Genomic DNA, 121,896 nt, shown 5'->3' with positions numbered 1-121,896 from the left:
ATCCTTGCTAGAATAGTCAGTGTGGTTTCTCAGGAAATAAGTTAAGCTGATTAAATACATTAAAGCAGGTACCATCTCAGTGCCGAATGAATGATAATCATCAACTTATTTTTATGAGGTCTGAATACAAATTGGTCCAATTGCAGCCCAAGGACTATGTCTATTATATTACTTTTTAAAGGGTTGGGATAGGTAAGTGAGCACCTGTGACAATAAGTACTCCAGACAGACACAATGATACCCCTGTTTGCCAAATACTACTCACCTCAATCACATTTGTGTGAATAAATTAAGGCCAAAGAGTGTGTCTCAAATAACTGAGGATTCAGATACCTATGCCTTCTTCGGTGGGTTTTGTTTGTTTGTTTGTTTGATTTGTTTTTGCCACAGAATGTTGCTGATGTGATTTAGAACACTGCTCTATTTGAAGGCTACAAATCATTATTCATCAAATGAAGCCAATAATCAGGTGTCCCAAATAAAGCGTCCACAAACTTTAATTGTTCCCTGGTAAGGAAAGCTGCCTTTATTGGAGTGAGTAGACGGCAAGATATAAAAGCCTTTTTGTGATTAGTCGAAACTTCCTATAGAAACCCCACCAATTTCTTCACCTCCTGGCACACGGGATATGCTAATTCTTTGGCTTTCGCCAACCCATCTTGTAAAACCTTGTCTAGGTAGCCCTTGTCCATCTTCAGTTTTTCAATTTCACTCTTAATGGGAGCAAATTTCTCGATCACAGCATCTGCCACCACCAGCTTGTAGCGAGCAGTGTCGAAGCCAGCGCTGCGGCGGACCACCTCCTCCACTGGGAGTCCGGTCACTGCCGCGTGGATGGCGACCAGGTTGGAGACGCCCCCTCGCTGGGCCGGGTCATAGGTGACCTCCGAGTTGAAGTCCGTCACGGCCTTGCGGAACTTCTGCACTATCTCCTCAGGGCTGTCTGTTATTCGGACAGTGGCCAGTTTATCGGGGTCTGATTTCGACATTTTGGCAGAAGGATCACGCAGGGATTTCACCTTCTTCATCGATGCTAGGTGGAAACACCAACACAGAGGCACGAAAGACAAAACCCAGACCCAAAAAAACAAAGACAAAAACAAAACAAAAAAAAAACACCAGTAGGAATGTCAGTGTCTAGATCTTAAGAAGTGCCAAGAAGATCAAGTAACTTTATTATTTTTACCCAATTAATACCAAATGCTCATTATAAAAAAAATTCAAGCAATTTATATAAGCATGAAAGTGAAGATGTTAGAAATGTTAGTTATTTCTGTCAGTATTCTGTTGATATTTTCATGCATCTTTTTTTTTATTAATGGACTATTTTTTAAGAGTAGTTTCAGGTTCACAGCAGAATTGAGCAGAAAATACAGAGAGTTTGCACACAGCCCTCCCCACTCACACATATATACTCCCCTACCCTCAACATCCCTCATCAGTGTGGCATATTTGGTACAATCGATGAACCAACATGGCAGGACACATTATTATCAAGCAAAGTCCATAGTTTACATTAGGGTTCACTCTTGATGTTGTGCATTCTATGCGTTTTGACAAATGCATAATGACATGTAGCCACCACTATAGTATCGTGCAGAATAATTTCATTGCCCTAAAAATCCCTTATGCTCCATCTATTCATTCCTCCCTCCCTCTGATGCATCTTTTAATGTACATATATACATAAAAATGTACAATCTTACACAAATGAAATTGTATCAATCATACTGTTTTTGCTGTGAATACCTGTTAACAAATATTGTCTATTTCTTTCCCCTCTGGTCTTCCCTACTGGTTAATCACCCCTGCCAACAACCACTGCCCCTCCTGCCCTCGTGCTGGTTTACACAACCTGTGGCATCTTTCCATTTCTTTACCCATGATTATGTAAGTAATTGCTAACACACACATATACACGTGTGAGAAAGAAACAAGTGACTTGTTTATTGCTCTGATAGAATCAAGATGTTAAGCTGTGCTTCATAAACCAATGTTATTAATAATTGCCTAATTTATGGCTTTTACAGAAACATATAAAGTTAAAATAGGTAAAATAATAATTGGTCAAAGCATTAAAATAGTCCTTATTGCTAAAAGAAGGTGATTTCAATGCATGGGCTTTGTGTGAACTGTCGGAATAACTTAGAAATTTACAGCCGCCTTATGCTTCTAAATTGATACTAGGCATGAGTTACACTCTCTAAAATGCTGTCAGCTTAATAACGATGGACAGAGCTTAAATTCAGTGATTTCTGCCCTTACCACAAGTTTACATTGCTACCAAAATGCTGATAGAGATTTACAGCTTCTTCCCTCGAGAAGATTCCAGCGCAGCACAGCCTTGCAAGCTGCAGGCGAGGTTTTGGATTCAGTAGGTAGGTTGCACATTCCGTCTGGGTCGTGCATTTAAGAAGGCAGAATGCGAGGATAATGAATGCCCTCTTGTTATATCTAGATTATGATCCGGCAGTTCTTACACTTTTGACTTCGTGAATAGGGAACACAAGGTCAACTGGCTTTGGAACCAGAGGCCTCAATGTAGGGCCCAGGTTTGCCACCAACCAGATCCATGACTTGGACACAGTATCAGCCTTGCCAAGCCTTAGTTTCTTTCCTCAACCACAGAACAGGGAAAGATACCTGCTCTACTAAATGAGATGTGTTTTTATATATATAATGCAATATTTTATAACAAAAATGATTATTTTTAGTTTCTAGTCTCTCCCATATTTTTCAAACTTTCCTCGTTTTTTTTTTTTCAATAATCTGAAGAGTCCTACATTACATTACAGAAAAGGATACAATTCTCATTACAAATCCTGAAGCCTATCCATGACAAAGCCAAGTTTAGTCCCAAGAAAGTTCCAAGCCTCGGTCCGTCATCCAATCCTCTCTTCCAAATGCACCCTGATTTAACAATTTCACATTTGTTACTTACTCAGAATGGACTTGGGCACCGGGAAGAACTCCCCAAACTTCTTGTTAAACCCCTGCGCTAGATCCTGAACCAGCTCCATGTGCTGGACTTGGTCCTCTCCAACAGGAACGTGTGTGGACCTTTAATAAAAGACAGGCAGGAAAATTCAGCAAGGCTCCTGCTTACACTGAAATGATATTGCAAGCAGCTGCATTTCCTGTGCCTATTTCACTGTTGGTGTTCAACAAATGTTCACCAGCTACAGAGGGAATGTTGAGACCCAAGTCTTTATCTGTGTATCGGACAAATGCCAAAGAGACGTTTGTCTACTCTAGTTCTGTTTCTTCCATAGCAGAAGAACACAGCCATCAACACCAGTGTGACAGGCTCTTGCTGGGAGGGAGGAATGGTATCTTAAACAGCATATGCTCTAAGCATACTTGTATTTTAAACTACTCCCCATTCCCTCACCCAGTTGGCACATATTATCCTAGCCTTGACCAGATGCTTTTTACTTCAGAGGTGGTGTTTACACTTGAAAGACACTCCACCCCACTCTCCAAATCAAAGATGGCAGAAAGCTCTTTGGGCAAGAGTTTTCCCTCCTTGTCACACAGTGGGTAACCTAAGATCTTTTTGGAATATGCTCCTTTGTTTTCAAGTAAACTGCAATCACGAGACCATTAATATTCTCCAGGGAACTTAAAATAAATGAACAAAATCTATTAGTACAATGTAGATGGATCTCAAAACAATGTTGAATGAAAAAAGCAAGTCACAGAAGACATGTAGAGTCTTCTCTACTTGTCTTTTGCATGTAGCTGCTCACTTGTAAATCTTAAAAGTACATACAATAACATTATATATTGTTTATAGGTCCATATATAAAAGTACAAAAACATATTGGAGATTCCTCCACAAATGCAAGATCATAGCTGCCTCTAAAGAAGGAAAGAGAATGGGTCTGGGGAAAGGAACAAAGGGCCTGAATTTTATCTGCAATATTTTATTTTATTAAAAAATGAAGATGTGAAACAAAAATTATCAAAATATAGGGACTTTAATTATTTTAATCCCATATATAAAGTTTGCAGTGTTGGATCATGAGGAGGTACATAAAACAAGGGAAGAATTAATCATTATAGAGAAGTCTTGAGGGGGAAAATTATACTAAAATATTACTGGGGAAGGAGACAGGTAGTTTTAAGTCTTTAATGTCTGGCTAGGAATTTACATTTGATAATACAGTTTATAAAATGCTGCAGTTTCTTGATCAAGAATGCTTAACATTCTTCCCATGAGAGCAGCAGCCTTAAAGTCAACTTGAATATTTAAATGATAATTGTACATACGAGTGGAACAATAACAACTTTTAAAAACAACCACAGGAAAGAAAAACTGCTACAAAACTATGGTACTTCGTTATAGAGAGTATCTCCTAGCCCCATGGTTAATTAGTCGTCCTTGAAAAACTGTCAGAGATATTATTTTCCTTGCGAATGACTGTCCACAGCTACTGGTTTATTTAACATGGTTGTTCAGAGCATAAGGAAATGAAGGCAGCTTTGATTACCATAAAGACTAGCTACTTTAGCCTTGATTTCAAAGTATACGCTGTCTGACTTGATTTGATATATACTAGCTACTTTAGCCTAGATTTTCAAACTACACAGTAATCAAAACAGTATGGTACAGACACATAGATCAATGGAACAGAATAGAGAGCCTAGAAATAAATAAATGCAGGTATTGTCAATCTATGACAAAGGAGGCAAGAATAGACAGTGGGGGAAAGACACTCTTCAATAAATGGTGCTAAGAAAAATGGACAGCTATATGCAAAAAAATCAAACTGGACCAGTATCTTATACTACATTCAAAAAATAACTCAAAAGGATAAAACACTTGAATGTAAAAGCTGAAACCATAAAATTCCTAGAAGAAAACATAGGGAGCAATCTCCTTGATATCAGTCTTAAGGATTTTTTTTGGATCTGACTCCGTAGACAAGGACAATAAAAAAGCAAAATTAAACAAATGGGACCATATCAAACTAAACAGTACAGTGAAGGAAACCATCAGGAAAACGAAAAGGCAAACTACCAAATAGGAGATGTTTGCAAATGATATACCAAGTAAGGAGTTAATATCCAAAATATACAAAGAATTCATATAGCTCAATGTAAAAAAAAATCTGATGAAAAAGTGGACAGAGGACCTGAATAGACATTTTTCCAAAGAAGACACACAGATGGCCAATAGACTCATGAAAAGATGTTTCACATCACTAATTATCAGGGAAATGCAAATCAAAACCACAATGAGATATCACCTTATATCCTTCAGAATAGCTATAATCAAAAAGACAAAGAAATAACAGGTGTTGGTGATGATGCAGAGAAAAGGGAACCCCTGTGCACGGCTGGTGGGAATATAAATTCGTGCAGCCACTATGGAGAACAGTATGAAGGTTCTTCAAAAAATTAAAAATAGAACTACCATAAGAATCAGCAATTCCACTTCTGGTTATTTATCCAAAGAAAATAAAAACATAAATTTGAAAAGATTTATGCACCCCTATGTTCATTGTTTACAATAGCCACAATATGGAAGCAACCTAAATGCCCATTAACAGATGAATGGATAAAAGCAGCTGTGGGGTGTGTGTGTGTGTGTGTGTGTGTGTGTGTGTGTGTGTACACACCATAATAAAATATTACTCAGCCATAAAAAAGAACGAAATCCTGCCATTTGCAACAACCTGGATGAAACTGGAGGGTATTATGCTTAGTGAAGTAAGTCAAAGAAAGACCAATGTTGTATGTTTTCACTTATATGTGGAACCTGAAAAACAAAACAAATGAACAAACAAAACAAAATAAAACAAGACTCACAGATACAGAGAACAGACTGGTAGTTGCTAGAGGGGATGGGAGTTGGAGGGTGGGCAAAATGGATAGGGGGGATAGAGAGGTACAAACTACTAGTTATAAAATGATTAAGTCATGGAGATGTAATGTACACCATAGGAAATATAGTCGATATTGTATTAACTTTGTATGGTGACAGTAACTAGACTTTTTCATGGTGATCATTTCGAGATGTATGTAGACATCAAATTCCTATGTTGTACTCCTGAAACTAACATAAGAGTATATGTTAATTCAATTTTAAAAAAAGACTAGCTACTTTACTACAGTAACTAGACTTGAGAAGATTTTGAAAAATTCTGAAATATCCCTCATAATTTTGCAATCATACTTAATTTCTGCAAATTACTTTCTAGTCTTTGTTTTTGTCTCTATGGATGCATACTTTTACATAACTGCAGTTGTAATATGCATACCATCTTTTATGTTAGCATAACAGGTAGTTCCCATGATTCTATGTGTTCTTCATTAACAGAATTTTAATAGATGCATAAAAGTGTTTCTTACTATAGTTACAGAACTATAAGGAGCGTACATTATTTTGCAGCAGATTCTTTTGAATATTTACATAGGGAGAAATTTTGATTCAAGTGAAAAAAATTATTTTTTATAATAACCCAAAAGTCCTGTGGAGACAAATATGTTGAATGAGTGTTCAATACTTTTCAGCCAAAAACAAGGTATGATTGCCAGTTAAGAAACTAATTTTTATATCGCAAAATAATTCTGAATATATCTCCAAAGGAAATGTTGATAAACGTCTTGAATGTTAGAATAAGCAGTAGGTGTCAAAGCAACTCTTTGACATCTTTTGCACAGAAGCAATATATTTTATTTATTAAAAAAATCCCTGAACATTAGCTATGTTTTCATATAGCCTCTCAAATACCTATGCAGTTGCTACTCTCATTTTTTGTGTATGTGACTTTGGGTAAATCATAGAATTTCTATCATAGAAAACTTTCTTACTATAAAATGGGAGTATTAATATTTACCCCATACTATTGTTGTGGAGATTAAATGAGATAATGCATGTAAAGTGCTTACCACAGTGCCTGGAATTTGCTAAGCCTTAAAATAATGGTAGCTATGTAGGAAAGAGAATTCTGAAATGGTAGACTGTATTTCAGAAAACTGCTCAAGACACATATCTCAAATAACTAGAGGTTCACTCATTATCTAACTCTGATTTCAACTTTTCTCTAGCTTGGCCAAAAAGAGGGACAGTTTATGAGGTGGAAAAAAAAAGTCCAGGGTCATCATGCATATTTAGCTAAGTGGATAACCAAGCCCTGATGAATATTTATTCATTCATGTATAAATTTTCTCAGGAGAGTAAAAAGAAAATCAAATCAACAGAGGGCAACGTGTTGGCTTAGTCTCCTTTTGTCCCCCAGATGTTGACATTTCTGAAAACATGGTCATGGCTCTGTAGTTCTCTCCCATCATTGGAGAGCTTATTAACTTTCACCTGAGGATCCACATGTCCCTTCTCTTCTGATGATTTTAGGGCTCTGTCCCTAGCTCTGCCATCTCTCTGAAGGGTTAGGACTGGATCTCTGCCTTCCTACTAGACATTGGTATTACATATCCCATGTTTACTTCCAAACTCAACACTAAAGAATCAACATTCCAGTTTTAAAATGATGTCAGCATTGCAGTCCAAGATAACCTGTCTCAATTTCTTACTAAAATACTCTGGAAGACAGAGGAAAAAAAATAACTGAAAATTAGCATCAAGAGTCAAACATATAACTAGGAGTCTTAAGAGGGTGGGAAGAGATAAATTGGGAATTTGAAATTTGCACCTCTTGAGGAGTGATGGAAATGTTAGCTATCTTGATTGTGGTGGTGGTTTCATTGGTGTATGCATCTACCAAAATTCATCAAATTGTACATCCGAAATATGTGTAGTTTACTGTACAGGAATCGTACCATGATAAAGGTGTTAAAAAGAAGAGTTAAACCTAAAACAGAATTTGAGAAGACTTTTCATTAACTGTGAAATCAACAGAACTGAACTGAAAAGAGCAACTAACTGAGCTTCCTGCAAAGTCAGAGCAAATGCCCCCATTGTTGGAAACCTATCCCAACTGGAGATGAGGACAGACATCCCTCTGTCACAGCTAGACTGATATTCTGATATGGAACCCTTTCTCTTCATCAGCCTGACTCTTTCTACATTCTGCTCTCAGGAAACATTACAAGCAGTGGAGGCAGCAGGAAGTGGTCACGGTACACTGTTTCTTCATAAGAATGAGAATGGAATTCTATAACAGCACAGACTTGTTTGCCTTGTCCATTACTGTACCCCAGGAAACAGAATGTTTTCTGACTGGGGATGGGCTCCACTCAAGGAATACCTGTTGAATGAATGAATGAAAAAGTAAACTGCTTAAGGTGAGAGACTGAGGCAGGATGAGACCTGGAAGCAGAGTATCCTGGTAAGGCTGTTCTTTTTCACATGATACATCTGCTCAGAGAATGCAAGAGCTAGGCAGACAGTAGGAGGAAATCTATCTCAGACCAGAAATACTAACAAAGTTGAGCAACACAAGCACCTGGGTTAGGAGCACAGCACACTATTCTGTCCTCCTGTTGGATTCTGTGCAGGGACTTCAATGAGCATCAAGGTACGCAGACAGTGGACACGAGGGCCTTTCATAGATTTTGTCTACTGACAGGCACTATTTGAATATAGTTTTCTTGTTCTGATATGGATTTTTAAAAGCCGAATACATAAGGAAACTGTAAGTAAAACAGAAAGACAACCTACGGAATGGGAAAAAATTTTTGCAAATGAAACCAACAAAGGCTTGATCTCCAGAATATATAAGCAGCTCATACGACTCAATAAGAAAAAAATAAACAACCCAATCCAAAAATGGGCAGAAGACCTAAACAAGCAATTCTCTAAGGAAAACATACAAATGATCAATAGACACATGAAAAAATGCTCAATATCACTAATTATCAGAGAAATGCAGGTCAAAACTACAATAAGGTATCACCTCACACCAGTTAGAATGGCCATCATTCAAAAATCCACAAATGACAAATGCTGGAGAGGCTGTGGAGAAAAGGGAACTCTCCTTCACTGCTGGTGGGAATGCAGTTTGGTGCAGCCACTGTGGAAAACAGTATGGAGTTTCCTCAAAAGACTAGGAATAGACTTACCATATGACCCAGGAATCCTGCTCCTGGGCATATATCCAGAAGGAACCCTACTTCAAAATGACACCTGGACCCCAATGTTCATAGCAGCACTATTTACAATAGCCGAGACATGGAAACAGCCTAAATGTCCACCAACAGATTACTGGATAAAGAAGAGGTGGTATATTTACACAATGGAATACTATTCAGCCATAAAAACCGACAACATAACACCATTTGCAGCAACATGGATTCTCCTGGAGAATGTCATTCTAAGTGAAGTAAGCCAGAAAGAGAAAGAAAAATACCATATGAGATCGCTCATATGTGGAATCTAAAAAACAACAAACAAACAAGGCATAAATACAAAACAGAAATAGACTCACAGACATAGAATACAAACTTGTGGTTGCCAAGGAGGCAGGGGGTGGGAAGGGGTAGACTGGGATTTCAAAATTGTAGAATAGATAAACAAGATTATACTGTATAGCACAGGGAAATATATACAAGATCTTATGGTAGTTCACAGAGAAAAAAATGTGACAATGAATATATATATGTTCATGTATAATTGAAAAATTGTGCTCCACACTGGAATTTGACACAACATTGTAAAATGATTATAAATCAATAAAAAATGTTAAAGAAAAGCCCATTACATAAAAAATCAACCAATCAATCAAACAAACAAACAAGTAAAAGAGCCCAAAACAGAGCCTATGAAAAATATTGTGGAACAAAGGAAAGGGAATTTTACCCTTTAGATCCTGAGGAAGGTCAAACATTTGAAAGTTAATTTTATAGTTGTTTTGTTTTTGTGTTTTTAATGGAGGTGCTGGGAATTGAACCCAGGAACTCATGCATGCTGAGCACACACTCTACCACTGAACTATACCTTCCCCCTGTTCTATTTTGTTTCTTAAAGAAAATTACTTGGTAACCTCAATAGGATTCAAAAAGCCATGGCTATTATAAGGTATGAGCAAGAAATCAGAAAAGGAGAAAAACAGGTGGTGATAGAAAATAATAAAATGAAGAGAAAGTGAAATGATGAATTAAAGAAAATCAAACACACAATAGAAGAATCAGGAGCAGTAGGTGCAGAATCCTAAGGACAGGTCATATCAGTGACCTTGGAAGAGAAACATGAAGCTCTGTAGGACCTCACAGCAAGAGGAAAAAGAAAGAAGTATGACAGGCAAATAACAGGTAGACAAAACTGAGTATGCATATTCAAGGAACTAGGCAGGTTTCAGGGAAAAAAACCCTAGAGACTCACAACAAAACACAACCCAGAAAAATTTGTAAATCACAAAGTTAATGGAAAAAATCCTATACATCACAGTCAAAAATAACGACAAAAATAAGAGAAATCAGGTTAATAACACAAAATGGAACTATGTTTATAGGATTGTGAGAAAAAAGCATTAAAAATCTAGCCATGCTGTCTTTTAGATGTGAACTATAATGATCATTATTATGATGATAATAAAGTAGCTAATAGCTATTGTATACTTTCCATATGCTGTACACTTTACTAAGAATTTTTAATGTATTATTATTGTACTTCATCCCATTTTACAGATGAGGCAAGCTGAACAGAAAGAAATTCTCAGGCATGTAAAGGACTGGAAAAATTTTTGATTCAAATCTATGGACTCAAGAACTTGGAAATGGAGATGCCAAGGTATAAAGATAGGCTGTAAAGAATAAAAACATTACGTCTAAGTTTTGGTAACAATTCAAAATAGAAAATAATCTAAAATCAAGCCATTTATAACAACAATCTTTGTTGAAAAATCCCAGGTTAGTTTACAAAATCAAAAGGAAGTGTGAATATAGACTGAGAACCTGAAAGTGTGATTAATAATCCATCTTACATGATACCATATCATTTTTTATCTGGAATGATTTAAAAAAGACTCAAAAATGTAATTTTGAAGAGTGAGAAACATATACAAGTGGACAATGTCCAGACATTACATGACCAGAAAACTCTGACCCAAAATCTCTGGAGCACCGAGCCCAGGAAGCCAAACCACGTCTCTACAGCAAGGGGCCCAGCACAGTCAAGACTTGGTCAATGACTGCCAACATCCCAATTCTGCGTCCAAGCTCTGTGCAACCAGAGAGAGTCAAATATGCTTCCCAAGCCAACCACATATGATGCCCCACTTCTAGTCAAGCCTCTCCACGACCCTGCCTGCCTTCGAGTCTGCAGAACACAGAGTGACAGTGGCTGGCTCTCCTGCTCTGGCAAACTCTGAATAAATAGCCTGTATGTTCTCAGGTGGGAGGTCTTTGTTTAAAGATGATCACTACCAGAATTAAAAACAGAATGCACACCTTCCAAGTCGTTGGAAGAGATGAAAGCAAAGAAAACACCATCTATATAGCAAAAGGCAGAAAACACTTAATGATGTGGAAAAATATGACAAAAAAAAAAACCCGGGATGTAAATTTTTTCGAAAATACATATAATGTGTATTCATATACAGGAGGGGCCACAGTTGTTTGAGTAAGGGGCTCTGGTGTCAGGCAGTTCTAGGGTCAGAGTCCTGCTATGTCACTCATCAGTTGGGTGTTCCTGGGCAAATTATTTAATCTAAATATGTTTTTTTTTATTAATAATAGTCCCTACTTATGGGATTTCTTGAGGAGTGAGTATAATAATGCATGCAACTCTTGCAGTTTGGAGCCTGGAAGAAAGTGTGCAAACAAGGAGTGTTAGCCTCAGAAACTGGTTTGGAGGAAGTGCACCAATATGTTAGTAAGAATGGAAACAGTAGCTAATACTTAATAATAGTTAATAGCTAACAATACACTGAAATAAACCTGTAAGAGACCACTGACTCTCCCACTGCTAGATCCTATCAAGACAGAAAAAGCAATCGTGTATCCTGGAAAGTACTGTAATTCAAATGTTTAGGGCAGGGAGCTGGATCTACTGAACAGACTGCTCCTCTGTTCTACCAGAATGTTCCTTCCTTAACTCCTGCCCACTAGTGCTTTTATTTCAGGTCTAAGCTTAAATGTCACCTCTTCGGAGAAGCCTTCCCTAACTACACTCTCCAAAGTTGGCTCTGCCCTCTTATTCTTTTTCCCCAGTATCTTATTGATTTTCTTTATAGTATTAATCCAAGTCTAATTATTTTATTTCACTTGTTCGTTTAATTGTATGTTGTTTTCTCTCCTGCTAGCTTTTTGAAAGCCTGTCTTGTTTTTCAACCTATTTCCAACACCTGGTAGAGCTGCCTGTTAGGTAGGAGGTGCTCAATAAATATTTATTCAATAAACAAAATGATCTTAAGAGGGAGTAACTTTAGTCTATACAGTTTTATACCAAGAGAAAAATGATAATCAAATCAGCTCATGATCAGACTGTTTAAATCACAGCTCCGCCAGCTGCTATTGAGTTACTAGCCAACTTTCTTCCAGTTTCTGAGCCTCCCTTTCCTCTTTAAAGTGAGGATAACGATGGTGCTTACCTCATACTCCTGTTTCCAAGATTAAATGAGCAAACCAAGCGTAGTACTCGACAGCGAGAACTCAGCAAGCATTGGCTAGTCACATACTATATATTCATTACTATCTGACACCATAAAGGACAAAATGGTAAAAGATACTATTAGGGACCCCTTGGTGTGAGGTACATTGTGACTTTTTTCAAACCAGGACCATTTTCACTTTTTGATAGCTGATTCACACCACAAACATAAATATCAACATATAATCCCAGGGACAGTCACAGATCTGGGCAGCAATCCTGATTTGGGTAGAATACATATTGCAGACTGACAGGTCACATATCTGATTGGGTAATCCCCAAGTATAAATGGTATGTTATAGGAATTCTGAGGATTCTTTTAATTTAAGGAAAACAGAGAGAATAATGAAGAAAAAGACAAAAATCCAGAGACCATGAAAGAGGATCAGGATGTAGTTTCTCTTCTAAGGTCAGTGAATGACTAGGCAATTCTACAACACGGTTGTTAGGCCACGTCCAGTGCTTTCTTCCACGCAGCCTGGAGCCGAAAGTCACTGGCTCAGTGAGTGGTAAAAACAAGAATGTTCCTTTTTATGTTTCCCATCAGTGTCCACAACCCTGTACACATTCCTCTTGGAGGTGTACATGCACATGTCCCATCCTTCTAAATTCCTCTTCTTTGACTGGACTTCGCAATCCCATCTTGTAATTACAGTGAGGCTGACCTGCAGAGGTCAGCTTGACTCCCCTAAACCAAATTAGCCAACAGGGCAGGTTAAAAAGCAACTACAGTAGCCCATAGGAAATCACAATGGACTGCAACCAACACAGAAAAAACAATTACCATAATCAATACACTTTAAGCACATCAAAATGAATATTTCCACATGTCAAAATGGTTCCAGATTCACAAAGCAACCAAACTAAACAGAAAACACATTTAGTTTTCATAATGACTCTGCATGCGTTTCTGCCTTATGTCGGAGCCTTGCCTCTTTTCTTACAATTCTGTGAGGTTTGGCTTTAAAAAAAAAAAAAGGATTAAAAAATTTTAATTTTTTTCACCTGGACCTATTGCTCCACTTGGCTTTTTCATCTGATTTCAGTTTGTTTGTTTCTAGCCTTTCCTCGCTCTGCTCCTGCTGCTCCTTTCACCTCCTATAATTTATCTTGGCCCTTAGTTCTCATCCATTGAGTTTACACTTCACATTAATTCAGCCTGTCTTTGATTCTGCTCGCTTATGGGGCTTATTCTCTTCACATTTTCAACCTCCCTCCTCATAGTCTTCCTTTCACTTCAAATAATTTAGTGCTTTTCTTTTAAAATTTATACTGTCCATAATGATATCCATATTAATATTCTTCTCTCTCCCCCCATTTTCTTTTTCTTTTTTTTTTTTTCACTTATCCTGACAGTACTTTCTTAGACACAACATAAAACAAAAGTCTCTCATAATTCTGATTGTTACAACTTCTGTCACATAATAATGCGTCTGATCTTCTTCTTTGGTGACTAAACCGTTTTTCTTTCGCTTAGTTCCTAGTTACCTCTACGTTTCCTTAGGATCCACTCCACCCCTCTGGCAGGATTAGTGTCCAGATGAATAATTATTGCCTACATATATCTGCTCACAGAGATCTGTTCTCTTATTTTTTCCCCCTACTTTTTTGGCTGTGTTTGTGCATTTTCAGTGCTGCTGCCTTTAACCATCCTGACTGGGAAAGGAGTTCGGTGCTGTTTTTCCTTCTGTAAAGGATTACTTAACCACCACTGGTTGCTTGCTGGGTATACTGTACTGTATACTCAACTTAGCAATTATTTATGAAGACCTATGATGTGCAAGGCCTCGTGCCAGTACTGTGAGAGATATAAACAAGACTTTGTCTTCTAGGGAGTTAAGTCTTCCAGGAGGAGAGAACACCAATTGAAGATATAAATTCTTCTGGCTGGTCCTCTTAGAGTATTCCCTATCTCAGTGAATGGCAACACCATCTATCCAGTTGCACAAGTCAGAAACCTGGGGTCGTCCCTGACAGCTTTCTCAGACACATCCAATCCATTATAAAGTCTTATCCATGTTACCCCCAACATCTCTTAAATCTCTCCATTCTCGAAAAAGATTATGAAAATGAATATATGTACATATAGGCATGACTGGGACATTATGCTGTATGCCAGAAATGGACACACTGTAACTGACTATACTTTAGGGAAAAAAGATGTATACACTAAAACTATAATGAAATATCAGCGGGAAAGCTTCTAGAAAAACAAAAAAAGCTTAAAATTATGAGAGAGCTTTTCAAATTTGATGTGCAAGTAGACAAAAAATAAATAAGACCATAATCCAAAAAAAAAAAAAAAGATTTCTCCATTCTCTTCATCTTCACTGTCACCATCATGGTCTAAGTAGATTAGTGGAAGAGCCTTTTAATAGACTGCCCCCACCGCTCTTGTCCCTCAACAACTCATTCTCTGTCTTTTAATCAGCCCTTTTTTAAAAGTACAAATCGAATCACTTCACTCTGTCCTTAAAAGTGTACAAAATGCCTCCCCTTGGTTTTTGGAGTGTGTACTGGACTGTCTGTTGACCCCTCAGCACTGTTCTCTCCCTTCTACGCTTTTCCTTGATCTTCAGGGGCTAGCAGCCTTAAGCTACATTTCTAAGACTATCTTCCAGTAGGGTTCTGGTTTAGCGTAGGCAATTGCCCAGTAGCTCACAAGTGAAACACAAAGAGAAGAAATTATTGCTTTGGCAGTTGCAAGTAAGTATGTGGACATCAGCACTGAAATGAGGACTGGCCAGCAGCTCTCAGGATCTCATAAAAATTTAGGGTAGTCTGGCCTCACAGAGAAAAAATGTAATTCAAGAACTGGAAGTCCCCAAAGCAGCTTTGGGAACCATTATCTCAGCTGTCCTCAATGGCAGTGGCCTGATCCTCAAACATTATGGCGACTCAGCTCCTCTCTGGAATTACCAAGTCTTAAGTTTCTGACCAGGCATCTTCCTCTCCATACTCTTCACTTTGGTTGGTTTTGGCTCTTCTTGCTCATAGCTCCTTGAGGACTCTGTTTCCACGTTTTCCTATGTCATTTCAGCTTTTGCTTTCACTACCTTCTTATCCTCTTCCCATGTCTCCCTCTTCAGGTTCTTGAGAAAGAGAAACCGATTAGCCCAGAAAAGCACTCTCATCTCTGTTTGAGCCGAATTAGTGGTACCTCTCTAAAACTTCCTTTATCTGTAAAATGGGAGTAATGCCACCTAACTATCTTACAGAGCTGTTGTGAGAATCTGAATAGATACCGTATATGTAGCAGCTAGTATGACACCTAACAAACAAGGCTCACCACATGTGAATTCCTTCTTCCCGTTCCCTCAAGTCCATGCATAGTGACTTTTCCTGGATTAGTGGCATTATAGGTATTTAACAAGTATTTGCTACATATTAATAAAAGCTATGTGCGTGTTTATGTATATATCTACATATATACAGAGAGAGAGAAATATTTATTTAATATACATCAAGTTATTTGAAATTAGATATTTAGAAAAATAACACAGATGCAAAATAAAAACTATAAACACTAGTTATTTGGGGGTATTTTGTTTCTCTTCAAATACTTGCTATTTTATTATACTCTCAAGCTTAGGATGGTTTCAGCTGGCCATTCCTGGGTTCCTTACCAAGTTCTGCCCGAACAATTACATAAATCTTTCACACACTTATCTGGAAGGCTCCTCTTCCATTCCCTTCCCTCATGTTTGTTCTCCAGCCCACCAGGTACCACTCATTCTAGTGCTGATTTGGCCAAAAGCAAACATGAAATCTATACTTGCCCTGCACATCAACATTTTGTGAAGAACTCACATAGATTTGCTGGTGGGAGAAAATATAGATTTTTTTGTATCCATCTATCTACTTTTCGTTTGTGTATTTATTTATACTTATAATGTATATATTCACAGACATTCTAAAGATGAACTTTTTCAAAATCCAGAAATATCTGAAACAAAACCAAACAAAAAATACACCCAAGTGCTTGAGCTCTGTTATAGGGAAAACAGTGGTGCAGGTTAAAAACCAGACCTGGGTTTCAGTTCTGCCTCTGCTACTTATTATGGAGCAATTAGGAATCTCTAAACTTGGAAGGAAGCATGATAAGACAGAAGAGAAATGTATGTTAGCAGAATAAATGCTGTCATAAACAGAGCTGGTTTTACTGTACTTGTCTGCAGGCTTTGCAGTGGTCCAAATGACACACATGCCCAGGAAATGTGGGATATGTGTGATGTGGCCACGGCACCCCTGGGTACCCTCAAAGGAAGATGGCAGGAGAAAAGAGCCCAAAGGAACAGAGTCTATGAGCTGGAGCATCTGTGGCTGGCAGCAGGAGGTCTGGCCTAAGACTAGACAGGAGGGAAATTCAGGGCTATTCCTCCTAAGAAAAGGAGCTTGCAGGTACCAGCTCCACATCTATGGTCTAATTACGGCGTTAGAGGTAGACAGTTTCTGGGCTAAGGTAGGAGACAGTCATCTTGAATATAGATAATTACCTAGTTTGATAGAAAAAGACTTTTATCTGTTTGTTTTACCAAGTTATATGCAAAATGCCAGACTCCTGATGGAGACAGATAAAAATCTGCCACCAAAATCCTCCTTTCGGAAAGTAGGAAAAGAAAAGCATCTAATGGCATTCTTTACTAAGAATATTCTAACCACCAAGTAGATCAGTATGAGTTAAAGAAGGAATATTTATAGTTTGGGAATTTTTTTTGCTACCAGGACTGGGCTGGGGAATAACTGAGGTGAAAAAGAACTGCTTATCCTTGGAAGCCTGACCTAACTGTGAGAACCTACTGATGTGGTGACTGCATGAGGCAGACAGGAAGCTATCAGGAAGCTCTTGGTGTTTACTTGCCACCTGTGAAATAATAATTGTTTCATGTAAGGAAAGAGGACACTGACAATCTCAGGCTTGGCTTGAGAAAAGGTGGACTGTATGACAGATTGGAGGATCTTAAGGAACTATTTTTGCCATTGTCAGTCTTGTAAAATGTTGCTTGTACTGTATTTGTATTAAGTACATACTAGGTAATATCAATTCATACATAATTCGTTTAATAACCCCCTGAGCTATGTCCCATTAACCCACTTTACAGATGAAAGAAACTGTAGTATTTTATCATTCTGCCAGTTGTATTTTGGGCAATCAATAAAAACAAATTCATCATCACTTTAGCATATACGATCATGTATCGCTCTGGTTGCTCATGTGACGATCTTGCCTCCTAACAGAACAACTGGCTCCTTTAGGAAGGTGAGCACTGGCTTCAGCAGACCATAATCACGCTCTGAGGCTCCCCTGTCCACGGTCTGACTGCACTGCTTTGGGCAAATTGCTTCACCTCACTAGGACGTATTTGTAAAGCAAGGGAATTGAAGAAGAGGCCCTTTAAACTTTCTTCCCACTCTGTGCTCCATGGCTCACCAAGAGGGCAATCATTCTTGTTCAAGTTTACTCTTTTACACAGCCTTGAGCTCTTGAACTGTTAAAGAAATCTACTGTGCTTGTGTGCTTCCAAACCCTGATGCTGAAAAATCGCAGCCTTTGGTTTTATGAAGAAGTAGCCCTTGAAAATGAAATTAGATGTAAGATTGAGATCGTCAAAGACATCATCATCATCGATCATAGTCAAGTGACAGACATAGTTTTAATCCTTTAACAAGGATTTTTCTCATCTTTACGGATGACAAAATCAAGGTTGTTTACGGAATCTTTCTAAGTAAACATGTTACCTCACTAGAATATATATCTTTAGACCCTTATTAAACTTTCATTTGCTACTCTTGGAGAAAAGTATTCTAGAGTTCCCAGGATAAGTCAGAAGTTACTCATTGTAAATAATAAATGCTATCAAGAGTCCAGCATTCAAGTTAACACAACAAACAGACACATACTCTCAACATACAAGTTTGGATCAGAATTAAAGACAGCCTGCATGTACTCGTGGAAATTCATTATGTGGGAAGCTCAGCAGCTGCTCTGGTTGTTTCCATCATAACGGCGCAAGGGCTCTGGGGTCATGTCATGGGGTACGTATACTGTCATCTCCATGCTATTATCACATTTACATGCAGAGAATTCTACATTTCCCATGGAAGAATCACTTTAATGAGGTCAAGTCCTTAGGGGTAAGGGGTAAGAAGACTCACAGAGTTTCTCTCTTTCCTCAGAAGCTTTCACAGTGGCCAGGCTTGGCTATGAGTGCACACTAATGAGGAGGCTTTACCTTCTAGAAGGCCAAGTGGGGGCCCAAGGAGGGTGATGTGGGGATAGCAGGGAAGAGCTGGGAAAGCAGTGGGGTCAGAAGCCCTGGCCAGCACTGCAGAGGGGACAGGCATTGGCATCCTCTGACTGTAGTTTTGAGACCTGTAAGTGGCAGTAGTAGTTGACATATAGATTATGTGGCCAAGAAAAGTGAGGGTACCTTGTATCATGTTGAAAGACTTGCTCTCAACCTGCAGGTCCCAATACAGTAGCTACTGGCCACGGGCAGCTATTTAAATTTAAATTCATTAAAATTAAATAAAAGTTAAAATTCAGTTCCTCTGTTAACATTTCAAGTGTTCAATAGCCTCATGTGGCTAGTGGCTACGGTCTTAATAAATGCAGATACAGAACATTTCCATAGTCGCAGCAAGTTCTATTGGATGGCATTGCTTGAAAGTCTAGATTATATGAGAAATAAACACAAAAATAATTTTTTAAACACATTTTTTTTAAATGGAGGTACAGGGGATTGAACCCAGGACCTCATCCATGCTAGGCATGCACTCTACCACTGAGTTATACCCTCCCCACTAAAACCCTTGAAGTGTAATTATTACTAGGGAAGGATATCTTCCATAGTGGTTAAGAACACAGACTCTGTACCCAAACTTTCTAGACTCAAATCTTGGGTCCAAGCCTTGCTAGCACATGACCTTGGGCAAGTTACTGACCACTTGGTGCCTTATTTTTCCACATCTGTAAAATGGGGATGATAATGGTATAAGTTTTATAAGGTTGTTGTGAGGATTAAATGGGTTAATGTATGTAAAGCACTTACAACTTTTTCCAACACATAGCCAGTGCTATTTAAGTGTTAGCTCCTAACACTATTAGTTTCAACACTGAAACATACTCTATCATTTCGTATTATTAACTGGGGAATAGATGTCTGATCCTTTCTGCACCCCTCATTCCCCGTGAACCAGATCTTCTTGAGCTAGGTGAAACATTCTCTTGTCAGCACGAGCACATCTACAACCAGGGTGAGCCCTGCCCCTTACTTGTACAGCAGAATGTCGGCTGCCTGGAGCACTGGGTATGTGAGCAGGCCCACTGTTCCGCTGTGCTTCTCCGTGGCAGTCTTTGCCTATGAGGGTGAAAAGAGAGGAGGGAAACAAATCCAACATGAACCTAATGCTAATGTGAAATTAAGAAACCTTTAAAGCAAAGGGTGATCTGAAGCCACCTGTAACAACATTCTATCTCAGTTCCTTTTAGCAGCTCCAGCCATCTTCCAGCTGGCTTGTCCTTATGCTCCAGGTTTCGGTGGGAATAAGGTGAACCTACTTCCCCTGGAAACGATCCTGCACTGTCACTATTTCTTTTTCATTTTATTAAAGCAAGAGCATAAGGTTTTCTAGGCTCCGAATCAAATAAATTCCAGATTTCACAGGGGAGGTCAGAAAATACCATGAAATTAAATTTCTATAAATTAACATTAGCTAACATCAAATGTCCTACTGTTTGCCTGTGGAAACGTCCTGAAAAGTCTCACACTGTGCTATTGACAAAACTATCATATTCCTTTAAAATCGCATTAAACAAAAAACAGTAACAACAAAAATCATGTCATTAAAAAGTGAAACTAAGAGATATTGTCATCTGACCAATCCTAATGATCTGTCTTGATCTTCGGGTGTTAAAGCAGTGGGAGTAAAGAGATTTCAGTAAACAACAGACCAGAATAGCTCCTTAACAGGGAAGCTGGTGGGAACCCTAGAGGTGGTTATTGGAAATACCTGACAGCTGGTGAGCAGTGGGTGCTGACTGTGAACTACCAGTCCGCACAGGCTGAGTACGAGCCTGTGTGACTCTGACCCCCTTGCTGCAGGCAGTCTGGCTTTCTGAGTAGAGCTACTTATTAGCAGGGACTGTTATGTGCAGACTGGTAACTGCTAAGACCCAGGTATGTTGTCTCTTATGTATAAAATGATAAATGGACATTTTGGTGTATAGGTAGGTTTTATTTGTTTAGTTAATATGAATCACTTCCCTGAAATCCAAGGATTTCTGAATGAACCGAACAACTGAATTTATAAACTTGCACCCTTTTAAGGACCAAGAGCTTGTGCTCACCACTCGGGCTTCCCCAACCAAAATGCAGACACACCCTCTGGGGCTGGGGCTGAAAACAACAGCTTCTCTCTTTAACCATCTTAATGTTCCATAATTTAGTTACAAGCTTCTGGTTACTTCAGGTAGTTTCTAGCTCACAGCACTACTAATGCTATATAGGCCACTTACAGGAAATTTCAAAGTCTGAATATACAGTTCCTTCAGAATCTCTCCTCATTACAGTGTCCATGATAAAGGCCAGTTTGCAATGATCACTGGGTAATTATAATTAAAGGTTAGTTTGGGAATGAGTGAATCCAATTTTTAAAAAGTGCTAATGCATTGGATTTACAGTCTTTTAATATTAGAATACTGGATCTTGAAGCTACAAAGGAAGGGGAGAGATTTAGGGAGCACTAACATTTATTGGGTGCCTATTATGTGCCCCAGATGCCTCCCATCTGTGTGATCTCACCGATCCTCCAAATAACCCTGATCCCAGCAGCCCTGACCCCACCCTTCCACCCCACTGTTCTGCCCCTTACTGTCCCAATCGAAACCCAGCTAGGGGTTCTTAGATCTTCCCATAGAACTGGAACCTTTCCCTCCTAAAACTTTTCACACTTTGATGGCTTGTTTAATTGTCAGTTCCCATACAGACTACAAGCCTCATGAAAGGGGCTGCGTCCATCCTTCTTGGTGACTGCTGTACCTCCAGCACCCGGTGTGGTGAAACTAGCAGAAGGCATCACCAGTATTTGTTAATGAAGGAAGAACCATAGAAGGCAGTATAACATACTCTAGGATAAGGCTGGCTTTGAAATCCATGTTTTCCCCACAAATAGGAAATCACAGACCCTTGGGAAGGATTCCCCAGAATATCAGTGTATTCACTAGTCACATGTTATCAGGAGGCCCTCAGAAATTATTTTAAAGGGCAGCATTTCCCATTAAATCAGTTCTTATAAAAGGATTTCAGCATTCAACCTAGCATTATAATATTATGATAAAATAGGAAAGTCTTGCCCAAACTATGGTAGGTTACATTACAAAATTTTGTTTCCAACTCCTGGCAGGTAATGATTCTGCCCCATCACCAGTACCTCTTATTTGGGCACTGCCACTTTAAAGCTGTTTCTTCCTGCAGCACACTTGAAGGCCTCTGATCCAGCTTTTGAGGAAATCAGTGGCCCTGAATATACGCTGGAAAGAAGCTTAATGCTGAAATTAGTGTTGATAAAGCTGAAGGCTACTTACCCTCAAGTTATCCAGTTGCAAAAATATATGGAAGTAAAGTACTATGAATTATCCAATTTATATTTCTCAGTTGACCTTAGAAAAAGAACAGGCTTAATTTTTCTGTGGGTTTGAACTGTTGCCTGGACTCAACTTGGTTAATTGTTAAACAAAACATGTTGCCTTGTCTCCCCACAATGGAAACATTCCTGCCTTACTGCCAGTTACTTCTGGTGGAGGCAACTCCAGAGTCCAGTAATCCAGAAATGGTGATTGTTCATTAGAATGCGGTACATTCAAAGGCATTACCAAGTCTACTCAAAGGTCACTCTAAGTCAACCATACACAGATAAAATCAAATAATTAAAAAGCTGGATATTTTTATCCAGTTTTTTCAGTTGGAAGGGATCTTGGAAAACCCTTTTACTTTCGGTTTCATACCCTGAGGCTGCAAGGTTAAAGATGCTGGTCTAGCCACTGGTGAGTAGCGGGTCAGGGAGGACAGTAAACTCAGGATTTCCAGAGCCCAATGCAAACACAAACAGAGGGGAAAAAACAGCTGCAATGGAGACTGAACTTCTTTCTGTTTATTAATCAGATCACTGGCATTTACCTTCCACTGGTGTAAATGTTGTAATCGAGGTAGTCTGACCATGCAGGTAAGGATCCAACTTAACTGTGTGTGTTCAGACACCTGAAGAAATAATACAGAACATTAACAAAGGGGGTCAATATTTTCTTGCATAGAAGGTAAAACTAAACAGACAACAAGTATTATCTTAAATGGCTGAAAATATTCCAAATTTGAGTAATTAAAAAAATGACAGGTGAAGGAAGCTAATTCATAATGCACAGAATTTTAGATGAAGAAGACATCTTCAAAACTAAACAATAAAACCCAATTACTAGTCTAGTGTTTAAATCCTCTTCACAACATCCTTAGCAAGCAGCTGACCAGACACTGCTTTAACATCTTCAGTGAGAGGGTTTCATTTTATCTTGAGGTATCTATTTCAGCATAGGAGTATAGTCAACATTTTATAACTTTGTATGGTGTGTAATTTATAAAAATATTCAATCACTATGTTGTACACCTGAAACTAATATAATATTATAAGCCAACTATACATCAAATTTTAAAAAAGCCAAAGTAATTAAAAACACCCACACACAAACACACACATATGCTGTATCAAATAGTCTCTAAACAAACTCTAAATAAAAAGAGAAAGCAGCTGTAATACCTTACACATGTAAATAGTAGAGAAAGGTACTGAACTTAAAAAATTAGAAGACTGAATCCTTTAGACCCAGAATAATTTGAAATTTAGAAATCACTGTATCATCCCAAAGCATGTTTTTGTAGTTCTTATTTCTTCTTTCCTTTTTTTTTTTAAAGAAGAGGTCTAGTCAACAAGAAAATAGAAACTTCTCCCAATTTGTTTTTGTTTTACCCAAATTTAATCAAGTAACCAAATCTGGCAACAACTGGGATGATTCTTGGGTCCAGGCCAGGTCCTGACTGGTGATCTAGAATTTAAGGCCTGTTTTTGGACCCTGGGGATTCAGAGCCCTTCATCCAGTGTGGATTTTTGTGTGCGTGCGCCCATCTGATTTCTTTAAAAAGCAGAGACTGTTGCCAGCTCTGAAAAGTGGCCCCAAATGTGTTCTTTGTGGGTTTTGCAAAAGGAACATAAAGGAGTGAAGCTGAACCAGCCCAGGCCTATTTTACTAGCAAGGAATCGTCATCTGGTGTAAGATAGTTTCTCATTTTTTTCCCCCAGTCATGGAGAGGGAAGAGTTGTTTTTCACATGTTTGACAAGGAATCACTTTTAAAGTTTTGCAAGTCACTAGGCTGACTCTGTCATCTTTCTTCCAAGAGGCATTTGGGTTTCATTGAGAGCAGTGACTTTGACAGCACTGTCCATGCAAATTGCTAACTGCTGCTGTAAACAAAGAGCGATCAGACAGAAACAGTAACCCTGGATGGAAGCAAGAGGATTATGGTTGTTTCCAATCACCAAGCAAAACACATTCCCATTAGAACTAATAAAACAAGAGCTGTTTTTTGGCACGAAGAAGTAGGAGAAATTTTTTTTTTCTTCTTCACTGAACTGGAGAAAGGAATAAAAACAGAGAAAGCAATCACGGACATGTGGAAAGAGACAAGATGACTTCTTTCCCTCAACTCGAGCTCAAGGGCTCAGCTTTGGTGATATGCAAATAGTTACCATGATGTCTCCGTGAAGTCAAGTATTCTCCTTGGAGTAGCTTTTTATTTGGATACGTGGAATGAAACTTATTTAATATTTGGCAGAGATCTTCCTGGTGTTTCCAAATAATGGGGCATAAAATCAATTCAATGATCCTTATATAGAAAAAAGTAAGTAAAAGGTCAAAGGCAATTAATTTTCATAATTTATCATTAATAATTACATAAGAAGGGTAGTATACTTCAGAATTTGGCTCTCAGTTTTTTTTTATTGAATTATAGTCGGTTTAGAATGTTGTGTTAATTTCTGGGGTACAGGATAGTGATTCAGAAATTATTCCTTTCATATTCTTTTTCATTATAGGTTATTACAAGCTACTGAATATAGTTCCCTGTGCTATACAGAAGAAACTTGTTTATCTATTTTATATATATAGTAGTTAGTGCCTGAAAATCCCAAACTCCCAATTTATCCTTCCACCTGCCCCTTTCTCACCTGATAACCATAAATTTGTTTTCTATGTCTGTGAGTCTGTTTCTGTTTTGTAAGTAAGTTCATCTATCTCATTTTTTTAGATTCCACATGTAAGTGACATCATATGATATTTTCTTTCTTTTTCTGGCTTATTTCACTTAGTATGACAATCTCCAGATCCATCCATGTTGCTGCAGATGGCATTATTTCATTCTTTTTTATGGCTGAGTAGTATTCCATTGTGTGTGTGTGTGTGTGTGTGTGTGTGTGTGTGTGTGTGCGCGTATGCATACATGTGTGTATATAATATACATATATAATATACATATATGTATGTATATATGTGTATATATAATTGAATATATATACACACACATATACACACACATACACACACACCCCCCCCAACATCTTCTTTATCCAGTCATGGACATTTAGGTTGCTTCCATGTCTTGGCTACTGTAAACAGTGCTGCTATGAACACTGGGGTGAATGTATCTTTTCAAATTAGAGTTTCTTCCAGATATATGCCTAGAAGTGGGTTGCTGGATCATATGGTAAGTCCATTTTTAGCTTTTTGAGGACTCTCCATACTCTTTTCCCTAATGGCTGCACCAAACTACATTCCCCCCAACAGTGTAGTAGGGTTCCCTTTTCTCTGCCTCCTCTCTAGCACTTACTGTTCGCGGACTTTTGAATGATGGCCGTTGTGACTGGTGTGAGGTAATACCTCATTGTAGTTTTGATTTGCATTTCTCTGATAATTAGCAATATTGTTGGTTCTCTTAATTTATTCATATTCATGACAACTGCTTGGAAAGGTTAAGATTTCTATCTGGAGAAAAGTGAAAATGGCATTAAACATAGTACATTCTGATTTATTTATGAAACCACAAATAAAATAACAATATCTATTATAACAAAAACAATCTGTTTTAGCTCCAGAAAAACAAAAATATGGAATAATACAGTGGTCTGTTGACCATCCACAAACAAGTTAGCAGTGACTTAAGACTTCTGACCTCCTAATGTAACAAGTAAAGACGTATAGTCTTCGGTGACAGCAGTTTTGCCTATCTTGTTCCCTGCTGTAAAACAAGAATCTGGCACACTGTAAGTGCTCAGCAAATATTTGTTGACTGTATGAACAAAGGCTGCAGAAAGAATGGTTACAACCAGAAAGAATCCACTAGATTTAGCAACTTGTTGGTAATCCAGGCAAAACAGTTTCAGGGGGCTGGTTGGGATGGAAAGCTAAATTTTGGAGGGGTGAGTTGACATGTGACCAGGAGGTAGGATATGAAGACAGATGTACAAGAAGTATAGCAAGCAGAGTGGAAGACTTAGGCTACCAGATCTAAACACCAGTACTGCCACTTATTAGCTGGGTAACCCTGTGTGGTTTAACCTCAGTTTCATCATCTACAAAATGAGACTAACACTAGTATCCACCTGACAGTGCTTAGAACAGTACCTAGCACACAGTAAGCACCCTGCAAATGGTAGTTATTATTATGACAGATAACTTTTTAGAAAGACTCTGGTTTTAACATTTTATTCTGAGATAATAATAGATTCGAATATAGTTGTAAGAAATAATACTAAGAGATCAAGTATTACCCTTCACCCAGTTTCCCCCAATGGCAACATCTTGCATAACTATAATATAATTTATTTTACATTACACTTACAGGAAATCAAGTTTGATACAATCCATCCACCATATTTAGATTTCACCAATTTTACATGCATTCATTGTGTGGGTATATTACCTTCTATGTAATTTATCATGTGTGTAAGACATTTCCTTTTTAAGGAGGGATGGAAATGAAGATAACTAGTGGGGGTTAGAGAATAAAGTTTTTGTTTTGTTTTTTAAGGTGGGATAGATCTACTTTCTGTGAAATATCTTTCACTGTAAAAGGATGAGGGGAAATAAACATAGATGAGGAGCTAGTGGGATAGGAGTGGAGAACAGAAAGTTAGAGAACTTCAACTCTAATGGGCTCTGTTATCTCTGAAAACAGAAGACAGGGTGATTAGAAACAAAGAGGGTAAGAAATATACTCAGTGGAACTGCTGGGTTTGATAGGAAGAAACAAAAGAAATTCTGGAATAGAGTTATGTAAGGCTTGATGTTTTATAAATATTTCTGTGAATGAAAGAGGACAATCATTTGTACAACACGCCTGTGGGGAAACACTAGTATTCTTCATGGTAGACTAAAACGCCCTGCCTAAATAATGGGTCTTTTAAAAATCTGTAGAAAAATTAAATCAATTGGTTGCATCTTTAATTTCCTTTGGTCAGTATGGATTTTTCATAGGATCTAAAATGTACTAAACGTAAAGCAAAAATATTTGATAACTTAAACTATCATAAAATTAATAACTTCTCTTTATCAAATACCACCATTTAAAGAGGGAAAAGGCAAGTCACAGAGTGGGAGGAGATATTTGTAAGCCTATACAGAATATATATTTGCATGCAAAATATGCAAAGAATGCCTACAAGTTGATAAGAAAAAAGCAGATAACCCTATGAAAATTGGCCAAATGGACTAAATGCAAATTGAAGTCATAATGGGTGATACCATTATACACTCAGAATGATTAAAGTGAAAAGCCAAATACTATGGCAAGGATATTGAGTAAAACAGAACGCTTAAACAGTGCTGTGGGAATATAAATTGGTATACCAACTTTGAAAACTGACTATCCACTAACACTCATCATTCATGTAACATATGACCTAGATATTCCATTTCTAGGTATATACCTAAAGAAATGTTTATATATGTTCACAAAAATATATGTGCAAGAATATACTGTAACAGCCTGTACTGTAAGTAATCTGAATGTCCACCTACATAGAATGCATAAATTTGGCATATTCACTCAATGGAATATTACAGCAATGAGGAAGACTGAACAATTGCGTTCAACGACATGGATGAATCTCTTAAACATAATGCTGAATGAAAGAAACCAGACATAAAAGAGTATGTACTAAATAATTTAAATTATATTCAATTTAAAAACAGGTTATCTTGGGGGAAGGGATGGTTAGCAATTGAAAAGGGGCAATGAACACTTACATGTGGAATCCAAAAAAATACAACGAACTAGTGAATATAACAGAAAAGAAACAGACTCACAGATGTAGAGAAGGAACTAGTGGTTACCCAGTGGGAGAGGTAAGGGGGACGGGCAAGATGGAGGTGGAGGATGAAGAGGTACAAAACCTATCAGGTATAAAATAAGCTACAGGGATGTATTGTACACCATGGGGAACATAGCCAATATTTTATAATAACTATAAATGGAGTAGAACCTTTATCAAATACCAAATATCAATATAGTGATTCACAAAAATTGTGAATCACTATATTGTATAAATTTAACATATAATATTGTACATCAACTATACTTCAATTTAAAAATATGATATAATAAAATAAATACATATATAAATAAAACTACAAAAAGAAAAGGGGCATGAAGAGCATTGCAAATTACTCATGTAACTTGTGCACAGGTATGTTCAGTTTGTGAAAATACGTAAGAGGCTTGTAAATCTAACCACATTTGGCCTTGAATAAAATACAATCAAAACTTTTTCGGTTTTTAAAATAAGGTGAAGGGACTTCTGGAATAGCAGAATAACAACTTCTGAAAATCTGTTCCTCCATAAAAGCAATGAGAACATAAGCAAAAATTGTCAAAGTCACTTTTATAAAACTCTGGAAAATTAACCAGAGGCTTGCCATTAGTTGAAGAGTATTTATTTAAGAAAAACATCCAAATCTCAGTAAGAACAGAGAGCTCCGTGGCATTTTAACTTGCCCAGTTCCCATCAGCCTCTCCCTGTATCTGTGGTAGTCATGGAAACAGCAGCCAGCAGCCCCTGGAAGGGAACGTCTGGCTTTGGAGCTCCTCTTACAGACCCAAGCTCAGAGAATCATCACTACTTCACCTGTGCGACAGCCCCCTGGAAAAGCCCCGTTTGTAGGGCTTGCTGTTATGACCTGACTCAGAGCTCACTCAGTGGGGAAAAGCCTATCCCTTGGACATTCTTCCAGAAAAATTTATCAGCAATGATTTAATATTACAGCTGCCTGAGGTGCTGATACCAGTAGGAGAAAATAGGAGGCTGGCTAAAAACTTATGGAGAAAAGCTGGGAAAGAGCATGCTTATAGAGCACTTCGAAAAGACCTGACGTATTCCTGGGCATCCGGAAGGCCACATGTCTGTGCAGGGCTGTGCACACATCCAGAAAAGACCTGAGAAGATCCTGATCTCTTACCTCTGGCTCACCTTGAGGCCTGGTGTAAGCCCCTCAGTAAAGGGTTGAAAATCTCAGATCAAAGCATTTGCAGATTTCTGCTCAATCATTTCCTGAGCACTAAGCTAACCCAGCAGAGATTGCAGTGGCCATGCCTGACTGTGGAGACAGACTTTACAGAACTGCTGCAGAAAAGTTCACTACACAGACATAGCAACAACAAAAATGAACCCTAGGGGAGTAGGGGGGAGAGGGCAGATTTCACTATTGAATTCAAATGAACATTTAAAAAAATTAACAATTCTTCAGAATCTGTTTCAAAAAAAAAAAAAGAGGGTACACTTCCTTTCTCATTCTAGGAGGCCAGTATTACTCTGAAACCAAAACGTGGCAAAGATATAATGAAAGAAAACTACAGACCAATAACATGCATATAGATGCAAAAACCCAACAAAACACTAGCAAACTGAATCCAGCAACATATATTAAGAGTAACACAATACAATCAAGTGGGATTTATTCCAGATATGCAAGCTTGGTTTAAAAATCAATCACTGTAATACTATAGCAATTTAGAAAATTTAGTACTGGTATCAGGACAGAATATGTAGATCAATGGAAAAGAAGCGAGAGTCCAAAAATAAATTCATACATCCATGGTCGATTGGTTTTCAATAAAGATGCTAAGACAGTTCTATGGGGGAAGAATAGTCTTTTCAACACATGATGCTAGGGCAACTGAATTTCTACAGGCATAGCTACGTGCAAAAGACTGAAGCTGGGCCTCCGCCTCTCACCATTCATAAAAAATAACTGAAGATGGATCACAGACTTCAGTGTAACAGCCAAAACTATAAAATGCTTAGAAAATAAAAGGAGTAAATTTTCATGACCTATGTTAAGCAATGATTTGTTAGACCGTATGACACCAATAGCACAAGCAACAAAAGAAAAAACTGATAAATTGGTCTTCATCAAAACTTAAAAAGGATATCATCAAGAAAGTGAAAGACAATTCACAAAATGGGAGAAGTTACTTGCAAATTATATCTGATAAGGGCATTGTATCCAGACTACGTAAAAAACTCATAATTTAACAATGAAAAGACAGATAAATTCAATTTAAAATGGGCAAAGGATTTGAAAAAGACACTTCTCCATAGAAGATATACAAATGGCTAATAAGCACATGAAAATATGCTCAACATCTTTAGTCATTAGGAAAATGCATATCAAAACCACATTGAAAAAACCCAACACAATGAGATACCACTTTACACTCACTAGGATTGTTAAAAAAAGACAAACAATAAAAAGTTCAGGAGAGAATGAAGAATTTGGAATCCCTATACAGATCTTCCCTAACTTACAATGGGGTTACTTCGTGAAGTTGAAAATATCCTAAGTTGAAAACACATTTAATACTTCTAACCTACTGAACGTCATATCTTAGCCTAGCCTACCTTAAACGTGCTCAGAACACTTAACATTAGCTACAGTTGGGCAAAATTATCTAACATAAAATCTGTTTTATGATAAAGTGCTGAATAGCTTATGTAACTTATCAAATACTGTACTGAAAGGGAGAAACAGAACAGTTAGTTGTCTAGGCATAGAATTGTTGTGTGTCCATCCATTGTCTACCGTCCTGACGGCATGGCTGACTGGAAGCTGCAGCTCCCCACTGATACCCAACATCATAGAGAGTATTAAGCCACATATTGCTAGACTGGGGAAAAAAATCACAATTCAAAACCTGAAGTATGATTTCTACTGAATGCTTATGGCTTTAGCACCACTGTAAAATCGAAAAATTGTTAAGTTGAACCATTCCAAGTCAGGGACCCTCTGTCCACTGGTGGCGGAACTCTCATGTAAAGCGATGTAGCCCCTTTCAAAGTTTAACAGTTCCTTAGAATGTTAAATATAAAGTTACCATACGATCCAGCAATCCCAATCCTAGGTATGAACCAGGGTAACTGAAAACATATAACTATACAAAAACTTGACACCAATGTTTATGATAGCATTTTTCACGTATAAACATGTGGAAAAGTGGAAGCAACCCAAATGTTCACTGGCTCAAGAACGGATGAACAAAATGTAGTATTCAACAATGGGATATTATTCAACAATAACAACAAATGAAGTAATGATAAATATTACATGGAGAGGGTTAGAGGGGCGACGAGAGTGACTGCTAATGGGTACAGGGTTTCTTTTTGGGGTGATGAAAGTGTTCTAAACTTGACTGTGGTGATGGATATACTAAAAGTGTACATTGTAAAGTGCAAGGTGTATATTAAACTGTACACTTTAAATGAGTAAATTGTATGGTAGGTGAATTACATCTCAGTAAGGCTGTTTTAAAAACTATGCAAGTGGAGTTCATCACGACCATTCTTTGGGACATCACCCATTAATTATTCCGAGGCAATAAAGATAACATAGTTTGCGTAATCCTGATTTTCTGATCTTTGCCACAGTCTCCACTTTCCTCCACATAGGAATTTTCTCCCCATAGGAAAAGGTGGCCTTTATATTAAAGCTACTCCAGATCCTTTCAAAAGGTGAGTTGGAAGAATGGGTTCTCATCCTGAAGAAAGAGAAAGATGCCAGACCAGAGCTGCCGCTGTGTTTGAGGAGCCTCCCCTTCTCACTTCAACCCACTCAACTCAGAGGTTTCGCCTCTACCACGCCACTACGGCCACTCATCACTGCCAGCAATGCTAATGGTTAGGATCAAGTTGTCACCTTGCTTGCATATTTAGCAGCATTTGACACAACTAATTACTTCTTCCACCCTGATTGACTTTCTTCCCTTGGCTCCCCAGACACTGCATTATTAGTTTACCTCCCTATTTCCATAGTGTCTCTTCTCAGTCTCTGTGTGTGTCCTTTCTCTCCTCCTTAATCTCTTAATATGGCAGACACTCAAGTTTTAGTCCTTGTTTCTTATATTCTTTTTTGACACTCGCTCTTTTTGCAACTTCATCTCACCTCGTGGCTTTCACTACAATCTATATAACTGCTGGCTTCTGAATGTACAATTCTAGCCAGACCCCTTTGCTGAACTCCAGATTCACGTAGCCAGCTATCCACTCAGCATATTTGTGTGGCTATCTAATGGACATCTCAAACTCAGTCTATTCAGAACTGAGCTCCTGGTCCTCCATTCCAAACCTGCTCTACCACTGCTGTCCTTTCTGTTGCAACTCCACCCTTGCAGTTACTTAAGCAAAAACCTTGGAGTCATTCTTCACTCCTCTATTTCTCTCACACATCTCTATTTCTTTCACATCTTATCCATCTGCAAATCTTGTTGCTTCAACCTTCAGAATATGTTCAGAATCTTACTTTCACCTCTTTTGCTCTAGTCTGAGGCACCATCACCTCTCACCTGGATTACTGTAACAACTTGCCAGCTGATCTCCCTGCTTCCAACCTTGCTCCCACACAGTCTATTCTTAACAGCAGCCAAAGTGATCCTTTTAAAACACAGACCGCGTTGCCTCTCTGCTCCAAATCCTGGACTTCCCATCTTCTCAAAGTCCTTACAATGGCCTAATGACCATTTCTTCCCATTCAACCCGGGATAACGTCTGGATTCGAATCCTCCTCCTCTCCCCTCTGTTCCCCCTTCTTCAGCCACTGACCTCCTTGTGTTCCCTGAATACACCGGGCACGTTCCCACCTTAGGGGCTTTGCACTTAGGAATTCTCTTCCCCCAGATATTCACCTCACTAACTCCCTCATATTAAGTCTTTGCTTTAATATTATCTTGTTAGTTATCTAATATTGTCTTCTCAATATCTAACACTATTCCCCTAGCTAAGCTGTTTAAAATAGCAATCTATCTCCCTCAACACCACTCCCAATTCTTCTCAATCTTTTTCTACATAACCTATCACATTCTAATATACTTTAGGTTTGGCTTATTTATTATAGCTATCATTTACGTTGTGTTCCCCAACAGAATGTAAGAACCATGGAGGCAAAGGTTTTTGTCTGTTTTCTTCACTGATATAACATGAGTACCTAACACAGAGCCTAGGACACAGTAAATGCTCAATAAATATTTGTTAAATGAATGCATGAATGATATTAAAGGTTTACTAATAGTGTGACACCTAAATAAAATGTGGCATATTTATATAATGGCATTCTATACAACAAATAGAAGACATGAGCTAGATTCATACATCTAAACATGAGATCACAAAAACAGACTGCTCTGTGCAAAATGAAAACTGCAGAAAGGTTCTACAATATGGCAACACTTATTTCTTTAAGCTGCACAATTAAAAATATTACATGTTGCTCCTGGAATTACATATGAAAACAGGTATGAAAAATTGACTAGATCGGTGTAGACCAAATCCAAGATTTTGGCTGCCTGGGGAGAGAGAAAAGGGATGCAGGGAGGAAGGGTTAAAGGAGTAGGCAAGGAATGAATTAAGAGGCCTTTCAACTTTATAATTATTTGTTTAGTACAGGAAGTCAAGCAAGTATGACAAAAACGTCAATATTTATCCTTGGTGTTGGGGACATGAATGTTACATTATTCTCTGTATTTTACTGCATTTGAAATTATCTCAAAAATATTTAATTAATAAGGAGAGTATAGGATAGCACGATTCCAAAAAATACAGCTGCTATGTATCTATCAAAGCCATTCAAGCAATTAGCTGATTTGGTAAATCTTGGATAAAATGTCTTAAGTGTCCCTTAAGATTTCATTATTTCCCATATAAATGTATCTTCCCAGAAATCAGGTACTACCAGTTTTGGTTAGGACACTTGGAAAACTTACCAGACTCACAAACTCCCATGTATCATTTCCTCTCGGAGACTAGCAATTTCATGCTGAGTTATTTTCATTAGGCTCTTGTCATCCCCATCACAAATCCCCTTAACAGGATCCTTGTTTGGGGATCTGATTTTAATGAAAAGAGCTGTTATCAATGATAAACTCTCACTCACTCTCTTCAACTGGTCTGCCTCATGTCAGTATTTATGTTTGCCAATGAATATCTGCCTGTACACATTTGGATGTTTCTATACTTTTCCTTTGTCTATACTTCCAGAGCTAAATAATTAGCTTCTATAAGCCTGTTCCTGAATTAAAAGTCACCTCCATCTAAAATATACTGTTTGTCCTGTATATGTGTGTGTCTGTGTATATATATGTATTTATCTTCAGCATTATATTAGTCAGCTTTTTCTAGGGTATGCTGGGTAACAATCCTAAATATAGGTGGCTCACAGCAATGTTTTCTTTCTCACTCACATGACATATTGGTAGCTATAGGCTGGCTACAACTCTGTTTTATATAGTTTCTCATTTCAGGACCCAAACTGAAGGAGTTGGAAGGAAGGAAAAAAGAGCAAGAAACCAAAAACAAACACGGAATGGCTTTTAAAGATTCTGCTTCGGCATGGTGTGTATCATGCTCACTCACTTTCCACTGGCTGAAGAAGTCACGTGGACAAGCCCAACAGCACTGGTAGGAATAGATGCTGCTCCTATAGGATGCAATGTCAGTCACAAGACAATGGATGAGGACATATAATCCTCATACGCAGGGGTTAGCACACTGCTGCTCAAGGCCAGATCTGACCTGTGGGTTGTTTTTATTCAGCCTTTGGGTTAAGAATGGTTTTCACATTTTTAAAGGGTAGTCAAATATTAAAAAAGAGAAGAAGGAGAAAGAAAAAGGAGGAGGAAGAGAGGTGGTGATGGTGGTGGCGACAGAGAACACATGAGACCTGGAAAGCCTAAAATATTTACTATCCATACTTCTGCAGGAAAAGTTAGATGATCATTGTTCTTACAGGAAATGAACATGAATAATAAGAAATGATAACAATGGCCAAATTCCTATCTTGAGGAAGAATAAGATGTCTATCCCTTAGAGGACATGATGGCAAAGAGTTTATTATTTTTTAAATAAAATCTATCTCTTCAGTAAGTTTTTACATTAAATATTCATGTAGGTATATCTGATAGCCCCTATAATTTAGGTCTAAGAAAATAATGAAAGTTTGGGGGAACTACATTAAATTAAAAAACTTTTGTTCATTAAAGGACACAACTGACAAAGTGAAAAGGTAACCTATGAAATGGGAGAAAATAAAGAACCCCTACAACTCAACAACAACAACAAAAACAGCCTGATTAAAAAATGGGCAAAGGACTTGAATAGTTTTTTTCCTAAGGAAGATATATAAACAGTCAAAAAGCATATGAAAAGATGCTCAATATCACTAATCATTGGGGAAATGCAAATTAAAACTACAAAATGAGATATCACCTCACATCCAGTAGAAAGGCAGCTATAAAAAACACCCCATAAAAACAAGAAAACTCACAAAAACCCCAGAATATAACAAGTGTTGGTGAGGATGGAGAAATTGGAACCCTTGTCCACTATTGGTTGGAGTATAAAACTGTCCAACTGCTATGGAAAACAGTATGGTGATTCCCTGAAAAATTAAAAATAAAATTACCATGTGATCTAGCAATATCACTTCTGGGTATACATACAAAAGAATACAAAGCAGGCTCTTGAATAGGTATTTGTATACCCATATTCATGACAGCATTATTCACAAAAGCCAAAAGTTGGAAGCAACCCAAATGTTCACTGACACATAAATGGATAAACAAAATGTGATATAAGCACACTATGCAATATTATTCAGCCTTACAAAGGAAGGCAATTCTGACATATGCTACAGCACAAATGAACCTTGAGGACAGTATGATAAGTGAAATGAGCCAGTCACAAAAAGACAAATACTGTATAATTTCACTTACATGAATTATCTAGAATAGTCAAGCTCACAGAGATAGAAAGTAAAATAGCGGTTTCCAGGGTCTGAAGAAGGGGAGGGAGCAGTGGGAAGAAGAAGAAGGGAAGTTGTTTAATTGCCATTTCACATTCTTACTAGCGATGTGTGAGTTCACATTGCTTCACATCCTTACCAAAACTTAGCATTATCAGTATTTTTAATTTTAGTCATTTGAGTGGGTAAAAAGGTTTTTAAAAAAGAATTATGTATTTGGAAAATAAAACACGTATTTCTAAATAAATCACAGATCAAATAAAAAATAATAGTGGAGTAGAAATCATTTACAAATAACCTATAGTGAATATACTAAATCACAACTTTGTGGATGCTGATAAATCAGTACATAGAAGGAAATAAATATATTATATTTATATTATAAAAGAAGAATGGTTGAAAATTAATGAGGTCCACTCAAGAAGTTAGAAAAATAACAAAAAAGTAATTTCAAAGAAAATAGAAGCAAGAGAGTAAACAATGAAAGTAATGAAATAGAAAACAAAGATATGAAACCAAATTTGTGCTCCAGAAAGATTGAGTGTAGTCTCTAGCAAAACTCATTAAGGGAAAAAAGAATTCAAGGGAATTCAAGGAAAACAACACACAGAATGTGTTGCTAATGATAAAATGTCAGTTATCAATTGAAAATTAGCATTTTGGAAAACACTTATTCATTACTATGTGCTAGACATCTTCCCAAACTTAAAGACATTCCTGAAATGATCTGTGTTGATAATAAGAAATGCTTTTTTAATAACACAAATATCTGTCAAAATGTGTAAGATGGTAAGATCTATTTGTAGATAACTAAGTCTTAAATGTGAAAAGTATCAGAGAGGAAATAAATAAATGAGAGATAAAAAAATAGAAAATAAACAATCAAACCAAGAGATGGTTTTTTGAAAGAGTAAACAAAATTGACAGACCTCTGGCCAGGCTCACCAAGAAGAAGAGAGAGAGAACCAAATAAAATAAGAAAGAAAAATGGAGAAATTACAACCAATACCACAGAAATACAAAAAAAAAAACCATATGAGAATACTACAAACAACTATATGGAAACAAATTGGACAATCCAGAAGAAATGGAAAAGTTTCTGGAAACATACAGTCCACCAAGACTGAATCAAGAAGAAACAGACCACTTGAACAGACATAGTACTAGAAATGAAATAGAATAAGTGATAAAAAATCTCCCTACAAACAAAAGTCCAGGACCAGATGGCTTCACTGGGGAATTCTACCAAACATACAAAGAAGATCTCATACGGATCCTTCTCAAACTCTTCCAAAAGATTGAAAAGGAAGAAGTACTCCCAAACTCATTTTATGAAACCATCATCACCCTGATACCAAAACCAGACAAAGACACTACCAAAAAGGAAAATTACAGGCAAATATCATTGATGAACATAGATGCAAAAATCCTCAACAAAATATTAGCAAACAGAATCCAACAGCACATAAAAAAGATCATACACCATAATCAAATTGGATTCATCCCAGTGACACAAGGACTGTTCAACACATGCAAAGCAATCAGTGTGATACACCACATGCACAAAAGAAAAGACAAAAATCACATGATCATCTCAATAGATGCAGAAAAAAGTATTTGATAAAATTCAACACCCATTTATGATAAAAACTCTTACCAAAGTGGGTATAGAGGGAACATATCTCAACTTAATAAAAACTATTTATGACAAACCACAGCCAGCGTAATACTCAATGGTGAAAAACTGAAAGCATTCCTACTAAAATCTGGAACAAGGATGCCCACTCTCACCACTTCTATTCAACATAGTTTTGGAAGTCCTTGCCATAGCAATCAGGCAAGAAAAAGAAACAAAAGGGATCCAAATTGGAAGAGAAGAGGTAAAACTGTCACTATATATGGATGACATAATATTGTATACAGAAAACCCTACAAATTCACACAGAAACAACTAGAGCTGATAAAAGAATTTGGCAAGGTAGAAGGATACAAGATTAACATACAGAAATCAGTTGCATTTCTTTAAACTAACAATGAAATAGCAGGAAAAGAAAGTAAAGAAACGATCCCTTTTAAGATCACATCCAAAACAATAAAATGCTTTGGAATACATCTGACCAAGGAGATAAAAGACTTATACATGGAGAACTACAAAACACTGATTAAGGAAATTAAAGATGACTTAAAGAAATGGAAAAATATCCCATGCTCTTGGATTGGGAGACTCAATATTGCTAAAATGGCCATAATGCCCAAAGCAATGTACAGATTTAATGCAATCCCTATCAAATTACCCATGATATTTTTCACAGAACTAAAACAAAAAACCTAAAATTTATATAGAATCTCAAAAGATCCAGAATTGCCAAAGCAATACTAAAGAAAAAGAATGAAGCTGGAGGAATAACCCTTCCAGACTTCAGACAAGACTTCAGAGCTACAGTAGTCAAAACAGTATGGTATTAGCATAAAATCAGACATAAAGATTGATGGAACAGAATAGAGAGACCAGAAATAAACCCACGTATCTACGGTCAATTATTCTTTGACAAAGGAGGCAAAAATATACAATGGGGAAGATAGCCTCTTCAGCAAGTGGGTGTTAGGAAATTAGACAGTTGCATGTAAATCAATGAAGTTAGAACATTCCCTCACACCATACATAAAAGTAAACTCAAAATGGCTTAAAGACTTACACAGAAGATAAGACACAATAAACCTCCTATTAGAAAACATAGGTAAAACGTTATCTGACATAAATATTAGCAATGTTCTCCTAGGGCAGTCTACCCAAACAATAGAAATGAAAGCAAAAATAAACAGATGGAACCTAATAAACGTATAAGCTTTTGCACAGCAAAGGAAACCATAAGTAAAACAAAATAACAACTTATGAAATGGAAGAAAATGTTTGCAAAGATGAGATTGACAAGGGCTTAATTTCCAAAAGATACATACAGTTCATACAACTTAATAAGAAAAAAAAAACCCAATCCAAAAATGGGCAGAAGACCTAAACAAACAATTCTCCAATGAAGACATTACAAATGGCCAACAGGCACGTGAAAAAATGCTCAATATCGCTAATTATCAGTGAAATGTAAATCAAAACTACAATGAGGTAACACCTCACACCAGTCAGAATGGCCATGATTCAAAAGTCTATAAACAATAAATGTTGGAGAGGGTGTGGAGAAAAGGGAATCCTCCTCACGGCTGGTGGGAATGTAGTTTGGTGCAGCCATTATGGAAAATAGTATGGTGATTCCTCAAAAAACCAAAAATAGACTTACCATATGACCTAGCAACCCCACTCCTGGGCATATATCCAGAGGGAACTCTAATTCAAAAAGATACATGCACCCCAATGTTCATAGCAGCAATATATACAATAGCCAAGACATGGAAGCAACTTTAATGTCCATTGACAGATGAGTGGATAAAGAAGTTGTGGTATATTTATACAATGGAATACTACTTAACTATAAAAAAGAATAAAATAATGCCATTGGCAGCAACATGGGTGGACCTGGAGACTGTCATACTAAGTGAAGTAAGCCAGAAAGATAAAGAAAAATACCATATGATATTACTCATATGTGGAATTAAAAAAAAAAGAAAAAGAAAAAGGAGGATACTAATGAACTCATCTACAAAACAGAAATAGACTCACAGAAATAGTTAACAATCTTATGGTTACTGGGGGAATGGGGCTGGGGAGGGATAAATTTGGGAGTTTGAGATTAGCAAATGTTAGCTACTATATATAAAAATAGATTTAAAAAACAAATTTCTTCTGTATAGCACAGGGAACTATATTCAATACCTTGTAATAACCTTTAATGAAAAAGAATATGAAAACAAATATATATATATACATTTGCATGACTGGGATATTGTGCTGTACACCAGAAACTGACATACTGTAACTGACTATACTTCAATTTAAAAAAATGTGAAAAGCAAAACTTTGAACCATTTAGGAGATAATCATGCAGAATAGCTTTATCACATTCAGCCAGAGAACAATTTCTTAAAAACACACCCAGAAGCACAAAATCATATAGGCAAAGATTGTGTTGGCTTCATTAAAGTGAAAATTTCTGTACAACAAAAGACAGTGTTTAAAAATTTTAAAAGACAAGCCACAGACTGAAAAAAGGTAATGTATAACAGACAAAGGATTAGTGTTCAGGATACGTAAAGAACTTCTTCAATCAATAAGAAAATACAAACAAATTTTTCATATGGACAAAAGGGATGAACAAATAATTCACAGAAGAAAACAAAAGGCTTAAAACATATTAAAAAAATGCTTAACCTTACCAGTAATCAGGGAAATGCAAATTAGAACAACATGAGGTAGCATATTCCATCCTTTACAACGGCAAAAATAAAATGCCAAATATTGCCATAGACCAAAAGGAACTCTTCTTTTGGTATGACTGTGAATTGGAATACCAATCTGGAGAGCAATCTGGCAATATCCAATAACGATGATATATATGTCATATGTGCTCAGGATTCCACTCTTAGGTACTTATACCTAGAAAAGCCTTTCACATGTGCACAAAAAGCATATATAGGTATGCCCAGTGTAGTATTACTTGCAGTAATAAAAAGTTGGAAAAATCTAAACACCCCATGCCAAGAAAATGGCTAAATATATTGTGATAGAGCCAGACAATGAAACATTGTAGAGCAGTCAAAATGAATACATTTCAACCATGTAATTAATGTTACATACAAAAATACAGATGTAGAAAGATATGTGCATCATGATGTTATTTATATGAAGTTTTAAAACAAACAAAATAAATAGCATGGATTGTTATGGCCAAATTGTATGCAATGAAAATATAAACACACACGGGAATGATCAATATTATATTCAGTATGGTGGTTACCTCTGGGGAGGCAGAAAGCAGAATGGGATTAGAGACAGCTAAACACAAAGTTTCAACTATACTTATAATGCTTTATTTCTTAAAAAACAAAAGCGACACGAAGCAAGTATGCCAAAAGGTTAGCATTTCAAAAAGCAGCCATTCGTCTTCATACTTTTCTGAATGTTTGAAACATTTCTTTTTTTTTAATTTATAATCATTTTACAATGTTGTGTCAAATTCCAGCGTTCAGCACAATTTTTCAGTCATTCATGGACATATACACACTCATTGTCACATTTTTTTCTCTGTGAGTTATCATAACATTTTGTGTATATTTCCCTATGCTATACAGTGTAATCTTGTTTATCTATTCTACAATTTTGAAATATTTCTTTAAAAGTCTCCCCAAACCTTTGATAACAAACTCTTCTGAAAATATTTTATTATTGAGTATAAAAAGGGACACTGTCATTAATTTGTTCTCCAAATTTCAAATCCACCCCCCCACCTTAAACAAGTCAAGGAGCCTGGGGTGGGGGCAAGATGTGTGTGGTGGGGCAGGGTGAGAGAGAAAGTTAACATCTGCCAGGTATTATACATCATATTATTTAAATATCCCTATTATAGACATTAAAAAGGGGTTCAGAGAGCTTTAGTAACTTGCCCAGTGTGTCACCACAAGAAGAGATCACAGTGAGATTCAAACTATATCTGGCTTTGGGGTTGGGGATATACCTCAGTGGGAGAGTGCCTGCTTAGAATGCACGAGGTCCTGGGTTCAGTCCCCAGTGCCTCCATTAACAACAACAACAAAATGCAAGCAAACTTTATCTGGCTTCAAAGCCCATACTCTTTCCACTACTGCCCTGATAGTTAAAAAGAACTCTTCTTGGAGATATAATTGAGATGGGACCTAACCCTGTGGTCCGGGATGGAAACAGCACACATACTACAACTTCTCATCAAATCACACACGGATATAGATCTAGGCAAGGAAATGGTACTGGTGGAAACTTTTTAGAGCAGGGAATTGCATGAGAAATTTGGGTATATAATAACATTCCTAACTTCTCTTTATTATTTATGTCATGGGCCATTTAAGTCCTTTGTCTCTCCCTGGAAACTTTGGAGATGATGCCTATTTTACAAATAGATTTCTCAAGATCATTAACCTATACAAAAGTTTGTTGCTCCCTTTCTGTTGTGAGTCGAATGTATACCTGCTATTGGTAGCCTGACAACTTTGAGAATTTGACAAATATAAATATGTACTCAAATATGCTTCCAAAATGACTAGGATAAGTGAAAACATGAGAGATTCTCTGTCCTAGTTTAGGCTTTGGTTTTATACCTCTAAGATACGGGACAACTTTTGTTTGAGCCAAGATTCATGTAGTCAGTTCCTTTGGCCTTCGATCAGAAATTGGTTCCTCCCAAAGCCCTCTTTCCTTTATTATTATTATTATTGATTTTAGTTTCCTGGGAAACAAAATCTAACTCTAACTAGAGAATAAGGCCACATTCCGAAGCTGGAGATTCCATTCGTCTCCCTCGACTCTTCCCTGGACTGTTTTGGCCCCTCTGTAATGTAATGTCTGATGGTCAAAACTGTCCTTTTCGCCCAGCCTTGGCAGGAAGCCAGTGCCTAAAGCTATGAACTCCAGCTTTTATCTTCCATCTGCAGGGTGATTCAATCACAAGCAAAGTAACAACTAAAGATGTGGAGACATGCACCTCAGAGACAGCTGTGGGAATCAGATTGGATCTGCACTCAGGCCTGCTAGAAATAAAAGACCATTGACTTTGGCATCGGGATGGAAACCTCTGCCAGACACACACACACAGGCAGAGCCCCTCTCTCTCTATTCCACACACACATACACACACACACACACCTTTCAGAGGAGAGGCTCTGTAAAATTTCCCACATATGGCAAACATATTTTAGGGAAGACCCATGACTAGAGGCCAGTGGGAAAGAAAGAAAAAGAAAATAATGAGAAAAATCTTCAATAAGGCTAAATTGTTCCAGTCAGACTGCTGAGAAAGAATGTAAAGGACTAGAGACAAAAATTATTGGTAAAAATCAGCATTATAACATAGCTAGCTAAATTCTTTCCCTATTTCAGATGATTACTAGAACTTACTCCAATGTACAACAATGGCACTTGGGGAACGAGGCTTTATATTTATCTCTAACTACTGTGCTTGACACAATGGACAGACATGAAAAGAGTACTTATATAATATTAAAAAAATTTTTTTCCTCTATTTCACAATTTCAAAAATCCTTTTTTTCTCCATCCCCCCCCCGTTTTTATTGAGGTACAGCCAGTTTACAATGTTGTGTCAATTTCTGGTGTACAGCACAATTCTTAAAAATTCTTAATTTTACTTGTGAAAAATTGTGTATGGGGAGATGCAAGCATGACTCATTTTAACTAGCATTGGCTCCCAACACTTTAACTATAATTGTTTTCTAAATTCCAATCATATTTAATGATCAACTAAATGACTAAATGCACTACAAAATTCCCAATATTAAGGAACTAACAAAAAACCTTGTTAAAATTTCACAACCAATCACTAAGGTTATGTTTCATAAGAATTGCTTTATCACATTTTCTCAAAATAAAACCAGAAGAAAATACTCCAACTTCTGCTTTGAAGAATTGTTGGCAAAAGTGAATCAGATTGTTTGAACACAAAATAACCTGTGATAAAAAGCAGTGGAGTGGAAGAAACACTGACCTCATGTTCTCAAGGGCCTCATGCTTGAAGGGCTTTCCAGAAACTCAGCTTAGATTTTTACCCTGAGGGTAGGAGAGAGGTGCTGATGTGTTTCAAGTAGAAAGATGACCAGGGCTACAATGTAGGGAAGGGACTGTCTATCTGTGAGACTCAGGTCAGGGTGAAAGGGAATTTAATCGTCCAGGACCCTGAGGTCAGCTCTGGCTCTGCACTGCCCGTCTACCATCAGCTCCAGAGTCAAAGGCATGGTGGGAGACAGAAAAAGGTTCTTGCCCTGTGAGTACAGAGCTTCTTCAACTCATGATGGGGCATCCTGATATACTCATCGTTAAGTTGAAAATTTTCTAAGTCGAAAATGCATTTAACATACCAATCTACCAAACAACATAGCTTAGTCTAGCCTACCTTAAACGTGCTCAGAACACTTCCTTTAGCCTACAGGTGGGCAAAATCATCTAACACAAAGCCTTTATTATAATAAAGTGTTAAATATCTCGTGTAATTTATTGAATACTATACTGAAGGTGAAAGGCATCACAAAAGAGTACCATACTGCATATTGCCAGCTTGAAAAAAAGATAAAAATCGTAGGTCAAACCATTGTAAATCAGAAATTGTCTGTATACCTTCCAAAAGTGGTGCCTTAGGAAGAAAAAGAGAGTCCTAGATTTGCCCCCTGAAAGCTGCATGATCTCAGGTAGCTAATTAAGAAGATATATTTGTTATAAAAATAGATAAAAAACAAATTTCTTCTGTATAGCACAGGGAACTATATTCAACATCTTATAATAACCTTTAATGAAAAAGAATATGAAAATGAACATATATGGATGACTGGGACATTATGCTGTATACCAGAAATTGATACACTGTAACTGACTATACTTCAATTTAAAAAAAAGATATATTTGTTTAGTCTCTACTGAGTACGATGCACCTCTCAGAGATGGTTTTAAGTATATTTTCTAATTTACTTAATCTTTTCGTACCTTAATTTATTCATCTTGAAGAAACAGTAATGCTTAACTCATACGTCATTTTGGAGATTAAAAGAGAGGTCACATATATGAAAAGGCTGGTACATTGCACATTTAGAGATGTTATATTTTCTTTTCAATCCCCATCTCCTGGAGACTCCATAGGTTGATAAAGCAGTTATTAATTGATTTTTGTATTGCAAGACATAAAATACCAACACCATGATGATTCTTTTGCCTACTAGAACACTGCAAATATGGGGCCAGGTGTTCAAAATAATAATTGTTTCAGGGAGACAATTAGGTTATTTAATTATACTTCTACTTGAAAATGATTCTAACAAGCAAAAGCCAATACATGCCTTCACAGTTTCAAGATAAGCACAGAGAAGAACTTCCTGCCAGCCTCCATGAACAGCTTGAGGCTTTATGGCCATTCTGATGTCCAGGCACTTCTTCCCAGGCACTCCACAGGTGCTATGCAAACATAGTTTCTATTCAAACTATTACAAATGATGATGAGCAATTATGTGGGATAGCAGGTTATGGCCATTAAACATCAGCTGACACAGATGAGTGCAAAGAGAAAGCAACAAAAACTTAAGGTTTATTTTTATGTTCAAAAGAGCTAATTTCATAGCAAATAAAAGAAAACCCAATTAACACATCAAAAGCATGAAAAGAGTGGGAGCAGAGAAACCAAAGTTTTAATTTTTTTTAAGTGCAGAAGGATTAACTTTACAGGAAACAAAATTTAATCAACAAATCAAAAGGTATGGAAAAAAAAGAGACTTAAGATCCATAATCAACTGTGATATGTAGACCTTGGTTAGATCACTATCATTCAACCAAGCCAATATCAAAGATATTTTGGGAGAATCAGCACAATTTGACCATGATACGATAACAATATTATTATAATTCCATGTTATCATATAACTAATATATAAATAACTTGATAATATGGAATTATCATTAACTTTGTTAGGTGTGATGACAGTATTGTGGTTATGTAAGAAAACTTCCTTAGTTTATAGAGAGGCATGCTGAAATATTTTGGGCATAAAATGTCATGATGTGTGGTATCTGCTTTCAAATACTTCAGCAACAACAACAAAAATTGATGAGACAATGGAGATACAGTATACTCCTCACTCTAACTCTTCTGTGTATATTTAAGTTTCTTTATTAAATATTTTAAAAGGAAAGAAAACCTGATAAAATATCTAGCTCATCTACTGAGTTGTGATAAGGCTGGTGGCCCAAGTTAAAGAAGGAAATGGCCTCAGCCAAGCATGTCTTGAGGACAGAAGGACCCCTGAGGAAGTCTCTCATACTGTCTTTGTGGGACAAATTGTGCAATGTGGGCTGATGAGTACTTTCCTCAAATTTTACCAGCAAAGGATTGAAATTGCCCTAAGGGAGTTTAAGTCAGGGATGGAAGGAGGGGGATTGGTAGTTTAGAGGCCACTGAGGAAACAGGCAACCCCAGTTGCCTCCACTCTCTGATCTAGATCCACAACCACTTTGGGAACCAGTGAGCTCATTATGTAACACAGAAAAACCAAAAGGAAGGTAAATTTCATTATTGCTCATTTATAAGAGATTTCTTACAAAGGCGCCCATACTGTGGGTTCCTCTTTCAATTGTTATTTTGAACAACAACGTACCATGTGGAAGAAGATACCTCAATTTTTGCAAATTTTAGATGTTTATGGAGGTTACTGCCAAAAATCCTTTACAATGGAGAAAATTTTTATAACATGGTGATAATTCTAGGGGTATAGCTCAAAGTGTAAGTATTGGATATGGTTGTGAATAAGCCTTGAATTTTAAAGGTCACTTAAAAAGGAATCTGACAAGTGGTTACTTGGTGGAGATTAGACATTTTCACATATTAAGAAGTATGGAAATAGGTACTGAGAATACAATTTAAAAAAGAATCACATAAGGATCAAAAGAGAGCTTATATCAAAAACAGTAAGATGGAATGAAGGTGGTAGGCTTTGGAAAATGCATTAGGTGACTCAAAAACTGGCTCTAATGATGACCAGCATTATAATATCAGGGATGGATGTGAAGAGTTTGAATACACATTGTTTCATGAAATATGAGACACACATTCCTTTCAGAGAGAAGGTAGGAGTGCTTCTGAGGTAGGAAAACCAAGAGGGTGAGAGATCTAGGGACTAGTTTGAAGACAGTAAGGCCTATGAGATAAGGACCTGAAGGGTAGGGATGGTGCACAACAAATGTCTCCAAGTATTTGAAGAGCGGTCATGTAGAAGACAGAGTTGGCTTACTATGAATTTTAGAGAGAAGTTAAATGAGTGGATTGAAGTTACAGCGAGGCAGGTGTTTGCTCAGTATAAGCAAGTACTTTATAACAATTAGATCTGTCCAAGATGAATTTGAAAAGTCATATGTATTAAAAAAAAAAGTCATATGCAGGGAAAGACTTCCTGACCAACTGAAAGGAAGGAAATTGAGATAAATTGCCTTTATGGTCATTTTAATGATTAGATTCTATTATTTTATCAAATTATCTCTAAGCTGGCAACAACTTTAAGTTGATAAATGCATTTATGTTTTGAAGAAAGTCTTTTCATTTATGACATATTTTAAAAATAGTTGTTCTGTGTGAATTACATTAAGTTCTATGGGTAATTAGATATACACAAAATAATGATTGTCAGAAGTTTATGATCAAGGAAGGAGTTATATACATGTATAACATGTACCACACATCTATACACATTAACATGTGCCATAACATGTACTGCATATCATTCCGTGGCTGGGACTTAGACACAAGGTTAAAGTAGACATGTAATGAGGGCATGATCCAGTTAAAATTTTCATCTTCTTTCCTAGGGAGTCTCTTAAGTGCCCTGTCTCTGGTCCAGGCTCTCTGCCTGTCCAAGAGTAAACTGATTCATCCATAGTAAAGATATGAGTCAAATATTCTGGCTTTGTTCTGAAGCCTTTCTTGGCTTGGACTCAAGACACTGGACATTGTCTTCCAATTTCCTAGCTAGTTCTTTCAAATCTTCTCAAAAGCTATTATACAAAGAATGAACAATGGGAATTATCCAATAGACCTTCCAAAAGCAATACCCAACAAAGCAACATTGAAGTTACACAAAACCATAGGTCGTTAAATTCTATCCCTGATCACCAGGAGACTAGTCAACAGCATGAATTCATCAGTTTGAATGCAACCCAGCAGAGAAAAACAATTCCAGGATTAGAAGTACTAATGAGATACAACTTTTTGGTATATGAATCATTATAAATTTACCACATATAGTGGAGGAACAGTTGAAAAATACTATTGCATTATAATGATACTCGGTGATATGAATACAGGGAAAACATTAAAATGAAACATTCACATTTGATGAAATCACCCTTGAACGATTTTTTAAAAATCACAAACAGGAGCTATATAAACTATTCAAATTATTCCTCAAATAATCTGAAAATGGAAGTTTTCACAGTTCTAATCTGAGAAGCTGACCTGAGATTGTTGGAAAAGGATGCACTTCTCTGGGTTTATGCCGCAGGCAAGAAGAGCAGCAGTCATGTCCAAGATGCTCTGCCGGAGGAAGGCTGGGTCTTGGGGGACAGTGATGGAGTGTAGGTCAACGATGCTGTACAGCACAGAGCCATGCTCATCCTGTAATCTCACCCAGCTCTCAATAGCTCCCAGGTAATTGCCAAGGTGGGGAATTCCTGTAGGCTGAATGCCAGAGAATATTCTCTTCGTGGCATCTTTCTGGAACAAAGGAAAACAAACATAATGCTTTTGAAGCAGAATCCATGAATCCTATGCCAGTGTTACCATAGCTATGATTGTTGTCTTATTTTTTTTAACTCCTATCTGACAATCTTCATCCTTATGCATTTATATTGTTCCTACTCTATGCAAAGCACTATGTTAGGTGCTATGAGGAGACAGAAAATGATATTAAAAAAAATTCTTTTTGCACTCGAAAGCTTACAAATACAAAGGCACATAAGAAAATGTCTGTATCTCCAAGAAGATGCAATCTAATTGGAGACAGAGGATATGCTTACAAAAATGTTAAGTTACAGTACAATGTGACAATATGATTGTGACCAGTTTGGAAAGATAAATAGTGGGGTAAAGACAGAAGTTCCCAAGAGGAAAAGATGACTATGGTTCTGGTGGTCAGTTACAAAGACTTCAGACACAGAATCAAATTTCACTGGAGATTAAAGGGGCCCAAGGGTTTCTCACATAATTCCATTCATTTTGTAGTTAAGGAAATAAAGGCTATAGCATTAGGGCTAAAGACTACTGTTAATTCAGTTTCCTTTAAAAATAATTGCTAATATTATAATTTAGTGTGCAGGATCTTGGGCTAAAAATTAGGAAACCTATACTCTATTTCTAATATTACTTCTTGATAAAGTTATTTAATTTTTCATGCTTCAGTTTTCTTATACTTTTGATAAAAATCATACTTAGTTTTTTTTAAATTTCTTTAAAAGACATTTTAAATTCTGCATAATTTTTTAAAGTATAAAATCATTTTTGTCATGGTCATGTTTTCCCACTGGTTTACACTTTCTATTATTAAAGTTGTAATAGGAAATGGGAAGAAAAAATATGCCTCTGTATTTGTAAGCCTTTGAGTTCAAAAAAGAATTTTTTTAATATTTTCTGTCCCTAATATAGGGTGAAAAATGCTACTTTTCCTTTGAATGATTTTGCATTCTATAGTGAAAAGCCAAAAATGAATATCTATCAGTAACTGCGCTCTAAATAAAAGCTTCTGAAAAAATTAAATGAATCATTATCATTTTTAACAGCAACAATAAAAATATTACTAGTAACAGCCATAATTTATTGCACAACTACAATGTTGTAGGCATTTATGCTCAGTGTTTTATTTATTTTTTTAACATTTTTTATTGATTTATAATCATTTTACAATGTGTCAAATTCCAGTGTTCAGCACAATTTTTCAGTCATTCATGGACATATACACACTCATTGTCACATTTTTTCCTCTGTGATTTATCATAACATTTTGTGTATATTTCCCTGTGCTATACAGTGTAATCTTGTTTATCTATTCTACAATTTTGAAATCCCAGTCTATCCCTTCCCACCCTCTACCCCCCTGGTAACCACAAGTCTGTATTCTCTGTCCATGAGTCTTTAGATTCCACATATGAGTGATCTCATATGGTATTTTTCTTTCTCTTTCTGGCTTACTTCACTTAGAATGACATTCTCTAGGAGCATCCATGTTGCTGCAAATGGCGTTATGTTGTCAGTTTTTATGGCTGAGTAGTATTCCATTGTATAAATATACCACCTCTTCTTTATCCAGTCACCTATTGATGGACATTTAGGCTGTTTCCATGTTTTGGCTATTGTAAATAGTGCTGCTATGAACATTGGAGTGCAGGTGTCATCCTGAAGTAGACTTCCTTCTGGATATAAGCCCAGGAGTGGGATTCCTGGGTCATATGGTAAGTCTATTCCTAGTCTTTTGAGGAATCTCCACACTGTTTTCCATAGTGGCTGCACCAAACTGCATTCCCACCAGCAGTGTAGGAGGGTTCCCCTTTCTCCACAGCCTCTCCAGCATTTGTCATTTTTGGATTTTTGAATGACGGCCATTCTGACTGGTGTGAGGTGATACCTCATTGTAGTTTTGATTTGCATTTCTCTGATAATTAGTGATATTGAGCATTTTTTCATGTGCTTTTTGATCATTTGTATGTCTTCCTTGGAGAATTGCTTGTTTAGGTCTTCTGCCCATTTTTGGATTGGGTTGTTTATTTTTTTCTTATTGAGTCGTATGAGCTGCTTATATATTTTGGAGATCGAGCCTTTGTCGGTTTCACTTGCAAAAATTTTCTCCCATTCCATAGGTTTTCTTCTTGTTTTATTTCTGGTTTCCTTTGCTCTGCAGGTGCTTGTAAGTTTCATTAGTATGCTCAGTGTTTTATACATATTAATGTATTTAATCCTCATAATACTCAGTGTGGTAGGCATGTGATTACCTCCATTTGCAGATGCGAGAACTGAGGCTCACAGATTTAATAGATTGCCCTGGGTCACACAACTAGTATGTAGAATTGAAACTTCAAGCCAGGTATCACTGACTTCAAAGCTCATGCACACTCCTTCCACTAGCTACCGTGTTTTGACTGGCTACCATCTATTAAAACTTCAGTGTACTATCCTGCTACTTTTCTATAAGTCTGAAAATTTGCAAAAAAAAAAAAGAAAAAAAATTCTTTTACATGTATACTTGTGTATTAAATGCCAAGTTTCTGTACTGTATATAGCTAGGAGTAGAATTGCTGGGTCATAAGGTATGCATATGTGTCTCTAATTGTACTACAGTGTGCTAAATTATTCCTAAGTATGTAGCAATTCACAATTTATACCACAAATTCTTGTTGTTTTACATCCTCACCAACACTTTGCCAGTAGTTTTATTTTTAGTTAACTGGTGATAGAAGGTAGAACTGCCTTATGGTTTAGTTGCATCTCTTTGATTACTTATTAGAGAAGTTGAGAACTCTTATGGTTATTAGCTATTTTTATTTCTTCAACTGTGGAGAGCCTATTCAAGTTACTTTGCCTGCTTTTCTCAGATTGGATTGTCTTTTTATTGATTTAAGAATTTTTGTATATTCTGGATCCTAATATTTTTGTCAATTACGTGTGTGGCCAATGTGTTCTCTCATTGTGTGGCTATTTGCCTTTATGTTATCTTTTGATGAAGAGATGTTCTTAATTTTACCAAATATATAATTTTTGACTACAGATTTTGCCATCGAAGACATCTTTCAATACCCTGAGTTCATGTATACATGTACATAAATATAAAGCATATGTATGTGCATGCTTTAAAGTTTTAGTTTTTACATTTGTCTGTGTCCTTTTTTGCATATGGTGTGAGGTAGGCATCCACTTTATTTTTCTCTCCCCTTTTTTCCCCTTATATAGCTACATAATTGCTCCAAAACCATTTATTGAAAAGACTGTCTTTCCCCACTGCTCTGGAATGCCACTTCAGCATAAGTCAAGTATCTCTACACGTCTGGGTCTTTTTATTGCCTCATTGGTTCACTGGTCTATTTGTCTATGTCTGGACCAGTATCAAGTGCAGCTGCCTTCTTATTAAGTCCTGGGACCTGGTAGAGCAAGTCTTTCTACCTTCTTCTTCTTCTTCAAGAGTATCTAACCCATCCTTGGTACTTTACACTTTTCATTCTGTTTTACAGTCATCTTTTTAAGTTGCAAGAGGAAAAAAAAAACTTGTTTGGGGTTTGTGACTGGGATTATACTGAGTCCATAGATTGCTTTGGGGAAAACCAACATGTTTATAATATTGGGTCCTCCAATCTAGAAAACCACATACCAATGAGGATTTAATGTAAAACATGATGACTATAGTTGATAACACTGTATTGTATAATTGAAAATTGCTGAGAGTAGAACTCAAATGCTCATAGATATCTGATACACAAAAAGATAAACACATGAAGTGTTGGTTGTGTTAATAATTAAGTAGGTGGGAGGAGGACCTTTTCACAGTGTATATCAAATCATCATGGTCTATGTACACTTTAAATATCTTCTAACTTTCTTTGTCAAGTATACATCAATAAAGCTAAAATTAAGAAAAGAATGACATTTTAAAGTCTTAACCTAATATTATATTTTATATATCTATATCTAACATTATATCTAACATTATCTCCTAAAAGCTAATCTACTTTAGGTATGTGACTGCCAAGGCTACTTACTTTGCCCTTCTCTTTCCCCAAGAATTTCAAATCCTACAAATACAGCCTATTTTCCCCATATTTGCTTGTTGTCCTCTCTGCTCCTGAGATGACAGCCATAAAATAGAATGCTACATCATAATTCCATGACCCAGAATTGTATTTGATCCAACCACTCAGGAGACCGAAAAGATTTGTGGCTCTGACAATATGAAAAATGTCCTCTAAGTAACTGAGAACAAATATAATCTTACCACTTAAAACCATACACACGTACACACGTACACACACAAGAGGCTTTCGAATGACTAACTCCCCAAATCACAATTTAGAGACACTATTTTAAAAACGGTTTGTAATTGAGAACTGAGGCAGGGAGTTGGGGGTGGAGAGGGTAGAGAGAGGGAGAGAGAAAAGTTAGCATAGAATAAGTACATATCAATGAGGCTTCCTCTAGGACCTTAGGACCTAAACCAGCCCTGGGTTCCTGATATAGGAATAAGCAAAGGAGCTTTCACTGAGGTTTAAAAAAAAAATGATTAATGGGCTTTAGGGCCTGATTGATGAAGAGAGAAAGCAAAGCAGAAAAACAAGCTCTGAACTTAATAAATAGAAGAGAGGAAAAAAAAAATCCAGAAATGCTTGACCTAGGATGAAAGGGAACTGTTTATGGTCATGTAAAGGATTATAAGGACTAGAATATGAATATTTCCACATAAATTCCGCCATGTTCAAACTAAGGAATTATTCCCCAGGAGAAATGGAGAAATGAATTCTTGAGAAAACTAGAAGAGGAAAGCACTAGAGGACAGACTGTGGGAAAAAAGAATTGTGACCAGTGGGAATGAACTAGACATGATCTAATACGTCTTTTTCATTCTCTAGTTTCTGTGATTCTATACATCCAGGCAGAGGGAATGATGTTATCAAGAAATAAGAGCAACAAGAAATGTTTTGTTCAATTTTCAAGGAGCTATTAAAAAAATACAGGCTCTAAATGAGAACTGGATTCCTGGTCTTAAAAATATACAGAGAGTGGCTTGCTCTTCTGTGGTGAGTTTATGTTCCCGTCTGTTCCCCTGCAAGAGTCAGCAGGCAGCCTGACGGCATGGCAGGGGAGATACGCCTGGTACCATGAAATCATGGGGCTGGAATGTGGAGTTTGGGTGGTGGGAGGATGGGGGTTCTGTGTTCAAAAGCACTGGAGTTGGAAAAGAATGAAAATGAAAGGAGCATGGGCTTCCCAGTGGACAGGAGGCAAACCACAAAGAAAACAGCTTCAAGACCAGCCCACAGGCATTCACTCATGGGGAAGTCTGGAGCGTCAACCTTCAATCCCATCGCAGTGCACAGAGGCTAAAAAAGGAGCATTTTATGAAGTAGGTCTTCATTTTTATTTCAGGTGTACTTCTTTAACAAATGCCACTTCCAATCAATACATGAATTGGCTTGTTTGTAACAGAATCAGCATTACCAATGGGCAGTATCAGCCCTGGGATTTGATATATTCCAGAGGAGACGGTAGGTGTTGGAATCAAAGGGAGAACAAACTTACCAATCTGAAAAACGTAGCTAAAAGCATTCCTGACGTAAGGTACTGAGCCTATCCAAAATTCATAATCACAGTAATTTCAATTACTGCACCCAAAAAACACTGAAAAATCCCAAGTGGCTAATTACGGTAAAAGATAAGTTTTGTGATTAACCAAAGGAAGCTTCTGATTTTAATCTCAAGCGAATAAAATACATCAAAAGAAGGCTGTCTTTGAAACACTTTCAGCTTTGGTACAGTGATGGGAACCAAAGACACCAACTAAAGATTTCAAGATTCTTTTTACTAAGTCCTTCCTGTGTCCAGCTATAACATCCACTGTGCATTCATCACACCTGTTTTAGCTGTAGTCAACGGTGAACCAAAAACTTGGCTGAACAACCACTATGTCTAATTGGTTCAATGAAAGGCATGTTATCACAGATTGTGATAAAAAAGTAATCGACAACATTATCAACTAATTGGGTTGAAAATCTCTTTCTGCATGTCTAATTTATTCTTCTAATTGTATATAAATAAAAATTTCAACTTAAGACTCTCATTGCTTAGCTCTCTGTGTTTCTCAATTCTATCACGTATGTCACCCTACCATTTCAACCCTAGTCACCTCACATATATCTTCAACATTTTCTTGAAAATGTCTCTACCACCCATTAGTGATTTAAGAACTGAAACGTAGGAGACCCGGCATAGAAAAACAGCACTTTGGCCCTAGCTGGGAGGATCCAGGTGCTTCTCTGAAGCTTTCTTTGGCCACAGCTCAGCATTGTTCTGCCACAGTCAGCTCCTTCTTCCAGAAAGAACAGAGAGTCCTGGGTCGGTGAGAAAATGCTGACTCAGCACCAAGAAAAAAAACCCGGTAGAAATGAAAAAAAAAAAAAAAAAAACTAAGTAGAAATGAAACCAGATGCTTAGACCTGGGAATCCATAGAGTGAATATTAATTCAATGTAAGAGAAGACAGGTCTTATGTCACCCTCAAACAAGAAGTAATATGTAGGCCAACAATTAAAACTGCAAGAAAAAAATCATTTTTTAAAAAGAAGAAAAGAGAAAGGTGTGACTAACCCATCAGACTGTGAGTTCCATAAGGGCACTTAATATGTATTGCTAGGCCAGGGAAATAGTTTAAAAATAATAAACTAAATTTTTAAAAAAAAAGTTTTCTACACTTATTTAAGCCACCACCACATTTTAAGAGCCATGCATGTCTTTTCCCTCCGTGTACTGTGCTGTCCTTCCACCATGTGACTGAATGTTTCTGCAGATGTATTTTCCTTCTGAGGCTGAACTTTAGCTATCTGAAACATTCCTGGGCACTTGCATGTACCTCATCTCATGTGATGGAGGCAGGAATTATTGGCCTTGCTTTCCAGAGAAGGACACTGTGAGGTTCAGTAACCTGCACAAGATGACAGGCAGGTGGTCAGATCTGGATAGCAGTCTCACCACTGGACTCTGAGTTCTGTCTCCTTCCTTCACACTGGGCTGCATCAGGTCTCCCCTCCACACACACGCTACTCAAAAGGGGAAGGTGTGCCACAGAGATGTTTCCTGAAAGGCTAAGGCACACAGCTGGTGGTGCAGCTGGGACCAGAATCCAGACCTCCACAGCTCCGCCCACCAAACCATGACACTTTTGTGTGTTTATCACTTTTTTTTCTTCTTCTTTAATACCTCAACATCTCTTTGGGTTTGTTTTCTTCAGGTCTTTCTTTTCTGTCTTCTTGCTTACATATCCAACAGTACCTCAGTGAATATCTCACCAACAGACAGAGGTGATAAAATATAAAATCTGGGGACTGTGGCTCCCAGGAAAGATTGCACTGTCACCTCGGGGCAGCTAAGCTATGTTTAAATGCAAGGGTTATATGTAGGTACAGAATAAACTGGCAAGTCCTTTTAGTTTTTATTGGAAAAGTGACTAAAACTAGATTAATATATTATCTAAACACAACGTCAGTAATTATAACATATACGTAGTGAGAAATACTTTTAGTTTCTAATGTAATACTGCTTGCTAAACTAAATCAGCCAAGAGCAAATTCTTGACATAAATATCTTAACCACCATTACATAATTTATTTTTATATTGAATGGAATAGTAAATACAGGCAAGAGCTCAAGAAGTACTAAAAATTTTAAAGTATAAACAATGATCTGAAATGCTTAAGAAAATGTTAGTTTTTCCTCATAAGAAAATTTGAACATTGATCTTAAAGTGTTAGATCATACTGGGAAGATAGGATTTCATCATGCCCTTTTGTGGCCAAATAAAGGCTCATCCTACCCATGATCACCAATCACACAGCCACATCAATGCCCGCCTGATGGCCCACCCTTGGGTGATTGTCTGAGAACAGCTGTCCTTTCACAGCAGCTGAGAGATTTGACTCTTCACACCTAGTCCCTCTGGCTGTTACTAAATGTGTGAGAAGTAGATTAGACTGGTATTTAAACTTCTCTTTTTTAGTTATGTGCCCTTTTTCCAATGTAATATTCTTACCAGACAAGCCTAATACAGAAAAGAGTCCAAGAAAAGCTTGGTGTAGGGGTAACGGCGGAGGTGGGGAGGAATCCCCAGGAGGTGGCCCCCTGCGAGCTTCCTAGAGCAGAGCTTTGCAAACAACTTGATTCAGTACCTTTTCAAAATATTAATATTTTGTTGAAAAAAAATGTTCTTTTTCAGAGTAGTGGGAAATACACAGAAGAAAGTTCTCAAAAAAAAAAAAAAGCCTGGGATAAAAATGCAAATACCACACATAGAGACTTAGCTCTAAGCATAACTCTTCTCGTTTCTCACTCAAATTTTATGTGACACTCAATTCCCTTCCCAGTGGTCCTCCATCATCCTCCATGAGGAGCTGACCTTGTTATTTGCCTTTTTTCATACAACTCATCCCCTCAGCACTCAGACTGTTCCCTCATCCTGGACGTTCCTCAGCCCCTTCCCTGCCTGGAGAACTCCCCATGGCCTTCAAGGTCTTCAAGCCCTAACAATCTCTCCCTGATTCTAAAGCTCTTAAACATACCTTCTCCCTACCAAACACACACCCATGTACACACACACACGTACACACACACATACACACAGTCTCTCTCTCCAAGCAGAACAGATCCCTCTTTCATCAGTTCATTATTGCACATATCACGTTGGTTACTTGGTAAATATTTTCTTATTTGCTTAGTAAATATTTTCTCACCCAGAATACGAGCTCTCCAGGGCAGGGGCTGTCTTTTTCATCTTTATATCCCCAGTATATGGCACTGTCAGGTACATTGTGAGCATCTAATAAATGTTGGTGGAACAAATGACAAACCTCCCACCCCAACCCCACGTTCTCTGGCTCCATGTAAAGGGCAAAATAACTATACAAAATGAATCAAATGTTCCAGTTATAGGGAGTTCCTAAATAAGTTATGGCCTAAGAGTTCATTTGAAAATTGGTTTTCTGAAACTCAGAAACTCAGTTCTTTAGATGGCAGTGAAGCTCCTGGAAGGCAGCCCACCGAAGCCTCACTGAACCCACAGTATTTCTGAAGAATGGTTCTAACAGCACCATTTCAGCTGCACCTAAACCCCATTCATAAAATTGTTTCTGTGGGAAAGTGAAGTCCAAGTTACATTCGGGGACACTAGAAAACCACCTACCCAGTGGTGGCTCTGATTTTCAAGCAGAAAGGGCTTACAGGGAGCAATCTGGTAAGAAGGGCAGGTTGTATTTGCACATAGACTTTGAAAATTAGATTTATGATTACTTGGAGGCGGGGCAACACATGGAAGCTCCCTCTTGCAACACTAGCTTTCCTAACACTGATATTGTGAGTATGAGGACTGTCCTGGGGGCAGTCGCCTTGGCCACTACTATGGGAAGAAAGAGCAGAGAAGGAAGGAGGAAGGAAGGCGGAAGCAGAGGTTCTTACAGGGTGTCCCTCCACCAGCAACATCACCGTAACAGGACCTCGTTAGGAATGCAGATTCCTGGGCCCCAACTCAGAACTACTGACTCAGAAATTCTAAAGGAAGGCTTTACCCCAGGAGAAGAAATGAGAAGATTTATGTAATCCATGCTCCAACAAGCCTTCCAGGTGATTCTGATGCCTGCTCAAGTTTGACAGGGGTTTTGGGGGCACCAACACTTATTCTTTAAATTCACTTCAACCACACATAATGAGGTACAGATGAAAACACCATGAATAAAAGATAGAAGATACCTTCTAAGCCAACAGTTCTCAATCTTGGCTGCACAGTGATTATCTGGGAGTTTGGGTCCCATTCTCAGAGATTCTGATTTAATCAGTTTCGGGTTTGGTGTGAGCATCAGGATTTCTTAAAGTCTCCCCAGGTGATTCTAACGTGTGGTCACGATTGAAAAACCACTGTTCCAAGCCAACTACTACATAATTATTCTCCAAAACTGCCAACCGGGTCAGAAACATGGAAATACGCATATACACACACGAACACACAAATAGACTGTAAAAATATGAAAGGTTCACTTGCTTATAATTTACATTTCAAGGTAATAAAATCCCTGAACATTTATTTATACATGGTCAGAGGCCCCTCTGGCTTTAGGCAGTTCTAATATGACAAGAAGGTCAGCAGATTAAGAAGGTAAAGAGATTATGAAGGTGTGGTTAGAGCCTCTACATTGGTGAGAAAAGACACCTGGGACAAGTAAGCACACCATCTTCCAAGTTAGTAAACTTACTTGGCAATGCCCGGTTCCATAAATCCTTAAGGCTCAGAGATTCAGGAAGCACACGTATCCCAGACTTTGCCAAGAAAATAATCCCACTAAGAAGGTTTTGACATAAGAATTGCAATAGGAAGGAAACAAAATTATCTTTGCATAGAATGTTCTTTTCTACCCATTTTCCTGGGTGGCAAACTCTCCAGCACCCTCCAATCCCTATCAGAGAGTCTGAATTCAACACTCAAGCAGCCGTAGGCAGGTCTCATGGTCAGCTGGGTTGGCTGACTAAGACCCGGACTAACGACAGGTGGCCTTGGCTAATTGAGGCCAAGATGCCAGAAATTCTTCTGCATGACATATGAAGTAACTCCATGACTACAAGTGTTCTGAACCTTTGAGAGTGATAAAGTGTGAATTTTTTTACAAGGTACTAACAATGCTAACAGAGAAAAAAAAATTCTAAAGTTATTTTCCTGGAATACAGATAGTTCACTCAAAATAAAGAATTTCTTTGGCTGTCCTAACCACAACTAGGAGGAAGAAGTCTCATTTTCCAGTGACCCAAGGCTCCCTTTCTCATCATCTGACCTGTAAACAGATATAATCCCCAGGGCTGTGGTTGTTTCAACAATATTTGATCAGAACCTTCTCATCAGCTCATACTGTTAAGTCAACTTTAGAATAAATTAGAAAATTCACAAAGTCAAGCAGTCAAATATGACTAGGATAACTTGTCTGGTTATTGACCATGGTTAAGAAGCAGGCTCTAGGGGTAGGTTGCCTGGGTTGAAGTCCTGGTTCTATTCCTTGTACAGCCTTGAGCATCTACAAAATGAAGATAATAATATACCAACCTCACAGGGTAGACGGGGTGGAGGGGTTGTGATGAGTTTACTAGTGTAAAGTGCTTAGTCCCTGGCATGGAGTAAGTTATCTGACCATTTATGGAGGTCAAAATTTTAAGTGTTTAAATATTTTGACCCAAACATCCAACATACAGAAATTGGTCCTACAGAAACATGAGAATGTAAGGATACAAGGCATTCCCCACATGATTATTTCATAACAAAAACAACTAAATGTCCATTAGTAGGGAAAATATTAATTAAATAGTGGTTTTATTATTATATGAAGGAATACTATGCAACAGCTAAGAAGAATGTTAAGTACTGAGCACACAGAGAAGAGGTGAAGAGGCCCAAATCTGGTGTCAGAACAACAACTCCAATGCCAGCTCTGCACACACTAGCTGTGTTTCCTTGTACAAGTCACAGAATCTCATCTATAAAATGGGAGTAATAATAATAACTAGTAATAATAATGAATGGGAATTCACAATGACTACCTTTTTGACACTTTTGTACTATTTAACTTTTTTTTTCAAGGGCATGAACATTTTCAGTGGCCAAATTTTTAAAATATGCCTAGTTTTTCTATATAGCCTGATTATACTAGTTGACATGTAATTACAAGAGTCTCATTCTAACAGGAACCTCAGTTATCATTATTTTCATTTTACATAATGGGAAATAAAGATGTGAATAAAGTCAAGTGACTTATTAAGCTCACATACTAAGTTATTTGTAAGCTGGAATGAGAATGAAACAATACAGGTTAACAGAACAGAAATGAGTTTTGGGAATCAGAGAGTGCTAGGTTCAAATTCCCTCTACATCTCTTGGTAGCTTGCACAAATTATTTAATCTCTCTGAACCTCAGTTTTATTATGCGAACAATGAGGTTAACAATAATAATGGCTAACATTTATTGAGTGCTCACTGTGTGCAAACTACTCTAGCAAGGGCTATGAATGCATTATCTCATTTAATCCTCACAAAAAGGTAGTACCATGAGGTAGGTAGTACCATCATCTCTGTTTTACAGATGAGGAGGCTGAGGTGCTGAGGGATTCGGTGAGTACTGCAAAGCTAGTAAATAGTGGAGTCGGTATTTGAACACAAGTAGATCAAATTCAGCTCTATACACTTCAGGGGGAGACTGAGATACAGCAAGGCGCTCAAGAAATTAATGGCTTTTACCCCTCTGATTCAATAAATGATGCTGCCTCCTGAAATGAATGACCTAAAATCTGCTTTAATTTTATGTCATGATGAACTTCTAGGGGGACGTGTGACCCTCTCTGTTGCACCGCTCACAGTAATGATAACTGCCCTATGTACGTCTTGTTTTCATTTAGAAGTGGTGGCCCGTACCAGGGCAGGTGACAGGGACAGTGGTTCTTATTCATCTGGGCAGCAGCTTCAGTGCTAATTCTAAACACAGGTGGTGAGAGAGACAGCCAACAGGAAGCGCGAAGGAATCACCGCTGACATGTGCAACTGGGAAGATTGATGGTTTCCCTCTCTCTTTTTCCCCAATGCGTCGGCCTGGGGGCAGAGACGCAGAAGCTGCTGTGCTGGGGACAGTAAAATACACAGCACCATGTCTACTTTGTTGCAATGCTGATTAATGAGACTGAAATGACACAGAAAACAGGCAGGGCTTTGGAAAGAGAATTCACAGGCCTTTCTTTCTTTAATGATTTCAACAAAAGCAGTTCCCATAAACTGCTGGGTTTGAACTGGAATGCCCCGTGGTTAGAGCAAGGCAGGGGTGTATTTGGAGGAATGTGTGGCGCAAAGGGTGAGAGTGTAAGGGGAGTCTGTAATGAAGTAAATTCACTTATGATCGGTGAGCACAAATCACAATGAATGAATTCCTCTCCTCTATCTGCTTAGCTAAAAAATGTCACAGAGTTCCAGGCAAGATAGTTATTTACCTAACAATATGAAGAGGACATGAGAATAAACTATCACAAAGACTTTTCACTCTGATGAAAGCACCCATTGAGTTTTTTAAAGCTCGAAGACAATATCATCAATTTTTCGCGTTTTACTGCAGCTACATATTGTATACAGTAAAACAGTATTGCCTTTTTGAGAAAAGACAAATTTGAACACCAAATATTATTTCTAGTACTTACTATTAACTATCTATGGGACATGGCCATTTGGACTTCCCACCAGCAGCTCTTCAAACTTAGTGACACATCCAAAATGGAATCTACTGACTTGTGACCTTCCAGTCAATTCTCCCCAAACCTACTGTTCTGTATTTTCAATCCTGGCTAATGACAGAACCATTCACTCAGTCTCCTAACCACAGGAGTCATCCCTGATTCCTTCATTTCCCTCACCGGATTCTGTGGGTTAAAATCCTGGCTCCTCCAATTACTAGATCTCTGGCAAGTATTTGTGCCTCAGTTGCTTCATCTGAAATCAAAATTTTAATAGTATTACTTCATTAGGATCATTGTAAGAATTAAATATATTAGTACATAAAAAGTGCTTAGAATAGTGCCTGACACATAGAAAGCACTCCCTAAATATCAGCTATGATTGATTTTAAATGTTCTCACCACCAAAAAATATATATATATATATAATTATATGAGGTGGTGGATGTATTAACTAATTCACTGTGGTAACCATTTCACAATATATACGGGTAACAAGTCACTATGTTGTACATCTTACACTTATAATATGTCAACTGTATCTTAAGTAAGATGGAAAAAAGTAGCTATGATTATTAACATGTAATTAATTGCTAAATCTTCAGGGATATTATCCAATAAAATTTCACTTCTCCCTCTCCATCAATATAGTCTAATCGCCAGTCATCTCACCTGTGCCGTTTCAATAGTTTCTGACTTTTTTATCTTCCATACCACCACCTGAACTGTCTTCTTAAAGTAATGAATCTCCACTGGTTCTTCCTTTCCTACAGTCAAGTCCAAGCCCCTCAGGTTTGTGTAGAAAATCCTTCATAATCTGACTTCACACACATACAGATTACTGAGACCTGGGAGGAGCAAGTTTCTCCATGAATGAGAAACAACTGAGAAGTCCTATAAGAAATTTCGGGTTAGTGTTTTATATTTAATATTTTATAACATGCCACTTTTCATTCTTCATCCTAGCACTAGGGCCAATATCATACTCAACTCAAACCGCAAGAGTAATCTTTAGTATGTTCTATGATTTAAAGCCCAACACACAAAAAATATTGGCATCTCAACTGACAGTACTCTGGGTCAGATTAAATTAACAGCATTGCCATTGCTGGGTGTAATGGGTTGACTGTGTCCCCCCAAAACTCCTGTCTACCTAGACCCTCAGACTGTGACTTTGACCTTCCTTGGAAACAGAGTCCTTGCAGTTGTAATCAGTGAGGATGAGCTCACGCTGGATCAGAGTGGGCTGTAAATCCAATGACTGGTGTCTCTACAAGGAGAGAAGACACACAGAGACACAGAGGGCAAAAGGCCGTGTGAAGATAGCGGCAGAGGCCAGAGAGGTGCAGCTACAAGTCAGCAAATGCCAAACTTTGCAAGGAGTTACAGAATCTAGAAAGAGTCAAGGAAGGAGTCTCCACTAGAGTCCCTGCAGAAGAGCATGGCCCGGCTGACACTTTGATTTCAGGCTCCTAGCCACCAGAAATGCAAGAGAGTAAATTCCTGCTGTTTTAAGCCATCTGGTTTGTGGCACTCAGTTACAGCAGCTTTAGGGGATACACTTGGCTAATGTTGTACGCTGATATGGTGAGCCTTCAGGACCTGTAATCTGCCAGGCAACTGAGCTTCTCCAGAGCTGTACAGGCCCATGCTGGGGCAAGGCTAAGTGGAATACAAGCATTCTGCACTGACTGTCACGACTGGCCGAACCATGACCACACATACATAGACAGTGGTGCTGAGGTGTGGGAAGCATTGCTGGGTAGATCACGTCCAATAAACAGCTAGCATCAACTGCAGGGATGTACCCATAGACCAAGTTGCTGTTCCTTTGTTCTGGGAAAATCAGAGTTCTGGGATCACATTTGCACTAATTCCATAAAATCACTGTACATAGTTGGCTTTGCTCCATTTATTCCTTCTGTTTAAGGAGTAGCTTTACAGTTTTCACTATGCTGTAATCACTCAGAAAAATGTAAATTTACACTTAGCAAATACGGCTTCCTTTGGTAAAAAAAATATTGACTGGGTACCATTTTTCTGATGAAATAGTATGACGTGCACTATTTGAACTGCCACGACCTAGTGTTCTCCTCTGAAAGTTCTTTTTTTTCCTTTGAAACCTTAAGAGATTATTTTTGGGCATAGTTATCCCAGCCCAAATGGTTCTGAGATATAGGTTTTCTTAGCTAATAAACAGTGAACTATTTCTTTTACTTTTATAAACTAAGAAAACATGCCTATAATTTTTCTTTGAGGGTCTTTAGAAAGAATTCTTATAATGGTTTGTAATAAACTTGGGGAAGAAAAGGGAAAAATTCACATTTGGAAACTAGTGTCAGCTGATCATTAATTTACTATCCCCCACCTTTTTTTTTTTTTTCCTGCAGGGGGAGGTAATTAGGTTTATTTATTTTTTTGATGGAGGCACTGGGGATTGAACCTAGGACCTAGTGCATGCTAAGCATGCACTCTGCCACTGAGCTATACCCTCCCCCTTACTATCCCTCTTTATATTTGAAAGGTTATTTGAGTAATCTCTGAAAGCGCTCGATGATAGCCCATAATGTTGGAGAACAAACAGTCCAAAACATTTTTGACATGCCACATTAATTTCCTGCACATCACATCTTTGGGCCTCTTACACAATTCTGAAAAAGCTGGTAATCTACATGTAGATGCAGAGACAGTGTTGTCAAAGAAGTGTCAGGACTGAGGACGTTTCAGGGTTTTCAATTCTTCACACTTGTCAACAAACCCTAGAATTTTGCACAATTGAGTACTTAGCTTTTCCTCTAAAATTTCCCCACCCTACATTCAATTTCCTATTCATGTTTAATGGAAACATCATAATTCTGATTTGCACTCACTCTGTGTGTGTGTGTGTGTTTGTGTGTGTGTGTAAAATGACTCTACATTCCTTAGGCAGTTGTCTCATTGTGCCTAATAAAATTCAAGAATATTTTTTTAATTAAGAAGGCCTGGCCTTTTCTAATTGTTTACACAAATTGATGACACTTTTTCATTTTGCTTTAAGTTGTATCATCATTTACTGCTGAATAAATGGAAAAAACATTTATCTCATTTATAAGGTAATGTGGCATCATAATTTTATTTCTCTAATTCCAGTTATTTCACTTGGTATTTGTGCATTTTTGTGCTAACCAAGTTGTGAATTTATAAACCAAAATAATTATTCTCTTTTAGATTTTAGTTTGATTTCCAACTTCAAAACCCTGCCTTTATTCACCAATGAATATTCATCATGTTCCTTTTGCAGTAACACTGTTTTTCAATAAACTTTCAACTCTAATTTTATTTTTATTTATTTTATGTGCTTACATGGGTGTATTCTATTTTTGTAAACATACCTTGAGTCAAAAATGATTAATTTTCCTCAACTTTACCACAAAATTAGCACTCACACTCAAATTGTAATGATTTTAAATGCACTTTAACTCGCTCCAATTGGAAATTTTTTATATTGTACATAATTCTCCTCTATGACTAAACATTAGTAGGGTAAAATAATTAGTGTAAATAATAGAATATTGCTCTTATATTCAACAATTTCAATCAGATGGTTTGAAAGTACATCTTGAAAGTAGAACATGATTTTTCATCCACTTAGATGACAAATTACTATACACTGACTAATTATTAATGATTAAATAAATGGTACCACAAGTGACACTACAAATTGCCTCAATTGATAAACTCTCAGACATTTTTCTGAAAAATAACACTGACTCTTTTTTATATTACAATCAAATAATCATAGTTACTGAGAAAGTAATTGCAAATGCTTGTGCCATAACCATCAAACAGTGAAGAGGGAGAAATGTACGCACCAAGTGAAACAGAGCTGTTTTGTGTGGACAGGCAGAACACCAACTGGGTAAAAATGATGCAGTTGAAATGGCAGCACTTGAGTTATATTAAAGTATAATACATACATATATATAGTTTTTAAATCTTCCATCTTGATGACAGTTTTTTAAAGCACTGCTGCAGAAAAATATAGCCCAATGATCTATCAGATGATTTACATAACAAAGTATTTTGCAAGTTCTCTCATGTTTCTGGCAATTTTACATTTTTTGCTGATCCATACCTCATCAGCACTGCAGAGTTAACAAGACTCAAGTGTACTTTTTTCAGCCTTTTTCTCCTACCAGTCTACTCCATGAATTGTATATTCCTTTTAGTTACCTGAAGAAGCCATATTCTTTCTAAATTCTAACCCTTTGCACATTCACTTCTCTCTGCCTGGTGTGCCTGTCTTCACCTGACAGATTTCAATTTATATTTTAAGACCCAGTTCAGACATCACCACATTTAAGAAGTCTTCTCCACCCTCCCAAGGTAACTTGAGTTATTTGCTCCTGGAAGTACCTGCATTGCTTTGTTCTCCCTCTTCTGCCTCACCAGCCAGTGAAATCCTCAAGGGCAAGATACATGTTTCCTCACATTCCTAACATCAACAGGGTGGAGGTTTAATACACATACATTAACAAAGTAGAAATGAATACTAATTATATGCAACTTACAGAATGCAAGAGCTGGAAGCCTGGTCGTAGGTTCCCAGGCACTCAGTAACCCCAGGGAAGAGAATAAGAAAGGATATTTTTAAGACTAGCAGGACATTTTCAAATGATCCCTTCCTAGGTTACCTATATAAATGCCAGGCATCTTTTAGTCAACAATATCTACAATTAGAACACTTTTCCAAATTCTTAAAGTATCATAAGTTTAGTAGAATCTACAATAAAATACTCTTAGAATAAAATGTATGGAAAAACTATTTCTATGAACCCCTTATAAAACTGTTCAATTCTCCTTAGAATAAAAGCAATCATACCTCAAGGTTCAGAGTGGCTTTTGTGTGTTAATTTCCTGACATTTTATTTTAACAAGGTGATGTTAAAAGGCATTCACAAGTATACAGGGAGCTCATGCATGAATGCAATTCGATTTTTGACCAGTTCTGCCCTTAGGAAGAGTGTGTCTAACCTACAATATAGTGCTACTTCCTTCTTCTGGAAGACAAGCACTGCATGCCCCCCACCAGGCACCCAGGGGCCTGCCTAATTCGGCTGGGGCAGGAACACAGCAGAACACTGCAGGATCAGGATGTTTTGAGTTGAGTTAAGGGATGGGGTTTACGGGAAAACTGAGTGGAAATTTGTTTATGTTTTTTAATCTGAATCTTTAAAAAGGATAAATTAAGAATCTCAAAATCAACCTCAGATGTTGTGTGATGACTTCAACCCATCAAATAACCTCTGAAAACAAAATATTTTGAAATCTAGTTCCTCCTCTGCTCACCTGCTGCTGCTATGGTTCAAGGGGCCAGGGCTTCCACTGTGACAGTGCCTAACAACCGAAAGCAACATGGAGGAAAATGCTTTGGTCCTCCTAGTGTCCCCGGTTGTAACGAAACAGCAAACTCCTAATGTTAACTGGCAATGTTGAGGAGAAATGTAGGTTTTAGTATCAGAATCATTCCAACTTCCCTCTATCAGGAAATAATCAATTTGGAATATTAGTTCATAAAAGTAAAATCAAAACAAGCCCATGTTATTTTTTTTATAAAGGTTACTGAAACAATTTTCCCAGTGAATAAGTTACATTTTACATTTTAGTCTCATCTTAAGGAGGCCTCTGCCTACCACAGGTGCCCCATATCTAATTATTGAATAATTGAGTGTCATCACCAGTTTCTTCCTTATTCTCATAGAAAAATAAAAGACTGTAAGTCTTTCTTCTTTTCTTTTTCAAGCAATGTCTGTCCGTGTCTTCCTTTCTCTTCAGTCTTTTACTAAAGTAAAGGCACAAGCCATTAAATCTGAGATATCTTGATCTTCACTTATTACCTCTGGTACAGGATTCCTAACATGGGTTCCAAGCATCTCTAACACACATGCTAGTTTTAAGTAGGGATATCTGAACCACCTAAGTTACTGGAACAATCAGATGAGGAGGCAAAATCAGGAAGGTGCAGGTTCTCTGGGGGCCACTGAAGCTGCAAACATGGTCCCAAATATGACCGTTTCTGAATTTGGGCCAAATTCCAGAGCTACAAGCAGCAGAATAGTGTGTGCTAGATCTAACAACTCACCCTTTCATCCAGTATTGCAAAATAAAATCACCACTGCCATTCCCTTACCCTAGGAAAACCCAACACAAAAAAATGGGGACTTGCAGAAAAGGTTCCATCTATTAAGTCCTGTTTCTAAATTGCAAACAGTTATGAGCTTAGTTTAATGATTATATTTGATTTCACCTAGGCCCTTATTAGGGGTCAGGAGTAGTTTAATTCAACTAAAATAAACTTTCATAAGCACATCCAGATAACAGATCATCCATTTATCCATCCATCCATCCATTCAAATATTTATTGAGCACTAACCCTGGACCAAACACTGTTAAGCAGTAGGGATACAAGAGTAATAAAACAGAATCCCTGCCCTTGAGAACTCTGCAGTGCAGTGGCTATTATGCCATGCCCAGCTAATTCACTGATTCATTTTATTTAGAGCTAATTTTAATTCTCTAGTCTACTTAAGCCCCAGGAGCTTCCCTCCTCTTATCAGATGACCCCAGTTCTTCTTTACTGAGTTCAGTATGTAGTATCACCTTCGCTACTCTGCACCACCAAGCACTTCCATGTAGATAACCATCTTCTCTCCTCTTTCGTTTTAGAGAGAAAAATCCCTTGAGACTAACCCTTTCCCACAGTGCTATTTATCCTCCCGTGTTCTTAGGACTATTTCTCCATCAAGTTTTCTTTTACTTTCTTCCATTTTAAATCGTCATCTCTTTACACATTGTGTAGGAATATAAAGAAGTCTAGTCCTACCTGAGTTATTTCTCCCTTTCGTACTCTTCCTAAATATTGCCAGAAGAACCCTATATCACCACCACTACTTTAACTCCCTATAATCTGGTTTCTCACCCACCAAGTTACTAAAGCTTTTCTAAAACTAATAATGGTCTCTTACTCCTTCAATCCAACAGCCTCTTCTGTCTTGTTCTCCAATGGTCTCTCTGAATCTACCAACTGACACTCCTCATTATCATCCTTTAAAATATTCTCCTTTGATTTCCACAAAACTACACTGTATTGTTTGTATTTTAACCTATCTGCTTTCTCCAGTTTGGGGTCCCACTTTTCTAATCTTACTGGCTAAATGGGGTCTTACCCCATAGCGGCAGTTTCCAACTTTTTTCTGCCATGACAGGTAGTGCTCACTGGAAGGGGAGCCTCCTTTCTTTCCCTATTCTTGTTCCCCACTTGGATCAGAGAATTGCTCGTTGAAATGACCAGCTTCAAGAATCGTGACTGGGTCAGATTTGTTACCAGATGAATCTTGCCCTTTCTGTCATCCCCATAAGCCTGCCTTGGAGCCAGGTCTGGATCCCAAACTTTCAAGTTGATCTCTTGCACCCTTTATCTCAGGCAGCTGGTAATTCACATCCCAAATTTTGGGTTCGGATTTAGGTAGAGTCTTGGGCCTAATCAAGTTTACCAGAGCTACACATTGGGGCATTAGGCTCATGCTAAGTTGAAAATAAAACAGTATTTTAATTCTCACTGCCACTGTGCCCACCAAAGTTTACACAAAGGGTATTCTTTAAAACTAAGAAGGGATCTAGACAGATAATAATTCTTTTTAAAGGACACAATAAATGTCTTTAAAAAAAAAATCATGGGAGTCTGTGGAGGCTGAGCCAAGATCAAGTTGATGACTGAAGATGAGGAATCGCCATCTTGAGAAGCCAGGCACCATCCTAGAAGCTGGGAAGATGAGGGTGAACAAAAAGATGGAATCTCTGCACTCCTGGAGCTTGTCTTCCAGCAGGGGATGGGGCCTCTCAGCTCTTCCCACACCCTATGCTCTGGTGCAGCTGCAAAGCCAGCAGGGCAGCAACAGGATCTGAAGGATCTCCCTGGCTCCAATCTTTCCTGGTTGCTAATCCCAGAAGTTCTTTTAGCAGAACTCAAAATCTTGTCGTTGACAATGAATAATAAAGGCCTCAACATGCTAAATAACTTGATTGAGGTAAAAAATGATGAAATCCAGTCATACTAACCTACATCAAATAATGATAACAATAACAACAGTAGGAAATATATATTGAGCACTCTGCTGTGCCAGCCTCTTTCCTTCATAGTCCTCTCTTAACTGTCACACCAAACCTGTAACACCACCATGGCAGGCGCTCTGACTAGCCCCATTATACAGGTAAGGTGACTAAGGCACAGACGGGTTAAGTAACTGGATAGGGTTGGCAAGGCCAGGAAGTCTGGCTCTAATAGTGACTTGACATCACAGCCTTTCCAGTTGTTTGTTTGTTTGTTTGTTTGTTTGTTTTTAAGCCAGGGAGGGGATCTGAGAGCAGGTAAACACTACAGGAAAAACAAGTCACCAACTACAGGAAGGGACAGGCCTGCCTGGGAGGGGCCAAACAGATGCTGGGAGCAGGTGCTCAAAGCTTAGCAGGGATAATGCAGCTCAGAGTCATCAACACTGCTTTCCTTGATTTATGGTATGGAGATTTTATTTGTTTCACTTAATGTAGGAGAACTGCTTGCTGCTCTCAATACCAGATCTGAAGGGAGAAAAGAAGAACAGAAATATTCTGAGAGTAAAGTCCCTGAATGACAGGATGGAAAGAAACATGGACAGTACCAGTTTGGAGCAGGAAAAGTAGTAACTTTGTATCTACCAGATAACTTGAACAAGGAACCAAAACCAGAGTGCTGCTGCCCACAACACCCCACTTAGCAAACTGGCCAGAACCCAGCCAGGGCCTCTCTAGCTCCTGAGGTCAGCATGGGAGACTTGGGAGTTGACCCAGTATTTAGTGTCAGCTTGGCGACCAATCTTGTCCACAAAGAAAAGTGCTGTCCACGGTTAGGGCTTGGCAACTCTTCTTGTCACCCCTTCTCAGTGTAAGAGACAAGATGGCAATTGCCCTACAATTTTACCTACTGCAGAAGCTATAAATTCATCTCTAAGCACATCCTGCAAAGACCTAAACTAAAGCTTGCTTTATCAGAGCTTAGAGTTAGACGGCCTGCAGCTACCTTAAAACATAGCCATACGCTCCCTGACACACAGGTCCTATTTTGCTAGGCTCCTCTCCAATCCCAGAGGAACCCATGCCATTGCTTGCTGTTGCTTCCTATCCACATTTTTAAATAACAGAAGAAAAAGAAGAAGAAAAAAGTTCAGCCACAATTGGCTCCAGTTGGTGTGAATAATGAGATGTGGTTGTCAGATTCCTGGAGAGCTGCCAGCATGGTCATTAGCTGGCCAGATACTGGGCCTACTTCTAAAGAGGGTAAGGAACACAGCTTTAAATGAGGTTAATTTTAAGGAGACTTTAAATTTGGCATTTGGGTGTAGGATGAAACAATCTAGGAGTTAGAATCCCCTTTGCGTTAAGTGCTCTCCCCAACGAAGGGTAGAGACTGTGATGAGACGGAGCTTCCTCCGTTTGGAAATCAAGCCTCGCCCAATTAAAATCTGGCCCTTTTTTGAAGTGTATGATGGAAGAATCATAGTTTGACAGGTTGGCAGTAACCCTTGTGATCTATTTTACTGGGATATATATTGTCACTGCAAAAATAAAACATACTACAAAACTGGAGAGCAGGCCCTGCCTGTGATCATTAGACAGACTGGACCAAGTGCCTCAAGCCTTTGATGCCCCTGACATATTATTTTCTGGATGGTGTCCAGCAACCCAACGCAGAATAGCTTTTTCTCTACTGTATCCAGATGGCAAATGGAAGAGATCAAATTCAACAGTTTCAGGGCTAACCTTAATGAATGTGAAAGGCTGGCTTCTCTATCAGCCTTTCAGGGATCTACAATACAAAAAAAGCCTTTGAACAGAGACAAATAATTGGCTTTTTTTTTTCTTTCTCTTCAAAACTAAACAGTGGATGTGGTAATCTGGTTCAAATCCATCTTCTGGTTGAAAAGGACAGCCAAATATCTGATCAGTTCTAATCACTGACACTCTCATGACACTTTCTGTGAAGTTCAGAAGGGTATTGCTCTTAATATTCTGGGCAGCTTTTTTTTCACCCTTCAAGCAAATATTTTGAATCTTCCTCTATTTCTGCCAAACTTTAATTATATATATATATTCTTAATTGTTTAAGCAGCAGCATCTTATAGTAAGACTCACTCACCCCTACTAAAGGCTGAATTTCAGAACTGGCTAGCACGAGCTTTACACATTTGTGTTATTGTATATGCACACACTAGAACTTCACTATGAAGCAATGTGTACAGGGAGGCATATGGCATGACAGTCTACCACCCTTCTAGACAAGAAGTTTCACTTATTAAAGTAACAGAACTATTTCGTTATTAAACAATTTCACATAGAAGTTCTATGGTGTAGATCCTAAGACCAGCTTTGTAACTGGTAAGTGGCAGTACTATTCCAGTGTATAAGAAAGAGGGCTTTGAAAGAAGGGAATAAGTTAACCTTCAATGAGTGAGTCAACAAATCAGAGACAGGTCAGCCTAAAGTAGGAGTTCTTAAGCTGGGTTCATGGACTTGTGAAACTGTACATAAAATTTTGAGAATTTATATATATATTTTTCTAGGTAGAAAGTCTACATTTTAATCAAAGGAAATAATGACCCCTTCCCAAAAAACTTTAAGAACTCTGAGGATAAGACTTAATGGAAACAAGATGAGGTACATTAACATATCTAAAGAAAGACTCTGCCTCCTGGAGGGGTGGAAGCTTAGAAAAAGCAGCTCCCTTGGGAAAACTTTGGCCATGTGTCCAAAGGAAATGGTTCTGTGACACAAGCCATATGTCACAGTACCATATGTTGCCTAAGGAGCAAGTACACCCCACGATGGGGATGGAGCTTCGTGTTATCATAGCTTAATTACACCAGCCAATGAAGTGACCCAATGAACCTCCCTTATTCTGATTCCACACCCATCAAGTGACCTTATTTAATAATGAGGCTTCCCAATTAAATTTTCCTGCAAGTAGAGACTATGGTAATCAGTGAAGAAAAGTAGCTGGTACCCTTGATTATTCTGTCTTCATATATGATACGTGGTGTGCATGTGCAAGCACTTGTGTGTGTGTGTGGGTGTGTGCCCGCGCATGCGCACATGTGCACAGATGCATGTGAATTGGTCTAGAAAACATTATCTTCCCTTGGCTTCCAGGATGTCACCTTCTCCTACTTTTCCTCCTATCTATCTGTCTTGGCTGGTTATTCTCATCATCCCAATCTCTTAATGTTGAAATGCTCACAGGTTCAGTACTTGGACCATTTCTCAACTCTTTCCAAAAACACTGCTAAGATGATCACACACAATCTCATAGCTTTAAGAAGAGTCTCAACTGAAGACTCGCAAATATATCTCTCTGGATGTCTCTCTTGAGCTTTGGTCTCATATATCTAATTGTCTACCTGTCATCTCCATTTAGATATTCACTGGGCATCTAAACTCCACATGACTAAAACTCAACTCCTGACCTTCCCCTCCACTTCCAAAAAATATCTTATCCCTCTTGCCATCTTTACCATCTCAGTAAGTGGCAAATTCATTCCTCTAGTTGCTCTACCCTAAAACCTTGGAATCAATCTTGACTCCATTCTTTCATCCTACATCTAGTCAGTAAAAATATCTTGTTGGCTCTACATTCTTTAAAATAAATATCAAGAACAGACCACTTCTCATGAAACCATCTTCACTACTCATCCTCATCCAAGCCACCATCATCCCTCGCCCGGACTTTATACTAGCCTCTAACTGGTCTCCTTGCTTCTATCCTTGCTCCTCTATTCTATTTTCAACCTAACGGCCAGAGTACAGCTTAAAGACCTGTGTCAGCCCATGTCATTCCTCCAAACAAGCCTTCCAATGGCTTTGCCAACTCAATCCTAGCAAAAGACAAAGTCTTTACAGTCGCTTCCAAGATTCTATACAATTGACTTTCCCACTCCCACCTTCCAATTAGCCATCTGACTTCATGTCCTACTGCTATATGGGCAGCATAATGCAAAACAAACCTAAGGTTAGGAACCTGGCTCCTTCCCCTCTTAAACTATGTGCATTTTGTTGCCAGTGTGACAAGTTACTTAACACCTGTTTTACAGATCCTCATCTGAAAATGGGGCTAATAATAGCACTGCTTTATAGGGTTGTTATGAGCATTAAATGAATATTTATAAAGTATTCAGAAAAGTGTCCAACACACAGAAAGTACTATATAGTATTTGTAAAATGCAGAAAATTCTCACTCTTCTTAAGCCACACTGGCCTCCTTGCTCATCTTCAAACATGCCAGGTTAGCCACCCCCCCACCTCAAGGCTGTCCCATTCCTGTTTCCTCTGCCTGGCACCATCTTCCCCCAGATATCCACCCTGCATGTGTTTTCACCACCTTCAGGTCTTTTCTGAAATCTCACCTTCTTCGAGGCCTTTGCTGACCATCCAATTTAAAACTGCAATATCCTGTGGCAGTTACCATCGCTTGTCTCTGCTTTATTTTTCAATGTGTCACTTATTATCACCTAACATACATATTTTAACATATTTTAATTACTTGTTTATTGTTTGTCTTTCCCTCTGGGATATAAGATTTTATCTGTGTTCTTCATTGGTATAGTAGGTGCTCAATAATTGCTAATATATCAATACACAGAAAATATTCATGATCTTACTACTCCTCTGAATTAGAGATGAGGACCCAGTTTACCAGGTGACATATCCAAATAATATTCCACTGAATAGAATCTTTTAATAGTTCAGGAGACACTGGGTACAAATGGTCCAAAACATCTCACGTGACTACATAAATGGGAGGATAGATGTTTATACTTGCTCAGCACTTTGTTGTATTCTTCCCATCTCATGAATAACTCTCCCAAACTGATTAAAGGCTTAGGAAGCTGGCTCTCTTTCTACCCTAACTTCCATTATCCAAAAGAGTTCAATTATCAGGAAGATTACTCATCCAATAGTCTAGCATTAAATACATTTGTTTGAACTCCTCAACCTCAACTACCTTGTCCCATGGCCATACCCTGGACTTTGTCATCACCCAGAATTCCTGTTTTTGAAATCATAAGTGTCAATATTCTATTCAGTCTACAACCTTCCACCTTTCAACTTGTTCATGCTTTTATTCCCACTATACTTGCTCTCCAAACTCACTTAGAAATTGGAGTCTCTGATTTTTCCATTTTTAACTAGTGCAGCGGTCCCTATCTGACCTCTCCTCTTCCCTACCCAGCCTGGTCTCAAGGTAAATCACTTGGACTTTGCTCTCATTAGCAACCTCAGTAACCCTTGCCAGTATATTCCCCATAGCCACACAAAAACTCCAATCCTGGTTCAAGACTAGAGGGCTCATTCTTCACTTACATACCTAAATAGCTGAGCACTTCTGGTGAAAACCCTTAAAACAACACAGATTCTACCTATAAATCTAAATTATAGTCTCTTGGACTCTCAACTCTCAACACCGCCTATTGAACCATTTTTTAAAACACATATAGTGCTCACAATACGCCCGGTACTGTTTTAGACCCTTATAAATATTAACTCATTTAATCCTCACAGTGATTTGGTGGGGTAGATAGTATCATTGTCTCCATTTTACAGAAGAAGAAATTAAGGCACAGAAAGGTTAAGTGACTTGCCAAGGACATACTGTTAGTTAGCGGTGCAGCTTACAAGCTCCAAACTCTGGTGGTTTGGCTACAGAGTTCAAGTTTTTAACTCCTCTTATAGATGAAGAAAATGAAGTAGAGAGAGGTTCAGTAACTTGCCCAAGGACTTCCAGTTACCAAGTAGAAGAACCTGATTTTGAACCCAGGCAGTCTGACTTTAGAGCCTGTCCACTAAATCACTGACTTATTCCATTAACCCCTTGAGACAATTATACCCATCGGGTTTTAGAGTTCCTGAATTTCCCATCCCATTCCCAGCAAACTCATCTAGACCCACAGCCATCTCTATACCTTTCTCCCAGTCCCAGACTTGCTTGGTCTGTCTCTCCTAATGTTCAAGCGTTTGCTCTGAATTGCATTTCCTTCCATCTCTTTTCTGTATCTTCAATCTGTCCATCTTTATTGGCTCTTCTAATCATGCTCAAGGCTCTTCCATCCTAAAAGATCCTACCTCCAAAGAATTCGCTTGGTCAGGCCATTCTTTATAGTGCCCTTCTCCCTCTCTGATGCTTCTTTCTCACTCAGGCTCCTCACAAGAGCAATCCCCACTTCCTCACCCCTCATCTCACTGTCACCAGTCTGCACCAGTAACTCTTCTAAAGCCATTGTGGTTGCTCATATCATTAGTGATATACCAATTATAAACTCTAATGGATAACTTTTAGTCTTTATCATACTATAGCACTGCCTTGCTTTTCATTTTTTCTTTGAAATTCTCTACCCTCTTGGAATCCTTAGATCCACACTCTAATGATTCTTCTCCCATCTCTCTCTTTTTTGGATGTCTCAGTTCTGATCTCTCTCTCCCAAAGTCTGAGCCTAAAAAGGGTTAAAAAAGAAAAAACCCTGGTTTTGGAAATTATTTTTCCCACTTTACATGCTTTTCTAGATGATCTCTCTAAAAACGACGCAAATTTAAGTGTTACTCAGATCACAGTAATCCCATCTGTGGTCTTGGCTCTGTTAACTTTTTTTGAAGAGACACTGCTCTCTACCCTCAACCCTTCTAACATGTGGTCCACATGGAAGCTGGATGACCCTGTCTCCACAGAGTCAGTGTAAAGGTGGGCATTTGACTTTCAGAAAGACAGGAATCATGGAAGACTGACAAAAGTAGTCTGCTAGTTAGACAGAAAAATAAGACGAGGGGATAAGCTGTGTCTCTATTTGAGTTACAGATATGTTAATATATTCCTAATCAAAATTAAGGACACATGGTCTACTAAAGCATTTCTGTTTCACTTTAGAATTTGAAAAACAATGCGGGAGATGTCGTGTGGATGTGGAAACACTGGAATTTCCAAGAATTTTAAAAATTGATGGGTACAACCGGTCCTGGGTTTAACAAGATGTTTGGCCACTGTAGTCACAGACTTATCAGAAAGATGCTGCAATCAAACCCCTCCAAACAGACATGACATTCTGTAACCGTTCTGCAATTATACTAGGTTGATTTCAGGTTGTATTGAACATGTAAATGATAAGTTGGTAAGCAAGTATAACAATAAAACTTTCCTAACCAACCACTAAAATGTCACCAGGCCACTTTAAAACAAGAAAATTTAAGTTAATTGTAATGGATATATAAATTCTTCTTGAATCATACTACCCTACTGTTTTCATGGTGCAAAGAAAAATCAAATAGCATTGGATGGGAAGCTTACAAGTGGCCTCACTGTCTACATAGCATAACAGTGCAGGGAAACTTAGGGCTGTTTTCTGTCTCTCTGCAGAGCGTAACTAGATCTATAGAGCAGAGTTCCTAGGCACACCTTCAAAGGCTGTTTTAAAGGCTGACTTAAAATGAACAATTAAGAAAAAAGGCAATGTTGATAGGATGAGCCTTTTATTTCCTTTATGAATTGAAGAAAGCATTCTCTCGATATAGCAGCAAAAACCATGATGTCAGTGCCTGTATAGCTAATACGCACATTTATTGAACCAGGCAGTCTCTTGAGGCAAAACTGCTCCAAATAAAATCTACTCATCTTAATCCGGAGTCTACACTTTTCTATATACAGAGGTAACAAACTTCAGTATAAAATATAAAGTTTGCAAACTCCAGTATAATTAGCTATGAAAAGGTAACTATGAAAAATAAAATAAGAGCTAGAGTGGCAATAAAAGTCAGTTATAGTAACAAGTTAGAAAGTCAGAGCCTACTTGAAAAATTATTGAAATGAAACCAGTACTATCTCCCAATCACTTTTAAACATCTGGATGCTTAGGGCAATAATAAGATCATTTATTAACTGCAGCAATAACTGAGTATCCTCTGTAATTAAAAACATAAAAATATACACAAATAGTGCATGGTTTAGATTCAACAATATGCTAAATGCCAACGGTGTGCACCTTCTCATGTCTTATATTTATTTTTTGCTGAATTCATTCACTCAGTAAATATTTACTGAGCTCTTTCTGCTTCAGGAATTATTATATCAAAGGTTTGAGTAATAACTCATTTTCTCACACATTTAATTATCATATCCAGGGCTCAACAGGAAGAATCCTTCTTGCCCTGTCTTTCACAATGAGGGGTGGCCTCTAAGAACATACTCCTGGTGGTGTCAGTCTGCTAAATGACAGCCTAAGACTGCATCTGTGGAACAATGTATTTCTTATAAACTGCCTCCTGCTGGAGTTCTCATAAAAGGTCTAAATAAAAAATAGCAAGCTTTCCATCTGTCCTAAAGCATCTGTCCTATAAACAGAGAATATAAAGAAGGATTTGTCAGTTTCCGTAAGAGAGGTACAAAGTCTTATGAAATCTCAAAATGGGAGCAATCATTTCCAGCTTAAGAGCAAAGTTTTCTGGAACCTATAAATGAGTTTTGTTGTTGTTGCTATTTGTTATTTTAAAGAATGATGGAATACAGACCAATTAGAATGGAAAGAACGGTTTTTCCAACAAGAGACAGTGACATTAACCAAGAAGTAAATGGAAATAGCTCTGAGCAAACTTGTAAATTATATTAACTCCAGGGCAAAGGATCCATGTAGGACAGCAATGGCCTAGAGAAGTGTTTTGGATCAAAACTGTGGAAGATCTTGAATGGGAGGCTATAAGGAGTCTAAACTTTATAAGAAGCCCCCAAAGTTTTCTGAACAAGGGCAGAACATAATTAGTGCACTGCTTTTGGGAGGTTAGTCTGGTCAGACTGACGGTGGAAGAGAAAGGAGAGGATAGTATGGAGATGGGAGGAATCAAAAGATCTTTAAGATTGGTAATGGTAGAAAAGTCGCTGAGTAGAATCATATATTATTGAAGAAATAATCATTATCAGCATGGAGGGCCCGCTAGGTGCTGTGCATTGGCCAAGGGACTTTATACATTTGGTAGAATCTCAAATCCACATAAAATTCCTACCGCATGAGTATTACTATTAATACTTTGCAGATTGGAAAACTGAGGTGTAGTGTGGTCAAATAATGTGCCTGACATCACACAGTTAGCATTTAGTGAAGCCAGGCCTGACAGATCCCAATAGCCATGCCTCTTCTGCTTTACCACACTTCCTTTTAGTGAGAAGCCAGTCAACTTTAAGAGGACAAGTATAATGTTCAGGTGACTCTTGATCCTCTAGACCCTTGCTCCTTTCAGCTTCCTGGCAACTTTCCAGCCACTGGAGAAGCAAGTGTTGCTGGCATGGAAGGACTTTCCTTTACACCCAAGATGGCCAGGTAACCAGTATCCACAGAAGGCCAACCTGGCTCTCTCCCCAGAACTGGCAAGGGCTCCACATAGTCTGGTCATTAACATCTCCCTTGGGAGTCCACCTTCATGCTACACACTCACCCCCAGCCCAAGAGATCTCTTTTCTCTCCTAGCAAAGTTATGAACTGGCTGCTTAGACCATTCTCCCCATGGGAGGACAGGAATTCAAATCAGAGATTTAAATAAACAGCTTCATTTCCCTTCACCATCACATTCTCCTGCTTCCCAAGAGGGTTCCAAAGTAATACAGTGAGCAAAGAATGGAGCTGAATGAATATAAAATAGAATGGTCCATTTGAATTCTCCAGAGTATAAGGAAATGTTCATGAGGAGTCCTTTGTCTGGTATATAAAATAAATTCTGTTCAATGTTGCTGCAAGAGCATCCTAATTAATGCACTAACTGGTAATAATTTGCTTTAGTTCAATTATTGAATTTCAGACTCTTCTGTGAACTTTTTGGAATGAGAGTCTTTTAGAATAAAATTCTTACTTATCCCTTGCAGAAATAGCCTACAACATTAATTATTTTAATCTTTTCCATCTTACTACTTTGCACCTCTGTTACTTTTGAAGAAAATACTCTAGCCATAAATCCCAACTAGACCCTAGATAGTGGTCTCCTGGCCATCCATAAGCTTCAGCACTCACCACCTCCCCTCTGCTTGCAAGGCTGTGCACTGGCTGACCTTTCAGCTCTAGACTGTGTATGAACAGAACTTCCTACATGCACCTTGGGACTTACGTGTTAAAAGCCCTTATTTTACACAGGGTAATCCTAGTGGCAATAGCCAAATAGAGACATGGAGATAAATTTATAAGACAGCTTTGCTCCTTTCTCATAATTCACTGAGCCAAACAAGACTGTAGGAACAGCAACAACAAAGGATGATTTATAATTTCTACTCTGCATGTCACCATGGCGAGAAATATAAGTGGCTTCCATGGAACAGATGTAAAACTTTGCATGGCAGTTATCAGCATATTAACACAGGTAATTTGTTTCAGAATTCAATGGCTTTTTATTACTGTTAGTACACAGAGTTTGGAATCAGACTACCTGGGTTTACATCTTGGCTCTAATACTTGCTATGTGACCATGAGTGAGTTATTTAACTTCTTGGTATCCCCATCTATAAAACAGGAGTAATATTAACACTGACCTCATTAGGTTGCAAGGATTAAATGACCTAATGATGTCAAGTGCCTCAAACATGCTTGCTATACGGTAAGCATCCAATAAATGTGTGCTGGTATCACCTCCCCCCGTCATCACCATATGCAGTAATATCTGAAATTAACACAGTCCTATCAGACTAGGGCCCCAAAATGAATTAAACATGAAATCAATTTTAGTACAAATAAGAAAATAATGTCCACCAAACCTTTAAAAAATACTGATATTTACTTATTTAGGTTCATCATTGCTACAAAGCTGGTAAAAAAAAAAAAGAGAAGACACAATGAAAATTTAATCAGTGAGTAAAAATTTTAGATGGCTAAAGAGTGAATGTTGTCCTCAAGATTAAATAAGAATACGTGATGAATTCTGAAGACTATGAAGTGTTTTATTTAGAACAGGGTATTATTATTAATGAAAATAAAAGATCCCACTTGAAAATGTTTCACAAGGTGATATTTATTATTTTACTTTGTTTTCAAATGCCTTGATGAAAAATCTACAACTGTTAGTCCAAGGACCTGAAACAAGCAGTGACATATCCAAGGTCATTCAGCGCTCTATCCGCAGTGGAGCTGCCTGGCACCATAATGAGTCACAGCCAGAACACCAGGACAGGAATACAAAGGAGAAACTGATATCTCTGTCTGCCTGCTGGTTGGTGTCCCAGCCTGAAGGGCAGGGAATGTAGAAGTGGAAGCTGTGAGAATCTCTGTGGGTTAGAAACCAGGGTAGCTCAACTGCACTTCTGAAGACACAAAGAGGCAGTCAAAAGGGTAGTTCTTAGCCAACCAGAAGTAGATTCAATGCAAGGAGGACTGTGAGCCAAGAAAAAAGGGAAGTAGATGAATTTTGGTCAGTGATTACAGGACCATTAGAAGTCAGATGATGGGGTGGTACAAACCTACATATGACCTTGCTTCACCCCATAAGCAAGGAAGTTAAGGAAAAGTGTTAAGCCTTTGACTGGGCATAAAAGATAGAGTATTGCTAAGTAATGATATAGAGAGAAAACTGTAAATGCCTGAATGGAGTTAAATTCAGCCAAGCTGGAGTCCATTTATCACCCCTGTGCCTATAAATTATCTTCCCTGCATCTGGTGTCTCACATGGGCAGAGCAGTTTCTATCCCAAGTGAGTATATTTCTCCTGTGGAAACTCAGGAAGAAAGTTTAGGCCTTGTGCTGCAGTCTCCAGGAGAGAAATTCCTGAACCCCTGAGTGGTGGTGGTAAAATAGGATCATGAGCAGAACTGGAGTAAGCGCTCCTTGGGAGGAGGCTAGAGGCCAAGTTAGTCACTGCAGTGACTGAGAATGAGGTCAAAGCATCATCTCTGGGCACAAACATTAGCATATTATGCAGAAGTAATCTGTATTTCTGTATTTGGAATGAAAGAAAGAAGTTAGAAAGGAAGGAAGGAAGGAAAACTGACTGCCATTATCTCAAGTACTCACACAACTTAAGATAAATAGAACAAATATTGCATTTTATTGATTAAAAACATACACATTAGAATAAGAACTCCCAAATAACTCATTTACAGAGCAGCTCCTTAAAAATAATCCATCCATTGCATGTGGTCCTAAGCTAACAAGTTCACCTGGATATTTAAGGAAGCTGAAGTATTTTTCAAACTTCATCTTAAGAAATCCAAACCGGGGAGTTCAGGGTTTGCAGATACTAACAACTAAATATAAACTAGATAAACAAGGTCCTACTGTGTAGCACAGGGAAGTATATACAACACCTTGGAATGGCCTATGATGAAAAAGAATATAAAAAGGGGTCCTCTGCACACAGTCCTCTGTAACCTACAGCCATGCAACAGATACACTGCGAAAGGATCTGGGGTCAGCAGCCTCACGCTGTTCGGCATTTCCCGGCTGTGGCTGCTATAACAGTTGCCAGGATAAATGCTCAGCGTCTACCTACTGTTCCTCCTCTATATTTTCAGCAGTTACCATCAGTAGTTTTCATTAGCCACTCAAAGATATTTTCCAAGAATTGAAATATTATTGGTTCTAATAAGCTAAGTCAATTCACAAGGAAAATCAACTCAAAGAGTATTTTAAACAAACGGACTCATAGACTGAGCTTAAAAGGGGCGTTAGAGTGGGTCCACGAAACACTTTCATGTACTATTTAAGAAAAGCACTTGGACATAAGGCAGCCTGATCAAACTGGCAGTTAGCATCAAGTAAAATTCCCAGATGGCCACAGCGGCTCCTGATGGCTTTCCAGGCTGATTATAGCTCACGTCGCATGTTGGATGGATGAACTCAGCAGAGAAAAGCTAAGAGAAAAGTCACTGGGAACACTACCCCAATTTAATGATCAGAGAAACCTATAAAAACAAATACTAACTACAAAATCTGGAATGAAATGCCAACAGTAAATTTTAACACCCTAATTTCACAATTAATTAGCTTTGAGACATCAGGCAAGTAACTTAACTAAAGTCTATTTTCGTCTGCTCATAATAAGGTGTTAACACCTACCTTAAAGCCTTGTTATGAACACTATCTCTTCTGAAGTATTCTTGCCAAAATCCATCACCTCAGTCTAATTGTGATAAAACATCAGACACATCCATATTAAGAGACATTCTACAAAATAATTAAGCAAGTCTCTTCAAAAAGGCCAAGGTCATTAAAGACTGAGGACATGACAATGATTGGAAAAGACATGACAGCTAAATGCAACGTGGGATCCTGGATTTGGTCCTGGACGAGGAAGAAACTAGCGGGAAAATGTGAAATTTGAAATTGTCCCAAGTTCACTTCTTGACTTTCATAATTATACCATGATTATGCAGGAAGAAGCTGCTTGGTGCAGGGTAGACAGGAATATTCTGTACTAATTTCACAATTTTGCATATCTCAAATTACTTTAAAATAAAAAAGGTTTAAAAAAAGAGGGATCTATAAAATAGATAAACAACAAGTTTCTTCTGTATAGCACAGGGAACTATATTTAATATCTTGTAGTAACTTATGGTGAAAAAGAATATGAAAACAAATATATGTATGTTCACATACGACTGAAGCATTATGCTGTACACCAGAAATGGACACAACATTGTAAACTGACTATAAATAAAAAAATATATACACCAAAAAAAAGAGGGTCTGATTTTTTAAAAGGCCTTGTTGTGAGAACTAAATACAAGATTAAAATTTAATATAATGCCTATTTTTTTGGAGGCATGATTCCTTCATCTAATGGCTACATTTAGTGGCCATTAACAGTAGGAACAATATGTTAATACTGGCCAAACCCAGACTGGGACAGCTAATAATGAATGAGGTGTGTTGTTTAACTGTGATCAAATGTGGATATTTTACACTTCACCTGAATGATTATATATATTATTGCAAAAGTCTACTAGTCATCAATATTTCACTCTTTGCACAATGCAATCATAAGTTAGTACTTAAAGAAGTATGGATTCTGTGTTTGGCCAATGATGACAGGCCTAAATTTACCTAATGCCATCAGCGTTTAAACATAACGTGTCAGATCTTCATTCCTCTGAGTCTGTGACTACTCTCATCTCGGCAGACTTCAACATTTTTCTGTCAGGCACACCTGGCAAAATAAACCACTTGCATATAAACTGTGGACATTTCATAATGAGTAGGGCTTGATACACTGTTATTTCTGTTTTCTCCCAAGTTTTTATTTTAAACTTGAGTTCTACATCAAGCCTTGGGGGGCAAAAGCCTGAGATAACTAAAAGTCTCCAATGCCAAGCTTATTACCCAAGATTTTGCCTTTTTAAGAAAACACTAACACAATCAAGGAATCACAGGACACTAGCAAAGCACTGCGGTGTCTCACCCACTTTTCGCTTCTCACCTCAGGAAGTAACCGCGCAGCCAAAACCAATCACAAGCAAATTTCTATTTCTTAGATTTTGATAGGATCATCCACATGATAAATATACGTTTTTTTCCAATATACTACACCCTTGCAAAATAATTTTATTTTCCGCAAAGAGTATGAGATATCATAAAAGTGTCTAATGCATCTGGTTTAAGAATCCAATTCTTCCTTCACATATTTCTGCATCTGTTCACAAAATCTTTGACTTCAAAGGAAACTTTTCAAGAGGAAAAGAAGATACATACAGGAGAAGTGTCCATAAATCTTAAGTTTTCTAAAGCCATTTTAATAACTTTTCTAAGCCCATTTTAATAACAGCACTGTGGGACAAGTTATTCCTTTCAGATATCTAAAATATCACAGATGATATTAATGCCTATGCATTTATTTGGAGATTTATGTTTTAAAACTTTATTCTGGGTCTGAAAATGATATATCTTCAATTTAGGACATGTGAAAAACACAGAAAGCTTAAAGAAGAAAACTTAAATCACTTTTAATCCACTATTTAGGAAAAAAATTTAAGAATAGTTGTTTCCTTCCAGTCTTTTTTCTTGTGCATATATTTACATAAATATTTATTTACAAATTGTATTATAATTACACTTAAAATGTAATTTTATATATTTTCCCAATTGGTCTTTCCAAAGACTGCATTAGTCTTTCAAACCATTTTTAATGACTGAAAATTATATGTAGATCATACTTCAAAAAAATGCTCTTGCTTAAATTTAATTCATATTCTACTGAGACCTAAAGTAAAGGTTTGGAAACAGTAACCTGTTCTGGAAATTCTACACCCTGAAACAATCTAGATTAATACTTTAAGATAATCGTATTCATAAATGCCACTGAAACAATAGTAGAGATTTAAGAAATTTTTTCTTTAGCATTTATAATGATTGAATGCCGTAAACTTTCTTGGGCAAGTATTTGTGGGCTGTAATTTGTTTTTCTTTTCTCCTTGATTTTTTATTTCTCATGACATTCTCAACTCTTGAGTTTGGAATGAGAGGAGGTTTGGGTCTAAGACTTACTTTGGATCCACAGGTTTTAATATGCTACTATTAGCTATAAATATAGTAATCAACCAATTCTGGTTCTGCAGAATCAAACCCTCAAACTTCAAACAGTGGAGTATTAGATGTATTATCTAATTTTGAATGAATTCTTACCTAACATTGCTGCCTGAAATTTAAAATAACATTTAAATAGCTGTTTTGTTAACAAATAGCTTTCTAGTTTAATATGCTTTATCCTTCCAAGAATCTTGAGGCCCACATCCATGAAGAACACATAGCACAGAAAGTTAAGTAATTTATGTGATGATTAGAAAACCAAGTTGAACTTAAATCTTGGTTTTCATAATTAACCTTACTGCTTTACTTTTTGACTTCATAATCATGGAGCAATAGATTTTCCAAAGCTTGAAGGAACGTTGTCAATCAGTTCAACCCTTCCTCCACCCATTTTGCTAAAGAAAATAAACCCACCAAGATTAGGTGACTTGTCATGTCACACTGCTAGCAAATGGCAGACAAATCCCTTGACTTGTAGTTTCCTAACTTTCAGTCTAGTACTCTCTCCAATACACCAGTTACCATACAAAATCCTCACACACATTAAGACTATGAATATGCAAAGATGACAGGAAATCACCTAATAATCACAGAATCTCAAGTATCTCCTTGGTCCCCAGGAGTTATCTCCAAAGAAATGTAGAAATATCTGGCAAAGTGCCTACCACTGAGACTGCACTTGGAAAACGTTTAGTAAATATCTGGCTGAAATAAATATCTGAATTAAGGTAAGAAATTATATGTATCTATAATAATATACATTTTTTTTCTTTTTGTTATGAGGGTAAAATTCTAAATACTGACAGGACAGGTTAAAAGCCGTGTCCATGCTCTCAGCCCGACAGAGAAACACTAACAGCAGTGCTGCCAGGACAAAAAGACGCCTTTGGCAGCTTGCTGAGATTCCTTCATAAAACCTCCTCGATACAGGTCTACTTCGGGGCAATGAGGAGAAATCAGAGTGGAAGATGCACTGACACTTGCTCAAGTACCGCATTGCCAGAGAGAGGACGTCAAGAGGGTGCACCTACTTAAACGGCCCAATTCCTAACGAGGCGTCTTCCCTAATTTCTCCGCCGGACCCTTGGCTTGCGGTTAGGGAAAGGAGAGTTAAAAACAACAACAGGATCACAAGGTGGGCAGTCCAGGAGAGACTGGCCCTCGGGTCTCTGAAAACTTCACACAGGGCTCGGCTTCCCGCGTTGCCCGGCAACAGCGCCGGTGCGGTGCCCTCAGGTCGAGAGGCTGAGGCAGAGTGGGCAAACGGCGGCGCGCTCCTCCCAGCAGGAGCGCGTTACGTCACCGCGCATACTTGCAACGTCGCCACGCTCCGAGTAGGCGGGCAGTCGTAGGCGAATCGATCTTAGGAAGGAAAGGGCTCTGTACTCTCCAGAGGAAAAGGGAAGAGAGAAGAAGCAAACAGAGGAAAGGGGGATGAGAAGGACATAGCGGGATGGGAAAACGGCGGGAGAGGGCCAGCTTCTGTTACCTGGGGAGCGGGAACAGCTTCGGGTCCTTGGTGAAGTGCCCGGATGAAGGTCCAGCACCCACGCGCCTTCCGCATTGAGTGCAGCGCCATCTTAAGGAGGGCGGAGCCGTCTTGTCTTGAGTGACGTCAGCTCAGGGACGAAGTCCCAGATTCCCGGCGCTTTTGTTTACTGCGCACGCGCTTATGCCCTCCGGGCGGGCCGCTTTGCTGCTGCTGAGCAGGTGCGGATAGGAACAGGGTGGGGCTTGTTTTTAGTATTTGCCCTGGAGACCTAGTTTTTACGCAGGCTTGCTTAAGGGACCGTCTCTTTAGAGGGCTTTAGTAGCAGCTTTTAGACTGGAAGAAAGTCAAGGAAGTTGCCTTTCGAATCATCGCCATCATGAGGCAAGCTTTTAAGAAGTTTCTCTAGGAATGGGGCCTCCCTAATCCTCTTAGAGGGCAGTAAGTGGTCTTTTGAGACCTATGTGGCCTCGATACATTGATTACACTGTAAAACGATCTGTAAACATTTTTTAAAACCTTTCATCTGCTAGGTGCTGAAGGTACAGAGAAAGACATACCTTGCCTTAAGGAAGTGAAGGGAATGGCCTAAGGGGATAGCATATAAATAATGTACTGTTTTAGGTGTTACAGAAGCAAATGCCAGGATTGGGGAGGTGGAGTGTCTAGGACTGTGGTGCTTCCACCTGGTCCAGGGAAGGCTTCCTGGGAAGATGATACCTAATAGAAGAAATTGTTTTGTGTTAGGCTTAAATTATGAGTAGAGTTCGCACAGTGCTACTGCTCCTATTAATATACCCCAAAATCGATCAGTAAAAATATAACTGGGAGAGACTCGTCAGAGTTCCTTTATGTGTTTTGTTGTATTTATCCATTAGGGAGAGTTAGGAGATAAATGCAGTAAGAAGGCTGATACTCGTAATGGAACTGAAATCTTAACAGGTAAGACAAAACTTACAAATTAAAACCATAGAGTGAAAATCTCATATAAGAGTGGTACAAAGTACGTGGTTCAAGCACGATTGTTGTAATACAGAAATAATCAGGGAAGGAATTGTAGGAATGGGGGTGGGGGAACCAACTAAGGAAGTCATTTCTTCAACATTCTTCAACAAAACTGTTCGGTTTGGTTTTGTCTCAGTTTCTGAGGAGCTTATAGTGCTTCCGAATATGACACCAATTAGATACATAGATCTGGAGCTCAGGAGAGAGGTCTGAGCTACAAAACAGATGGAAATCCAAGGAAATCTTTGAGACTACAAGGTAGAGTTGTGAAACAACAGTAGTTGGATGATGGAAATTAAAAGGAGTAGCCAAAAAATATTCAAAAGGCCCCCAAAATATGGTGTTACTGAAACCCTGAAAAGAGACCTTGCCAACAGAAGTGATGGTTGATCTTATAAACGATAGAGTATCCCTTTTAAACAAGCAGTTTTATAAATGCCTACATGTTTTGTACTCATATACAGCAGAGCATTAAAATGCTAAAATACAGGTTTTACAGATATATTATTAATTAGAGTCAGTGACCCTAGGAATTACCAAGATTAGACATGTGACATCTTAAGCCTTCCTGATTGTAAGATGAAGTCTGGCAGTAAGACTGGGTTCCAGCAGAAAGCTGTCATAGGGCCTGCTGACTTTATCTCCTCAAGCAGTTTAGTTTTTTGTCTATGAAGACTCACATGGCTGATAGTGTTTTTCTGGGAGATGATTCCCAAGACATACTCCCACTGAAGAAAATGTATCAGAACTTTCATTATGTTTACTTTCAGTATCTGTGTTTCAATATATGTACCTTCAATATCTGTATTTTTTAAAGTAAGTTATTTTCAAACTTAGAATAAATTGTGTTTCCCACCGCATTGGTGACCTGGTGACTCTTGAATGCCACTCAGCCAGCATGGGCATACTTCTGTATTTCTTACATGTCCCCAGCATCTAGTATAGTGCCTTGCACAGAATAGGCACATCTTTTTTTTTTTTTTTAAGAAATTTTTTTTTGTGGGGGGGAGTTACTTAGGTTTATTTGTTTATTTACTTTTTTTAGAGAAGGTACTGGGGATTGAACCCAGGACCTCATGGATGATAAGCATGCGCTCTACCACTTTGAGCTATACCCCCCCCACGCCCTACTAGGCACATCTTTTAAATCTAAATTTTATTTTGACAAAGTAAGCAACTAATTGATAGAGGTTGATATGCTTTTAGCCAGAAGGGATAGCTGACAGCAGAAAAGACACTAGACCTATCAAAAGCAATCTAGTTTTGTCTGCTTTTGCACTTTTTTACAATGGCATTCTAAAACTTTTTGGTTTGGGGGGAAGTATCACCAAAACACTCACCATCATCTAAGCTTACTATCTTCTGGCCTTCTAAGAAGTGCAGTATAATCAGCATGCTTTAATAAGTATTTTAATTGAATGAATGAATGGATTTTCAGGAAAAGATGTTATTCAGTGTATCTTTTAAAGAAAAAAAAATGTAACTTTTGAAAAGTTTCCATATAAAGTGGTTAACATTGTGAAGGTTTGTACAATGCAAGATTAGTTTGGTTACATGGGAAGTCTGCTTAAGTAATGTTTCGTTGTCCAGCAATGTTTAAATGAAGCACCACCGTATTCATTGGCAGTGTTTTACCATGGCTATCGTTTGGTAAGCCAAAAAACTTTAGTAAAATGAGATATAAATGTTGTATTGAAAGCAGACTTTAGATATACTTACAATTAAAAACTTTTATTGTCATGTGCTTGTAGCATGCACTGTATGTCTACATATGTTCGTGCTTATAATTTTGAACACTTGTTTAAAATTTGATTTCTCATCAACACTTTTATTTTATAGTACATTCTGGTCATTTTGCTCTTTCCTTAACATTCCCTGCAAATCCCATCTTGCTTGAAACAATAGATTAAAACCAGACTGGCAGTTGGGGAAGGCTTTCTATTGCAACCATGTGTGTCAGAAGAAAGGATTAGGTTTCCTTGTCCAAGAACATCAAGGGGAGCCTCCACCTCTGCAGACACACCTCTGTTCCTCAGTAATGGAGAGTTTATATCTAGTTAGATTTAAATGGGATAAGGAAAGAGTTTAAGTCCACTCCTAGCTCTGGTAGTATAATCAGCCCTCAAGTCTCAGAGTATCCAATTTTGTTTCTCTAATTTAATTCTAAGTGTCAGGTTGGTATTAGATGCTGATCAAGGTAATGGAGAGTTACCCTACACATTTATTCACTTAAAGAAGAATTTTGCAGAATGCAAAGACTAGATGGCATCTATGTTCAAAACTTACTTGAAGTATGATCCATTCACCTCTGACCTTTCATTTATATTGAGTATGTTTTTCAAATACAGAGGAAGAGATTGCACAATGAAGGTGAACCTTTGTCTTCATAATCTGGGGCACAGCCACAGTTCTCTGGCCATACTGTCTTTTCCTGGACTCATTTTATGACTTAAATAAAGGCCCTAAATCAAAGTGAGGCAGAGTCAATGTTTGAATGACATAACTTCCCAGGATCACTAGAGTACTTAGGAAACCATAATGATGATTTGGAGATTGTTCTTTTTCACCATTGGCTTAATTCTAGTTCAACTCCTCATTTTATAGCCGATGAAACTATAAACTGTAGTTGGTTCAAAGATACTAAGTACCTTGGTGAAACTCACACAACAAATAAGAATAGGAATAGAAAGAACTTAAATCTCCAGATGAGTGCTCTACTCTAAGTGATACCATTGTAAGGCTGAAATTGCGAAGTATGGGACTGGTCCAAGCAGGACTAGTTTCACCTCAGGGCACTTCCTTGCCAGGCTGCAAAGTCAGAGCAACTCAATGGCTGAATTTTAAAGAGTTGATGTTTTCCTCTCTCCACCCCTAACATTAAAAGATGCTTTTTTTCCCTAGTTGTGTTTGGGGAAGTGCAAATGAGAGCGTCTTCTTTGTGTAATAATCAGGAGGCTTCAACTGGTCTTTGGGAAAGCTACTTAGGGGCTGTGTGGGTGACATTACTATCACTTTTTTCCTGGAAGATGCCATCTAGCAAAATCAAGGGAGAGCCTGGGTGACGTGGATAGCAAAATAGAATTTTCCTCAAAGTACCTTCTTCTCAGAATTAAAGGCCAAGGCTGTACTCTTTTTTCCAGATTCAACTTACTGCATTAAGGACCGTTTCCTACTCCACAACAATGAAGCCATTTTGTTAGGGGTTGGGAGAAGTTGGTGAGAATAGATAGGAAGAGTCAGAGTGGACATAAGGGAATGATTTACAGTTACTTGTCTGACTCCATTACTTTTAGAACTGACTCCATTACTTGTAGAATTCTTAGTGTCAGTACCAAGAGGAAGACTAATTATATGGAGGGTGTTGCAGGCCCTGGGATTCCTATTCTTTTTTCATAATTTCTCTCCATACTTTTTTTCAAACTACTTTTCAACACTAGGATACAAGTCTTCAAAGGAGACAGAGAATTGCTTCCTTAATTAAGCATGGAGCTAGAATGGAGAGAATGATTTTGAGGACACGTAGGAGATTATTTTCAATGTTCCCCGTCCCCACTGTTGACCTGCAGCCTTAGGACAAATTGTTTCATGGAGGAAATGGAGCTTAGACATGAGCAAATTGAAGTTTTGGAGGAACATTTTACTTTGTTGTCTCTTCTTGCATGTCGTATCTTTTCCAGATGGAAGAGCCCTTGAGACAAAATCTATATGTTATCTGCACACTCATTCTATGTTTAAATCACCACCCTTTGCTCCTAGTTACTTCGTAGCTAGAGTGAATAGGCTTCCCCCTTCTGGATTTATGTTTTACAAAGAGAACTAGAGCAATGTCTCTGAAAAGCTCCCTGGAATGTCTTTAGATAGGCTCTTTTCTGTTTTGTCTATGTAATCAAGCTACATCAGTTTCCTTCCCACATGTATGTATCTGGTGTGATGCTAGGATCCTAGTCAGATATAACGCTTAGATCAAAGTCTTTCCAAAAACAACATCAAAAGATGTCAATCTCTCCAAAAACAGGGAAGATGTTTCCCTCACTATCTCAGTTAAATCCCATCTTGACCAGTTAGACTCTATTGAACTTTCCAAAACCAACTGACAGTTGCAATCAGCCATGTTTTTCTTTACTTTTTGTCCTTAATAAGTAGAACTAAGTGTGAATTCAGAGGAAATTTGCATGCTAGTTCCATTACTGATCTGTCAATTGGTTTAACCATCATGTACCTCTTTTTCCTTGTCTGTAAAATGAGTGAAAAATAGGGCTAGACAACATACATTGTAACTCTTGTGATTCTAGGAACTGGTTTCTGTCCCAGATTCTAATTGTCCTAAATCAGATTCCTTTAGAGATAGAGGTCCGTGTTCCAGTCTGGATCTACATTTCAGAGTGTGGGCCCTGACCCATGTCCAGGGCAGATACTGAAAACAGGCCTCACAACTTTTTCAAGACTGTACCCCAGGCATCTGCTCTCAACCAAGTAAAACTGGGCCTGCTTGTCATCCTGGCATGAGGGTTGGGTTTATGAAGAACAGCGACTATGAAACCTTCCTCACCTAGCTATGAACATGAAGGGCTTTGCACAGATCTGTTTTCAAAGGGCAGGCAGGACGAATATTTGACCTGTTTTCTTTCTCTGTAGCTACGTAAGTAGCAGCTCTCTTAGCTCCAAACTACATTGCTTTCTGTTGTTTCTCGAAACACACTCATCATTTTGTAATTGATAGTCACAGTGATGTATGTGACAGCTGCTAAAACAAGAGAGAGTTCTAGGAGGGGGTTACCTAACAAGTGCTGGGGTCTTTAGGAGAGGAATGTAGCCACTGTTCACCCGCAGCTTGGCAGGTGTGGGAAATGAGGGGTGGGATGTGGGTGGGAGTCACCCTGCCTGTCTCCCCTCCCACCCTCTAATCTTCTGATCTTTGGATTCCTCTCATCTGCTGAAGACCAGAGCAAAGGAACATGATTTATCTGGTCCATTAAGGTCAGCCCTTTCCCCACTCACTCCCCACTAGAAGCATGGAACAGGTTGCAAAATGGTACACAGTGGATCTGGAAGTCCAAATGGGAATATTCAGTACAGAATTATCCATTTATAGAACTGGAAATATAACTTTAAAAAAAAGTGAAAACAACCCAAATCTTCTTAGGATAACTTTTTAACCAGACATTAAACTAAGGCAAAACCATGTTTTCATCTTAGCAGAGTTCGTGAGACATCAGAGGAGGGCTCAATAGATATTGGAAGATTGGTTAAGTGAACAAATGAACACATATGAAGAGAAGGAGGGAGGTATGCAGTGAGATATTTTAAAGACAGACGTTGCAGGGAATTGGGGGCGGGGGAATGTAAAGCCTAAAATAAGCCCTGGAAGCATTTTTAAATCTCTGATACATGGTTGCTTTCTTGTGGTTTGCCTTTTCCATTAAAAAGCAGAATGCATAAAATATTCTGATTAGTTGAAGCTTATTATTTAGGTTCCAACTAATGTTTTATATATAAATCTAAATTACTGCTTTTTCTCCATTCTGCTTCTCTTTCTGTTTAGTCAGATCCCTGTGGGAGGGAGTGACATTCCTGTGGTGGGTAAAATAATTTCTATGGAAATTTTTCAAAAGACAATTTCAGTAAACACTATGTGAAGATATGATTTATTTCTGGATTCAGCCCTTGTGGTTGCATCATCTCCCTATTTATAATCGAGTTCTCCTTCTGCCAGCATCTCTTTTTAAGGATTTGTCCTTATCAGTTTGCATGTAAGAGGATAAACTTTCATAAGGAGGGTTGAAGCAATGGGAAGCAAGAGAAAAGAGATTATGTGAGAAGAGATTGTGCTCCAGGAGGCATGGCTGTACTGGAAGAACCCTGGGTTTTATTTCCAGTTGTAATTCTGCCCTAAGTAGCAAAGTGACATTAGAAAGCCCTTAACCTCTCAACTTACTTTTTAGCTGAAAGTATGGGAATGGTTGAACCAGATGATGCTCAAGGTTCCTTTCAGCCCTTAACTGTATAAGCTTATGCTCATGCAGGTGTTACATTTTTTAACCCAAAGATATCTCTGTGCTTTGGAAATACATCTACAAACTGATAGACTGAAATATCCTACCATTTTGACAGTGTTCCCCTGGGACCTCAAGGACTCTTTAATCATTTCATTATAAACCTGTGGAAGACCCGGAAACTGTGTCTTGGGTAATGTGGTGTTGGAGGAATTGACTCAAACTGTGACCAACTTGAAGAGAGTGTTAGTGAGAAAATCATTAGATAATAAATTCAAAACAAAGGCAAAATAATGAGTCTTCTAATATTAATCCATGCATGGAGATGGGGGAAGGTGATATTTGGGAGCTGGCACCAGGGAGAGAGCCTGGAGGCAGAGTAAGAACTGGAGAGGGGACCTAATTAAACTTACTGGCTTTTGCACAGCAAAGGAAATTATAAATAAAATGAAAACACAACCTACAGAATAGGAGAAAATATTTGCAAAGGATGAGACTGACAAGGGACTGATTTCCAGAATATACAAACAGCTCGTACAACTTGATAACAAAAAAAAAAAACAACCCAATCAAAAAATGGGCAGAATACCTAAACAAACATTTGTCCAATGAAGACATACAGATAGGCACATGAAAAAAATGTTCAATATTGCAAATTATCAAAGAAATGCAAACTGAACTACAATGAGGTATCACCTCATACCAATCAGAATGACCATAATTCAAAAGTCCACAAATGATAAATGCTGGAGACAGTGTGGAGAAAAGGGAACCCTCCTACACTGTTGGTAGGAATGTAGTTTGGTGCAGCCATTATGGAAAACAGTATGGAGATTCCTCAAAAAAAACCTAAAAATAGACTTACCATATGATCCAGCAATCCCACTCCTGAGCATATATCCATAGGGAACTTTAATTTAAAAAGATGCGTGCACCTCAGTATTCATGGCAGCACTATTTACAATAGCCAAGACATTGTCCGTCAACAGATGACTGGATAAAGAAGTTGTGGTATATTTATACAATGGAATACTACTCAGCCATAAAAAAGAATAAAATAATGCCATTTGCAGCAACTTGGATGGACCTGGAGATTGTCATACTAAGTGAAGTAAGCCAGGGAGAAAAAGAAAAATGCCATAATGATGTGACTTATATGTGGAATATTAAAGAGTGAGACAAATGAACTTATTTACAAAATGGAAACAGACTCACAGACGTGGCAGACAAACCTGTGGTTACCAGGAGGGGAAGGAGAGGCCAGGGGTAAATTTGCAGATACTCCCATTTCTAAACTATTAGCAACCAGGTCACTCAATATGAGTCCACAAATTCCCTGACAGGACAAGGGCGGGCTTCTTGGGGCCTCTTCTGGTCATTACACACAGTTCCCACGCCAGCCCTGGCTACTTACCAGTTCTGTTGTCACTGTTGATAATCACTATCAATGAAAACCACATCTCTATCCAGAAGGAACCCTACTTCAGAATGACACCTGCACCCCAATGTTCATAGCAGCACTATTTACAATAGCCAAGACATGGAAACAGCCTAAATGTCCATCAACAGATGACTGGATAAAGAAGAGGTGGTATATTTATACAGTGGAATACTATTCAGCCATAAAAACCGACAACTCCATTTGCAGCAACATGGATGTTCCTGGAGAATGTCATTCTAAGTGAAATAAGCCAGAAAGAGAAAGAAAAATACCATATGAGATCGCTCATATGCGGAATCTAAAGAATAAATAAATAAATAAATACAAAACAGAAACAGATTCATAGACAGAGAATACAAACTTGTGGTTGCCAGGGGGTGGGGGGTGGGAAGGGACAGACTGGGATTTCAAAATTGTAGAATAGATAAACAAGATTGTACTGTGTAGCACAGGGAAATAAATACAGGATCTTGTGGTGGTTCACAGCGAAAGAGAATGTGATAATGAATGTATGTATGTTCATGTATAACTGAAAAATTGTGCTCTACACTGGAATTTGACACAATATCGTAAAATGACTATCACTCAATAAAAAAAATGTTAAAAAAAAAACCATATCCACATGCCAAGGGTGCAGAAAGGCACCCGATAATGGAACTGTGGTTTCTCCTCAAAGAATAACACCCCTGTAGAACCTGTTTTATCCGTCTAATCACTTGGGAATTGAAAAGGGAAAGGAGAGAAGGGGGTCTCTAGCTCGGATCTTTACTGTGTTAGGCAGACCCCACTCCAGTCCTGTTATGGCTCCATTTGTTAATAAGTTCTCTTCCCTGAACACTTACGACTAGCTCTCATAGATTCTTAGACCTTTCCAGTTGTCTGGCATTTTACACCAGGAGGCGGTGGCATGAAGTGGGGCAACATGATGCTAGTAACACAGAAACACGGACTCTTGACAGTCTATTATTTACTCATCCAGCAACAATTACTGGGTGTCTTTCGCATGCCAGGCGCCATGCTAAGTGCCGAGTACACAAAGCTGAGTAAGACAACTGTCCATGCTCTTCAAGATCACAATTTAATGAGAATTGTCAACAGCCAACAATTTCAGGGGGAACGTCTCTGTCGAGAATATCTTTTAATTTTTTTCAAATCACACTTTAGGGCAGCCCTGGGTGCCGCACTTACTATTTGTGTGACCTTGGACGGACGCCTGAGGGTCTTTGTCCCGCTGTCCTCACCTGAAGATGAGGATGAAGGATGACAACTTCACCAAGTGCCCTTACAGCTCTAAGATGAGCACTGAGCTGGCTCCTGAAGGAGGAACTGAATGAATGGAATTTCAAGTTGGAGAGAGGAGCAGGGTGTCTTTAGGAGGGATAAACAGCATGAAGGAAGCGTGGGTGTGCAAATGGAAAGGCATACAAAGGAGTGATGGTAGAGGGGAGTAAGGCGTTAACATGTCTCCCTGCATCCATCCTTGTCCCCTTAGGTCTATTTAGTCTATTCACACTACTTTCCATAATCCAAACAGTATGTTTCTCCTTAACATGCTGTGAAGAGGTGGTAGGAAAGCCACATGAGACATGTTTTTCCTCCCAAGATGCGATTAGCACCCCTCCTGGTGCTCCCTCAGCACCTCGTGCTCCCACATCTTATGGGGTCTTTCACACCCTCTCTGAAGCCCATGACTGTTCTCCATGGACTCCTAAGATCTTTCTAGAGCAGCCACTAGTTTTGCCTGAGGTTTTGTGGCATGCACCCTGCCCACAGTGGGTGCTCCATAAGTAACTGCTTAATTGAATTGAATAAAACAATGTAGGTATTAGTTTGGGCGTATTTTGAAACATTGAAGTCAAACTCATTTTAGAAGGCTGAAAATCATTTTCAGTTTTAATTTATTATTTCTAAGAAAACATAAAAGTGTTCCCACAATTCACAAATTAATATTCACCAATGACATTTTCAACCTGACTTGAGACACCGAGGAGGAAGTGTGGGTCGAATGCATAATACAAATTGTATTTTCATTGCTCTCCAACTTGTGGTTGCGTATGAAGAAGGAACACAAGATATATGAGGGAAAAACACTTTGAAAATGCTAAAGTGTGTTGCAGATGTTAGTTTATGTTTTCACACAACTAGAACAGAAACTGCCCATCCCCTCAGTCCCTTGCAGACTGCGGCCGACATCCGTGTTTGGATGGGATGCAGGAATGGTGAGGAATGGTTACTTTTTGCACAGAGCGTTCAATTGTTCAGGCTTAGCCAGGATGCAGATGGTTTTCCATTGCTGGAATGGGTCAGGGATGGTGGGGGGAAGCACTCAAGCTTTGCTTTCACTAAATTGGCAGCGCAGGCTTTCCAGAAATCTTTGAACAATAATACTGTTCAGGTACCTACTTGGAGAGATCAACTGCTGGCTGAGGTCATTTTTAAGAATTTAAACCACACAAGTGACAGTGACATGTCCTGGTGCCATTTCATTACCACTCCTGACTTCTCAGAAGCAGTTGGCGCCAATTTCTTCCCGGACCAGGATCTAGCCCTGGCTTTGCGACAGTCCAGAGAGCCTGTAGTTCTCCAGGGGAATTGCAAAATGCTTCTAAATATTTTAAAAATGAAAATAAATATTCATTTGATTTTCATTTACATATGCCATCCAGTTCTTTTAGAAGATGTCGGTAGTGTGGAATGACATGGCCAGCTGTCGTATGTTTCAACTCTGCAGTACAGCTTTGAATTCTCAGAATAAGATGCTGATGGTCCTGTGGTCCAAAGTGATCTGATTTTCACCTTTGCCAATATTTATCTTTCCGTGTGGCTGTAAAAAAATTTTGGAGGTCCAAGACGGTCAGGTATTATTTTACAAAGCCTTATTTCTAGTGAGTTCTAGTAATTCTTACTCTTACTCAGATAAATAGTGGTCAGACCTTCCCCAATAACAAAGTAACTAAGCATCCACATTTTACAATTGTAATGTAATTCTGGAATGAGAAAACTATTTCCTGGTCTCCAGGATCTAGAAAGTGAACAGATGACAAACAATTAGGAATGTTCGAATCATAGTTGGGGGGCAGATGTTCTCTGTGTCTCCACTGCAAGCTCTCCACCTCGCATTTCTTGCTCTTTTTCATTTTTGCTTAAGCATCTCTTGGTGTGTTGTCTGGGAGTTTAGATGTGTTGTTATAACACAACAAAGAATTATGTAACACAAAGCCCAAGTGGCTTTTCTTTTCCCTTTCAGTCCTACTATAACTTAGACCAAACTTAGTGATTTTCATCCATTATGTAGAATGGCTCCTGAAAAGGAAGAATGTAGCAAAAAGAAAACTTTCAGGGAACTCCGAGAAACGAATGCATCGTGATCTACTTAACAGGGAACTATGAGTAAGAGTCATGCCCGAGAACACGGAAGGGGCTTCTTTAAAATACCTTTTATTTTTTCAATTTTAAAAAGAATGCATGCACATGGTAAACAAAAATAATTCAAATTGTGGGAAAAATACAAAACAAGAAGTAAAAGTTCTCTTCTCTAGTATCCTATCCCAGCTCCTTAATCCTGCTCCAAAAGAAGAAGGGTTAGCCACTTGTTGTACATCCCTCCGGAAGTATTCTATGCATATTATGGAGATGTCACAAACACCCATATGCTTTCCTTCCCACAGGCTCTACTTCTTCGTTTTCCCCGTATTGTGTCACAAGCATCTTAACATCTCAATACTCATTTATACCTCAGTTAAAAAAAAAAAGTCATGCTTCATAGTATTCTGTTGAATGAGAATATTATTATTTGTTTATACAATCTCTTTTTGGTAAATGTTTAAATTGTTTTTAGATCATTACCACTGCAAACACTGCTTCAGTGAACACCTTTGTAAGTATGTATTTGTACACATAAAAAATAAATCTACCTTCAGGGTAAATTTCTAAAAGTGAAATGACTAATTCTGAAATTATGTGTATTTGCATCTTGAAAACTATCTCCTCATTTATCTGCAAAGATGTTCACCTATGTGTACACCCAGCAACAGTGCATGAAAGTGTTTCCCACCTGCTGTCATCACTGGGAATTGGTTTTTATAAATAACAACGTATAAACACTACCATAAATTCCATCTGGGGTTCAGGAAAGGACTTTTACTTTTTGCTTTTTAGGCATCTGTGCTATGTAAATTTGATACAGTGATGATGTTTTCTTTTGTAATTAAAACAGATTAAAGAGGTTCAGAGCACTTGTTTGTAACTGTTTGGGGATAAACTTCCACTTGTAAAGTCAAGCCCAGAATATGAGACTATTCTCAAAAGGAGACCTCGGGAGGGAGCAGTCAGAGGCAGAGTCTGATAAGGGCAGGCTGATAGAGGGGAAAGGAATAGTCTTCCAGGCTACTCACCTTTGAGAACTGGAGGAGGTAACCCTGTGGTACCCAGATGCAGGAGCCCAGAGATAGCTATAAATCTCTTGCAGTGTTACTATCTTCCTATGGGGTCGTAATCCCTAGAATGGGGGCTTATTTTTGCAACCTACAAATAAAATGCAAAGGATAAGCCTAAGGACAATACAATCTGTGTTTCTCATTTTAAATTCTTTGGGAATGGAGTGTGCTCAATTCCTCTTTTCCTAACATAGACTAGAAAACTTGGATCTATCCCCAGGTTTACACATTTTCTTTAGAAAACCCACATGTTCCACTCTCAGAACCATTACTGTGGTAGAAGAGTTTTTTCAGGGCAAGAATTCTTTGTAAAACAGTTACCCAGATTCAGAGTAAAACATCTGAGTCACAGCAGTTTAAAGTCCAGTCTGGTCTGCTGCCAAAGATGTTTCTGTGACATCAAGTATCTCGTGTGCATTGGTAAATAAGACAATAACGGCAGTATAACGTGAAATTTGTGAAACTTGAACATGATTTTCTTAGGCAAGGAGAGCTGAAATAGCTGGAATAAAATTATAATCTTCAGTATGAAGGGAAAAATTTTTAGTGTGGCTACTGCTGAGCAATAGTCCTTTCAGCTGTATTTTAAGAGACTGAATAATAAGTGCTTGATTACTATTGGTAGTGCAACACTGTGTAAACCATTGAAGTGGAATTAGACAGTGCCTGGCATTTACTCTTTTTTAAAAAAATTTTTAGATGGCACTCTTTGGTGGGGGGTCATTAGGTCTGTTTATTTATTTATTATTAGTTTTGTTTGTTTAATGGAGGTACTGGGGATTGAACCCAGGACCTCGTGCGTGCTGAGCACACACTCACCACTGAGCTGTACCGTCTTCACTACTAGCATTTACTCTTTATTTTGGACCAAATAGTATCCCCTCCCAGATTCGTATGTTGAAGTCCCTACCCCCAGTACTTCAGAATGTGACAGTACTTGCAGATAGGACCTCTAATGGGATCATTTTAAGGCAAAATGAGGTTATATAGATATACTCTAATCCAGTATGACTGGTATCTTTTTAAGAGGAGATTAGGACACAGACGACAGAAAGAGGAAAGACCACAGAAGCACACAGCAAGAATGTGGCCATCTGCAAACCAAGGAGAGAGGACTCAGAAAAAAACCAAACTTGCTGACACCTTGATCTTGTCTTCTGGCCTCCAGAAGCAAGAAAAAATTAATTTCTGTTGTTTAAGCTACCTAGTCTGTAGTATTATTTTATGTCAACCCTAGCAAACTAATACACTCTTAAATGCATATGCTTGAGATGCACTGCCACAAAAAATGAAACAACATATAATGAAAGTTATTTATTGTAATGTTTATGATAGCAAAAAAATGGAAACATGCTAATTTCCTTCCACAGGAAGCTGGTACACTATGGTATATTTGTACAGTGGAGTATGATGTAGCCATAAAAGACAGTGAGGAAGACCTCTGTGAATTGATAGGAAGTAATTTCCAGGATATACTCTTCAGAGGGGGAAAAAAAAAGGCAAGGTGCAACAGAGTACATGTAGTACATTACCTTTTGTGTTAGAAAGGAGAAATAAAAATGTGTGTGTGCTATTTGCTTAATTTGGGACAAAATAAACACAGGAAGGAAAAATAAAAAATGGCAATAGTATGAATACAATCAGAAAAAAAAACCCTAGCCATTTGTCAAATTAATAACATAACCATGCAGGGAAAAAGAATTAAGGTAACTTTTGAACACAGTCATCTGAATCTGATATAGTCTAAGGATCAAAAGATCTGTAACAAAATCTGGAACTTAGTGGGTTTGTTGCTAGCATTGTTGTTGGAGGACTACAATTATTTTATTTGTATTGTAAGATAGAGGAAAAGAAAAAACAGTGTTGAGGTGGTTGGCAACCCAGGTTCTCCCTGTTTAAGAAAAGAGGGAGAAGAATGCAATGGGGAAAGGTGAGGAAGAACCCTGAAATTGGGGGACACCACTGTGGACTCCATGTCATCCGCAGGAGGACACCTAGAAATTAGGTCCTGATTTCTAAATACCATCCTTCACCAAAAACAACAAGGCTTCTTGAGCAAATGACCAGTTCTAAGTTTGGAGCAGGCAAAGCGCAAGATAACCCCAGAATAGATTGTCCTGGAAGTCAAGGGAGTGCTCAAAGACTAAAAATTCTAAAGGACACAGAAGTAGTCTTGAATGGGCTCCCAATGGCCACATTTGAGACCATTTGAGCATCCCAAAGAAAATGTATAACACATTATAATATATGACATAATATATACTATAATAATATAATGACATGTTGAATTTTTAAAAATCCGTATGTTCATAGTGATACTTAAAGCAAGGCAGGAAGGAGGAAAGCTCTTCTTTACAGAAAAATGCCAACTAATTTATGTAGAAGGGATGATAAAAGTATACATTTATTGTTTTGCAGTCATCATATGATTCATATGATGACTGATTCATATGAAGCTTGTCAGTGGTGGGTGTTAACTAGACTTGTGAGGATCGTTTCACAATAGATACATATATTGAATCATGTTGTACACCTGAAACTAATATAATGTTATATGTCAATTACATATCAATTTTAAAAAGAGACAAAAAGATCGATAATAAACTGTTACTGGAGAGCAGAGTAAACATCTCAAAATACTACATCACCACAGGAAATTCCTTTAGAAAAAGGAAATGTAAAAGTGTATGCTGTATAACTTAAAGCAACTAAATAGCCTTTTCACGCAAAAAAAAATTATATCACAAATTGCTTATTCGTTACAAAGGGTAAAGATATCTTTACAATAAAGAAATTAGAAATTCAGCAAATGCCATTTAGCCAAATGCTTAAACTTAGCATCATAAATGGGGCAAATGACATTAGATGTATCTACCATGCTACAATGGGAAGGGTACATCTCCTATGTATTGCATGCCAAAAATATGCCACTTGTATACGTACTTGAGGAACCAGTCAGACAAATCCAGATTGTTGAATACCCTTCAAGATACTGGCATGGGCTTTTGAAAAACGCCAATGTCATAAAAATTTTTAAAGACTTGGGGGAGGGGGACTCAGATTATAGATTATATATGAAAGCTAAATGCAATGCATAACACTTGATTTGAAACCTTAGCTTGAGAAAAAATCAAGAAAAGGACATTATTAGGTCAATTCAGGAAATTTGAATATGGACTGTCTATCAGATATTACTGTGTCAGTGTTAACTTTATTGATGTGATAACAGTAACAAGGAAAGATAGAATAATCATTTAATTTTTTGATACATGCTGAAGTACCTAGGGTTGAACTGGTTCACTTTTTTTTTTGCATGTGAGTATACAATTGTTTCAGCACCATTTATGGAAAAACTAGCTTTCTCTTCTTAATTGCCTTTGTACTTTTGTCAAAAATCAATGGGCCATACGTGTGTGGGTCTATTTCTGTTTTGTTCTGTTTTGTTCCATAGATCTATGTATCTTCCTTGATACCAGTACCACACTGTCTTGATTACTACAGCTTTGCAGTATGTCTTAATGTCAAGTAGCATAAGTTCTCCAACTTTGTTCTGCCTTTCCCAAGTGTTTTAAGGATTCTAAGGGCCTTGTCATTTCATCTAATTTTTATTTTATTTTTATTATTTTTTATTTATAGTTGATTTACAATGTTATATTGTTTTAGGTGTACCCACTTCACATACACATACATTTTATAATCAGCTTGTCAACTTCTATGCAAACAGCCTGTAGTTATTTTGATGGGGAAAGCAGTGGATCTATAGATCAATTTGGAGAATTGACATCTTGACAATATTGAATCTTGTGATCCATGAATTCCATGTATTGCTCCATTTATTTAGGTCTTCTTAAATTTAAGCAACATTTTGTAGTTTGCATTATACAAATACTAAACATCTTTTGTCAGTTGTACTCCTATTTCATATTTTACAGTATTACTGTAAATGGTATTTTAAAATTTCTAATTGTTACTGGTACATAGAAATACAATTGATTGTTGTACATTGATATTTTATCGTGCAAGTTTGCTAAACTCACTTATTTGTTCTAGTAACTTTCTTGTAGCTTTCCTAAGATTTTCTACAGATAATTGTGTCATCTGTGAATAAAGACAGTGTTACTTTTTCCAAAGGGAAACCCTCCTTCTCCCTCCCTCTGTTCGTTCATCCTTCCTTCCTTCATCCCTCCCTCCCTTCCTTTCCTTTCTTTCCTCTTCTTGCCTATTGTACTAGCTAGAACCTCCAGTATAATGCTGAATAGAAGTGATGGCACAGACATCTTTGTCTTTTTTTTAAACTGATTTTAGAGAAAAAGTATTTAGTCTTTCATCACTAAGTATGATATTAGGTATAGGGTTTTTGGTAGGTGCTTTTTATCAAGTTTACTTCTCTTCTAGTTTGCTGAAACTTTAAAAAAAATCAGTAGTGGATATTGGATTTTGTGAAATGTTTCTTCCTCTACCTATTGAGATAATCATAGATAGATCATCTTTTAGTCTTTCTTTTTTTGCCTCTAAGTATGTCTGAAGAAGTTCCTCACTTTCATTTTGAAAGATATTTTTATGGACTATAGAATTCTAGTTTAATGGGTTTTTTCCCCTCTGAGTATGTTAAAGATGCTCTACACTGTCTACAAATCTGTGTGATCCTTATTGCTGTTTCTCTGTATGTAAAGTATCATTTTTCTTAGGCTTCTTAGGGTTTTTCCCTTTATCACTAGTTTTAAGCAATCTGATTATGATATGCCTTGGTGTAGTTTTCTTCATGTTTCTTGTGTCTGAGGACCATTGAGTTTCCCGGATTTGTGGGTTTATATTTTTTTTATCAACTTTGAAAATATTTTAGACATTACTTTTTCAAATATTTTGTATCTTCTTATTGCCTTCTTTCCTTTAACAACTCCAGTTTCACACATAGTTGGCTGCATGAAGTTGTCCCATGGTTCAATGACACTTTATTTTTCTCTTGTTCTTTTTTTTTTAATTCTGTGCTTCATTTTGGAAAATTTCTATTGCTATGTCTCCAATCTCACTTACTTTCCTTCCATGATGTCTAATCTGCTGTTAATCTCATCCAGTGTATTTTGCATTTTAGAAGTTTTAGTTTTCATCTGTAGAAGTTCAATTTAAAAATGATCTTCCATGTCTTTGTTTAATGTTCACTCTTTCTTCTAGTTTTTTGAACACAGAATACAGTTATAACTGCTTTAGTATCCTTATTTATTAATGCTATCATCTGTGTCATTTTTTTAGTATATTCTGACTGATTGGTTTTTCTCCTCTTTATGGAGGAGTTTTTTGCTTGCCTGAGCATTTTTGATTAGATGTTCAACATTATGAATTTTATCTTGTGTGATGTAGGTTGTTTTTGTATTCTTAAAAATATTATTATATTTTGTTCTGGAATCTGGTTGTTATTTGGAAACAGTTTGATACTTTTGGGTCTTGTTTCTAGGCTTTGTTTGGTGGCACCAGAACAATATTTAGCCTAGGGTTAATTTTTCCCCTGCTGGGGCAAGAACCTTCTTATTACTAATCTCAGCCTCATGACTTATGAATTTTCCATCCTGGGTTGTGGGAATGGCCAGTATCCTGTCCCTGTATGAACCTCTGAATAGTTTGCTCTTACTCCATAAGACGATTCATTTCCTGATCTCAGGTAGTTACTCACTCACATGCTTGATCAGTTACCAACTGAAGCCTTGAAAGGCGCACTCTGTACTTCTCAGTTCTCTGTGTAGTTCTCTCCAGTTGGATTCTCTGCGCTGAGAACTTGAGCCACATTGGCTTATCTGGACTGTCAGCTCCAGCTCAATTCAGGAAGATCTCCTGAGTTCTCTCTGTGTCACAGACTGTAAACTCTCTTCAGGCAGTAAGCAAGGCTAACCTTGGGCTCACTCAGAGATCACTGGCCTTCGTTGATTATTTCCAGTATCTTGGGAGTTGCTGTTTGATTCATATATTTGTCCAGGTATGTTGTTGTTTTACACAACAAAGTAAATCTGGTCCCTGACACTCAGTCTTGGCCAGAAGCAGCAGCAGTTTTTAAGCATTTTTAAATTTCCCCTGAGACAAACTCCAGCTGATCGTCTTTGCTGGGCTTTCTAGCTTTTCCACCTTTTTTTCCCCTCAAGATACCTCTTACCTAACAATGACTGTTTTTGTTAGTTACAAAGTTGAATATGTTATTTCTCCATTTCCCTTTTATTTTAGCACACAATTTTATGGTATACAATGTTTCTGAGGAATGAGTATATTGTAGTACAGCAGTTAAAACCTGTACAGTTTAAGAACAGATGCTATGATTGGCATATACCTTAAGCAAAAGCAAAAGAGTCCATAAAGATGTATTTTTACTGACATTTTCAAAAGGGAAACTACTTTTGGGGGGTCAGTTTCATTGTGTGTAAGTCATTTTATTTCCTTCCCCATTGTGCCCAGCATGTGGATGCTCAGTCATTTGTTGATTTATTATAATAGATTTGTTGGTAGTCTAGGAGTATGTATTTTTCCCCCACTATTATGATTATGACTAGCTATTATGTATTGATTGTCTATTATATGTTAGGCACTCTGCCATGCACTTTATACAATATCTAATTCAGTCTTCACTAATGATTTATGATATAGGAATTTTTAGTCCTTCTTTTTAGACAGAGACATGGATTCAGGGAAGTTAAATAACTTGGTCAAGATTAGCCACTGATACTGTTGAGTAACTGATATTATTGAGATTCCAAACTCAGTTTGGTCCGATGCCAGAGCCCAAGCCCCTCGTATTGCTTTGTCTTGTGTCATAACACATTATAAAGCTTAGCGGTTCTTTTCTCTAACAGGAACTCTCTTATTTTTCTTTCATTCTCTTAAAAAAGGAAATAAAAAGAGTGGTTTTAGGACAGGACAGTTGAGTAGGTATGCATCTTGAGTTGTCTGAATTTCTCGGAGATCGGATCTGAGTCCAGGGTGATTTCACATGGCTGTATTATACCGGAAGACCAAGAACGGATTATGTTCAGTAAACATAATGAACTAAGAATATGCCAAATCCCTTGCTCCCTTTGATAATAACCTTTCCAGTTTCTACCAATAGAGATATATTTACTCTTCAAGCACGGCCCAGTTCTTTCAGTCATGACAGGAAATATTATAGCACTTGGAGACTCTTTCCAGAGCTATGCAAGGGCTTCTCTTAGGAAGGGCCTACACTACAAATGAAAAATGGAGTTTTGATCTCAAATAGTTTTCCTAATAATACTGTGGTATGGGCTGAGCAGGCATGTTTCCTGAGAAAGGGAGGATGAAATTATATATTGACCTCACAATGGTGCATTTTACAGTTTCACACATGTGGCTCCTCTGCAACCAGGAAGCCAGATTTCACATTACCTGGGGGTTGGGTTTGAGCCTGGGAGGGCCATGGACAGGGGCCTGTCGGTGGAGGAAGTCAAGGAACACCAGCCCAGATTGTCCTCACAAGGGGAAAAGAAACCCAGATTCATGGACAGGGCCCCAAGTTTATCTGAATCGCCTTCAATCACAGTCGAGGTTTAGCATCAGGTCACTGGTGCCCATCACTGTGGCAATGAGGGATTATTTTTATTAAGCATTTTGTGTTTGTCCAAGAGCTTTCAGTCATTAATCATTTAACTCCTATTCCCCGTGAGACGTTTGTGAAGTAAATGGGCAAGAAAGAACACGATTCTTACTTTACAGATAGAGAAACTGAAGCATTTTTTGTTTGCCACTCTTACACACTGGAAGAGCTAAAGCCATACACAAGAATTTGGGAAAACCAGGCTGGGCTTTTGATGAGCTTTTTGTTCCCCCAGAGAAGTGAGGTTTTCTGTTTTTATGCAAAATGAACTTGCATATTTTTCATTTTGAAAGCAACATGATAGATACTGAGGTGTACTGAATTAAAAAACAGGCTTCACTTCCTTACCTTATATAGTATGAAAAATTTACTGAGTTCCCACAAAAAATTTGCAATCCAAATATGCATTTAAGTTTAAATAGTAAGTAAGGATTGTAAGACATTGCTAATCTCAAGTTTTCTAGTAAGAAAAAGAATATAAGCAAACACATCTAGTGTAGTTGTGACTAGCTAATAGCAAGTTATGAAGGGACTGTGAGAGGATGGCATGGGAATTTTGCTGCCTGGAATTAATCTGGTGGGCTTCCTGGAGGGGGTGTGTTTTGAATTTAAATTAAAAAAAAAAGAGATTTCAAAGACGGCATGTCCTTCAGCCCAGATGCTTTCAAATATCTTTCATGTTTCTTTCTATGGAGTGTAAACACCACCAAAAAATGGTCAAATAACACAAGAAGGAGGAATTGACCGAGGGGTCCACAAGGGCACATTTCAGAGTAATGGAAAGGAAATGAAGAAATGTTCTCTGACAGTGAGACCTTTCAGATCTATTAACAATGAGGCAGTCCTGGGGGCAGATGGGTTAGGGTGGTAGGGGGAAGGGTGTCAGTAGAATCCATTTAAACCAGACTAGATAAAGCACAGAAAGATGACCTCAGGAAGCACATGCGCTCTGGTAGGGGTGGGGAATACAGTTAGGACCAGCACTCGTTTATTTCCTTTGGCATAAGACAGACTTTGTATTCAGATGTATTTGAAGCTACGTGACTAAACGTTTCAGGTTCTTTTTAAAAATGGTATGAACAAGACCTACCTTACAAGTTGATGAGTAGAACAAAAGGACATGGTACGTTAACATGGTACATGGTGCCAGAGGCCCGTTTGGCCTATATTGGATCTGAAGCTTAAACAATATTGGAGGCCTTCTTTAAGAAAAAGATACACAATTCTGGTTATAAAATTAAAGCAAAAAAAAAAATTTTTTTAGGATGAGAAAAGAAACCACAAAAAATTACTTTAAAAACCCCAACAAATGCATAAATACCACAAACATCATAAAACCCGCAAATATCACAGCATGGTGCTTTAACTTAATAAATACCTGAACTATCTCTATTTTATACGTGTGTGTATGTGTATGTATATATTCCTGTTCGCCTCTTCATATATTACTAAAAATTTACTAATATACTGCATAGAGAGAATGGAAACATTTCAGCTTACCTCTGACAGGATACATCAAAATTTGTTTTTGTTACTGATAGTTTAGGAAAAGTTTTTCCAGCACCGCAAGTTGTTGCTTCTACCGTCATGCAAAATTTTAGGATTGTTGTTGAATTTGGGAAAACTTCTGTGAAAGTTTTTCATGAAAGATTTATAAGATTTAGATAAGTTTTCTTGGACTAGCTTCTGAATATACATGTCAAATCTTGTTTCTCCTCTGTTATCCTCCTAATTTGGGGGCTGGGCGTTGTGAGATGGCCAGTCACATCTTGGCATGATACACCTCGGTCTCAGCTCCTTGGGTGAACAGGAAATGATAGGAGTGATTCTGGAATCCTTTCCACAACTGGGTGACTAGGATCAATTATATACGAAAGTGATGTGTATTACACATAGTACATCCCACTCCACTCCAGCTAAATGTATCTTCAACTCAACTCTGAGGCCAGCCTTCACAAAAGAAGTGTGACAGTGGAAGTCAGAGCAGTATTAACGAATTGGTGTTAAGACCTTAATTGTATAAACTTTATAATAACATAACCATGCCTACACATTGATGGAGTCCCTACCAGGGCCTTGGAAGGCTCTCACGCCATTAGTTTCATGGTCAGCTGCCCCTACAACATCATATCAACATGCAGAACAGTTCTGTCCCCAGACCAGCAAGGCATGCTCAAAGCAAGCAGGATGGTGGTGGGGATTTGGGGTTACAAATTCCGGGGACTCCCTGGAGGCAACAGCTTGTCCAACCACGGAGATGAGATATGTCTCCTTCAGCAGTGGTGAATCTCAATTAAACCAAGTCTTGAGGATCTGATAGTGGCATATCAGAAGGAACTCTTTGTTCCTCTTGAATTACTGTTTTGTTTTGTTTTTTTAAACCTCCATGTCAGCTTGTTACATTTAATTTCAAAGCTCTTCTTTGAAATTGCTGTGATTTACCTGACTCTGAACTCTATTATCTTTAAGAAAAATCCCTTCTTGGCGCACCATGATCCCTTTAGAGCGCTGTGATACCTGAAGGTGGGAGAGGTGAGTTGGCAAGTTTGTCCAGCCTTCCTCAGGGCCACTCCACGTAGTGGTGGGCAGAGATATTTTCAAGGCTCATACAAGCAGCAGTGGGGGAAACAGAGGCCTGGTGGTGTGGCGGTCATTCCAGAAATGTAACCCCTCAGAAACGTGCTGCCCAGGCTGTTGTAAGAAGGGTAAAACAAATAAAGCTGCTGCCTATTTGGAACATACGCTGGCTCCTTCCACATCTGCAGGACATTTAGCTCCTTGCATCTGGTAATGTTTGTGCAAATATAATTCCATATTCACTAATAATTCCTGGGGCTAAAGGCCCCCCCTCGGGTAACCTTGTTAATATTCTCTCAAGGCCTGGTGTGAACGCCTCATAGCATTTTGATTAGAATTCAATCTTGTGTTTTTTTCCCTCTCAGTCTCTTTCTCCCTCTCTCCTCTCATGCTTTTCTGGCCCCCGGTTTCCTGGCCACCCACATCAGGAGACATTCTCCCTCCCTTCCACTCCCTATTCTCAGTTTCAAGGAATTTCCTTGTGTCAAAGGCAAAGTGTGATTGACATATTTTTCCCCTCTTAAGAGCAGTCATCTCGGTGTTTGATTTAACCATCTCCTTATGGGGCTCATATAGTCATTACCTGGGTGAAAAAGAGACCTCCTGCTCACCCCCATGCTCAAGCACCAGGCTCAGACCCACAGAGCTCAGTGTTTTTATAGACTTTTAAATTGCTACTCTCCTTTTTCCTTTTTTTTTTCTTTTGGTTGGCACTAGCAAATGATTCCCTGGTGTGTTGTACCCTAAGCCTTAAAGAATTTTAGTTATCTGAAAACAGGTAGACCAGCTGCCTCCTGCCAGTGCCCTTTGCCTGCCAAGAAAAGCATTTGCTGTTCTTTTGACCTGAGGAAAGAAAAGATACCTAACACATTCTCTGGTTTTGAATTCACCAACTCCAGGCAGGCTGTGCTCCTTTGGTTCCCCGAGTCTCACTTGATCAGCTGATTTGTCTCTCAGGAGAAGAAAAGAGAAAACAAAAACAAAAGCAAATCAGCCATAGAATGAAGAATTATATTTAAACCCAAGAAGAAGTTCTGATGTTGGAGTGATTGTGGAATGCCTGTGCGCACTCTCTCTCTCTCTCTCTCTCTCTCTCTCTCAGGCTGCATTATCATCGAAATACTCTGGGTTCTAAGGGTTTCTGCCTGAAGGGGATGAACTAGATGACCTTGGGAGGTCACTTGCAGCCTTTTAATTCAGCAGCAAGCCCCTTCTTTTCTGCGAAGGGCCACACTTCTCGCAGTGCTGGAGCCGACTCTTAAGGGGCTTACTCATGTGTCTCCAGAGTGGCTTGAATCACAGCCCGTTCTTCTCTTTAATGAATCTTATCTCCTGTGGCCGATTGTGATACGCTACCTACTCAGAACTCCCCGTTGCAGACAGCTCTGCTGTCCCGCGATAATTATATTCTTAAGTAACCTTGTGTGTCCCAAATACTATTGTTTCAGAGGGAAATGAAGTGCTAGAAGTTAGAGGCTTGGATCTGCAGTAAAATTATTTTTTTTTCCTGCTAGAATTTCATCAATAAAAGTAGTTAATAAAAAGCTATATGTATATAGCCATAATATCTTAATTCATTGTGCAAAGCCAGCATTCAGTGACATCTCACCTTTAATCAGGAGGGGTGGCCTGTCTGTAGTGATTGCTGAAAGCACTCTTATTAACGTAGTGAGACACGAATACTTGCTTGTCATAATTGTCATCCATGTTATGATAAACAAAGCATAAAACCAACCAAGCAAAGCAGGCATATATTCTTACATCAAGAGTAACAGCAGTGTGTGTCTCATAAATTGTGTTTTTGATTGATGCTGTGCCCTACTGCTTTAGGAAGAGTTGGCTGTCGGGAAAATGCCAGTACTTCCCATTACAGAAACACTCATAAGAATACATGTCCGTCTATGATCCACCCAGACCAGTATCTGAGCCTAAAGGTAAAATTACGGGATTTTGTATGGAAATTAATTATTACCCTACAATATACTGGCCCCCAAAAGTGAAAATGGACTTCAAGACATTTCTAGCTTATCTCAAATTCCTGTTTCAGGTTTCCAAGAGCCATTCATTGAAGTCAAGACCTGAAGAACTTATCTGGCCCACTAAAACTTTTCTGTACCCCAATTTGTATTTTCACCTTGTATGCTCACTTGAGATACTAGGTTTCATAAATTCACCACCTGCTTTGTAGAGTAGCACTTTCTCACATTTGTTGTGTATCTGCTTCTTTCAAACTTGAGTCTCACCAAGTTCTAGTATTCCAGGATCTGATTAAAGAGTCTCTGGTTCACCATTTCTATATCGTCCATGACTTGGGAAACTTTAATCAGATTTTTAATACATAGTTCAGTCACTGGTTCATTCCCTCCACCACCACTTTCGTTTTTCCAGATGGATAAATAGGAATTTTCAAAGTTTGTCTTCATGTGGAATCCCCTCCTCTCCTCCTAAATATTTTAACTGATGATGTCCAGAGCCTTTTTAGTACTAAGTCATAGTGCTTGGTATCTTGGTATTGTATATCTCAGTTACTATTGCTATAGGCGAGGATATTTTTTTTAGAAGAGTAGGTATAACATATTCATGTCTTTTTATTCAGTTTTTCTGCAATGTTGCTATTTTAAGATAATGAGACCAAGTTTATTAGACGATCACCATTAATAAGTTAAATACCTAAGTCAGTGATTTCTAATTTGGGGGGGAATGTAAATAATTTTTCAATTATAAAGTTATATGGAATGCAAAAATTTGAATATCATGTAAACAGCAGGAGTTGGGGACCAAGGCCTAGCTTATTGGGGACCAAGGCCAAATAAGCTCTCTCTGCTCTCTGAGGAACTGCACAAACCCAACCAAGAGAGTTCCACAAAACGTGCTTTGAAAGCAAAGCCTTTTTTTTTTTTTAGTTGGGGAGTGGTAATTAAGTTTATTTGCTTTTAGAGGAGGTACTGCGGATTGAACCCAGAACCTTGGGCATGCTAAACATGGACTCTACTGCTTGAGCTATACCCTCCCTAAAACGTGCTTTGAAAATCACCCAGCGTACCAGTCGCCAGAGTGAGCACTGATTAGCTAAGCTCACTTTAAAAAGCTGGAATTTAGTCTAAAATACATGCATCCACATTTCCTTAATCAATTCTTTCTTTACAAAGCATATGATTTTGAAATGTGTCCTCCATTTTAAGTCATTCAGATACCCTCCAGGCCTCACCTGCTCATGACTATAAACGGGGTCACAAATGTGGTGCAGTATGAAGTTCATTGACTGGGTAACCTCACCTGTGGGACAGTAGGACCCAGCTCTCTTCCAAAGTGTTCTTAGCCTCTGGTGCTTCTCAGGGAGTCTCCAGGAGATGTCTTTCTTGTGTCCCCCCATCAGTAGTGACAACATAGACACATTGTCCCTGAGTGTGACATGGCTCTGCTGCTCCAGAAAATTCTCTGTGGTTCCTCACGGGCTAGTGCTCTCTGAGGCCACTGCAGCCACCACCATAGTTTCTGGGTACTGCTGTCCTCTCTGCCCAAGAGTGGACACAGACCCTTCTTTAATACCCCACAGCACATCAAGAGGAGAACTTCATATTACTTTTTTGGTATAGCCTCAGGCATAACCAAAAGGAAGTTTACAACAGAATCGTCTTTTAGCTAACAGTTGGACATCTTCATGCAGTTTGCTGTAGGCCGCATTTCTGCCCAGCTACTGCAGAAAAGCTTTCTACCCAATATCCATTCTCTCTTCCTTCTTTCATTGTAGAAGAACAGTTTCACTGGAGATGGCGATAAACCAGACTAAAAGGATATCTTTCCTAGCCTCTCATGCAGCTAGGTACAGTCACCAGCCTAAGTTCTAGCTAATGCAACGGAAGTGGGCTTCTGAGAAGGTTCCTTGCTGGGGCTGGTACAGCTGGGAGATGCTTCTTTTTGCGTTTCCCGCTGCCTGAAATGAGTATGTGAAGGCAGGGTTTACAGCAGCCATATTGGAACACGAGGTGGTCTTGAGGCTGGAAGCAAATGCTGAGGTTGGTAGAGCCGAGGGGAGGAGATGGAGTCACCAATTACTCAGTGGAGTCACCAATTACTCAGTGAATTCACCCCAGGATCCTTGGAACAATTACTCCTGGACTTCTTTGTGTGTGTTTGCGTTTTCTGTCATCTGTGGGCAAATCTGATTATGGCATAGCTGGTGTGAGTCTGCTTCCTCTCCTACTGAGGGACTGCTTAGTTCCTGGCCTGGCTGAGTATGGCTAAGCTTAGCTTCTCTCCACCGTGTAGGAAAACCCTTCGGCACTTCTAGACTCTTCAGAGCCTGTTCCCCAGAGAACCAGAGCCCAGAGAGAAGTCATTCTCTCCTTACCCACAGCCAAGGGCCCAACTGCCAATTTTTCATCTCCTGACCCAGAAGCTGCCTCTTTTCCAGGATAATTGAGAGTTTTAATAATTCTTTTCCCAGACCCTACTTTCTGCCCACAGGGGTGTGGCCTCACCTGCTGCTGCCAATAGTAAGCACATCGGGCTCAAGTTTCAGCCACAGCTCAATTCCTTCATCTGATAAATAGGGGAAAATTTAAATAAACATAAACCACAAATGGTTTTAAAATATACTCTTAGGTATTAGTTTTGGAATCCCTACCCGAGTGCTTCTTAAATTTTATTTTTGGCTCATCTTATTTTTGGCTCATCTGAACCCAGATGTGCATTTTCTTAGATACACAGCAGCACATGAATATAAACTCAGAAATGCATGTGCAGACTGGTGCATGAGTATGCATGCATGCACACGCAGATACTTGCATGCACTCCCACATCAATATATACACCCTTAAACACATACCTGGTGCACTGATACACAAGCTCAAAGGAATATGGATGCAGGTTCAGTCAATGGGAAAAATAAGGAATGGAGTAGAGATAGCATCTAAAAAGACAAGGCAGATAGATTACAAAAGAGCAAAATAACCCCCACGGTACTCATTTTCAGTGGCATTGCAGTGAAGTAAATTTTCTGTGCACTCCAGGGGATAGGCTGAGTGAGAGGCTGATGAGAAAGATGGGCTTAATGTGCAGCCCAGTGCTGCCGCTAAGCTGGTCTTTATCAACCTGGCCATCTCACTGGTCACTTCTTGAGAGTAGACCTCTTATGAGCCGTTGTGAACTCCCTGATACTAGCAGGAGTCACCGTCTTGGTTTCCAGCCTCATGATAGGCACCCAGCAAGATTTTGAAATATGAATGAATGATTAATAAACTGTGTACTAACCCCCCCTCCAAGACTGACCCTCATTGAGTATGTATAAGGAAGAGAGAAAGAGCAAGCAAAGTGCTCCCTGGGACCCAGGAGAGCACCAGTTCAAGGAGATGAGTAGTGGGGAAGGGGAGCTGAAGTAGAGATAAGTGGTCTCTTTGGTAACATCTCACCCTCTGGCCTGGGAGCTGGTGCAGGACTGCAACTCTGCAAAAGGAAAGATTTTCTAGGGTGTTATCCAGGGAACAAGACATCCATTGCTTTGAAGAGGCTGCTCTGGAGATAGAGACAGACAGAAAGATGGAGACCCTTTGTTTTTCTTTCCGTATTTTCATCTTTCTCCTATTTACATCCTCAGCCATTCCTCTCCTTTCCTGGTGACTGAACACTTTGAATACTTGCATGTGCTAACCACAGCCTGGCCCTGTTGTCATTTAGCCAAATTACACACGTTTTAGATCTTTTCATCTCTCTTTATGAACCAGTCTCTCCTGTCTATTTAATCATTTTGGCAGTTCTTTTCTGAATTCCATCCAATTTAAAAATAAGCTAAATTCTCCACCCCTGTGGATTTAAAAGCAGGCTGTTGCGGACCCATGCAGTGTTGTAGCCTGGGTTTGATGCATACAGAGGAAAGATAACCCCATGTTTTAAACTGTCTATTCCCAGTTTTCCTCAGCAGTGACAGCCTGGAAAAGGCCAGGTGAGGTAGGTAAAGAGGGCAGGAAACTTGGCTGGCCAGAGCTGGAGATCATGCTGATTGATTGATTGGCTGATAGTCATACTTGGTTCAGAATCCAAAAGGTATCAAAGTATATACAATGAACAAAAAGTATTGTTTTTGCTCCTATAAAGTAGTCACCAAGTCTGAAGAAACAGCCAAGGTTACTTGTTTCTCTGTTTCACTCCAGAGATATTTTAATGCACATACAGTCAAATATATATTTATATCTGTGTGTGCGTGTGCCTCTCTCCACCTCCATTTTTAGACAAGTGGTGGTATACTATACATACTGCTCTCCTCTTTGCGTTTTTTGTTTAACAGTATATCCTGGAGGTTTGGTGATTGGTCCGTATTGACACATAAATAACCCCTTCAGTACTTTTTATGGCTGCCTAATATCTATACCATGAATGTGCTATAATCTTGTAGTCTGCAACTCATGAGCATTTATATTCTTTCTGATCTTTCATGGTCACTATCAATGGACATTTAGGGATATTACCAATTGTTGATTACTGACAATGCATCACTGAGTAACTTAAAACATTTTACACATGTGTGAGTAGACATGTAGAATAAAATTCCTGAGTTAAAAGGTATGTGCATCAGGTTGTCTAGTTCAGAGCTAACTAACTTCTCAACTTACACACCCATCACCACTGTATGAGAGTATCTGTTCCCCATTCCCACACAAATACAAACTTTACAACTTTGGCAATCTGATGGGGGGGAAAGTAAATCATTCTGGTGTATTTCCCTTATTGTATGTGAGGTTGGTTTCTTTCCTCAGGTTTAACAGCCATTTGATCTCCTCTTGAGTGGATGGTCTATTTCCTTTCTTTACTTTCCTGTTGAGTTATTGGTCTTCTGTTGATTGAGAGGGCTGCTTTATAAATTAGGGAGATAACTCCATGTGATGTAAAAGTTGCAAATGTATTTTCCTGTTTGTCATTCTTTTCTATTTACATAGATTAATATATTCACCTTTTATTTCATGATTTCTGGGTTTTGATTTTGTGACATACTTAGACAAGTTTTTTCCACTTTGATCTTAGGGTTTTTTTTTCCTTTTTTTTTAAACTTTTTTTATCGAGTTATAGTCATTTTACAATGTTGTGTCAAATTGCAGCATAGAGCACAATTTTTCAGTTATACATGAACATACATATATTCATTGTCACATTTTTTTTTGCTGTGAGCTACCACAAGATCTTGTATATATTTCCCTGTGCTATACAGTATAATCTTGTTTATCTATTCTACATATGCCTGTCAGTATCTACAAATTTTGAACTCCTAGTCTGTCCCTTCCCACCCCCCGGCCCCTTGACAACCACAAGTTTGCATTGTATGTCTGTGAGTCTATTTCTGTTTTGTATTTATGTTCTTTTTTTTTTAATGTGGTATATTTATACAGTGGAATACTATTCAGCCATAAAACGACAACATAACACCATTTGCAGCAATATGGATGTCCCTGGAGAATGTCATTCTAAGTGAAATAAGCCAGAAAGAGAAAGAAAAATACCATATGAGATTGCTCATATGTGGAATTTTTTTTCCTTTTTTTAAATTGAAGTATAGTCAGTTTACAGTGTTGTGTCAATTTCTAGTGTACAGCGTAATAGTTCAGTCATACATATTCATACATATATTCATTTTCATATTCTTTTTCATCATAGGTTACTACAAGATATTGAATATAGTTCCCTGTGCTATACAGTATAAACGTGTTTATTTTATATATAGTAGTATCTGCAAATCTCGAACTCCCAATTTATCCCTTCCCACTCCCTTACCCTGCTGGTAACCATAAGTTTGTTTTCTATGTCTGTGAGTCTGTTTCCATTTTGTAGATAAGTTCATTTGTGTCTTTTTTTCAGATTCCACATATAAGCGATATCATTTGATATTATTCTTTCTCTTTCTGGCTTAATTCACTTAGAATGACAATCTCCAAGTCCATCCATGTTGTTGCAAATGGCATTATTTTATTCTTTTTTATGGCCGAGTAGTATTCCATTGTGTGAATATACCACAAATTCTTTATCCAGTCATTTGTCGATGGAAATTTAGGTTGTTTCCATGTCTTGACTATTGTAAATAGTGCTGCTATGAACACTGGGGTGCATGTATCTTTTCAAATTAAAGTTCCTTCTAGATACATGCCCAGGAGTGGGATTGCTGGATCATATGGTAAGTCTATTTTTAGTCTTTCGAGGACTCTTCATACTGTTTTCCATAATGGCTACACCAAACTACATTCACACCAATAGTGTTCGAGGGTTCCCTTTTCTCCACAGCCTCTCCAGCATTTATTGTTTGTGGACTTTTGAATGATGGTGATTCTGACAAGTGAGAGGTGATATCTCATTGTAGTTTTGATTTGCATTTTTCTGATAATTAGCAATATCAAGCATTTTTTCATGTGCCTGTTGGCCATTTGTATGTTTTCATTGGAGAATTGCTTGTTTAGGTCTTCTGCCCATTTTCGGATTGAGTTGTTTGTTTGTTTTCTTACTAAGTTGTATGAGCTGTTTGTATATTCTGAAAATTTAGCCCTGACTTGTCAGTCTCATCTTTGCAAATATTTTCTCTAAATCTGTAGGTTGTCTTTTTGTTTTGCTTATGGTCTCCTATACTTTAATATTGTCTTCAAAAAATTCTGTTGTTTCTTCTGGTACTCATATAAATGACAGGTAAATCAAACTTTTATGTTTTTCCAGATGGCTACCCAGTTGTCCCAACATCATTTACTTGCAGATTTGAATGTTACTTTTATAATATATAAAATCTCCATGGCATTGTGCCTCTTTTTGAGATTCCTAGTCCATACTATTTATGTCATGCCAGCATCACATTATTTTAATTATCTGTAGCTTTAAATATTGTTTTATTATCTAATAGAAATAGTTCCCCTTCATTAATTTTCTCTTTCCTGTTTTCTTTGTTGATTTTTTAAATAAGAATTTTAGAATCAGTTTGTCTAGTTCAAAAAATCATTTTGGCATTGAAAACAATCAGGGGCATATTAAGTTTATACATTAATTTAGAGAAAGCAGGCAGGCAGCTTTACAATATTGCTTGCTTGCTCCCAAGAACATTTCATTGTATGTGTTTTGCATTTGCACTGTAAAGTTTTGTTTTTATAAATTATGCCCATTTTTTGGCCATTTTATTTGGTTTTGGTTGCTATTATAAACTAAAATCTTTTATCATCTCTTCTAACCAACTCTGTGTGTGTGTGTGTGTGTGTGTGCGCGCTTTTGCTTTCTGCTGTTAAATTTTGTAATCACTGGGCACATTCCCAAATTCTCTTCTGTTCTCACTGAGATTCTCTGAAAGGTTCTTCTAAGGCAAGGGTTTCTCAACCCTGCACTATTGGCATTTTGAGTCAGATAATTCTTCATGGAATTCTTTATTGTTGGGGCAGTAGGGGTTGGGGAGGGACATGTTGTCCTGTGCATTGTAGGCTGTTTAGCAGCATTCCTCACCTCTGCTGGGATCAGTGGTTGCCTCTGATTAAGTACCATTGTTCTAGCCCATAATCCAGGGAAGGTCTTTGTTATTTCTACCTGCTCTGTTAGACACTATTGGGTCTAATCACAGGAATGGAAGTAGCTAATTCCAAATGTCCTGTTGTGAGAACAGAGAGTGCCTAGAGTAGTCATAGAAGTGATGGTTATTCATAGTCCATGGCTAAGCTACATGTGGAAGTCAGTCATGAGTTCAAATCTCATGAGTTTAAGAGCTGAAAGTAATAAAAAAGAGGGCAGCAGAATCTACTGCTTCTTTATCACACAGCTTTGATTTTATTAATGTGGTGTCTGGCATGTTCTCTGGCTGTTCAGTGTGTGATCACCATTTTCTCCGTTGGCTTGAGTCACAGCATCTCAGGCTTGGAGGGATGTCATCATGGTCCTTAAGGCATGACCTTATGTCTTGCAACCTTTTGACACTCTCAGCTGTGTTGTACCATTTTTGCATTTTCTGTAATATTTACCACTGTGCTGGGTTCAGGGCAGTTGTTCAATGAAGTCGATATTTTGCTGATCTCATTCCATTAGCCTGACATACTTTGAGTTGTTTAGGGAAAACAGCGTGGAATAGCAGGAAACAGTGTTCAGAATAAAAAAGATCTGCATTCAAATCCTAGTTAAGAATCATTAGATTATTAGCCATATATACAAATTACCTAATTTCTGAAAATGTCACTTGCAAAACAGTTATAAATGTTACATTGTAGGGTTGCAGTGGTGAATAGATGAGATCCCATATTCAGTGCAACAAGAACGTAGCAAGAACACAATACATTTTTAACTCTCATTTAAAACTCAAGCACTCAATATGTGATAGCTGTTATCTTCATTATTGTTATGTGAATACAAGTTCTTTATCTGAAGAATTAAGAATAAAACAAATTAATCTAAGTCTTCTATTAAAATTTTTAAGTATCAAATGAAATATTGGGAAACTGGTTGAAGAGACTATTGAAAGTCAGATATTTCTGTGAGAAACACCCATTCCTATCATTTCTTATTTATTGGACACAGACTCTTTGAGAGTCTAAAGAGTCTGGGCCTCATCTGTCAGCTGTGGGGGTGATTCCTGTCTGAGGAATTCAGTGTTGACTGTAGAATAACATATGATGCAAAGGGACAAAATTTGTTCTTAATCATGTTTTTATGAAGTGAAGCAGAGTTTAACGATGATATTATTTAGCTGGGCTTGCTTATTTTTTTGTTAAAGCTTTTTCAACGTTTGGAATGTCATATACATACACGTTTAGAAACATATACAAAACTTAAATGTACTGTATAAAAATAAGCAAATAGTGGGTAACGTCAGCTCAAATTAAGAAATAGCACACTACCAGCTCCCAGAATAATGTGTCCCTTTCTTGTCCCAGTCTTTCTTGTTTTTCTGTATAGTTTTACCACCTATGAGTATGTCTAATACTCACTCACTAATATAGTTTAGGATTTTTTTTCAACCCTGTTTTTAAACTTTCCATAAATGTATTGATACTGGGTCTGTTTGTTTGTGTCTGGCTTTTTTAATTTTGTCAGGTTTATTTACGTTTGCCATGTAATATTCCATTGTATGACTGTAATACAGCTTATTTACCCATTCTACTGTTGATGGACAAGTGAGTTATTTTTAGTTTGGGGCAAATATGAACCATGTGGCTGTGAGCATTCTTATACTTGTAATGTGATCAACAGGTGTAGGAGTTTCTCTAGATTAAGTACGCCGAAATAGAATTCTGGATCATCGGGTATGTGTAAATTTAAATTTAACGGTTTTCAGAGGGGGTTGTCCTCGCTCACAGTATGGGCGTTCCCCAGGCTCCACATCTTTGTCATACCTGATATTATCAGACATACTTCTTTCTGTGAACCCAGTGAGTCTGTGATGGAATTTCATTGTGGTTTTAATTTGCATTTCCTTAAGGTTGAGAACCTGAGAACATGCTAATTGGTCAACTGAAATTTCTTCTTTTATGAATTGCCTCTTTAACTCTTTTGCATCTGTCTCTGGTAGGTTGATTTTGTTTGTTTTTCCTTACCTATTTATAGGCATCCTTTTTATATTTTAGATACTATTCATTTATCAGTTATATACGCTGCAAGTATCTCTTCCAATTCTGTGGTTTGTTCTTTCTCTTTCTTTACGGTTTCTATTGAACAAAGTTATGATTTAAATAAAAGCAAAGATAAAGCAATTTAGGATATCTAACATCTTTAAAATACCATTTTTCCCAGTCACAAACATCATATTTTTTTTCACTTGTTTGGGCTTTTTTAATGTCTCTTAATAAAATGTTATAATTTTCTCCTCAAAATTCTTGCATATTTTTTGTTAGGTATATTCCCAGGTAGTAATTTTTTAAATGCTATTAAAAATTACGTTTTCGTATATTTTTATTTTTCAACTGTGACTGGTATACAGAAGTAAAAATCTTATGTACTGATTTTCTATTCAGCAACTTTTCTAAATTCTTATTAAATGTGATTATCTGTAGATGATTTTGGTTTTTCTATATATACAATCACATCATCTTCTAATAATGAATTTTGCTTCTTTTCTTTCCAATACTTTTACCCTATTATTTCTTTTTCCTGCCTTATTGTCCTGGTTACAATCTCTAATACAGTGTTAAAAATAAGTAGATTATAGAAGATAGTGGATATCTGGC

The 121,896-nt window shown here is 38.0% G+C and overlaps 1 protein-coding gene, 1 long non-coding RNA gene and 1 other non-coding gene across 6 annotated transcripts; 1 reads left to right on the top strand and 2 right to left on the bottom strand.

The window, feature by feature from the left end:
• Positions 1 to 494: 494 nt before the first annotated feature.
• Positions 495 to 86,820, bottom strand: WARS2 (tryptophanyl tRNA synthetase 2, mitochondrial). Of its 4 annotated transcripts, none has more exons than XM_006216139.4 (6): positions 86,693 to 86,820; positions 48,078 to 48,335; positions 22,732 to 22,812; positions 19,829 to 19,914; positions 2,942 to 3,060; positions 495 to 1,033 (listed from the first exon to the last, which is right to left on the bottom strand). In XM_006216139.4, exons 1-6 carry the CDS (start codon positions 86,780 to 86,782, stop codon positions 585 to 587), a joined length of 1,083 nt encoding a protein of 360 aa, XP_006216201.1. In that variant the 5' UTR covers positions 86,783 to 86,820; the 3' UTR covers positions 495 to 584. The 4 variants fall into 4 exon arrangements, with proteins under 4 accessions (XP_006216201.1, XP_072824000.1, XP_072823999.1 ...); XM_072967899.1 differs by lacking the exon at positions 86,693 to 86,820 and adding an exon at positions 86,235 to 86,413; XM_072967898.1 differs by lacking the exon at positions 86,693 to 86,820 and adding an exon at positions 52,361 to 52,448.
• On the top strand, positions 8,202 to 11,299 carry LOC140698236 (uncharacterized). Its single transcript, XR_012075864.1, has 2 exons — positions 8,202 to 8,294; positions 10,591 to 11,299. It is a non-coding gene; the product is annotated as an uncharacterized lncRNA (long non-coding RNA).
• Positions 86,821 to 88,742: 1,922 nt separating the features above from the next.
• On the bottom strand, positions 88,743 to 88,816 carry TRNAD-AUC (transfer RNA aspartic acid (anticodon AUC)). Its single transcript has one exon. It is a non-coding gene; the product is annotated as a tRNA-Asp (tRNA).
• Between the last annotated feature and the right edge of the window lie 33,080 nt (positions 88,817 to 121,896).

The sequence above is a fragment of the Vicugna pacos genome, chromosome 9 (genome assembly GCF_048564905.1).
Source record: "Vicugna pacos chromosome 9, VicPac4, whole genome shotgun sequence".
Classification (NCBI taxonomy): domain Eukaryota; kingdom Metazoa; phylum Chordata; class Mammalia; order Artiodactyla; family Camelidae; genus Vicugna; species Vicugna pacos.
This window is presented reverse-complemented; position numbering and strand designations above follow the sequence as displayed.

Coding starts and splice junctions, on each gene's coding strand:
- WARS2 (XM_006216139.4), bottom strand. CDS start 86,782: ATGGCGCTGCACTCAATGCGGAAGGCGCGTGGGTGCTGGACCTTCATC. Junction 22,813..48,077: donor TCCTTTTCCAACAATCTCAG/GTCAGCTTCTCA, acceptor TTATTTCTTCAG/GTGTCTGAACACACACAGTT. Junction 3,061..19,828: donor GCCGACATTCTGCTGTACAA/GTAAGGGGCAGG, acceptor CTTTTATTAAAG/GTCCACACACGTTCCTGTTG.